This window comes from Accipiter gentilis, chromosome 8 (genome assembly GCF_929443795.1).
Source record: "Accipiter gentilis chromosome 8, bAccGen1.1, whole genome shotgun sequence".
Classification (NCBI taxonomy): domain Eukaryota; kingdom Metazoa; phylum Chordata; class Aves; order Accipitriformes; family Accipitridae; genus Astur; species Astur gentilis.
In genome coordinates this window covers 10277716-10401495 of record NC_064887.1, presented here as the reverse complement: position 1 = coordinate 10401495, position 123780 = coordinate 10277716, and the positions used below count along the sequence as shown (strand labels likewise).

General features: G+C 49.0%; 5 protein-coding genes across 10 annotated transcripts; 2 read left to right on the top strand and 3 right to left on the bottom strand.

The window, feature by feature from the left end:
* Positions 1–5789: 5789 nt before the first annotated feature.
* On the bottom strand, positions 5790–12711 carry PDZK1IP1 (PDZK1 interacting protein 1). Of its 2 annotated transcripts, XM_049808913.1 has the most exons (4): positions 12504–12711; positions 8542–8650; positions 6465–6563; positions 5790–5893 (listed from the first exon to the last, which is right to left on the bottom strand). In XM_049808913.1, exons 1-4 carry the CDS (start codon positions 12574–12576, stop codon positions 5821–5823), a joined length of 354 nt encoding a protein of 117 aa, XP_049664870.1. In that variant the 5' UTR covers positions 12577–12711; the 3' UTR covers positions 5790–5820. The 2 variants fall into 2 exon arrangements, with proteins under 2 accessions (XP_049664870.1, XP_049664869.1); XM_049808912.1 differs by lacking the exon at positions 12504–12711 and having other exon boundaries at positions 8542–9001.
* Positions 12712–30452: 17741 nt separating this feature from the next.
* TAL1 (TAL bHLH transcription factor 1, erythroid differentiation factor) lies at positions 30453–41362 on the bottom strand. 2 transcript variants are annotated; one of them, XM_049807408.1, is made up of 5 exons: positions 41054–41362; positions 39409–39558; positions 37564–37992; positions 36601–36692; positions 30453–31602 (listed from the first exon to the last, which is right to left on the bottom strand). In XM_049807408.1, coding segments are annotated over exons 2-5 (942 nt in total). In that variant the 5' UTR covers positions 39411–39558; positions 41054–41362; the 3' UTR covers positions 30453–31183. The 2 variants fall into 2 exon arrangements, with proteins under 2 accessions (XP_049663365.1, XP_049663367.1); XM_049807410.1 differs by lacking the exon at positions 41054–41362 and having other exon boundaries at positions 39409–40732.
* A 3895-nt stretch (positions 41363–45257) lies between these two features.
* STIL (STIL centriolar assembly protein) lies at positions 45258–66196 on the bottom strand. 4 transcript variants are annotated; one of them, XM_049807402.1, is made up of 16 exons: positions 66089–66196; positions 64432–64539; positions 62683–62798; positions 62381–62568; positions 61147–61394; positions 60256–60339; positions 60045–60131; positions 58254–58401; positions 56958–57067; positions 56037–56151; positions 54157–55212; positions 52636–52801; positions 51621–51846; positions 49481–49673; positions 48607–48860; positions 45258–46704 (listed from the first exon to the last, which is right to left on the bottom strand). In XM_049807402.1, exons 2-16 carry the CDS (start codon positions 64521–64523, stop codon positions 45882–45884), a joined length of 3906 nt encoding a protein of 1301 aa, XP_049663359.1. In that variant the 5' UTR covers positions 64524–64539; positions 66089–66196; the 3' UTR covers positions 45258–45881. The 4 variants fall into 4 exon arrangements, with proteins under 4 accessions (XP_049663359.1, XP_049663360.1, XP_049663362.1 ...); XM_049807403.1 differs by having other exon boundaries at positions 66149–66191; XM_049807405.1 differs by lacking the exon at positions 66089–66196 and adding an exon at positions 65658–65840.
* Positions 66197–66794: 598 nt separating this feature from the next.
* On the top strand, positions 66795–81418 carry CMPK1 (cytidine/uridine monophosphate kinase 1). The gene is made up of 6 exons (XM_049807411.1): positions 66795–67047; positions 75691–75837; positions 76723–76875; positions 78392–78468; positions 78550–78646; positions 79128–81418. The coding sequence occupies exons 1-6, from the start codon at positions 66973–66975 to the stop codon at positions 79167–79169; spliced, it is 591 nt and encodes a 196-aa protein (XP_049663368.1). The 5' UTR covers positions 66795–66972; the 3' UTR covers positions 79170–81418.
* A 34591-nt stretch (positions 81419–116009) lies between these two features.
* FOXE3 (forkhead box E3) lies at positions 116010–117206 on the top strand. Its single transcript, XM_049807407.1, has one exon. It carries the CDS (start codon positions 116010–116012, stop codon positions 117204–117206), a length of 1197 nt encoding a protein of 398 aa, XP_049663364.1.
* The last annotated feature ends 6574 nt before the right edge of the window (positions 117207–123780 follow it).

The window sequence follows — 123780 nt, the reverse complement described above, 5'->3', positions numbered from 1 at the left end:
TCTCCGGCTTGCGGTCCAAGCAGTGAGCTTGGGGAGCGCTTAGCCACAAAGACCCAGCCCAGTCTCCTTAGTGGTGGGTTGCAAAGGAAACTAGGTGGCACTTGCAGATGTCCCTACGACATCTTCCAGTTTGGGCATGGGAGGATAAGGGCAGAGCAGGAAAAGTTAGATCTGATGAGGACCCACAGCTGCTGCCCATCCCTGTCTCTGTACAATGCCCTGCTTGGCCTTCCAGCCCTGTGTTTTAAGGCCATCACCCTACTCACTGCCATGACCGAGGCTGCTTATTTGGTTTCCAAGAGTCCTTCTGACTCTTACGAATGGCCAAACCCAACCACTTCCAGTGGAGACCTTGCCTGGGGAAACCACTCTGGGAAATCCTCTCGGGAAAGAGAGGAGAAGCTACTGTCATTTTTTAATGCAAAAAAAAAAAAGGATCATTTTTCCAGGCAGTTCTGATAATAATTGAGGTAACCTGAGCCAAACAGTTTAAAGTCTCCTCCTCATTAAGAATCACGCTTAACCCAGGTTTGCAGTTTGAAGAATCAAAGCTTTTGGGGGAAGATCTCGCCGCACCAATGCATTGCAGAGCTGTAATGCAGTGGCAACCAGGAGAAAATTCTTCCATTTTCAGCTTATCCAGGTCAAACCAGGCAACCCAAACATCCCCCCTGCCTTCAAATGCTGGCAGTTTCTGGACAGCAACGTGTTCGAGATAACCTCCTCTGCCAAGCCACCACTAAACGGCTTCAAGAGCAGCAAAAAGCAGCACAAGGAGCCGGGCAGCACCCAGTGACACAGATCTAATCGCCCAAGCATTTGCCCCAAATGTTTCCCTGCCAGTCAGTGACATTTCTGCACCGTCTCGACTCTCCCTCCATCACCATGGCTACAACAGCCACCAATCCACTGGCGAGTCCTTGCAGGGTACCACCAAACCCTCTGGGAGATGCTACGAGAGCCAGCCCCTTTGGCAAGGAGACGCTTTGGGGACCCCGGGACAGCCCATAGCACCAAAAATTCCCCTTTTTCTTCCTTCCCTCCTCCTTTTTATTTTCTCTTTTTCTTTTTCTTTTTCTTTTTTTCTTCTTTTTTTGAAGCACAAACAATGGAGCTAAAAGGTTGGGTATCAGGCCGATAATCATGAATGACGTGTCGTTATTACACACCACACATTCATTATCTCCCACTCCAGCCATGTCACAGGCGGCTGGAGGAGGGCAGATAACGGGGTGCCTTCATGCAGATGGCTTATTATCAGGATGTTCCAGGAGGGGCTTTAAGACAGTTAGTGATGCTGTTTGCCAGTTAAAGATTAGAGACCCCAGAGAATAATTAACAATCCCAAAACCCAGTTTTTCTGCTGGATTCTTCTGCTTTCTCCCCCCTCCCCCATCCTCTTTAATCTATTCACTCTAGCAGGTGTAATAAAGCGATAAGGACAGGCTCTGGGGATGTTTGTTTGGCTACTACGGGTGTATAAACCAACAATGGATGGTATTTTACTTCTGGCTTTCAGTGGCTTGAATCGAGACCAAAAACTTTGCAGCCCCCTCGCCCACACACAGCCACCCCTACGTGCCGCACTCCCGGCTCCCACCTGGGTGGCTCGGCTCCTTCCCTGGCTCAAAGGACCGCAACGGTGGGACAGGCTCCCCTTTTGCTTCTGGAGATCCAAATCACATCACTTGGGTGTCAAGGTGCCCAATGCCAGGACATTAACCCCAGGCTACATTGCTCGGGCCCAGGGCTGGAGCTGGTGGTCCTTCCAGCAGCAGTTTACCTTCATACAGCAAGTCTTTAATTAAACTACCTTGGAAAAATTTATACGGAAGGTGTCTACCTGCCCAAGCTGCTCCAGGTTTGTGGTCACAGCTGGAACAGAAACATCTTAAACCTCCATGGCTAAAGAGCCTCGGGAGACATCAGGGAAGCATCAGAGCAAAGGCACCCTGTTACCTGGGGGTCCAAGAGACGAGCTGCACCCTCCTAGGCCATAAGGGAAAGCTGTGATACATCTTGTAACGAGGTGGTAATGCAAAAAGTCCACCCTGAATATCTTCTGCCCAAAAGGAGACTATCCTGTCCGCAGCAGGTCCCAACCCTGAACGTCTTCCTGAGGCCCAAGCTTCAGAGATACTGGCATTACAGAGTGAGGGGTAGGACGGGGTACCCACGGGTGTCCTTCCCCTTCACTGGTGGGCATGGGGTGACTGTGGAGGACACGGTCACCCCCTGTGCTGCATGGAGAGAGGTGCTGGGAGGATTTGGGCCCCAGGCAAGTTGGCTCAGGGCCCTTCAGAGGGGTCACCGAGGCTGTCGGAGGTGCCCATCACCTGGGGACTATCAGGTACAGCCCCGGCTCTGGAGGGCATCCCCCAGCTCACAGGGTCAACGCAGCGGGTGCAAGCATCGGGATGCCAGAAGTTGCCTTCCCGATCACGCTCATCCTGCCGGGGAGGGATGAGACAGCATTGTGCTTTAAAAAGCATCCCCGACCCTATCAGCGAGAGATGAGATATCCTAATTATGGCAGTACAGGCGAGGATCCGGGCCGTATCAGCCAGAACAGAAAGGTAAACAAGAAATATAACAATGGACCCTTAACACTCATTAGCTGTGTCAGATAATACCTCACTTTTCTCCCTTTGGGGCTTAAAATCTAATTAAGATTTTCCAACAATAAATTTCATTTATGCTCGCTTCCTTTTGTTCTTTTTAGGATCACACCGAGAAGCAGCCATGAGCCAGCTGCACGGCTCGCGGGAAGGCAGCCCGCTTCACACAGCCAGCCTTGGGTCGTGCTTGACGGACAAGGGAAACCGAGGCAGGGCGGCATCACAGACTGTGCGGAGGCGAGGTCCCACTGGCGAGGTAACAGGGTGGCTCTTGCAAAAGATGTTTGCCCCAGGAAAGTGAACTCCGAAGGGGCACTAGCTGGGATAAGGCCAAGCATCAAGGTTCCTGGGCTAGCCCAAAATGTGCAGCGGTAAAGCCCCATCCCTCTGCTTGCTTGGACCTACGACTGCAGGAGGGATCCATGGGGAAAGGGACCCACTGATCCCCCAGCACACCTCCACTCCAAACCCGCATCCAGGCACTGCCAGGGGAATGACTCGGGCATTCGTCACATATTCAGGGTGTGCACAGGGCAGGGAATAAACTCCCGCTGTTACTCATTATAAGGATGCCGTTTCTAACTCCTTTTGCAATCAAGAGGTAAAAATTAATGGGTTCCCCTCCTCTCGCCACACCCCCAGCCCAAGTGCTGATGCAGCGGGAACGTGCAATGACTAATCCTCCTTAAACCCTGCTGAGCAAAGCATTACCACTGAACTCCGGGGAGCTTGTTTTTTCCAAACCGGCGTGACGTTTGGCACCTGCCAGAGAAAAGTCAGGGGAGCAGCATCCATCAGAGGCACGAGTGGGGAGGTCCAGGTCCCAGCGTGGGGCTGGCTCAGCCTCCAGCTGCCCAAGGGAAGGTGGTAGAAGGGAACAGCTCTGACGTGATGCTGGGTACGGCAGCCGTCGTGCCTCTGAACCCGAGGGCTTGACCCCTCCAACCCTTCTGCCTGTTTTCTTCTACCCCATGGAATTTCCTCAACTGGAGCCGTGATTTCTCAATGCCGAGTCCTGAGGGAATTTTCGAAATACTTGCCTACATGAGGCTTTTCTGAGAGTTGCCTTTCAGGGTGGGTCTGTTACTGGAAGGCTCCTGTTTTACTCCCATGCCCAGATTTTTGTGTCACCACCCACTACAGACATCAACAGCTTCACCTGTGGGAACTGAGAGGGTGGCTCATGGCAAATGGTGGTACCAGGGTCCGGCTCCAGCTCCCTACTCTATCCCAGAGAGTTCCCAGCGGTGGGAAGCTGCCCGTTTTGGGCTGAGCTCCCCACCAGGACTGTCATATCTTCACTTTGGGGAATACCATCAGGTTTTGGTGCTGTAGGAAAACAGGGTGTTTTGCAAGCCCCTGCCTTGGGATTAGAAGCCTGCTGCCTGCACCGTGCTGGGCAGCACCTCCTCCAGGACAGGCTTGGGGCTTTTAAGGTCACTGGCAAGCGCAGAGGAGCAGAGAACAGCCCTTGCAGCAGGAAAGCCCGTTCAGGGTTGAAACACACAGAGCAGGAGCTCTGCTGGTGAGAGGCAAAGAGGTACCTCCAGCCCCCACGCCCCTCTGCCCGGTTCTGGCACCGCTGCCTGCAAATGAGCCTCCAAAGCACCTCCTGAGCAGAGGCCAGGGCACCTCCCAGATCCAAACCCTCCACAGCTGCTGTTTCACAGCAAGTCTAACATTTCCCCTTGCCTCGATGCTCAGCAGAAAGTGAGAGCAAGAGGTGGCTCAGGCACCTGATCTCCTCCTGCCACCTCCTCCGCCTTGCATTTGCACCACCCCAAGCACAGCAGAGACCCCAAACCACCCTGCTCGCCCCAAACCCAGGGGATGCTAAAAATGCCCCTCTTATAAATCCCCCATCCCATCCCTTCCAGTCCTGCTCCACTTGCAGCCCCTGGGCTGCCTTTGATTGCAGAGCCCCTTAACCCTTTCCTCGCTGGTCAAGGGGACAACCCTGCACACCGCTCGGGCAACTGATGTCCCAGGGAATGCCACGGCGTTACAGGTCTCTCATTTCAATCTCTAAACGCCATGGCTTGGGAGCGCTCCTTGCTCCCGTGGTGGCCCCAGCGCTGTCCTTGCCACAGCAAAAAATGGACCCTGGTTAATGAACACCATGGCCAGCTGCCCCAAGGAGAGCCAGCACTGCCCCGGAGCAGCACCCAGCCACATGCTGGCAACACCAGTAGGTGATTGCCATTTGCAGCCTCCAGCCCTGGGAATGGTCCGCAGTTGGCTGTGGGTCTGCGCCCTGTGGCCAGTGGGATTCAGGGAGCGCTGCCTTTTACCTGTTAACCAGCGCTGGGAAGTGCTGGGTTGGTGCCGTGCCTCAGTTTCCCCATCTGGTAAACGATGCTCACCTCCCCGTAAGGTCCTTTGTGGCTCTTGGGCTGCCCAAATGCTGAGCAAAAGAAATGCTCCACCTTTTTCTCTCCCCCCTCGGCACTCAGACACACACAAAAGCACTCTTGGCTTCATCCAAGTGAGGAAATAAGAGATGGAACCTACCCAGGAGGGATCACGGGGGAGATGGGGGTGCTGATCTCTGTCTAAGCACCCTTCCCACCCCCACAGTCACCTTCCCCCCCTGTCCTTCCCTTCCCAAACTGCCCGAAGGCTGGGAGTGCTGCAAGATGCCAGAAAGTCCTTTGGGTGATTAGCAAAACGACCCTCTTTGCTGTCATAGGGGCAACAATTCTCTTTACTGCTCACAGGGAAGTTATATACAGGGGAGGAGGTTTGTTCTAACATTAAAATGCATGGTGTAGGTCGTAAAAAGGAGGGTGAAACGGGGAGAAGAGAGCGGGTTTTTCAGCAGCAGCTCCCCTGAGAGTGGCTGGCGGTGGGGGGAGGTCCTGGGCACCCAGAGGGGACCCCTCCACGTCTGGAGCAGGTCAGCACCCCCCTGGCACTGGGGACGTCAGCCTTGCCAACCAGGTGGGGTGACCGCCAGGCAGGAGAGGTGGCACCTCCAGACCTCTCCTGGGGACCGATGCCGGCGCGGACACCAGCCCCCGAGGCAGAAGAGCACGTCCCGCAGGTGGGAAGGGAAAAGATCAGGAGGTGGTGGTGCCGTGGAGAGGTCGGGGAGCCGCTGCACACCAGGGATGCCGGTGCAGAGGGTCCCTGCAAAAATGCCCATCGCAACAGCGGGAAGCAAAGTGAGAAGAAGAAGGAGGTCGGCCGGCCGGAGCGCCTGCTACATGGCGGTGGTGATCACCCTCTCCTCGGGCTCCAGGGTGTTCTCGTAGGCGTGCTGGCTCTCTTTGGACCTGCGTCGGGAGGGAGAAGCACAGCGGTGAGCTCACCTCCAGCAAGAACCAGCCACCCCAAAGCCACCACTAGGGCCCTGACCCCAAAGCCACCACTAGGGCCCTGACCTTTGCTGGTGCTGGCTGTGGGTTGAGTGAGGGGTGAGGTGGGGAGGGCAGGAGGGGTCCCTCTGCCAGGGGGAGAGCCAAGCGCGGGGTGGGAATTGCTCGGATTTCTAGCGAGGGCTGTTTTGACAGTCAACATCTGCGTGGTGACCTGTGGCCACTTCGGGTGGTTTCCTCTGTTTGGAAGGTGTGATGTAGGGTAAGAAAAATGTGGTGTAGCAGGTTGCAAGGTGGTGGATGGACCATGGGGCTCAACTGCAGGGATGGGGAGAGACTGGGGAGGAGGGGATACTCCCTCATTGCCTTCTCCTTAGCCCTGTCGAGAATAAAAGCCCCCACACCAGACGCATGGGACATGTGAGACCCTGAGTAGGAGAGACCATGGCTCTGCATGTCTTGAGCTGTCCCCAGGGGAATGGAACAGAGCCTGGGAGCCATGGGAAGGTGGTCTGAGCAAGTCCTTCACCTGAAGTCAGCTGCAGCAGTTAGGTATCTCCCTTCATGGCCGTTGGACATGACAGCCTCCTGCTTGTCCTCGACGCTCACCGCTGTCTCGACATTTTCCCTGGAAGGAGGAGAAGAGAGGAGCTGAGACAGAGCAATGGAGGGGTCATGCCGGGGAGTAGCTCGCAATGGTGATGGCAGAGAGGAAGGGAATGCTCCGACACTACAGAGGCAATAAGGTACCTGGCTGTGTGATCCTGGCCTCGGACAGCCAGCTCAGCCTCCTTCCCAGCAGGACATGAGCAAGGGAAGACACCCTTGTGGCAGGTTTGCAGGGACCGTGCCTGGACACCCAGTGCCAGCCCTTGTCTCTGGAGCTGGTACTCCCAGTGACCGGGTGGCAGTCAGCAAGCCTCATTTGTCAATACATGGGATTGTTTTCTCCTGTTAACTGGTTTTTCCAGTCTCCTTCTAGGTAATCTGTTGCAAAATAGTCCCCTATGGGTCCCAACTGACACCAAGAGAAATGTCGTGGAGGCTCTGCCAGTGCCGCAGCACTGGGGCAGGAGGGGAGCTCGTGTGCACGTCTGCGGGTGCGAAGTTGAGCTGCTTTCTCTCAGATGAGAGTCTGGATCACTCGCAGAAGGAACTACAGGGCAGGGACCATGTGTTTGACCTAGCTGGAGCCTAAAAGCACGGCTCTGGAGCAAGCCCATGACCCAAATGGCGCTGGGGGGGGGGGGGGTGGTGTTTAGCTGCGGAGGGTGGGTGCAGGTCCACCCTTCATGAACATCCCCGCCTCTTCCAGCGCTCACCCAAGGGCAATTTCAGAGGTTTTTTCCGAGGAACAGACTGGCATAAACAGGCAACGGTTTGAGCTGATAGCTGCTGTCACAGTGACAGCGCAGAGCTGGCAGCTCGCCAGGCTGCCGAGCCTCGCTGCCCGCTCTTCTGAAGAGAGGCCAGATTAATTAAAACAAGCCGCCATCCTCTGCCTCAAGCCCTTCTCAACATCTTCTGCTTCTGGGCTGGGAAGAGGCAGCTGGGCATGGGCAGAGACGGAAAACACCATCCCTGCCTCCCACTCCATGGGCTGGGGGCTCCTCCAGCTTGAGGACAAAGGTTCCTCTTTGGGAAACAAAGACTACAGTTGCAAATCAGGCCGTATAAATACATACATATATACACATTGCATTATGCATTGGCCCTGAATGCATCCCACAGGGCCCCCTTTAAATGCGTCTGGGGTAGAAGCCGACCTGTCGAACTTTGGGGTACACCCCAAATCGCCACCTCCTCAGCCTGAAGAGGCTGCAGGGATGTGCGGCTACAAAAAGACTCCAGCAACTTTGGGTGCAAAGCACCAGTGCAGAGGAACTGGGAACTGGGCTATAGAGCGCTTTTGCTCTTCATCCCCTCTTAACTTTGAGCTCAGGTTAAAGATCATACTGCTGCAGCTTTGCCAGTTAGCCTGAGCAGGAGCAACAGCCTGTGGCTTTGCTCTGCCAGCAGCGGGCAAGAGGTAACTGGTCCCACAGAGCTTTTTTCTGATGGTTAAGGCCACCTTGGTCGCCTGTGCCATGGGCTCCGGGAAGAGAGTGCGGCCACAGCTCAGCTACCTCCTCTTCTCCCAGCTCTTCCCGGTGCCTTCTGCTGACTTGGCTCGGTCTACTTTGCAAATTAAGCTGTTTGGGGCTTGTTCTCCCATAGATATAATAATGTACCCAGGGACTGCACCCCCAAATCTGTAGGAAACTAGGCTGAAGTCAGCCCCCTGAGACAAGTGCCCACATAAACGAGCCATGATGCTGCAGCTCTCCCATCCCCAGCACAGCTCTTCCTCACGGCAGCATCTGAGTGCTCTGCTTGGGGGTGTCCCTGTGCTGGGAGCAGCAGGGATGGACGGTGCACGCTCGCATCTGGCAATAAGTAACAGGGAGCGGAGACCAGGACAGGGAGTCTTTGCTCTCCCCGCCTGGCTCCTGGAGTAGTGATCACGGTGTTCCCAGCCCTGGCACGGGGACGGAGGCGGCTGGAAGTGACCCATGCAGAGGCAGCTAAGCCCAACCCAAAGCACCTCCCAGGGCTCCCACACTTACACTTTCTCCTTACACCAGAACCTATTGACCACGAAAGCGATGGCCACCAGGACTAGAAACACAACCACTGCGATGACACCCTGCGACCATGGCTGGAGACTGCCCCGGGCTGCAGAAAAAAAGAGGACGCATGTTAGAAATACATCCTCAGGCTTTATCTGCTTCGTCAAGCTTCTCCCATCCAGCTTCAGCAATGTCCAGCCAAAAGCTCCATCCTGCAAAGCCGAGCAAAGCATGTTGCTGTTAATCCAGGCTGGCTTACCTGGGCAATAGCAATGAAATAAAGTGCAAAGAACAGCAGTTTTGCTGGCATTTGCATGTGGAGCATGGTGCCTTGCAGCTTTGGGATCCCATATATACATACATACATACATATATATATATATATATATATGTACGCAGTGGGGCACAGATGACTCAGGGGGGGGGGGGGGGACAAAGGGCCGGGGGACATGGAGGGAGGATGTTTTCCCAAAGTGGCAGGGGAAAGAAGGTGGAGGGGCTTCAGCAAACTGTTTATTCTCCATCCCCAGATGCCACAGACATTGTTCCCACATTATATTCCAAATACTGCTCAGTAAAATAAGGATCCCACAACAGGGACAGTGTCATTCTCACAGCAAATGGTTGCTGGCATGGATTTCAGTAAAATCTACTGTTCAACAATTTTCCAGAGCAGCAAGCTGATTTATGATGGGAAATTGAAGGCTGAAGTGTTCAGAAGAACGGCCTCCAGTGAAAGGCCAGGCAGGGCTGGCGGGAGGTGGTGGTGGGTGACTGGGAGCTCACCACGGCATCCCTGGCTCCCCCAGGGTGGGATGGCTGGCTTCATACATTCATTTTTCTCTAGCTGGGCTCAAGTGGTGATGCAGCCACGGGCGGGGAGGCTGTGAGACATATTCCTGGATGCGGGAGGATCTCAAGGGCACGGTGATGAGAAGAGGAAACCTTGTCCCAGTCCTTGCTGGGGTGGCTGTTCCTCGCCTCCCAACGGCTTTTGGGCAACAGAGCACTCAGATGTATTCAACCCCATCCTTAAGTGTTGTCCTGAATATCAGCATTCACATCAGCACCGAAAGGAGACCTTGTCCATGTGGACATATCCCTTCAGGATTTAATTACTACTTTATTCAGGCACGGCTTTTCCTCTTTCTGCTCATCGAAACACCAACCCCTGCACATAGGCGAGGTCCCTCTGCGTGGGCAGATGGGGCGGGTGGAGGATGATCCCCACCAGCCCCAGCATCAACCTCGGACCCGGTCCCTGCCACTGGCACCCACAAAGCGGAGCTGCCCCAGGATGAGTGCATTGGTACTTCAGTCTGGATGGGGAGCTTTATGCTAGCTGAATACTTCATCTGTCTCATGGGAGACAAACCTCTGCTATAAACAGCAAATAATCTTTACTAGCGGCAATAAAGGTGGGCCGTACGTTCCACGTGTGCGAACTCCTCATCCACAGCCAGCTCCGTGCTGGCTCCGCTGGTGCTGACAGTCCTCATCTCCTTCCTCTGGTTTTGGGGAGGGGGACTGTGCTTTGTTAAGGCTTCCAGCTCCTTGAATCCTTACTGCAAGAGGCTTTTTTTTTTTTAAAAAAAAAAAAAACAAACCACCACCAAACCAAACCAAAGCTCTTTTTTCCTCTTGGAAGTGAAATCAGCCTGGCTGATTCGATGTCTGTGCCAGTCCGGAAAGCGGTGGCACCCCTGGGCGAGCGGCCGGGAGAGCAGCCCTTGAACAACGGCCTTCAGCCCCCCCCCACCTCTCCGCAGAGACACTTGCCATGTTTATTGCAAGGTCCCAGGGCCAATACTCAAGCGGGAGGAATTCAGGCAGAAATCCCCTCTTGTATCAGCAAGTTTTGGCTGAAATCCCATCATATCAGCAGACTGCTGGTGGGGGTACCAGCGGGGCAGTGGCAGTGAGGAAGAGCAGAGCTTGGTCCCCTCCTGCCCCACCTGATGGGCAGGAGATGCTCCTGCCCCTGCTGCCCACCACCCCCGTGGGTGCAGCCCCAAACACACCGATTGCCTCCAGGCTGAGCTTTGGCCCGTTTTGCTTCCTCCCTCCCTCTGCCCTTGGCTGTTATCTCAGCCACAATTATTTATTAGTTGTGGTTTATTTTTCCTGCCAGGGCCAGGGGTTCCAGCCTAAGCCTAGGAGGGGATGGTCGGGTCCAACCCTCGGTGAGGTTTCTGCTGGGGTTAAAGGAGTTCAAGGTCAACCGGGGAATGAAGTCAGCGATGACTGAAATCGCCGAATTTGCATCTCGTGATCTTCAAGCAAAGGAGGTGAGAAGATAAGTGGTAGGAAACATCTTCCGAGCAGCCTTGCTCAGGAGGTACTGTCTGGTTTTGCAAACCAAACCTTACTCAGACAGCTGTTTCCACCCAATTTCGGAGCATCCAAAGCCAAAAGGAAAACTACCAAACCAAAACCAAGCAGTTCTGGCTTTGAGAGACCACGTAGAGCCTGGCTGCAAGGGGAGACGAAGATGGCAGGGGGATCGGCTAATGCCTCCGCATCCGGCTGAAATACCCCCGTGGGCATGGGGAACTTGCGTGGGCATAAGAAAGGAGGCATGGGAAGCAGGCTGAAGCAAGAGCTTGATAGCATCTTCTCCGGGAGTGAGTATGCGGATGGCAGCCCTGGGGGGCACCGCCTGGCTGGAGCCCCACCGGAGCACACCCTGCTGCCCTGCCAGGAGGGATGGCCAAAAGGATGAGTCTCGCTTGTGGAAATGGGACTGTGGTCCTGGAAAAATTCTTTACCAGGGATGTGCCTCCCAGGACAGTCTGTTCCTTGGGCTCTGCCACCTCTTCTCTGTTTCGCCCCACGGCAATGATGGGTTTTTCCCTCCCAAGCAAGGTCTTCTAAGCCAGAGTAAGCAATGTGGGGTCTGCACGTCGACAGACGTGTGCAGCTACAAATGAGACCGAGGGATGTGCCGAGGCCAATATAAGCCCTTGCACGTGCTGTAACTCCGTTTCCGTGCTCAACGGCTGGTTTGAAGACACAGATCTGCTTTTTGATACATTTTCCCTGAGTGCTTGGAAAGCATCGGCTGGCCCCTGTGTTTTCCACTCTCTGAGGAAGCTCTGCCAGGCTCTGAACTGTCATTAAAGGCGCTTTTTTTTTCCTCTTTCCAGGCAACAGCAAAACTTTCAATCCTGCTGACAGTGGAGACCCCAGACTGTTAAATCCTCAGCAAGTTGGTAAACAAATACAGGAAGAGCGGTCAGGGCTGGGGCATCAGAAGGAGAAGGGGGAGGGAATTTTCCAGGACTTTGGCAGCATCAGATGAGTTTTAATTACTCCTCATTATTTCTAGCGTTAGACAAGTCCTTCCACAAATTTCCTAAAAATAATGCCCTGGCCATAGGAAGTTTCTCTATTCAGTCTTCGGGAAGGGAACGGGAGGGCAATTCGCAGAGGAAAATATTTGCTCCCTCACCTCGGCAATGATCAAAATTACAGATTAACAGGAAAACCTGTGAGCTTGGGGAGTGACGCTTACCCAGGGACGAGAGCGAGAAGGAAGAAAGACAGAAAAAAAAAAAAAAAAAAGCCTTAAGAAAACAGATTACTCATCTGGGTGCACAGTCCTACCAGAGGTAAATCAGAGCTGCTTTATCTCTGTCTAAGCAGGAGAAATAAACCTCGGACGGCAGTATTAGCCTTCGGCAAAACAGGTAGAAAGTCTCCGTGCCCCGGCTCCCGCAAGACCTCCCAACCCACCGGACGCCCACCCGTCCCCATCGCCCGCTGATGTGAAGCCGGAGCTAAAGCTCAGGCAGGAGCTGGGATGTTTTTTCTCTTCCCAAGAGGCTCTTTCACAGTTGTCCCTTGTCCCCAGAGCCACCCCACGGAGCAGCTCCCGCCTGCCCGCGTCTCGGCGCACCTTCCTGCCTTTCCCCCCTGCCTCAGTTTCCCCGGGAGGTCAGGCAGCTGCCTGCACTTACCTTCCTGGCAGCAGGCAGGCTCCAAGGCCAGGAGCAGCCCCAGGAGGAGGAGGAGGAGGCAGCGGGCAGGCATGGCGGCAGGCAGAGCCGTGGGCTTTCGGGGAGCGGAGGAGCAGCCGAGCGCGGCCCCTCCTCGCAGGGCGCTGCGCTTTGGGCACGCCGCCCTCCCACAGGAATGAGCGGCTTGGTCAATTATCAAACGTATTAACGAGGGAGGCTGATGCTCACACCTGGTTATTCAAATCCTGCTGCGGGCAGGGGTGGAAGGAGGTGCCTCTTTCTTTCTCCCGCGGAGGCTGGTGGGGAATTTGGGGCAAGGTGACTTGAACCTGACAGTCCCTTTAGGGCGTGGAAGGGGACTCAGCCACAAAACATTCGCATCGGTCCAGGAGGAAGAAACGACGACCAGATGGGTCAACCTCTTCCCCAGCATGGCTGCGGTGCTTGGGGAATGTGGTTGCACAGGACCGGGGTGTCCCCCAAGTCCCCCTCCCCGCAGCGGCAGAGCCAGGGGCTCCAGCGATGCCCCAGCTCTGACATCCATTGCCACCCTGCGGGACCCCAGGTCCTGGGGATGTGGGGAGCTGCCCGGCACGGCCCCCCTCGACTCCTTGCTCTTTTCTTTTCAGCGAGCGTCATTAACAACCCAGCAAAACACATTTGTGGCTTAAAAACATCCATTTAATAAACCAGACTCGATGCCATCCACCTCCAATGCCTTGTTTAATGGAGAGACTGTTAAACAAAGCAAACACAGCATTCATTTTATTGAGCCTTCAGGGCCGTTTCCAAAATTTCTTTGACACCAGATAGAGGTGGAAACACCCAAAGACCCGCAGCAGATGCTGCAGGATGGGGAAGGCTGCAGGTCCCGAGTTAAGTAGCTTCCCAGCCCATGCCGGGTTTGGATGGCTGACAAACCCACCCCGCAGGAAGAATAAAAGCTATTTGGCTTCACAGCTGCACAACTCCAGCTACTCCTGAAGGAAATTTTAAAACTGTGAGCCAGTGGTGTGTTGTAGCATCTCTGCAAGCCCAGCCCCACAGGGGTCTGGTGGTGTGTCCCCCCCCCAGGACCCCGTCTGGGTGCTGGGTCCCAAGCAGGCACCCACAAGGGACCCACGCTCAGGAATGTGCAGCACCCTCAGGAATACATACCCACCGGTGCAGGAATGCCCTCCTCTTTGCCCTGGATGTAGAATAATGTCATTTATCCTGAAAACAAGCCAGAGCTGGCTTGAGATCTACCAGCCTGAAGGCCAGTTCCCGGCTGTCTCCCAGATTCCTTTCCATGGCCAAATGCCCACCTGCAACGTGGGATAATCGCATTCCCAACCCTGCTAGTTTCTGCTTACGAACTCCGTGGGGCAGGGACTCTCCCACTGCACCCAGCGAGGAAGTGGCACGACAGGGACCTGCCCATAAGAAGTCCCTATAAAAGCAATCTAATCCTGTTACGGCAAAAAAGGAATAGCTTGTGAAGAAATAAAAATGAGAGTGAACTTCGGGTTTCCCATGACTTGATTCCATGTTATCTACCCAGGAAAGCAGGCAAATCTTGCGATCTTTGCTGCCTGCTTGTTGCCCAGCAAAACACCTAGCTGTTTAGAGCAGGAGGCTTTATCAGCAGATCAGAAGTCCTAGAGAAGCCAGTCCTGCTGCTGCCCTTGGAAAATTCAAGGGCTGAGACATTTCTCTGCTATTGCTATGCACCTCCCAGTCACGCCTGGGGCTGCGGCAGGTTGCTCACAGGGTTCCTTCTGGTTCTCCTCCACACGTACTCCGGGTTGTCTTCTCACCCCAGGGCTCTGCCCAGCCCAGCTCCAGGGACCCTGGGCTGATTTTCCAAAGATAGGGATGTCTCAAGGATCCACCCGTATCCTACAGTGTGTTGAGGGGACAGGACATGCCAAACCAGACCCCGAGATGAAAGCAGGGCTGCTGTGCCTTGCTGACAGGGGTCTTGCTGTTGGCTCCCTCCTGAGGAGCAAATAACACTTTACCATTGCTCATTCCCACATTTATCAGAAATTTAAGGAAATTGAATTGTTTGGGGCTTGCTGATGAGGCCAGGGAATCGCTCGTTTGCTTATCTCAAAGCTCCCCTGTGCTCCAATGCATCTTCTTTAGCCCCAGGCAGCTATTAGGAAGGTATGCGCTCTTGTGGCCGCAAGCTCCCTGCTTGGTTGCATATCCCTGGGATCGGCCTGGGGGAATGAAACATAGCAAGTCACTGTAATGGCAGCAGCCTTTTGGCAGGGGCGAAGTCCAGAATTTCAGCAAATAATTTGCTATACGGTTTCTCCTTTTGTCATTCTGGCCATGGCTTGGGACCTGCAGAGATGACAAGCTACGTGTTTCTGCTGCAGCACACTGGAAATGTTGCTGTCTCTCTCATTTAAGCCTTCAGCATCACCCCGCTGTGGTGAGTCAAAGCCCTACAGGTCCGTTTTATGAGTGAGGGAAACTGAGGCACAGAAAGGGAAATCACCTTGGCAGCATTTAGTCAAACCCAAGTGGAGCCAGAGCCAGCTCAGTTCTCTCTGTCGTGGTTTAACCCCAGCCAGCAACTAAGCACCACGCAGCCTCTCGCTCGCTCCTCCCACCTCCCAGTGGGACGGGGAGGAGAATCGGGAAAAAAAGTAAAACTCGTGGGTTGAGATAAGGACGGCTTAATAGGGAAAGCAAAAGCCACGTGCACAAGCAAAGCAAACCAAGGAATTCATTCACCACCTCCCATGGGCAGGCAGGTGTTCAGCCGTCCCCAGGAGAGCAGGGCTCCATCACACCTAACCGTTACTTGGGAAGACAAACACCATCACTCTGAACATCCCTCCTTTCCTTCTTCTTCCCCTACCTTTAAATGCTGAGCATGACATCATATGGTCTGGAATATCCCTTTGTCCCAGCTGTGTCCCCTCCCAAATTCTTGTGCACCCCCAGCCTACTCGCTGGTGGGGTCTTGTGAGAGGCAGAGAAGGCCTTGGCCCCGTGTAAGCGCTGCTCAGCAATAGCTAAAACATCCCTGCGTTATCAGTTCCAGCACAAATCCAAAACATAGCCCCATACTACCTACTATGAAGAAAATTAACTCTATCCCAGCCAAAACCAGCACACTCTCCCAGGGACCCACGTAAGCATTTGCCAATACAACTGGTCTTGCACAAAGCAAGTCTTGGAATTTCAGGATTTACACTGGTATCCTCCAAAAACTGGCGGGTTTTTTCCCCTAAGAAATATGTCACTTTTAGCCAAAATTAACATTTGCTCAAAGCAACATTCCTTAGCCTAAAATGTGTTCCTGGGTGATATGGCTCAGAGCACAGATGCCAGTTCCTCTTTGAAAAACGTTGTGGGGCTCTGTGTTTTAATGGAGGTTATTTTTCTTTCTCTTTCAGTTCCTTCCTTCCTCCATCCCTCCTTCCTTCCCTCCTTCATCCTCTCCATCTCCTCCTCCTTCCCCCCCCACTCTCAGAGAGAGCCATAAAAATAAATATATGAGAGCAAGCCTAAACATCCCCTAAAGAAGAGATTATATTTTTCCTAGAAAAAAAAGTAATGATGAATTTGTTACATTTCAATAACCGCTCCAAAAAGAAAAAAAAAGAAAACAAAAAAAAACCAAAAAACAACCACAAATCCAATTTTTAATTGCTTGTTTCTTTTGACATTTGCCATCAAACCTAGATATTCCTTGCTTGCCCCAGGATTCTCTCCTTTCCCACTGACACTGGCTTTCAAATCCTGCCTGGGATGGATGCTGCCGGGGGAGAGCCAGGAGCTACAACTGCTATGAAAAGGGCATTTTCTTGGCCCGGTGTGCCAGTGTGGATAAACGGCAGCTGAAAAAGGCAGCCCCTTCTCAGGCTTTTTGTCCATCACAGCTCTGTACCCCACTTCCCCTCTTTAAAAATGCCTTTAAGCAGCAATATATTTTCTTGTTTATGTCCTGATGAAAACCCTGGTGTCAATGGTGTGGCAATGGGGCATCGCCCCACACCGGCTCCGTCCTCCCCCACCAGCCAGGGCTTCAGCTGGGCCGTTTGCTCCCCTCCTGTACAGACACACAGGGCCAAGAAAAAAAACACCTCTCAGCATTCTATTAGACATTTTATTAGACCATTCGTGAATCTCCCAGGGCTGATGCTAATTGCAAGCCTTGAGTAAGCAGAAGGGAGAGCGGGGTGCCATGGTGGTGGCTGTGATCCTTCTGGACCCTCGTTTGGGGAGGATGTGGATTTTCCCCTTCTCCTCCCAGGCAGCCTGGATGCTCCGTCGGTGTCAGTCGGGACCGTTCCTGACAGGACACACGCTGGGAGCTGGTACCCAGCAGCCGTCTGAGATGGGTCCCAGACATGGCACCAGCATCGGGCACCAGGTATGCCCTTCATTTTCCCTCGAGATCTGCTCAGTAACATCACCACGGCCCATGCATATTTCCCGGGATCCTCTGGATGGTGTTTTTTACACCAGTTGATTTTTGGCTCGGATCTCTGGGCCGCATTCACATCGGCCACCGTCTGCGCTGGGGCCTGATGCTGCTGCTCCGTACATCTAAGGGCAGCAATGGGCTCTCTCCTCTCTCCAGCTGCCTGTTTGCACACAGCTGCCAGAATTTGTCCTCTCTGAGCTCCCTGCTCTTCTGTCCCTGGGGTCCATAGCGGCCAGGGGTCTGACAGCACATTCACTCAGCCTCAGGCCCTACAACCTTGGAAAATTAGGCTGAGAAAACACCTACCTGATCTGCCCCCACCTTGCCCTGGGCTGGGAGGAATCAAACTAAAAAGCCCTGAAATAAGAAGAAATTCCACCTGCCTTATTGCTGGGGGATAAGCCTGCATCCGTGCTTCTCCCTCTGCTTTCCCATCTGTTCAGAGGGCATACTGCACCCCTAATCACCTCTGAGCACAGGGGAAAGTGCCGCTGCATTGCTGGAGTGGCAGATAGCCGGGATCCCAATACGTGATGCTCAGAAAGGGAGAAGGGAGCTGACTTCGCTCTGGATATTCCCTCCTGCCCAGCGATATCGAATGGAATGAATAATTTACTATCCGATCATCTCTAATCTTCGTCCCATAAAATCAGCAGCAAGCTGGGAGGGTTTTTGAAGCCTCCAGCTGCATTTGCTGATAAGACATGAGGCAGGAAAGATTGGAAGCCCATAAAAATGATAATCTCAAGCTTCAGTGTAACTTGGTGGAAGGGTTTTCTCCTGTCCTTTCATTAAGGATGGATTTCACGATCTTCCTTAAATAACAACAAGCCTTCTCATGAGGAATCTCCCACCCGAAAACTGATTGCATCATCATTAGGAAATAGGAGGCCAAGAAGCCAGATAAAAATAGCTGGAGCACAGGTTAGCGCAAGGGCCACGGCCTTGTAGAGCAAATGGTACCTGCCTTTATGGGGTGGGAGGAAAGGGGGGGATTGGAAGTAATTTCTGAACACAGAGAGAAGCTTTAGGCATTGGGGCTCTGCCTGGGAGCGTTGGGCACCAACACTGTGCCAAACTGCCGGCCACAAGCCTGGCTGTGGAGCAAAGCGCCATCCTCCTCATCCTGCACCTCCTCGGTGTGAAAAGAAACATCAAGCCTCATTTCAGTCTGGCTTGGTACAGCATCCTCCTCTCTGGCCCCAGATTTGGTGAGTCTGGCTATTGCCTGGGAGAAGAAGGGAAAGGAAAAACCCAACTCATCAACAAATTCCACGTGTATCTCAACAAAGATGACCAAGAGGAGGAGAAGGGAAGAGTTGGCTGGCTTGGTGAGGGTGGATAGTTTCAGGAAATAATTATCCCTGATGCCAGAATAGGAGAAAATTAAAAGTGTAAACTATAATCAGATGTTAAGTTGCTTTTCTTCTGCTAATTGAAATAATGTTTTCTCTGCTACCCACCACTCTACCCCTTTCAGATGCTAATCCCTATCAAACACGGACTTACAATTACAAATTCATAGGCATCTTTCCCAGGAGCAGAAATTGCTTTGCCCTGTAACCTCTAAGATGAGGTCTTAATAGGAATTCACGAGCAGTCGCTGGTAAAGCTTCATTAGCTGGAGAGAATAGACAAGGGCAAGTTGCAGTGCTCCCTAACCACTCTAGGGAAAAATTAATTTAAATTACTCTGTAAAGTAACAAGGCCAGATAATGTGTTTCCTTCTCGGATTATTGTTTTCCGACACCCTAATGCGCTCGTAGATTAGGTTGCTTTGCCTGTCTTGATGGTGGTCCATGCTAAGTTGTGGTTTATGGAGATCAGCAGCCTTTGGAAGGAGAAACACCAACCCCTTGGGCCAGAGCTGGATGGAGGTGAGGTGAAGATCTGGCCGTTTCTCATCAGGTTGGGTTGCTTGGAGGCTGTTGGGGAGGCAGGGAGCAACCACCTCCGCTATCACTTCAACACAGCCGAGAAGAGAAACCTGGCTATTGAAGGTGACGTTTCAGCTTTTCCCTGATTGAAAGCTGGTCCAAGCCAGTGGAAGGAGTCCTGCTGATTTGGACAGCTCTGGATTTGCTACCTGGAGGCTGGAGCCTGAGCAATGCTGAGCCCCCTGCTGCCAAGGGCTAGACCAGCATGGGAAACCTCTCCCAGAAGCCACCACCCGTCAGCAAAGGTAGCATCGTGAGGCCGATTCCCAATCAGCTAAACCCTAAAATGCCCTGAAATATGCTAAAACCCAAGCCTGCACCCCCAGGATGGGGGGGACTGTGATTTCACACCCGCTCCTCCAGCCCTTGCTGAGCCTCCCCAAAAGGAGCTATAATTCTCTTCGCCTGGCACCAGGCTGGATGTTCTCCATGCTGGGCTCGCAATTTGGTGTGGTTTTATGGAGCTTTGCAGCGAGCCAAGCGAGGGGCCGTGAGAAGATGCAGCGATAAGGGCTTGGCAGAGGGGCTGCGACTCTTCCCAGCACCCTGGGCTTGCAGCCGGACTTTGGCGGGCGCTGCCAGCGCCTGGCGTTATTAACCTGCGAGCTGTCACGCAGAATGGGCCTGTCTGGCTAAATCCTCGGGGGACGCGAACATCATTCAACGAAGAGACAAAGAGTTCAAAGGGCCTTTGGGCAACAAACAGCGCTGATCATCTCAGCTGATTAAATAGGTTCCCAACAGATCCGGGAGTCCTAGGAGACCAAACTGAAGCTGGGAAGATTTATGGGGAGCTACCTGAATTGGGGAGGGAATATATTGAATTTCTTCCTGGCTTCCAAAGGGGATTGGTGGTTTTTTTCAGAGCAAAGGTGGGACTGGAGAGAAATGCATTGAAACATAGGGGTAGATAGGTAGGTAGAGAGACAGATGGACAGACTCCGACCCTACCTAATCATTTTCTTGTGCCCATTTATGTGGGGGAAGGTAAAAACCTCATGGTACCCAGACGTACCTTCTGCCACCATCCCATCCAAAACTGTAACACTTTGAAATGGGCACAAGTCACTTGAATTTCTTTCATCCCCATCAGCAACCCATTGCCCTCCAAGCCCTGACAAATTCTGGGTCTCCTTTCTGGTAACGAGCGCTGTGTTTTGACAGCTCCGAGCACGATTAAGTGCGCCCTTGAATCCTGCTCGGCTTTGCTCTGGCAACAGGCAGGACCCAACCTCCCGGAAAGCAGAGGAGCATCAGGAAAGGCCATGTCCCATGAAGAGGACACCCCTGCATGACCCTCTGGGTCCCCAATGGGTAGAGAAGAGCCTGATTTCAGTAGGACCCCCCCTGCTCAGCACCACCTGAGGAAGGTGCTTTCCCTCCTCCAGCCCCTGTAGCCTTACTGGGGCAAAGGATGGACCCCAGGCAGAGTGAGGAGCACCCCCAATACAGGAGATCAGCCTGAACATCCATGAACTGTGGGGTTCAACCTGCGAGAGCCCTGCCAGCGGGCACCAGCCCTATTTATTTCCAGGCTCATTAGCAAAATCAGCACGTTTTCAGGTGGCATCTCTCTCCTCTTCCTTCTCAGCACCAGAGCTTTTGCCTGGCATCCGAAGGGAAAAAAATAATGGGGCCATCGGCAGCGAGCAAAACATCTAATAACCTTTGCTTCTTTTCAATGAGCTCCAGTTGTTGCTTTACAAGTGTACTCCAACCCGGGCAAGTGCCAAACAAAAGCTCCCCTCTCCTCCTCTGTGCCTGTTAAACAGCCTTATTATTTCAGCGAGCTGCATCTGCTGGGTGGCAGCCGCGATTACCATAACACAGGGGCAGGATTTGGCCTGGGTGTTTCACCCTCAATTCTGCAACAGGCGAAAGCATTGGGCTTGTTGAAAAATAAAATGAAAAATAAAGGGGAGAAAAAAAAATCAAATGTATGAAGTCACTTTTCTGGCTGCCACCCAACCAAACAGATGCAGGTAGCAGAGGAGATGGGAAAAATCACGTCATCTTCTGCTCTGAGCAGTGGCTTCTGTTGCTGGGGAAGGGGGTGGGAAGGACATGGAAAGGCCGGAGGGATTTCATGTGAGTCCAAGGGGTGAAAGAGGCATTTTTCAGGGTACATTGAAGCTGGGGGAGCTTTTCAGGAACCTTAACCCATTCCTGAAGCCTTGGAGACTGCTGGCTCCGGTGGGATGCTGCTGCAGCCAAGCTGAGTACCGTGAGATGGGGACAGGGAGCCAGGGCTCCCGTGGGACGGACGGGATGGGTTGGAAAGGGCTAAACAATGCGGAGCCTTGCCGTTGTGCCGCGGCAGCTGAGAACAGGCTGCCCTCAAATCCAGCCCTGAATAGGTTTTGAGGACAAAAGGTGAAGACCCCTGAGAGATGCCTTTGCCTGGGATTGAAGAGGAGAGGCTCTTTCCAGGACTGGGCGGGCTATTAATTAAAGCTCAATAAATAGCAGGTCATTGGCACAGCCACCAGTGCTCCCACTAGGAAGAGCGAGCCTTCACAGGGTCGCCTCGCCTCTGCCGAAATCCCGGGGGACTTGGCAGCCTGTGCTCCCCCGGCAGACCCAGCGGGGAGCCGGTGACCACAGGCACAGAGCCCATCGCCTTCACGTCCCAGGGAGTGGGGACTTGTGGGGCAGCACTGAGACCTCCAGGGCCTGGCTGAGCTGGGGGAAACACTACCTATCCCAAATTTTCAAAATACCAAACTCTGCAGGAAAGTAGCTGCAGTGTTCAAATATAGTGGTTTTAACATAACAGTTGTCAGTCTGTGGTAACCCCATGAAGATCTAGAGAGCTGATGAGTGTGGGTGGAAGAGGGGCAAAAAGAGAGAGGGAAGGGAAGGGAAGGGAAGGGAAGGGAAGGGAAGGGAAGGGAAGGGAAGGGAAGGGAAGGGAAGGGAAGGGAAGGGAAGGGAAGGGAAGGGAAGGGAAGGGAAGGGAAGGGAAGGGAAGGGAAGGGAAGGGAAGGGAAGGGAAGGGAAGGGAAGGGAAGGGAAGGGAAGGGAAGGGAAGGGAAGGGAAGGGAAGGGAAGGGAAGGGAAGGGAAGGGAAGGGAAGGGAAGGGAAGGGAAGGGAAGGGAAGGGAAGGGAAGGGAAGGGAAGGGAAGGGAAGGGAAGGGAAGGGAAGGGAAGGGAAGGGAAGGGAAGGGAAGGGAAGGGAAGGGAAGGGAAGGGAAGGGAAGGGAAGGGAAGGGAAGGGAAGGGAAGGGAAGGGAAGGGAAGGGAAGGGAAGGGAAGGGAAGGGAAGGGAAGGGAAGGGAAGGGAAGGGAAGGGAAGGGAAGGGAAGGGAAGGGAAGGGAAGGGAAGGGAAGGGAAGGGAAGGGAAGGGAAGGGAAGGGAAGGGAAGGGAAGGGAAGGGAAGGGAAGGGAAGGGAAGGGAAGGGAAGGGAAGGGAAGGGAAGGGAAGGGAAGGGAAGGGAAGGGAAGGGAAGGGAAGGGAAGGGAAGGGAAGGGAAGGGAAGGGAAGGGAAGGGAAGGGAAGGGAAGGGAAGGGAAGGGAAGGGAAGGGAAGGGAAGGGAAGGGAAGGGAAGGGAAGGGAAGGGAGCAAAACCGGGAAAATGGGAAAAAGGAAAGGGAAAGGGAGAGGGGAAAGGACAGCCTTTAACATACTTTATTTGGAAAACACCAAGAAAACATCAAGTCCCCCTAACAAACCCAGTTTCCTTACCCCCCCCAAGCCGGGCGCTCTCCCCCCGCCCGCCGCTGCGCTCCAGCCGGGCCGCGCGGGGCGGGGCGGGGCGGGGCCGAGGGGCGGGGCCGCGGGGAGGGGCCTCGGGGCGGGGCGGGGCCTCGGGGCGGGGTCGCGGAGCGGCGCCCTCTGGCGGCCGTGAGCGGCGCGGCGGGCTGCGGGCGGGCGGGCCCGCGGTGGCGGCGGTGAGTGGGCGGGCGGCGGCGGCCCCGCTGGCTCCGGCTCCGGCTCCGGCTCCGGCTTCGGCTTCGGCTTCGGCTCCGGCTTCGGCTCCGGCTTCGGCTCCGCTGCGCTGCGCTGACAGGAAGCGCTCGTGCTGCGGTCGGCTTTGATCTGCCCTTTATCTGCGACAAGGGGTTCCCCGAAACCTGTTCAAAGGAGGCCCTGGCCCGAAGGCGGCCGCGTGGGCTCGGTGACGGGGCGAGGATGGGACCCCCGTGTCAGGGACTCCCCCCGTCAGGCCACGGCACTGCGCGGACATCGACCGCGAGCTCCTGCTGGAGAGCAGAGCCAAGCACGCAGGGTGGTGGTGATGGGTGTCACCATCCTTGGGGCAACGCCACCACCCTTGGGACCATATCACCGTTGGAGGGGACAAAACGTGCTCCTGCTCGCACGCCCTTCGTGCTGTCTGTCCGGGCAACCGGGGGGTGTGCGCGGCTGCGGGACTTTATCCCCAGCCGCCACCGTGCCTGCGCGCAGCAAGATAGAGAGTGGGAGCTGGGAGCGGGGATGGAGCCAGCTGGAGGGTGGCCCCTGGGGACAGGGCAGACAGCCCTCCCGCCCAGCGCCTGCCGAGATACGAGCAACGGCTGTCGCCTCTGGCACGCTGGGCCAGCTCAAGCCGTTCCTGCCACCCTAAAAAACACCCTGGGAAAAGCATCCGGTACCTCCTTGGGACGGTTTGGTGATGCTTGACCTAGAAGAAGGGAAAAAGCAGCTCAGAGTTTGCTAGGAGGAGGCAGGGAGCGGCTTGGGAGTGATTTCTGCCGATGCAACCAAAAGCAAAACCATCCTGGTGTTTTATATGGGGGGGGACAAGCAGCGGGGCAGCACGCAGGGGGCAGGGGACACACATGTGTGAGCGTGTCATGGGCTTGGGTGGCTTGAAGACACACGCAGGACTGCACGTTCACATCCATCCAAATATGTGTATTTAGGACGATGGCCTCAGAGGTGCACCCACGGACGTGCCCACAGGTGTGGGACATGCGAAAATGAGCCCGTGCGTTTGTGAATGTGTTCGCACCATCGCACACGGGCTGCGCATTTGTGAGCAAGTCGGTGCGCGCGCTTACCCGTCGTGTGCATGAGCTCGTGCGTGGACAGGTATTTGTGGGGCGTGAGTACGTTTGTGACCCCTTTTGCGCACAAGTATCTATGCCGACGCGTGACTGCTAACACGCCTCCCGTCATGCCCCATACTGGAGCCGGGTTTGTTCCTCGCCTGCTCCCTGGCCCAGCAGCCGCAGGGCACCGGTTCACCAGGCGCACACCCGCCGAGCACGAACAGAGCCCTCCCGACCCCGAGTGGCAGCTTCCCACCCACAGCACCCACAGTGGCACGCTGCGAACCGGCTCCGGCCACCCCCCAGGCCACCGCAGCCGGCCTCCGGCTCCCATTTCAACACCATTCCCAGAGATGGGGCAGACCAGATGCTCGGAGGAGCGATGCTGTGTTGCGGGATGGTTTCAAGACACGCGACTGGGAGGGTGTTGATGTGTTTGGTTTCAGCTCCAGCAGCGCGCGAAGGGATGTATCGCTGGTGGGGTGCAAGCGAAGTGCTCTGGAGATGGCACAGCTGCTGCAAAGCGTCCCCTTGCTCACGTGCCCTCCCAGGCAGCCTTGGATGGGCAGTGGGTGAGACTGTGGCTGGACCCTTCAGGCACGCGGGAGGACCTTGACGCTGGTTTTGGTGGGCTCTGGGCAAGCCCTGAGGCAGCAGGGTGCGATTCCTGCCCCGGGGGCTGTGCTGCGAGTGCTGGTGGTGGTGGAGGCAAGACAGCGGCGGGACAGGGCTGGCCCCGCTCCCTTTCCTGGGGCTTGGTCCTCTCCCCAGCTAAACCTCCGGGGTCGGACGGTCTGGTGTTCCCTGCCATACACACGGGGTGAACAGGGCACGCAGGCAGCCACGCTCCCCTAGCCACTCTAGGCTGTGATGCTTGGCGTTTTTGGAGCCACTCATTCCCCCCAAGCCTGGCTCAGGGTCCCACATCAGGGAGGACCACGGCTCGACAGCACCTCATGCGAAGACCTGCTGCCTCAGCCTGCTGTCAACCGGCTCATTTTGGTGATGCAACCCAGGATGCTCTGCCATGGCTTTCCCGGACACTGTTGGGCAAGTCCCCAAACCTCTCCTGGCCCAGTCGGCAAGTCACCTCCCTCCCCTTGTTTCCAGTACCCCTTAAGCAACACAATGCCAGCAGAAAGCTGCCTTTGGTTTTGCACCGTGCACGCACCAAGGAGCACGGTACCACCGGGGGTTTGCTGGCCTCTTTGCCAAAAGCTCTTTGCTGCAGAACCCATTCCCACCTTGGCACGGCTGGGTTAAGCTGGTGCCGTGCGGGATTTACCGGAGGGATGGGCAGGGAGCGAAACCCCTGGCCCCACCACGTGCTGCCAGCTGGGCTTTGCCGGGCACATCAAAGTGCTGGGGCAGTTTTAACTATGCTCCAGACGCTCCCTCCCATTTCCTGCTGGATTCCCGTCTCGCTCCCTGCACCCACATCAGCAAAACAGAGTGTAAAAATAGAGGCCGGGCTTCACCAAAACACAATAGTAAATTGTTCCCTGGAAAGGTCACCAGGGCGGCGGAGAATAGCTCTGAGAGCAGGGGAAAAGGAATGTCTACCAGGGGGACAAGTTTGAAAGTGCCTGCCGGACCCTCCACGGGAGGTTTCCTGCATCCCCATCAGTAATGAGGGTCCCCCCTCCTGAGCCCCTGGGGTCTCAGAGCACCATCATCTTCGCCCATCCACCCCCAGCCCTGCTGAGCCATGGAGCTCTCCCAGCTCCCCCAGCGCCAATTTTCAGATGGAAACTGAAAAAAAAACGGGGAGCAAGAAAAAAGGCGAAAGGAGAGGCAGGAGGACCAGAAAGGAAGAAAAGGGCTGGGAGGAGAAAGGGAATCCTGCTCGCTGCTCATCTCCGCGCCGCATGTGACAGCGCGGTGTCCCCTGGGCACCGCTGGCCGGCTGCAGCCTTTGTGCGGCAGTGGGAACGTCGGGGACGAGCCCCGGGACGAGGAGCGTATCGAGCAGTCCCAGAGAGCCATAAATTACTCCCTCCTGTTGTTGCTGGCCTGTAACAGCGAAGAGGCGAAGCTTTCTCATCGTCTGCCAGGGTGGGAATGTTTGGGTCCTGTCGTTTCTGTGAGCATATTTAATTCAATAATGTGGGAATGCCCTTAATGAAGCAGGTCCTTGCTCTTGGCTTCGGGGGTGTTCCCAGGCTGGGGTGCCAGTGCAGGCTGCCCTCAACATGGCTTTGCCAGAAAGGCTGTAATTAAAACCAGATAATGAGGCTTGAAAATAAAAGCTGCCCAAACTTGGGGTGATTTGGGTTTTTTGTGTTTCTTCTTTCATTGTGTCGGACATATGCATCCCTCCCACCTCCTCTTTTTTTTAAATTCAGTTTTATCTCAATGTCAGTTCCCCTCTGTTCTCAATCCCCAGTGTCATCCATGCAATGGTAAGGGGAATTTTCTGCCACCAGGAGCCTGAATGTCACCAGGTTCCTGGAACACATTAGAAACGTGGGTGAACAAAACACTTTTAAATGCACCTGCTTCAAGTTTGTGAAGAAACCGCTATCTGCCAGAAAATTTCCGGCAGTAAGAGACAGACCAGAAGCCCCATCACCTTGTGATGCCACCAGTGAGAGACGAACCCCAGCCCTGTCCGAGCCAAGGGCAATGTCACCCACCACACCCAGGCTATCGCCCTCCCGCTGCGCCGATCACTTCTGTGCAGTGGACACCAGGACCCTAAGGTGCTTTTCCCAACTTTCTTCTCTGTTTTGCATAAACGGGGAAGAAAAACAGGTTGGGTTGGAGTTTTTTCCCCATGTATTTGAATCCACAGAGCAGTGCTCATCACCACTGGCAATGCAACATGATCGTAAAAAAAAAGTTACCGTTTGATGGGAAATGAATGAAAGTTTCTGTCGGAAGACAAGAGTGAGAAGGGCTTTCAAAAATTACTTTTAAAAAGAAAAAAAAAAAAAGGCAGATGATGTCTGCTACCTTCTGTGACATTTGCATCTTGGTGGCCGAGCAGCAACGAGGTCCAGATGCTCCAGAGAAGAAGTTGCTGGAAGGACGATGCTCCTTCCAGCACGGCCAACATGGAACCACCAGCCACCCAGCTGGGGACACGTCCCTGGAGCCTGTGCCAGCACAGCAGCTCCCAGGGTCTCCCCACCACCAGGAATCATCAGGAGTGATGCACGTTGGCCGTGCCGCCATGGAGCGGGTGGCATTGGCACCCTCCCAACCCTTTCTATAGACTATAGAGCTATATGTTAGACATGTATGTGCAGGGAGTGGTTTGAAACCGTTACCTCGAGGATGGTCCTCCCTTTGCTGGTGGGTGGCAAAGGCCACGTGGCCATGAAGGGTGCTTTAAGTGAAGAAATTAAAAAAGCAAGAGGGGGAGGTGGAAGGACAATTGTCCTGGCAATGGAAGGAGGGAGGGAGAGGGCCGGGAGGTGGGAGGGAGAGATAAACGGTGGGTGAACTATCAGCTCTCACCGGGCTGGCGGCAGGACAGGGGACAGGGCTTAAACCAGCTGCGCAGCCGTGATCGCCCAACCCCAGATAAACATCCAGCAGCCACACACACTGCCCCGCGCCTTGTCCCAGCACCCACGATGGAAACCCGTCCTGCCGCGGCTGCGGGGGCTTTGCTCAGCGTGGTTGGGGGTGGCCCCCCCACGTCCTTATCATGGGGCTGTGCCTGGACAGGGGTCCCCGCACCCTCTGGGTTGGAGCCTGAGGAGGGTTCCCCTTTTTCACCCACGGGGAAATGTCACCCCGAAACTTTAAAAGCAAGCATTGGCTGCCAGGCTGCTGGGTGTATTGGGGGGTTAGCAGCTAGGCTTTTGGGGGGGATGCTTTAAAAAAGCAAGGGATGCTCTAAAAGACCCTGTTCAAGCAGGTAATGACTCTGAAAATCATAGAAATGAAAGACAAGAAAATACCCACGGTGCCACCCTGTTCACCTGCTCCATGCTATGGGTATGGTGTTGGCCACCAGCAGCAGGGTGGTGCTGTAGTTATATGTATAAAATATATAAAAACACACATGTTCAATGGACCACTTAGCCTGTAAACAGGCCCTAACTAATGTTACCAGCTCAATCGCTTTTTCAAGTATTTGTGCACATGGCTGTGATAACAACTTCTTTTTTTTTTAAAAAAAAAAAAAGAGGAATTACTCTCATTGCCTATTAAATCGTGACTGAACACTGCTGGCGTGTGAAGGGGAAGCAGCATTGCCCCCAGCAGCCCCCTTCCTGCACCGTCCCCCTTCCCGACAGAGGGGAAGAGACCATCGGAGCCTTTGGGGGACCTGTAAATAATGGGCTGGGGATAACGTGGCAGCAGCTGGTAACGCTTGCCTGTGGCGGGGGGATTGCTTCACTGCCCGTCTTCCTTCCTGCCAGCCCCACACGCTCTTCCTCCTGCTTGCTCTCTCTGCAAAAGCCCAGCCCAGGCTGGACAGCGTGAGCCAAGCAAGAAAAAAATGTGCAGATCTTTTTGCAAGGTTTTTGCTGTCCGTTTACGACTTTTGATGGCTGGGGATGGGCTATCCTGGCATCCTTGCCCCGCAATGCCCAGGAATGAAATAGCGATGGATCCGAGCGACAAGGTGGGAGAGAGGCAGACAGCAAGTGGAGGCTGCTTTGTAAAACTTTATTTAGAAATATTCTTGATATATTCATTATATATATATATTTATATATACACACACATTACAACAAATGTGTTTTCTAAATAGCACATCCACAGTGGGTTGAGACTCAGGGTACCACGTCTGGTTACTTCGTTTCTGCAGAAAAAATGCAGAAATCCAAGGGGAGGGTGGCAGAGAAAGGGATGGGGCTGAAAAAAACAAAATCGTAAGGTGGGAATTCACTCACACAGTACAACATTGCTCCAAAGTGCTGTTTCAAACAGAAACAGGGGGCGATGGTCCACACAGCGAGAGATGAAGCAGGCAGGAGGAGAGGTGGGCAGAGGAAATGTACCATTCAAATCACAATTAAAGTACAACTGTACATACCCCAGGAGACATACAGCACGCTCTGCTAAGGGCTACGAGCAGGCACGCGTGTGCGGGGGGTGTTGGGGGGGTGCTGCCAAGGTTGTACCATTTTCTCAACTGTTCAGCTACTGAAAAGATTAAAAAAAAAAAAAACAAAAAACCAAAAACACCAACTTATAGGGAATGAGGAATTTCTGAGTGTCAGTGATTTTTTTTCTTGCAATAGTTTAATCAAAAGAATAAACCCCTCCCCGCGCCCTACCCTGGGGTTATTTTGCATGCTGAAAACCAAGAATGGCTTTGCCTGTGTGACAGCATCCCACTCCCTTCCCAGAAGGCCCCCGCTTGCCAGCCCCTGCCGCCCCCCTCTCCTACCTCTGGTGCCAGGAGCAGCCCAAACCTCTTCCTCAGCATCGCTCCATCGCCCACCGGCACCTCTCCCCTGGCCCAGCCCTGCGGGCAACCCCCTTTAATAAAAACCCCCATGCACGGGCGATCCGGATCCGGGAAGGTGTTTTCCTCCTTTTTAAGATGGGGGAGGTTGGTGGTTTCGGAGGATTTGGGGTCTATGCTGGAAACCCTTGCTTGGGCCAGGACCCCTTCCCAGGCAACTAATTCCACCTAACGTGCCAACCCACGTGCCAGCCTCCCACCTATTATTTACAAAGAGACGTTAAAACCTAATGGGGATGGAAATGACGGGGCTCTGAATTAAGCCTGGGTGGGCTTGCAGACCACCCGCCCAAATCCTCTGTGTTCCCTTGTACCTCAGCTCCCTTGAAAAGGAACGAGTGCGGTGGAAGATGTCCCCGCTCAGAGGACTTTTTCCCTTCCAAAGGATGTTTGTGGGTTGGGGTTTTTTTGCTGTAGCATGGGAGAGATTTCTGTGCCTTGACATCTCTGCAGAGGGAGAGGATGGGATTGGGGCAATTGCTGCACCAGGCATCAGGCGGTGGGTGAGACGTGGGCCTGATGCAGCGGTGATGGCACGGCGTGGTCCTCGGCTCCCAGCTGCCCCAGCAGCAGCCTCCTGCTCCCCAGTCCTGTTTCCCAAATGCCCTCCTGGGGGGGCAGCAGGGATCGGAGGATCAGCTCGGTCGCAGACATCAGTTTTGCAGCAATCCGAGCACTCGGGAATGGAGGCTAATCCCCCTGCTGCTTTTAGCGCTTCTCCCCAAGTTTCGGAGAGGCTGTGGGCTCCTACCAGCCTCGGGCAGGCAAGGACCCTCCTCACGCCGGAATAAATCCAGCGCTGTAGTCCAGCCCGTGGGCACTGGCACAGCTGAACCACCGCCATTTTCACACAATAAAACCAAAAAATTCAAAGCATACCATTAAACCCCTTTTATAACCCTATGTACACGTGCACTGTTGATACATCGTCGACTCCTTTTGCCTTTTTGTTGCTTGTTCAATTTAAAAATCCCCCAGTCCAAGGGGATGCCTCACTAGCAATTTTTTTTTTTCCTTTACCAATTCTGAAATTCATCTTCCTTGAGAGAAGCTCTGACCCTACAGACACTGCTGGGAAACTCTAGGAGGCCACAGCAGGCTTGGAGCTCACCCGCTGAGCGTTACCAGCGGAAAAACTGGGGACTGGGAGGGCAGCAGAAAACACCTATGTACCTTTTTGTTCAGTGGATACTGCATGACAGCGTTAAACAGAAGTAATCCCACGTCATAAATACAACAACCCCAAACAATCCAAAGTTAGGTAGAAGGAAAAGGAAGAAAGGAAAAAAAAAAAAAAAGGAGAGAAAAAGAAAATGTCTTAATCCTTTTAATAGTTCTTTTGCTGAGGGTGTTTTTTCACCTCTTTAAAAAGATACAGTCAAAAGCTCTCGGACAACAGGAACACGTGGCCCCAGCTCCTGCTCAGAGCAGTTGTATATGCCACAGCAGTCTCCAGCACCACGTGGAGCTGGAAAGTGTCGGTGGCCTCCGCCGGCAGTGACGGAGGAGTTTCACCTCTCAACCAGGCGACTGTTTAAAAAGCGACGGTCGTCAAACGGTCTGAAAACCCTCTGAATGCCGGAGAGGTGCTGGCCGCGTCTCCTTCCCCTCCGCAGAGTCACATCATGAGCAGTATGTACAATGAAGATGACTTCAATGCTTTTCTTCTTTGTACGATCACGTACCTAAATACCGAACGTCCATCTGGGTTGGTCTTGTCCTCGGCCAACGCGCCGGCCGCTCCGTCCCGGGCTGGGGAGGACGGGGAGCCCGAGCCCCTGAGGAAAGGCAGAGTCACAAATCCCACGGGCACAAGTTCCAGCATCCGCACGCTCGGGTCTCGCCTCCCCCCTTGGTGCTTCGGGAGCCACGCGGAAGGTCATCACCGCTGCGCGTTGCCTTCTACAGGGAGAATGGCGTGGTGCAGGCTCCGCGTGTGCTTCGAATCTAGTGTTTCGTGCTCTTCCGTGAAGCTGTCCGGGCTTGCCGCTCCGTCTAAAGAACTTCCACAGCTAGAGTTAGGAGACAACATGTCCTGCAGGAGGTCTTCCTGGACTATCCCAGAGTCTTTGTTCACTTTGCCCCTTTGGTTTCCTTCTTCCTCCTGGTCGTTGAGCAGCTTGGCCAGGAAGTTGATGTATTTCATAGCCAGGCGCAAAATCTCGTTCTTGCTCAGTTTTTTGTCGGGCGGGTGGGTGGGGATGAGTTTGCGAAGCTCTGCAAAGGCTCCGTTGACGTTCTGCTGTCTCCACCTCTCCCGGCTATTGGTAAAAATGCGACGAACCACTTTCGTATGAGGACCTGCAATCGCAACCATGCAGAATTAGGAGCGGGGCGTAACAGGTCATTTATTACTTTGCTGCATAGGTCACCGTTTCCCAAATGAACCAATTTATTTTAGTCACATCAGCAAGGCAGCGAAACAGCAGTTTCCAGCTAACTGGAAGCTAACCTGAGGAGCCGAGGTAGCCATAACTTCTGTTCAAGCCAGTGTGCCCTGGTTTCAGCTGGGATAGAGTTAATTTTCTTCCTAGTGGCTGGTCCAAGGTGTTTTGGATTTAGTGTGACAATAATGTTGATAACACACTGATGATTTAGCCGTTGCTAAGTAGCACTTATCCTAAGTTAAGGATTTTTCAGTTTCCCGTGCTCTGCCAGCAAGCAGGTGTACAAGAAGCTGGGAGGGAGCACGGCCAGGGCAGCTGACCCGAACTAGCCAAGGGGATATTCCATACCATAGAACGTCATGCTCAGGATATAAACTGGGGGGAGGTGGCCGGGAGGGGCAGATAGCCGCTCGGGCATTGGTCAGCAGGTGGTGAGCAATTGCCTTGTGCATCACTTCTCTTTTCTTGGGTTATATTTCACTGCCTTTTTTTAATCTTCCTGTTCATTACAATTATTATTAGAATTGTTGTTATATTTGTATTATTCTTATTATTATATTTTGGTTTAGTTATTAAACTGTTCTTATCTCAACCCACGAGTTTTACTTTTTTTCCCAATTCTCCTCCCTATCCCACTGGGAGGGGGGAGGAGTGAGCGAGCGGCTGCGTGGTGCTTAGCTGCTGGCTGGGGTTAAACCGTGGCACAGTGGAAGGGAAAAACGGAGCTGCGTCTTTTCAGATGTCTCCTGAGACACCTAAATTTACCTCTCCAAGGAGGAAGGCTGAGGCCATGACACATGTGCAGAATGCTGCTATATTTTTAGGGTAACTCAGCAACAAAGGCCCTATTAAAAGTTTATCTCATTAGATGGCTTTATTTTCTGTCCCAAAAAACGTTTTACGGACGTATCATTGGGACAGGAGGAAATTTAGCTTGACCAGAGGCTTTGACAGCTCTAAGATCCAGACATCTTCCCTGATGTAGGCAGGATCCAGAGCTGATAAAGACTGTAGGACTGCCACCAGCCCTCTGGGTGGTTTATGTGAAATGGGGTGGCAGGATTCACCCCGTAGCAATGAGGACAGGTAGCAACGTGACACACGGAGTGAAAGCAGCGTCCTTGCTGGAAGGGTGATCACGGGTGGAGGATGAAGCACTTTCACAGCTGACCTGAGGACCGTCTGCTCTCTCTGCACATCGTGGCAAAGGCTCCCTTTCTGACAGTAATCGGAGACGGGACTCTAAATTGCTAGAGGTGTCCATTTGGCTCAGTTACATGTGAACTCCAGTTAAATCCCTGTAATTTTACAGCCGTATTCCTGACGGGGCATGTTACACAGGATGGATGCACAAAACGGCTCAATTCTCCTTCCGGATCATCAGGGTAACTCCTGTTGGCACAAGCAAGACGTTGTCTCTGTGCTAGGAGAGACCCAAAAGCATGTCTACCCAAAAGGATTGTGCTGCAGGAGTAGCAATGCTCTAAGTCAGGACTGCAGGTCCTTGGGTCCATGGAAACCAGTTCATGTAAGGAGACACTACCATTAAGACGCTTTTATTATTACACCCTTTCCATCCTCACCTCCAGGAGACACCAACAGTGAAAGAACACGGCGACCTCATGAAACTGTGGGAGAACGACCACGGCTGAAAGCCCCGTAGGATGGGAAGCATCACATACAACGAGAATCCTCGCAAAATATGAAGCAAATACTTGCGGGTAACACACCAGTGAGTCGTACCCACCCCAAAAGACTGGCTGTGGATATTCCCACCATCTCTTCCCTGTAGTTCCCCCTCCTGCCTGAGACACTTGCCTAACTACTCCCTTCTGGTGGGAGCAAGTCCCTGGCCATGGTGAGCAGTTTAAGGCATAGCTCTGCCAGCACCCAGTGAAACCAGTATCCCGGGAGGCATTTAAACATCATTATTCTTATACAGCAGAACTCTTGGCTGCTTTCTCTGTGGCAGAGCAGCCAAACAATGTGATTTTGGAGGCATCTTAGTCAGGCTGCACCTTGACAGATCCCACCCGACACGACGCAAGAAGAGGAATCCCACGTTCCAGCTGCTTAAACACCATCACACTTTCCTCCCATCGGGGGAAACTAGAGCCCCTTCGGTCCAGCACATCACACGAAATACCCACCGCGGCAGGGTTTGCATGGGGACACGCTCCCAAGCAGCCAGATTAAAGCTACCGGCTTCGCCAGCGTGCGAGCAGCCATCCAACTCACTTCTCGCAGCGTGCTCAGGAGCAGGGGGTCCCCCAAAATCGCAAAGAGCCCCTGGGAGAAGCTGGGGGGGGGTCGGAATGAGAAACTCATCTCCGACCTCTAGGATCCCGGTCTGATGCTTCAATAAAGGCAATTTTCCACTCCCAAACAGCACGTAAATGCCCTTTGTATGAATTAATGTGCAAGAGCTTATGGAAAGGGAAGGTTTCTCGTCCCTGATGCGCACAGCCCACTGTGCCGTGGGGTCGTGGGGAAGGTGGGGGGGACCTCAGCAACACCAGGCTGCCCAGCACTGCTAATAAGGCAGTGGAGAATGTGCTACAACCGACTACAATAATACAACGGTTTCAACACTTAACTGCTCTTCCCAGACAAGACAAAGCAACCAGCCTTGAATCCAGAAGGAGATGCAGCTTAAAACCTTTTTACTCCCATAAGGGCATGAAAAAAAGAAGTCTTGGATACTGTTTATTTTCAAAAAAAAAAAAAAATCTCAAGAGACTTCCAGTCTTCACAGGCTTCAAACATGCATCTCTATTCACTGAAAGTTGCCAACTGAAAGGCATCTATTCATAAATAGGTCAGAGATCAGAAAAAAGACCTGTTCATTTTCATCCAGAGGCACCCAAACCAAGCTCCAGTATATAACACAAATTCTGACACCACTCAGATTTTTGATTCCTTCATCAACCAAATTAAATGTACCTTTCAGAAAGAGATCAGGCTTTGGCCAAAACATGTCAAGCAAAGGAGAAATTTAAAATGCCCCATAGCTGTGTTATAATAGAAGAGATTTATTTCTCATAAAGAAACTTGCCTCGTAATTAATTCAAGCAGTCGGCTGAGAAATTTTGCCTGGATTTTGTTCCAATTCATTGACTGCTGCTTTTTTAATTGTAATTAGAGATCTGAGGAAAACGAATAAAAAGATGAGCTTCCAAAGTTCCAGAATATCCTTGCAGGTACTTTTTTACATTTTTATCTCCATTTATATCTATTTTTTAAGAAGATATTCAGTGCACCAAACTTTCCCCCAAATGGATAAAAAAAATAGTTGCAGAAACCCCACCACTCGTTTCCTTACAGAGGGAACCAAACACCAAGCGCCCGGCAAGACTCTCCTGCCCTTGTGCACCTCCCAAGGACTGAGGACCCGCAGGAGTGATGCTCCGGCATCCCACGGACGTCACCTGGCAGGTGACCATCAGAGCGATGAGCAAAGCCCGGCAGACCACACAGATGCCTCAGCGTGGGATGCACACCCCTACAAATTGCTCCTGTTCAGACAGCATCATCTGGTACCTATTTTTTTCCCCAAAAATTCTGAGCCCAGTCTTGGAAATTGGGCAGGATTGGGCCCAACCTATACACCCGCATTAAAGCGCACATCCAAAAGCTTGGTTACGACCCAATAGCTCTGTAATCCTTCATATCTAATTGAATAGCACGTCAAAAGCTTTAGTCAGACACCGTGGTTTGATGGACTTTGCACCGTAGCCGCTAAGCCTCCGAATCGAAACCCAGCCAGAAAGACCTTCTTGTGCCGGGGGCTGAGCCAACCCCTGCCCCACGGGGCTGCCGCCTGAAAGGACCAGGCCGACGGAGGAGGGCAGAGCGTGGGGAGAGGGGGACTGATGCAGGCAGATAACGCCCGGAGCCCATCATCTCACACCCTATTATTTCGGAGTGATGTGGATTACGATTTGATCTGATTTTAGATTAGCCGGCTAGAAGGAAAGGGACAGCTAGCTAGAAAGAAGGAAAATTAATTGTCTGGCGATTGAAATACACCGTTCGCAGCTGCTAAAGAGGAAACACATTTCAGTGGAGCTCGTTCGTACGGGCTGTTAACTCTGCAGAGAACCGTGTCAGCCTTCCACGTGCAAATTGTTCTCGCAAACATCCCTTTGCGTGGGCAGCCCTGCCGCCTGCCCGCAGCCTCCCGCAACCCACCGGCTGCCTGGGAGCAGGCAGCGGGATCCTGCCCTGCCTTCTCCCTGCCTTCCTTCCTTTGAAATTATCCCGCCGGTCCCACGGGGATCCCCACACCTGGGATCGGGGTATTTCTCCACGGCAGGCTGCAGAACGCTGTGGATATATACTGAAGCAAGGTGCAGCCAGGCTGGCGAAGGGACCAGCCGCAATCCCGCTCTGACCCTGCAGACCTTAGCACGGGTTTAGCCCTTTGCAGACCTTAGCACGGGTTTAGCCCTTTGCTTTTAGGCAGTTTAAAGGCGAGCGGGATCTTTCTGCCCGAGGCCGTGGTCCACGTTCGGAATGCCTCCTGGCTGAAAAGGTTTGCAAACACAGCGTGTCACTGCAATGGCCCTGATCCAGCCTCTGCACTTCAACAAAGACTTAAATTTAGTGGCTTCCTTCGGATTTAATCTCTAAGCAATTTGCAGAACAGGGATGTAATTAACCATACGCTGAACCGCTTTGCTGCGTGAAAGCAAATCCACCGAGCACGCTGCCGGTCATTAGCCGGGACAGATTTGGGCTCTGCTGTACAAGACCCTTACCGGGGGGAGCTACCCTGCCACCACAGGCATTTTATTCGCCTTTTACCATTTGGGGTTTCAATCCCAGCGTGTGCCACCGTGCGGCGACTCGCCCCCTTCAGCGGATGGGGAACCCCCCCCCAAAAGCCAGCGCAGGGGCCAAACGCTCTCACCGTCGGTGATCTCCATCTCGTAGGGAGAGGGTCTCCTCTTCACCCGGTTGCTGCCGTACATAGAGAAGGAGTCCGGTTCGCCGAAAAACCCGCTGCGAACGAAAGGCAGAGAGAGACCGTCAGGACGCACCGGCATCCTCCCGCCGTGGCCCCCGGTCCGTCCCCCCCCCCGGCGTGGGAGGGCTGGGAAAGCGCCCGGGCCCGGTGGGAAGTCGAGCTGCTCCGTGACCTCGGAGGGAGCTCACGGCTCACGAAACCGAACCCGGGGTCGTGCGGCCACACGACACGCGGCCGCCCGGGGGACACGCACCGAGGGACGCCAGCCCCGCGTGGGCAGGGGGATGCGGGCGGCGTGGGGCACCCAGGCTAGCGGCTCCCGGGCAAAACTCACCCCCCTCCCCGCGGCTTTTTGTCCCTCAGCCGGTGGGCACGGACGCCCACCCGGGCCGGGTCCGCAGCGCAGCCTCCCCCCGGGCGAGGAGATGGCTGCGGGGAGCGGGGTGGGGGGGGGCTCCGGCCCGGCCCGTGGGGGCTGCGCTCTGCCCCTGCGAGAGCGTTGTCTGGCCCTAGAGCTTATTTGCGGCACTCGTCGGAGGAGACAGCGAGCTCCGAGGCTCTACATCAGCTCTCGACAAGCACCGCGTTTACTGACGGCCCCCTTGCTCTGCCCGGGGCATTTCTACCGCGATTTTTTTTTTTTTTTTTTTTTTTTTTTCCCTGGGAACGACAGGTTTTCGTTTCGGGTTTTTTGGTGTTGTTTCCCCCCCCACCCCCCCTTTCTTCTTTTGCGAAGTTGCATGCAAACCCGCGATGACTAAGCGCCGAGCCCCGCGCGGTGGAAGGGATTCTGCTGCCGTCCCCGTCCCCGTCCCCCCCCCGCGACCTTCTCCTTCCCACCCCGGCACCCCTCGGGGAGCCCCTCCGAGGGCCCCCCGCCGGGCTTGGGGTGGGAAAAACACGGACCTGTTGATGGTGGCCAGCGGCTGGCCCAGGTTGTAGAGCATGGCCCTGCCGGGGGGCTGCAGCGGGAGGGCGGGGGGGCTCAGCTGCACCATGCGGGCCTCGCAGGCGGCCTCGGCGGCGCGGCACGGCTCGGCTCCCGGCGCTCTCTGCATCGCCTCCCCCGCCGCCTCCCGGCTTTTTATGTCCAGGGAGCCCCCCCGGCGCACCAGCTCGATGACGGGCACGGGGGCGGCGGGGGGCCCGGGGGAGGGCCGGCCCGCCTCCTTGGACGCCCCGTTGAGCAGCAGCTGGGGGTCCGCCGGCGCCTCCATGCCCCCGCGGCTGCTCTCCGGCTCGTTCGTGCTCTCCGCTTCCGAGTCGTGCCGCCGGGGGGGGCGGGCATCGCGGGGGTCACTGGGGGGCGGCGGGGCGGGCGGCCTGTCCATCGTCCTGCGGAGAGAGGCAGCGGTGAGGGGCGGCCCCGGCTGGGCTGGAAGGGGGGGGGGGTACCCCCCTTCCCCGGGCACCGCCCCGACGGGGGGGGGGGGACGGACACGACACGCTTCGGGACCGGGGCTTCGCCGGCGAGAAGTGGGGGGAGCCGGGGGGTGAGGAGGGCAGGGGAGGCACGAATCGCCCCAACCCGACTGGAGTTTGCCGGCGGGACGGGCCCCCGTCGCCTCTCCGAGAGGGGCCGGGGGTCCGCGGGGCCAGGCCGCCGAACCGCGCGGTGACGTCACGAGGCGCCCCGGCCCCCCGCCGTGACGTCACGGAGCCCCCGCGGAACGGTGCGGCGCTGTGGCGGCGGCGGCGTGCGGCGGCCCGGCCCCGCACGACGCACCGCGCAGGGAGCGGCCCGGCCGGACACCCCCTCTCCCTCCCCCCCAAAAAAACCCACACACACACACCCCCCAGCCCCCCACTCCGCAGCCCGGCGTCCCGCGGGGATTTTGACGCCGCTCCACGCGGAGGCCTGACAGCGGCATCGGAGGGGCTCGGCCAGCGCCCGGCGCGCCCCGCTTGGCCTAAATTCTGCAGCCAAAATTTCGTGGGCGGCAGGAGGTTCAGCCCCTCTTCCCCCCCCCCCCCCCCCGGCGTTTGGGGGAATTTCTCCCCATTTTGGGGTCCCCGGTGGTGTTTGCGGCCCGGCTTGCCGGCAGCCGCCCGGGCGACCGCCTCCCCTCCCATTGTAATTTCGATTATTATTATTTTTTTAAAACACACGTCAAGCCACATTTTGGGGGAGAGGGGGTTAAACCAGCCCGTAACGGACTGAATCCCCCCCCCCCGCAGTCGCTCCCGCAGGAAGGAGGAAGGGGCCCGGCGCGGAGCAGCCCTCCCTCCGCGGCCGCGCACCGGCATTGTCCCCCTTCTCCCATAGAACGACTCCTGTCGCGACAGGGCACCTCGCGCCGAGGGCAGGCAGCGATATCGCCATTATCGCCATGCTGTTTCTCAACCCGCCGCCCTCGTTCGGGTTTCTTTTTTGGGTTTTTTTTTGTTTGTTTGGGTTTTTTTGGTTTGGTTTGGGTTTTTTTCCCCTATAAATAAGAGGCTTCGCGGAGCAGAGAGCTGCCACACGCTGGGTGTCCTCCCCATCCTTCTCGTTCCTTTGCCTTGGGTAATTTTTTTTTTTTCCCGTTCTGCTGGGTTGAATTGCGAGAGACACCCCCCCCCCCCCCTTTTTTTTTTTTTTTTGGCCATATCTCACCATCTTTCTTGAAAAAAACCCAAACAACAAAAACAAAAGCAACCACCCAACCTAAAGCACAAGCTCTCTCTTCCCTCCAGCCCCTTCCCCGCCAGCCCTCTAGAAAGAAAAATCTAATTGCCTGTTCCGATATTGTATAGGAAGAGATTACTCACATGTGTCATATTTAAGTAGGGACACCGCAAGTCTCTCCTGTTTCAACAAAAGCGCTCTCAGTGTCAGGCTGAATTTACTCCTCCCACCTCAAGGTACTTACGACTTTACAGAGAGGAAGGACACCCGCATCGGGATAAAACTGCTAAATCCTGGGAGGAAGAGAAGGGGGGGGGGGGGGGGGGGAGAAAAAGAGGAGAGGGTGGATCTAGTGGGCCCGGATTGCCAGAGAGCAGCGGAGAGAGGGGTGCAGGGGAGAGGCAAGGAGGGGACGGCACCCTGGGGCGGCCCCTGTTAGAGGGGACAGCCGGCCACCCACGGGTGTCCTCGTCCGTCCCCCGTGTCGTTCCCCCCCCCCGGCTCGTCCCCGACGCGCAGCCGGGAGCCACCGCCTCGCACACGGGGCCACGGCCCGGCGTGGAAAAAATAAACAGATAAAAAAACGAGGAGGGAGGAAAAAAAAAAAAAAAAAAAAAAAACAACCACGCAAAAAAATAAGCCCTATATTTGGGGCGAATTGGGCGGGTTTTTGGACACATTGCAAGCCCGGTGTCCCCGGGAGGAAATCCCAGACGGGGCCGCAGACGGAGTTGTTTTTCTCCCGCTGGGCTCGCAAAGAGCGGCGGCCGCCTTTCTCCCTCGCCCGGCTGGAAAAATTTAATTTCTAAAGGGGTAAATTGAATCCCTAAAGGGGCCGGTTACCGGCAGCGCTCCCGCCCGAGGTGCCGCGACGACCGGGGCCGGGCCGCCGGCGGGGTGAGCCCGCTCCGCTCCCCGCCGCGGATCAACAGGAAGGCGAGGACGGCTGCCCCCCCCCCCCCCCCCCCCCCCGCAACGAAATCAGGAAAAATAAGGTTTTCCCCTTCGTAAAAAAAGAAATTATCCCGATGGCGTCCTCTCCCGCTTTCGTTAAAAACGAAATACACAAACCCGCAAAAATACCCGCAGTGTTTTGCCTTCATTTGGGGGTGATTTCGCTTTGAAAAATGGGGGGGGGGGGGAAGCATTAATTCCTCGCCCGCTGGTTTCTGGTCCGCAAAAAATCCTTTTGTTTTCCAGCAGCGGATCGGCAGGAAATTTCCAGCCCAGAAACGCACCTCTCCCGCGGGCTTTTTTTGTAGGGAAATTGCCCCAAAGCGGAGGGGCGGGAGGGAGCGGTATATGGGGGGAGACACCCCCCCCCCTCCCGCCCCCCCCCATATCCCAGGAACAAGCGAACAGGCCCTGGCCGTCGGCTGGGTCGGGTCCTGGTGTCCCCCCCCCCCTCTCCGGGAGGGGCTGGGGGAAGCCGGGCCCGGTGGGCGCTTCGCCCCCGCGGCCGGTCCCAGCCGCCTCTTGGCTGCCGCGGCCCGGGGGTCCCGACGGCGGAGGGGGGGGGGGGGGGGGCAAGAAGCGCACCCCACAGTTTCAAAGGAGAAAGCGTCTTCTCCTCCTCACCCACCCCGCATCAAAGAAGGGAAAAAGATTAAAACCCAACCGCGGAAGAGACTTGGGGTTTTTTCTCCCCCCCCCCCCTTGCCTGTCTCTTACATGGGGCCGAAGCCCCCCAAGCCCCCCTGGCTGCTCCTTGACGCCCCCCCCCAAAACCCCCAGCCCACCAGAGCCACCGCCCCGGCCTGCTGCAGGGCCGGATCCCTCTCTACTCACCATTTGCTTTTCATTGGGAAAAGTGAGTGGAGCCATTTTGTGGCCTACGCATCGCGGCTATATTTGTAGTAAGTGTTGGGTGGCTTCAGCTGGGGAGGCTCTAATTCCACATCACGTCCAGTTTCCTATTTAGTATGGAGAGCGGAACACTACTGCAATGTGGCCGAGAGAGATAAAACCCCAGCAGTGGCCCGCCTGCCCTGATAAGCTTCTAAACCCATTATTTATGAAATGATTCATTATTATTTGGCAATTTTATCGAAGGAAAGCGGAAAATTATTGCAGGGATATGCATAGGAATAACTCCGGAATGCATGCCTTCTAGCTTTTTATGTGTGTGTGCTTAGATGCTCTTAAAAAGACACTGCAAAAAAAAAAAAAAAAAAAAAAAAAAAGAGTAATAAAAAATTGCACTGTGCCTGCCCGCATCTGAATAGCAATTCTTTATTTTAGTCCTCTTGGAGGTTATTATGCCCCTGATTTCCCCCCCCCCCCCTCCTTTTTTTTTTTTTTTATTAAATATGGAACACCTACTCCGTTCTTAATTAAATTTAATGAGCCAAAATAAATTGTTGGAGATGCTGAGAGAGAGGGAAGGGGTGTGGGCTGCTTTGGGACAAGAGGAGGTAAATAAAGCACATCGACAGGAGACGTTTTGGAGAGAAGTGGCCCCATCCCCAACCTTCCTCGCCCCACAATGTGTGTTTTCGCTGAAGGGCTAAATTGGGGCGAGCTCCCTCTCTCATCTCCCGTACTGGGGCGGGGGGGAGGCCGAGCATCCCTGCCGGGCTGGGGGACGCCGGGGAACGGGCAGCGGAGCGGGTACCGAGCTGGGAACATTTGGGATGTGAGCGGAGGCGAGGGCTCGGCGCCGGGGTCAGGGCCGACCCTGGAGGGAGAGCGGCCTGGGGAAGGGGAGAAAGGGCCCTTGGTCGCCCCGGAGAGGTGCGGGGCAGCCAGCGGGGCTCGGGGACCGCGACCGGCTGCGCGCCCCGTCGGGGCTGGGGCTCAGCCCGGCCGCGGAGGGTTCCGGCCCCGGGGGGACGGGACGGGACGGGACGGGACGGGGAGACCCCCCGGCCCTCGCCAAAGCCGCCGTGCGAAACCGAAGCGGCTGCTGGGGGACGGGGAGCCGGGCGGGTGCGGGGGTGGGCTGCCCAAAGGGGCTCCTGCCGAGGCACGGGAGGCGTCCGAAACCCTCCCCAAATTGCCAGAAGGCTCCCGGCAGAGGAAGGGGAGGGCGGCGGGGATGGCTGGAGGGTCCCGGGTCCGGGTAAAGCCGTCCCGAAGACGGCGGCGGGGAGCGGTTTTCGATATAGCTCGGGAGATCGGCCTTGCCCCGGGCAGCCGAAAATCAACGAAATCTCCAGCGGAGCGGGGCGGGGAGGAGGGAGCCGGGGCCGAGCACCTTCCGGGCCGCCCCCCGGGCCCCACTGCGGGGCTGGGGCGAGGTTGCGGCCCCCGGCCGTGCTGCGGGGAGCCCGGGCCGAGCGGGGAGAAGCTCACCGGGGAGGACGGGCCGCACCTGCCGGGCGGAGGGGGGACACACACACCCACCCGGGACACCGGCGGGGCTGGGGGTGCGGGGGTGTCTATTGTGTCCCCGCCACCTGCACGGCCTCCCGCAGGGGGAAATGCCGGAGCTGTTATTCTTCCTTTCACTCCTTCCCTTCAACCTCCCGCTTTTGGACGCGGCCGTGGGAGAGGTTTCCACAAACCCTCCCCGGCTCCCTCCCAGCCCCCGGGGTCGGGTCCCGGCAGGCAGGAGCCCCGCACGATGCCGGCAGCGTGCGTGGGGCGGCGGGGCAGGGGTGGTCACGACGCGGTGGAGAGCCCGTCGTGCCTCCCGCCAGGAAACACGACCATGTTCAAGCCGGCTCCTCTAACCAACAGGAAGCGTTAAAGATAGAACAGCCGGGGCTGGGCGGGGGAGATTAGGAAGCCGAGCATCTTCTGTGCACCGAGAGCCGCTGCGGGGGCCGTTCCCACCCGTGCCTGCCCCCGGTGGGGTGGGAGCCCTGGCCGCGGCTCACCCATCTCGGCCGTGCACGGCTGCCCCTCGCTGGGCAACCCAACCCCGAGCCTAAGAGGGACCCTGGGGTGGCAGGTAACGGGCACCTTCCCTCGCCGCTGCCCTGCCACGGGTGGGCTTCTCGGGCACGCCGAGCAACCCGGGGCTCGCCCCCTCTCCAGGCTTTCACGAGGCGGAGAGGGAGCAAGCTCTGCGGTGGGGAGCACCAAAATTCTAGGGAATAACGAGGTCAGCGATGCCCCGAGCAGGCCCAAGACCTTTTGAGCAAGCACTATAAACCTCTTCCTTTAACTATAATAAAAGATAGCTAGAAACAACAGAAGCAAAAAAAAAAAAAAAAAAAAAAAAAAAAAGAAAAAAAAAGAACAACGAAGCCTTAAACCGTGCTGCCCCTCCACACGTGTCATCGCCCGAGCAGGCGATCGAGCCAGCGCTTGAGTTTGGTCCCCATTGCTCAGAGTTAACAAAGCCAGACCTGGCTCTCTGGGTATTTTTTTTTGACTCCAAGCTGCAGTAGATGCTTCAGGAAAAAAATCCGGGCATCTTGAAATTACTCAGCACTACACCATGAAAGGAAAAATGCCGCTTGAGGGAAGGGTGTTTTTTTGTTGTTTTGGTCAAGTGAATTAGTATTTCACTTGCTCAGAGGTTGCTGTCCAGGACTGTATGATTTGTGTAACTTGATAAAACACCACACCCTTGTCCTGAGCCGTGTGCAAGTTAGTTTGGCTTTTGTTTTCAAATTGTTTCTAGCCCTTCAGCATTTGAAGAAAGTCTTCAAAATATTAACCAATACAACTGTCATCTTCCTGTGTTTCCAGACATTTTACAATAGGAAACAAAGAACAAAACCCTACAACAATAGCTCAGAGGTATGAATTGCCTCATTCATCTCACTGGAATGTTCAAAAACATTAACTATTTTTTGACTGATTCAGCAGAAAATGTGCTGCCAGATAATAAGCCTGATCCAAAGGAGATTCGGAGACCGAGAAAGGTTTTATTTTTCAGCACAGCAAAGTAGCACCTTTCCTGAAAGGAAGCAAATATTCTTGTTGATGGAAGAGGCTGCGTGAGAGGAGAAATTCTGACATGGCTTGAAGGGAGCTGCTGCCTTCCTCTCTCCGTACCGGCTCTGGAATAGCAAATGGCTTATCTCACTCCCATTCTTAATCCACAAAGGCCCACGAGGGTGGTAGATGCTGGAAAAGACTCCCCTGTCCTTGTAATAAGTTAATTAGCAGTAAGTTTGTGGTATGTTTGAGTGGGCACTAACAGTGCAGTCCTTTAGATTTGAATGAGAAGGGCCTGGGACTTCAGTGTGGGGTGTTTTAATCTCTAGTTTAACACTCTTAGAGCAGGAAAGAAAAGGTCAGCACCATAGGCTGAACTTCTGTTGGGACAATGCCATCATTAAAACAAAGTTTGCTCAAACTGCCATTAAAGCACATTGATGCACTCCGGCCAGTGAGAAAACAGATGGCTCGACCGTCATTCAGCACTGTTCTCCCGTCAGAAACGGTGGGAATGGGAATGAATTGCTGCGTCCAGTGCCGGTATCTCATTTCCAAGACCAAGAGGTCAGGACAGAGGTGCGCTACACCACAGCCATGCTCGCCGAGCCGTATCCTCAGACTACTGTCAAACGCAGGCAGAGCTGCCCCAGCCAGCACCCGGCACCTGGAGTTAACCAGCACCAGCGGGTTACTATGTAGCTGACACCACATAGTAACCAGAAAAACACTTACTACACCCGAAAAATCCAACAAAAGTCAAAAGTCTTAATAGAAATGGAATTGTTAAACAATAAATAACAGAGTTCTTCAACTTGTGGAATATTATCATTACAGGGTTACAGAAAAGGGCTGTTTCACTAATAGACTGTAGCACTTGGTGACGGAATATTTGTATGTTAATACAGAACAAAGGAAATAATTTAGTTTTGCTAACCCCACCACCTACTATCGGAATTCTTGAAGAGTTCAGTAGCAAGTGACACCCTTACCCTTCCAGTTAGACATTCTAAACGAGGGCTGGGAGGTAGCATATGTCTTAAATAAAGGCTACATCAGACAACTGAAGATTTTTTTTTTTTAGTGGAACCTTTGACCTTTATGAGCAATATGTACTTCTTAAATAAATAGAAAACATTCATTCAGAAAAAAAAAAAAAAAAAAAATCACAAAAGTTTTAAAAGTGCTAGTTTTTCCAATTTCCTTCCACGGTTTCATGATACAGAGAGTTACATATGTGCCATTTTGGCTGAATTCAAAATAATTTGACGCAAAGTAAAGCCAGGATTACACTTCCCTTCCCCCCAGACACAACCCCTCCCCAGTAATCCAACCATTTCAGCAACTTTCTAGAAATTAGTGCTTTAGCTCTGTTACCCCTGCTCTGCCACACACAGTATTGATGGCTCACAGTTGGCACAAACATGTAAGAGTCAGTGTTTTAAAAAAAGTCAAGAGAAGAACATTTAAATAAGCATCCTTGTCAAAAGTGTATTTAGAGTACATCTCAGGCTCAAGTTGATTCGCCTTTTAGATACTTTAAAATCACACCTAACTGTAAACAAAGTGCACACATACTTCAATGCCGATCAGCACCGACTCAAACCAGGCGTTTAGAGGTGGCTGACCCCGACCTGGGCCAAAAACTCAGTTCTGCAAGTTTTACGTTGTTACAACAGAGTGACCTCTTCAAAGACAATTTAATCCTTAGTTTCCTATAGTCTTTTACTGAGGTGTCCCTCTCAGATTTGTAACAGTGGTTGCCAGCCATCTCGGGGGATGTTCAGAACAACTTTGGCAACTGCCTGAGTTGTTTCACATCAAGAATGGTGCCAATAGAATTGATGCTGTTTGACTGGTTTAATGTTTCAAGGGCTGGAGTATGCAGATTTCCAGGGAAGACCTGAATGTCTCCTTCGTCTTTCCTACCAGGTTGTTCAGTGAATTCAACCCTCCCAGGTAACAATTTGGGTTTTGATTTTAAATCCTTTAAAATCTGAACGGAGTTTTTATCTGCTTGATCTGCTCTGGGAGGAAAAATTTCATTTGTAATATTTCTTAATACAGGGCTGTTTAGTTCTGGTGGAGAGGCATTAGTAGTCAACTCTCTGCTGTGACTCTTTAGATGAATTGGAAGTCTTCCATCAGTTCTTTTGGATAATTCAGTCTGGTGGTTGAAGCCATCCAACACAGGGGTACAGTTTTTGTCCAGCATGCTTTTGACAGTGCCAGAATTGCCATCTTGAACCTGCAGTTCCTCTTCATCTTCACTACTGTCATTGCCCTGTATCAGCCCGTATCGCTTCATGTACTTCTTGGTTGCAAAAGACATATTGTTTGGTGAAATTAAGCTAAAACCCACCATGCTCTTGTCCATATTTGTATGCAAGATGTCTTGGAAAGAGAAATCTACAGGAGGATTTTGGCCTGAGCGACTGAAAGAAAGTCGAGATAACTGATTTTCATTGAGATACTTGAGTGCTATAGCGTTCGCTTCCATGCTCAGATCAACAACGTTAGGAGTCAAGCCACACATGCTGACATTGGCAAATGACATATAATTTAGTCCAGGAACAACTGCTTCAGGATTTATGCACGCTAAGATGCTGAAATAAAGCATCAAAAAGTTAGTTTAGCATTACAGGAAAAGTATGCATTTTACAATATAATCTCATAACTTCATCTTGCTTGCTGTACTAAATTCTCCTTCCTTCTGAACACCACAGCTCAATCAGGTTGTTCAGTGCCGAAATCATACGTTCTGCACGTGCTAAAAAGTAGCTCTCCAGCTACTCACACTGACAGTATTCAAACATCGTGTTAGAGAATTGATGATACTCCCTTCTGATTTGATCAGAACCCTCGTATCAAGACCCCCCACAACCCTCGTATCAAGAAGAACCCGCCTCTAGCAGGTTTCAGAGCTGGTTTTATTTTTAAAGCAGGTTTGAGCTCTTGGTCTATTCTCACCAGTGAAATGTGACATTTTATGTCCCTGATGCTAAGACTCTAGATATTGCCATCTAACCCAAAATTTGTATCTAGACAGAAGATACAAGCCCAATGACAGAGACCAAGAACATCTTTTCTCTCCCAGTGCATGCCAATTCCAGGATTTTTACAGAATCTGTTTCCAGAAGCCTGCAAATTTCTAGTTTTTGAAGGCATCCTTCAGTAAGGGAAACATTCATTTGTTCTGTTGTTTGGTGCACCAATTTCTTGTACACATTAGGTGTTTAAAGACTGAAAGGACAAGCTCCGGTACACTGGTAGTGGTTATAAACCAGTGCATTCAATACATGCATCATATACTAGTTCATAAACCCAAACTCTCTGTGTTGAGAGTTAAGAATCTTCCTATTCCACTGAGCACACATCCTGAAGTTTGCTTAAGGAGAGCAAACTCCTGGCTCAGACGAACAACCACAAATTAGGCTGTGGAGTTGCATTGTTGTTTCCTTCTCTACTGATTGGTAGACCTTTTGTCAGAATTGTTTATATCAGTCATGAAAGTGGCAGAAGGAAAAACGCCACCCTGCTCCCCAGGTTTGAAGAAAAAACACTAAGAATTCCAGTTTTGTCTTATGGGTTCAATTATTAGTATATTATTGACATTAAAAGAGCACTAACAGACTCTCCAGCCAGGAAGGCAGCCCAAAAATTCCAGAAAAATGCCTGAGGAAATTTAAGTGAAAAGGAGAGAAAAAGAGTTTAGAAACTGTATGACTGGAAACAGCTTTTGATACATAGCTGAAGAGAGGATTAAGTAGGAGATGGTTAGATTTTTTTGTTTACTAACAGTTATACACTAGTATCAAGAAGACAATAAGGATGAAAGCAAAGCTGTGCCAGGCAGTCAGCCTATGCCTAAGCAGCTACATAAGTAAATTCCCGTGCCTCAAACACTTTTTCTTCAGAAATTACTGCTGCTCCTTCTCCTGTTTCATCAAGGCTGTTTCCCTGCCCAGCCACCGCACCCTCCCTGTTTCAAGTCAAAGCACTCACAATAACAAGTGATTAGGACAGAATCAGTTTTGATTATATAACAAAGCCTTGATAACGATGTCACTTATACTGGTGAAGTGCAAGGCAAGGGTTAAGAAACAGTGATGAAAATATATAGCTGCTTAACATTCAGCCTCCCAAGTCCAGCGTTTCTCTGGAATACCTTGACATAGCCCAAAGGACTGAAATTACTCAAGCAGCTTTGTTATTATTCTAGGGAATTGTGTGCTACTGCATGCACAATACTTTAAGAATCACCAGATGCTCTAACAGCTAGAGCTACTTGTGTTATATTTAAATAATCTGAGTTTTGCTAGCAGAGCTCTTAAACCTATCTGAAATACCCATAGCATGAGCCAGTGTTTCATCTTTGCAGGAAATGTGGATCAAGTTGCCAAACAAATCCCCAGTGACAATGAACACAGTCCCTTCTCTGCTCATTGATCCAATCTTCATTTTTGGTTGGATCTACAAATTACTACTCAAAACAACTAGTATTTTACCTGGCATTCTCCACTTTGTGTGTATTTGTCTTCATTTTGCCAGGCGAGTCAATTGTCACTCCAAGACTCTTCAGCTGTTTGAGCGTAGCACTAATCACACTCTCTTTATCCACCACTCCCGTGTCAGTCTCTGAAGCCATTTCTGTTTTATTGTCAATATCCTGATACTTAGGACCATCATCATTAACAAATCCTGATTTTACAGACAAGTGATCTTGCTCTTCTGAGGACCTTAAGAGGTGGTTTACTTGGCCCTATAGGAAAGGGGAGCAGGGGACAGACCACATGGACAAAAACATCATGACATGCAGCAGTTGTCAAAAACCAAAATCCGAGTTTATTCTTATGCAACTTAAAATACAACTAGATGGGTTAACAGCTTATTCTGACAAAGGAGCCAAATTCAGATTCGGTTCAGGTGCAATCACGTAAACTCCCAGCAGTGTAGTCAAACACTGGAATATCTTACATTTCAAACTTTCTGCAAGAGTTTGCTCTGAATTTAAACACATCGCATACTGATATTCTTCAAGATTTAATGTACCTACCCTTTAAGGGACTTGAAGGTAAAATGCTGTGCTATTATAAAGGGCACTAATTTGGGAAGTTATCAACTGACATTATCTTTGAACTAAAAAATTCTTATTACTAGACAGTAGACACTACTCCATGTGTGCATGGAAGGGTGAAGTACAGAATAACCACTTAAACCTTAAAAAATGAAGAACCACAAACTTGGAACTTTACTGTAGAGCATAACATGTGAATTTGAAAAATCACAGTTTTCATTCATGCCAATACCACATTGTAACTTCAGCAGTGTGCTGTTTTGACTGTTGCATTCAGGGCAGAATATCGAATTTACATGAATTACCAGTAAGTCCTGGTAAAGCTTCTGATCCTCTGACGGATGCCGAGGCAGCAATGAGGCAGGTGGTTCCGAGTTTGGCTCCCTTGTTACCACCAAGTGGTTGCTGGCTCCCTCTGTTGACTCTTTCTGTAAAGACACGCTAATACTTTCTTCCAAGGATGAACTGTGAACAAGTGCTTGGGAAACGTTTCCGCTTCTGAAAGAGAACAAAGAGATAGCTAGATATTTCCTTGAAACAGAAAAAACACAAGTATTTCTATGCGTACCTTATCTTTTCATGAACAGAAGAGGAGAAAAATCGAGTACTGGAAACAGATCCTAACCATTTCTTGGTTTGTCTACTGCTTGAGGCTTTGCTCCTTTCTGCAGTCATTTTCTTTCAAAAGTCATTTGAGGACTGAGGAAATACACCTCACGGTGTGAAACTACAACAGCCTGACTAGTTTTTCAAAAGATGATTTGAAAATGGCAATGGCTTCTCTGGACTAGTCAAAACTCAATGACTATGTCTTAACCTTAAAGCAGATGAAATTGAAGTTATTAACAATCTGGAGTTTGTCTTACGTTTTCAGCATTTTTATGGACACTTAAAAGCCTTTAGGAGCAAGTATCTTCCATACGTTCTGAAACACGACTTATTCAAAAAGCCATTTTTACCAAGGTAACTGATAACGAGATTCCTGTTGTATTTTAAAAACGCTTTAAAACCTTCAACAACACTGTTACAAGTACACACATACACAATGCACTCTGAGTATCATGAGTTGATAACAAACACCTAGTTGAAATACTTCTCGATAGCAGATGTGAAAGGGGAACCATGATCTATCCTGAAGTTTCCAGATAAAAAGGGTAAATGTTCTAGAATGAGTTACAATGCGATGCTCTGCATCCCCTTCAGCTAGCTGGTATGTGCATCGCATAAACCGTTTGAGACCAGACATATCAATAGTACTATCATCCTGAGGAGATCCCTAAGCAACCCTCTTCCCCCTTCCTGTCCCTCCTCAGAAGACAACTGTAAGATAAGGGAATTTCAGAACTCAACTGATCAATTGCCTGTGTTGAAAGCGATAAGAATTAAATCACGTGACATACTAGATAGTCAATGTAGGTTATCAGTTACTGTTACACTAGCAATTATTCATCATTCCCAAAAATGTTTCCCTCCTCCTCAAAGAAATCTGGGTGGTGCTTTACATTTTTATTATAAGATACTTATACAGCTATTTTACAGGTTTAAGGTTCTCTTCAACATAGATTCGTAAGATGGCATCTCTCTGAAATACAGCGTTCAAAAAACTGATTTGAATCAGTAACATTTATGGTAGCAGTATATGTTTGCAGATAATACTTTAATCAAGGACTATGAATATTTAAGTTATAGCTTAATTATTATCTCTTTCCCAATATGATTATTTTAAAAACCTAATTTAACTGGAAGGGTATTCCCCCTCCTTTGGCTTTTTATACTTAGAGAATATTAGATCGTTAGAAGTGCTAAATTGTTGAGCTATTCCCTGTGTAAAAATAACATCCATATAGATAATTAAAAATATTTTTAAAATCGCTTCCCAAATTAGTCTGAGATTAGTCACTGCACTATAAAGAATCTGAGCTTAAAAATAATTAAACAGCCGTGAAGTTGGTACCTGCATCACTACACACAAAGCAATTAGATGTAAAAGGTAGAGAAATTCAGGGAACAGTCATATAATCATAAACTCCTCATCCTAAGCCCCTCAGAACTGAAAGGGTTCTTAATGCTGCTGACAGGGGAAAGCCACTGTAGAAAAACAACTGACTACAGCAGTGTCCCTTTTCCCCCTCAGGATTCAAGTTAAGAAAGGGAATGCTGCCAGCACTGTACATGCTTTTACAAGTTAAAGGCTTTTGCCATCAGCTGCTGCTGATAGGTAGGCTAGCTAAACGTGCATGACCGATAAATGCAGACCGTAAAGGCAACTGTGTTTTGGTAAGCTGTACAATTTGAAGCATAATTAAAAAACAAAGAAGTGAAAGAACACAACAACAGAAGTCAGGTGACCATTTATAATTCCTGAAGAAAATAACTATGAAAGTAGTAACTTATGAAAGGCAGTTCAGCTTCTTATGTGAACAAAAGATATTTCTGGCTACTTACTGGAGAGTGTTCTGATTAGTTCCTTCTTCCACAAGATGAATACTGTCTACAAAGCTGGGCATGTCAACCACCTTTAAGGAAGAAGCAATACTTGTATTACTTGCATCTTGTTCAGCATTAATTGAAATGCTTATGTCTTCCTTAGAAATCTCTCCATCCTCTTTTTTTCCTTGTGGTATGGAGTCATCTTGTTTTTCTGAGGCTGTATTCCAAAATAAGCTAGCACCTAGAAGAGAACGAGATATTTACCTGTTTAAGGAAAGTTATTACTATCTTCTGATACTCTCTGGCTTCACAAAGCTAGAGGAATCATTTCATCACATTCAGGTTTTTTCCACCATTTTAGAAGTGATTTAGTGTTTAGAACAGCTAAGAGTTGCCAAAACATCATTCAAGTCCTAGTTTCTTCCAAAGTGTACTTGATGAAAATCAATAGTTGTATTAAAGCATTTTAATGCATTGACCTTGAGCCAGTTCAAAATTTTCTTCCAGACTAACCACAATATTTCCATGGATTTAATATTCCCACAGATTAACAGGAACCATTAATATGTAACTTTACAGACACAGCTGTCTAACTTGCTAAAATCAAAGCTAGTACAGTCTCCTCTCCATGCATGTAAAAGCATGCCTTCCAAAAACCATCAATAATATATTTAATAGAACACCAGATGGGATATAAGCTATTACTTTTCAAAACAGTGTATTAATTCAGAAAGAGATGTGGATTTTTTCTTACAGTAAGGCACAAATTAAAATAGAAGACCTTGCTAAAGCTATTGGAAAAAGAATTCTTCCAGTGATGGCAATCACTGCCATTGCAGCCCAAAGACAAAAGTAGCTCCAGCCTAAACTTGCAAAAACACCTACAGAACTTAGCTGTCTTTGTGTATCTAGGTGCATGTTTGTGTACATTCAGTGTTTCTGCAAAACATTATTCCCCCCATGCCCAAACAAATTACAGAAACATCCAGAAAAAGCAATGCCAGCCTATTTTTAAATAATAAAGCGTTACCTGTGCTCACAGCAATGCTCACACTTTTCCTCATGGGGGAACCTGGTGAGGACTGTGTTTCCATAGAAACAAGGTCCCCTTGCTTCTCAGGCTGTGGAGCATGGCCAGCTGCAGCTGGTTCAGAGGAACAAGCCTGATGAGCCTGTGCTTCCAATAAGCGTTGGATCTGCAACGATTATCAGACAGTTATAATTTGTACAATTAAAAAAAGTATAATAGGCAAAAGTGAATTACTAAATTAGGCCCCTCGAAGATCTGGATTCAGATCCAGGCTGCATTGCCACAGAAGTCTGATAACCTTCCAGTTCTCAGCAGTACATGCAGCATAAATCAAAACATCAATTCTGATATTGGCAGAGCTAGTGAAGAAAAGGTTTTAAGCATGCTGGCAGAACTACACCAAGACAACTTGAGTAAAGCCTATTTGCACTACACTTGTTGGAAGTATTCTCTGCCCCTTTCATTCACATACAAAGCCTATTACCGACTTAGCAGCCAAGCATTTATATGCCAACTGTCCCTACACCATGCTAAAGCAACTTTGTATTAATTACAAAACTAAGCACTTAAATGATAAAATTAAGGTTGCCCAGGCAATCTTCACTCTAGTATTTGCATCCACCCTGTGCATCGATTAGTTCACAGCTCCATGGAGAAATATTGTAACAGCAAAGGCTGCATTTATGCAATAAGGAAAGGTTTCCCTCTGTCATGCAGAGCCCATGCTTTAAAAGCTTGATTTTACATACAGGAACTCTATCTAAAGCATATTTCAGGTGTAATTTTCTAGTTCAAGTGGGAAAAATATGTATTGTGAGCAACTTTCCTACTCCTATCATTCATCACCAGCAGCAAAATTTAAACTCTTGCTCTTCGGCCCCTGCAAAATACAGGGCCTGCAAGCTAACTCAGGAGGCTGCCATTTTGAAGAAACTTAACCTGGTATCAAAACTGAATTTAGCAAGACCACCAAAGCCCAAATTTCCACTGCAGCAACAAACACCTGATGAATCCTGCCAGTTTGCTACAAACAGACAACTGAAATTTTCAAAGCAACAGCCTTAACAGCTCAGGAATCTGCAGGCTTGAAGGTGTATATGTCTGAGGGTGCAGGGAGAGAACATTCTGTGCTTCACCTGTATGCTTACAACAATTCCAAAGGCTCTAGCCTATGCAATAAGTTTTTTTACATAGACAAGCATACATATATGAAAGTATTTACACAGAAGGCATATTGGTTTGCATTATAAACAGCCTGCTAAAAGGGAAACCTTCATGTTATAGAAATACGATAAAAATAAACACAAAATTTAATCAGGCGAGAGTCAAATAGTTTTCATTTAAGGGACAGCAATTAGCAGAGGTAATCAGGACCCCACTCCATCCCCAAACTGCAGCTGGTATGACAAGCTCTCTTGTTCCAACAAGGATAGACAACAGTTAATTTAATTCATTTGGCAGGGGAACTATCAAAGCATAATCACTAAGAGGGCAGAGGAGAAAGCTGCCATTTCCACAAACCTGAGCTTGAAGTAATTTGAGTTGTCTATCTTGTTCTGTAAGAACCCGGTATGCATCTGGAGATAATCCCATCATTCCATTATCTGATCCTGCTTTAGAAGCAAGCATGTGCAGGCACGGTGAGTGGGCTGCACAAAACTGCGGAGTAGAGGGGCTTGCACTTGAAGTCAGTCTTATTCCAGGCGATAAGCTATTGTCGAGAGAACAGTTCCCCATTTTCCCATGATATCCCATGCTTATAGGGCTGCTTGTGGTATACCCTGGATTGCAGCAAATATTTGGGCAAATGATATTTTGATGGAGCATTGTACATGGATTCTGTTGAGCCATCTCTGATTGGATTTCTGCTCCATGTTTGGGGCTCATTCTACCGATTCCTTGCCATGAGTTTATTGGATTATATTGGACAGAAGCAGGAAACTGACAGTTGCATGCACTGGCTGGACAGCAAGGTGGCACTTGAACTGGCACCTGCAGTTCTGGTGGTCGTCTGCAGCTCTGAGGTGAAAAAGCAGAGTTGTAAAGGACTGGCTGCTTAACAGCAGGAAGCTGCTTGGCACAGGATATTGATGTTCTTCTATTTGGAGGCTCTCCCTGCTGTGCGACTCCATCGGGATTTAACACAAGTCTTTCTGACGGCTTTCTGGGGTGATGCACAGATGTATCCGGGGAAGGCCCACTACAAGGGGTTGAAGAAGAAGATCCAGAACTTTTTCTTGATTGAGGGCAAGCTTTCTTACAGTGCAACTGTTGCTGTAGTAGAGCTTGCTTTCCTCTGGAAGGCCTTGAAGTCAGAATTTTCTGGTTTAAATGGTTTGGTAGTTGCCTCAAAGAGGGATCTCCCATATTAGCAGAAAAGTTTTGCTTGTCTTCAGAGTGCTGTGTGGGGTAATATGTAGATCCCAAGCATGATTTCTTTTTAATAGGCTGATGTGGTGCTGAGGGTAGACTTTTAGCATTTGAAGTCCCCATAGGCTTAGATGATTGTCCTGATTCTATGAAACTCCCATCCAAAACAAGTGACAGTTCAGGAACTGAAGGAAAGATCCTGGTAACCTGAAGTGACAATTACACAAGCAAGTTTAAGATAATTTTAAAATACTGTCTTTCAGCTCTTCACATACAGAATTTCATCAAAGAAAATGTTTTCATTTAAAATCAATATATGACCACTATCAGCTCCAAACCAACTACACATTGAATCGTTTTCTAAAGATTGGAGAATCCAGATACAGAAAAAGCAGCAAGACCTCTAGGATCATTCTTAGAAGACAAAATTGCTTTCATGCAGCATAATAGTAATTTCTACCAAATGAATGCTCCGTGTCATCCTGGAACGCATTTCAGAGTATGGATCTTTCCCCTTCAAGAAGTGGACTACATGTTCCCTCTTACTATTCCTAGACCCCATAGATAGGTGCAACAGAACATATTTTATAATCCACAACTGTCACATCCTTCTAGACCTATGCTGTATGAGGGCTGCTATTTCATTATATTTGTATACATTTCAGTAAAAATGGACAGACCAGCAGATCTTAATTTCATTTACCCAGGAATACACAAGAGAGTTTGCTGCCTCTATTTTTGCCTCAGACACCACGGCTCTTCCATTTAATGGTAGCAAGATTCCCAAAGTAGCACCTACTATCTCTGTTCCCAAATCCTAGCATATACAGGAATTAAATTGTCTATAACAGTGGAAAGAAAGACAGGCTAACTACAGCAGGAGTTGGGACTCTTGGCCCAATTCTTCAGTCCTGTTTTCCCCTGCTAGCACTTTGAGACAGTAGCTTTATACTCTCCAGTCCCCTTACAAAGAGTTTTGCTGCTCTAAGTGTCACATCTGAGATGCCTAGAACAGTTATTTACTTAGTTACCTGTTGACTTGCTGGGTGAGGACTCGGAATTGGCCTGGGGGATAAATCCTCATCTTCTACACCAGAGTCATGATCGCTTGCTGACAACTTACTGGGTGAACAGCCCTGGGAAGGACTAAAACCAACATAAATCAAACTAAAAATGTTTGCTTATCAGATTTGGCAGCAATAACATGAATCTTCACGTTTTTCACTGTGCCATCTACAGTGCAATATCAGCATCATTTTTTCAAGAAGCAGTTGCTATGTATCTCCTCTGTGGTTAGCTAGGGAGTTCACACAGCAAACAGTGAAAATGCAAATGATGCTTTTGGGCAAAAAGATACTAACCCTCCCTCCCCGCACCCTCAGACATATACACCTTTTAAGTGACATTCTAACAGCAAAACACTGATTTATATTAGGAAGATAGGGAGTGCTACAGTAAAGATTGTAACATTGTTTAAAGGAAAATAAAGGCCATTTTATAGTCATAGATAAAAATTTGATGGACAAGTCAGGTTCTTAAAAATCCCTAAGTTTCAACCTATCCAGGTCTTGGAGCTCCAAGAAGTTGGAAGGAAAAAGGAATTTTTACCAACTTAAGTAAATTTCAGTTAAGATATTTGCTCAAAGGACAGATCTCACAGAAAGCTTAATACAATGAACTAAGCTCCATCAGCAAGTAAGCCTCTTTAGAAACATCCACTGTTTAAACAACAACCACGAGTATCAAGAGTAGAACCACGAGTAGTTTCTCTTGCTTGACCATCTTACTTGAAGAATATTAACTCTAGGAATAAACAAAAGCACATACACAGATTTTAATGCAAGAAGATCACTGAATACACAGCTAAACTGACAGCTGCCACAGCAGAGGTCAAAAAACCTCATCCAATAAACATTTAGTTTTTGTGTATAAATGACATATCAAAGATTTACCTTCTGATAGGAAGTTTCTTGCAAACTCTGCTGAAGAACTCAGTTTCTGCATTTTGGTTTTCTGCACTCAACTCAAACTGGATAGGGCTCTTGCCTGAAGGTTCAACATTCTGGAATGAAATTCATTGTGAATACTGTGAAGCATGAAACTTTCAACTTTTAATCACTGAGGTACTACCCCCAGAGAAACAGTTTTAGGGACATTTATATCTGATTATTTGCTGCTTGTCCTCTACTTTCAATTCTCAATTCTTTCACCACTACAAGGAGGCAGGCAACTTCCCTTCCTGTTTAACACTGTTCCCCCTGCTACTCTGTAAAGTAGCTGGCCTAATTATAGCCATGAGCAGATGCTTCCTTGCTCTAACTGCTTAGATACTCTTCCTTACTGAAGGATACCTTCACCACTATAGGAAACAGCAACTGTTCCTATACTGTTTCACACACCACAGCTGGGCAAGTCCTGGAGACAACAGAAGTGAGCCTCTGTTAAGAAGCTTGTCATCTTTGGAGAGCTAAGCCGTACCTAGGCTAAAGATGGAAGGCAGTCCTGAACAGGGAAATTTAATCGCACAGAGAACAGAGTAAACAGCCCAGGACACACATTACACTAGTTGCTTCTCTGCCAGAGCATAGGAGCATTTATCGAGCAGATTAACAATTCTACTTCAGGTTCTGTACAAGCCTAGGAAATCAAGTGAGAAACTGATATTTCCTAGAATTTCCTCAAACCTTATTAGTTATCTCCCAGACATTGTATCAAATTCTTTCAAAGAGTTACTTTGCACAAAGATAAAATTGTTCCTGCCTTGTTGCTGTAGCGCAGCAAGAGATCTGCAGATTAGTAGCTACTGAATTCCCATTTGCATTCAACTTCAAACAAAGCACAAATACCTAGCTTTGCTCTCCAGAAAGCACCAATGTGCATCACCCATAGCAGTTCTCAGATGCATCCAGCGTGCACATAGCATACCACATTAACAAATGCTATAGGAAATCAGAATCTCTGCTCCTAAAGCCAAAAGATCACTAGTGAGAAGGAGCACTAACCAAGTCCAGCACAGAAGAGTACATTTTAAAAGACAGATTCTAAATGCTGTTTGGAGGTCATCTCTCAATTTGAGAGACAAACTGAATTTACAGTAATCACTGTAAAAAGATAGCTTTATAGAGCTACATAATTTTCAAACACTGCAGTTCCATTTGGGTCACATTGTAGTGACCCCATCTTTAAGTACTTACACTAGAAGTCAAGTTTTAAAGTACCACGATGCAGCAGGAAACCAAGCCACTTACTTTGAAGAGGTGTACTGTTTCATTGCAAGTTAAGATCTGAAACCCTAGTTCAGTCTGTCCACTGCATGGAACGCACTCATAAAACTCTGGTTCCTTGTGTGTCAGTGAATAAAGCACAATAAGAAAACTCTGAGATTCCGAAAAAACCCTAAAATAGAAAAAAAACACATCTTAAAAAAAACCATAAGAAACAGGAAGAAGGCCCTTAGTTTCTCAATATACTGAGCAAACTATCACACAGTTTAGCGAACTGGTGAATCAGTGCATTTTGAGTGGTACTGAGCTATAGATGAAGCAGATGGACTTATGACTGATGCCACATGCAAGAATCTAAGCAAAGTAGAGAAATGGGAATAATTCATCTACTTTCTAGCTTAAATCTTTAAGATCACTTAGCACTTTAAATGAATTCCTGGAAGACTTCAATCATAGCATAGAAGAAAACATCTGTAAAAATTATATTATGATTTTTTTTTAATAATTCAGTTGAAGAAGCATTAAAGACACTTAGCGTCTCAGTTATCCCTAAACATTCCAAAAATGCTCATTGGCAAACAGATTTTTTTTTTTTATTGAAGAAAAATTGTACTGAAGTTTTTTCTACAGTAACAATAGTCAACATTTAACACAAAAGATCAAGGATAATGAAAATAATGTGTGCTTCCAGAAAAAGGTAGTACTACTTTCAGAACAATTTTTCTTTTTATAGCACTTGTAATGCACTTGTTTGGGGGGGTGGGGGTGTGTGTTTGTTTTTTCTTTAAATTATATATGTGATTGAGAAAACAGTAGGAACAAGGTGCTTGAAAAACTCATTCACACACAACTTTAAAATTATACTTACAACTTAAGAGTTAAAAATATACGATGCACAGATTAAGCGGTTGGTCAGCAGAGGTTAATTCTGTTTGCATGGTTCATCAAATCTGCCTAATCCACTTCCAAGATGGAATCAGTGAAAGTTAATGAGAGTCAAGCATCTCACTTGCTTATCTAATAATCTAATTGGGCTCTTATCTGTATTTGAGCATATTTAAATTGTTAAGGGAAAGAAGTCTATTCTGTAATTATAGACACATCTGTTTACCAAATGTGGTTTTATTTCATAATTTAAAAGCAAGTGTGGTTGAACAGAAGAAATTCTTATGCATACAGCATATTTTGAAGTTTGATTTACCTGAAGACCAATTTTAAACTATATACACCTGAACTCCCTCCCAGCTTTCGTATAATTAGAACTTGGCAAACATTACAAGTGAAAAGATGTAGAGAATGAGGAATGATTATCTACTACACCACAATGAAAAAAAAAGTCAGAATGCATAAACTATAAGAACAGAACATTTAGCAGGAAGTCATAAAAAGACAGTATTAGCTGCAAATCAATATGCTTCAGTATGTCGGTCAGATACAACTGGGGAGAAGGCTTATGTCAAAGAAAACACCCATGAGAAAAGTTCAAAACCAAAACCCCACCACTGTTTAAACTACTGTTTCCTGCTTACTGCTTCTTATTTAAACTAAAATGCAGTGATCTTAATGATATTAATGTTTACCCTCTTCTTGAGGTATCAGCCCAGCTTTCTAACACTTTGGTCATAGAAGATTTGTGAAGCCGAAGTCAAAACCAGAAAGACCAACTAAAAGACACAGCCTTACCTCCTGTAGAATATATAAATCACAGAATTCCCTCAAATATCTTTGAACAGAGCCCATGCTGCCATGCATTTCTGTGGAATATATTTTTAGGCAGCCAATAGCTTCTATGTTTTATCTATAAAAGTGACTTGCCTTTCTTGAATTGAAGAACTGAATAAATATCGCAAGCAACAGGCCCAGACTTGAGGACTACAGATATGAGTAACTCCACTCAGCCAACTACAAGTAAGAAGAAATATCCAATTAGAGACAGTTCCATTACCAAGTTTCCACTATGTAACCCCTCAAATACATCTCAAATCAATATGTGTATTAATCTGTACAAACAGAACCAAACACTTACACTCCAACTAACGGCAGAGCATAAGCCTTGGGATCAGACTCAAGCAGCAAAAGCAATTTTCGTGTCTGGTCCATAGTAAGGTAGCTGAAAGAAAGCAGAAGTTGGGGTTTTTTAGTATTTTTGGAAGGCAGTCTTTCAGAAAAAAATCCTGAAGAGATAAATACAAGTTTAGAAAATACTCTAAGAAAAAAGTTCAGGGGAAAAAAAACCAACACAAAACCACACATTCTTCCTCCACACTTACAGCAACTCCTCAGCTTTTCATCAATTCCCTTTATATAGAAGAATTATTAAGGACAAAATTTGCTTAGTATTATGGTATTCACAACAAATCCAGAAGGGCAAGTCATGTGAAATTTGAAGAGTAACTTTCAGAGAGGCATTCACAAAGTCTGTCCAAATAAAATGTCATTCAGTTGCTTCAAATTATTTCCTTGATCTATGCTTAGTTCACCCTACTAAATTAGTTATCAGTCAGAATGACGATTCCCCAATACCATCTTATAAGCATGATTAACAGAAAAAGCTTTGGCTCACATTCATCTGATTTTCATTCTAGGGCAAGCACTGATATTGTTTAAAAAGCTGAATGCTGTTTATATTTATTATGTTAACTAGAGGTGTCCCCCCCGCCCCAGTAGGAAGATCCTTCACCTGAAGTCAAAAGCAAGAACTCCTACTGAACTAGTTAAGATTTTTGCCCCACCCCATTTCCTGTTTCTTGTTTAAAACGTTTTAAATTTTTCCAAGTCCAAGAAGTTATGTTATTTTTATGCCAGTTATTTTACTAAAAAGTAAAGCACTGGTTGAGGTCTTGCATACCTACCTGCTTTAGCAAATGCAACAAACTGTCAGGCAACTTCGATAGCTTTAGCATCGCCCTTTACTCACCCACATTTATAAGTTCCTTGAACCTGTGCAATATTCATAGGACTGTTCAAATTTCTTGCTAGGGCTGTGGGAATAATTGGGACAGACTTCACAGGGGTGTATTCCAAAATATTTGCTGCCGTAATAGAAGCCCAGTGAAAATTAAAATGTAGATTATCCAGGTTTTCTGTGAAAATAATGTGAGCTCTAACACTGAGCAGTTTAGAAAGATCCAGTGATTCTTTACTGCACAGACTGTGCTGCAGACCCTGGAAGTAGAGAAAAGAGAAGAGAGTTAAATACACTAAATTGTCTTCATATGACTACCATGATTCAAGTTGTATTACACTAGGAACTCAAATCATTCATCGTAGCTATTGTTGTAGTAGGCACTGTATAAAAAGCCATTAAGCCAGGTCTCCAAAACTCATGGCTATAATGAATATAATGAATAACATAAAATACAGTTGAAATTAAGCTATGCATATCTTACCATTGTTTTATGATGTGGTAAAAAACCTGAGGTTACTTACATTGTATAAAAATTAATAAAATAACAGGCAACTGGAAGGCTCAAGGTGATCTGTCAAAGTTTTCTTACTTGCATTCAAGAAATTTGTATTTGATCATCTGGATGTATCATCATGAGGAAGTTTACATGTGAAGTAAGCACTATTTGTATTATGAAATACACACAACTACAGGCAAACATTTACAGGAATGGAAGGTGTATTTACTAGATTATAAGTCTACAGCAGACCACAGAAGCAACAGGCACACATTACAGCTCTAACTACTAACGTACATAGACTTTACATGCTTTCTTGCAAGTCATTTGCCTAGCAATGCTGTATCCACAATTGCACAAATACTGCAAGTCATTCACGACAGACTTGAAAGAAAAAGCTGTTTTTTCTTGTTTAAGTAAGTTTGCTGCAATCACTGTAGTCTTGCTGGTTTTGGTGGTCAGACCAGCTGAAAACCTTTGGTCAGACAGCAAGATTTTAGTCCAAGATTAAAGACTGTGTGATCCTTAAACACCTGTGAAGACTACCTGATTTTAATAGTTTCTGATACACTTTTCAGTGACACTCAAACAGCTCATTTCACATAACCAACTAAATAGTCTTGCCTCAGCCACAACTTTGCTGTGTTTGAAATGAATGGCAGCTGGAAATCAAGCTCTGTGCATAGTCCAGGCTCCAGCCTAAAAGACAGTTATTAAGAGACTCAAAAGTTGCCAAGAGCAGCCTACCTTGAAAGCCAAGCTGATATCTTCAGCACTGTGCACTATAATACTGTCTGAAGAAAGTCCCCAGGCATTAACTGTACATGGAATCAAAAAGTCTCCAGGAAGAGATGCAGTTGGAATTTTGCCCGATCCACCAGCAACTTCTCGACCAGGATCAAAGCGGTCTATTGTTAGCGTTATGCCTTCCCCATCTTTACAATAAATAAATAAATAAATAAAGTTAGAGTCCAAGAGCAACTCAGGCTCCTTGATAACAGCTTGCTCAACCAACCAACACTGTCTGTCTAACTGATGTTTAAAGTTACCTTCATCTACTGCAAGAGTCCCAAGCAAAAAACAGGAAAATAATTTCTTTTCACTCTGCTTAGCATGGCGATAGGCAAGTCGCAAGGTTTTCTCCACCATAGATAACTTTGGGTTTCTAAAAAAGAGACAATAAGCAAGTTTCAGACCCAAATTATTTTTAATGCTTTTTTAAAAAGTATTTATTGTATCACAATACCTTCCACTCTTTTTTTCTTTCCTTTAAAAAGAAAATACTCAGAAATAGCCCAAAGCCCTAAACAAGAAAAAGGTCAGAATTTTAGCTCCTGTTCTGTGCATCACCCCAAGTATTCATATTCAAGCAAGATGTATTTTAACTGGAGCAGCTTCACAGAATGCTCTCTATGATCATCTCAACAAGAGTATTTTGGCTTGACTAATCCAGCAAACCAGCATCAGAGGGGAAGCAGTTTTTCCTCTGGAGAATAAATGGGAAGGAGAGAGAAGAGCTTTTTTCTCTGGAGAATAAGCAACAAGGAGAGGGAAAAGCTTTTTCATCTGAAGGGCAACACTGTCACAAGAACTAGAGCTGAACACAATTGAATTATTTTAATAGAAGGTGGATAAAGTTAGAAACACTAAAACCAAAACACAGAACCTCTAAAAAGTCTCCCAAGTTTAAAGAGCAGAATAGGCCAAAAAGCTTAACTGATTCTGATGCAGTGTTCTCTCATTTTAGCACAATACTTAGTGAGCATGCTTAAAGCAGCAGCAGACTGGGCTCAATGACACAGGAATGCAAGTATGGACAAAGATTAGGTAATTATAAAAATCACTATTTAGTGACAAAAAAAGGTAGTAAGTTTGGAATCTAGGACAGTAAATATATCAATATTATTTTAGCTTGAGACAGCTTATCTGATTTTGACTTGGAAAGAGGTCAAAGTTGAAAGTGAAGCTACTGGTTTATGTGAATACTGTGGTGATGGCTCATATCCCACCTTCTCAAGATTAACTAAGTTTATTGCCTCCATAAAAATAAAAGCAATTTATTTTAAACTTTGTTAAAACTTTAAGGTTTTAACATTAACTCAAAGAAGATTATGTGGAAAGTACAAGTGAAGGCCCCTCTGACCTGTATGTAAGAGCTGTCCACCCTTATATGCACATATATGCATATACTTAGTCTAATAACTACAGTATGAGCTTTGTAACATATCAATTTAAGTAACAAGAATCAATTTTTACTCTCCATTTGTTTTACAAGTCAGGTTTGGAATACCCTGCCCTAGAAATTCGCAAGTGCTTCAGCTTTGCCTCTAGATGCATTCTAAACAAACAAACAAACAAAAATTCAAAACTTTTGACATTTTAATCCAGATTCCTGAAGCAAGTAAAATGCTTAGTTTTGAGGTTTACTTGAAGCTCCTATCTGCATCCAGTTTGTCAAAATTCTCTGTAAATATTTAGAGACAAGGAAAAATATGTTAAAGAAAACTACAAATATGCAGTTACTTCTACACCTTTCCATATGGGACGGAAACTGAAAGAAATGGTAAGTTCCTTTAGACTGAGGCACCTCCAACCCACTTGACTGCATTACACCACAGAAAGGAAAACTCTCAAGTCTTTGCAATGAAAATCCCTACTTACTTACAATGAACACACCGGTTGCTTCTTTTTCCTTTGTGCCTTGTCATACACTAGACTCAGAAGATAAAATGATGCTTTGAATCATATAATTCTTAATTTATTTTAACCTTTAGCCACTTAAAAAAGGTTATTCATACCTGTAATAGGTAATATGTGAGCCAATGACATCACCCATAGGGACTGGGTCCCAAAGCGCACACTTTGACAGAGGGAAACTGAAAGGGACCATCCTTTCGGGAACAAATCTAGGAAGATCACAGAGATAAGAAAGGAGAATGGATTAAGCTTAGTACTTTCAAACATCATTTATAAGAAGGAACAAAGGAGTAACACTGTAAGAAAAACAACAAATAGGATACATAAGCTGTCAGTACTTTTTTTGTTTCAAGTCTAGGCCAATGAAGCAGAAACTTTGTCCTGTGAAGTTGCCAAGAATATGAACTACAAAGTCAACACAAAACTCTCATTTTCCACCTGACGGTGCCTTCATGTAATCTTGGAAGATGTGTAGGCCAAAATATAAGTTTACAGATAAAGCTCAAGAAAAAGTTGCTCCGGATATATTGTAGGAAAGGAAAAGGATATCAGTCATTAGACACTCCCACGGCACAGAGAAAATCTTGATTTAGCAAACTTAACATTGGGTCAGCTTCCAAAAGCCCTGTTTTAGTCACTTTTTAAAGTCAGCATTCAATCCACTTAAGTTTTGAAGATTTCTGAAGTAAAGCCTTGGCTTAACTGAAATAATATAGTGCAAAATTTGCATTCAGCCTTCAAAGAGGCCTGAAGAAATTAGTATGCAATCACATAAACATATTTACACAAGCAGAATTACGTTTTTTAAGAGTTGCTTAAACCAAGTATACTAAGTGAAATACAAAACATTTGACAGTCCGCATCATTCGGCAAATATCTCAGCACTTTTTAACAAGAACTCCCTTTGTAGTTATTTGAAGTGTCAAACTTCGCCAAGGTGCTTTCTTTGCATTTCCTTAAGTTCCCAGGAAAGAACTTTCTCTGTTTTTAAGGCGGTCCCCTAAGCAACTTGCCTACCTCTCATGTTTTCAGCGACGGTTCACCGATTCCCATTCAAAGCCAAGCGCCCATCAAAATAAGTCCCACATTTAGGCTTGTCAAAGGGAAAACTTTTTTAAAGCCCTACTGTTTCACAAGTTTTTGGCAAGCACGGATCAGAAACACACCCCCACAGCTCTCTATAACCCGAGCCGCACTCGCAGAGCGGCGTCGGGCCCAGCGGGTGCCCCGACGGGCTGGGGAGGGGACGACGACACGGACACGCACCACCTCCCCCCCACTTCGCGAGGAAGAGTACGGCGGACCCTCCCAGGGCAGGAGCGTGTACCTCAGATCCGGGCCGGGCAGAACGGGGTCCACGCAGGGCGGTCGCAGCTCTGCCCCCTCCTCTTCACCCTGCCGCGGGGCGCCGGCGCTGGGCAGAGCCCAGGAGCGGGGCCCGCCCTCAGCAGCCGGGCACCGGAGGGGGCCTGCCAGCGTCCCCGGAGGGAGGAGGGGAGCGGCCAGTGACACCCCCTCCCCAAGGCCTAACTACCGCCGCACTCCCTGCGGGGAGGCACCAGGAACCGCCTCGGCCTCCCGCCGCGGCAGGACCAGGCCCAGGACCAGGACCAGGCCCAGGCCCGGGCCCGTCCCGTCCCCTCCCGCCCCACTTCGGCGCCTTCCTCAGCCCACCACCGACCCCTCGTTCCCCGCCGCCGCCAGCCGCCGGCCAATCAGAAAGCAAAACCGTCCGCGCTCCCGTCCCCCGCTACTTACTCCCACCCAATGGGAGCACAGGTGGGGGGGAAACGGCTCGCTCGACCAATCAAAGCGTACCCGGGGGAACCAACCGCCAGCGCGCGCGCAGGGGATTTAAAAACGCCAGCGGGCTAACAAACGGTCAGCGGGGAGGGACGCGCAGGCGCAGTGCGGCGTGGCGGGGTTGCCATGGCAGCGCGAAGGCGCCACCGCCGCCGCCATCGCTCGGACCGGGCCGTGAGGGAAAGGACCGGCTTATTTCAAAATAAACCCGACGCAACCGTTCCGCCCCGGTCCTGCTGGAGGGTCGTTCCGGCCTTGGCCTTTTCCCGCCGGGCGTCCCGGGGCGTAAGCCACCCACAGCGCCCGGGGCTCCGTTAGGGCCTGCTCCCCTCCCCCCCGCTCCGGTCACAGGCTTGTGACAACAGGCGGGGCTCGGTGGCTGGTTGGGGGTGCGCGGTAGGTCCCTCACGGGCCAGCCCCCCGCCCCCCCCCCGGCAGCAGCGGTACGGCCCGGTTGCTTCGCCCCGATCCCGGCGGTCACCGGAGGACGGTGCGTCGCCCGGTTGCGCACCGGAGCGGGTTGGGAGAAGAAGCGCACGGGGGGGGGGGGGGGGGGGTCTGGCGGGACGTCGGACCGGATGGTTGAGCGGCGGCTGCCGGCCCCCGCGCGCACGTGCCCGCCCCGCCCCGCCCCTCTCGGTCGGCGCGCGCCGCCGGGGACCCGGAAGCACTTTCCCTCGGCGGGGACAGCTCAGCAGCGGCGGCGGCTCTGCCTCAGCTTCATCCCCAGCTCTGGCCTCGGTGCCCGCCGCTCCCCGCCCGTTCCACGGCCGCCCGTTAGCCGCCGCCCCGCCGCCGCTGTCGTCCTGCTGCTTCTCCGCCGCCGCCTCCTTCTCCTCATGAAGCCCGTCGTCGTCTTTGTCCTCGGCGGGCCCGGGGCGGGCAAGGGGACGCAGTGCGCTCGCATCGTGGAGGTGAGGGCAGCGGACCCGCCGCCGGGGATGGGGGGAGTGAGTGTGTGGGGGGCGTGCGGGACTACGCGTCCCGGCGTGCCGCGGGGCTCCGGCTGCGGGGGGCTGTGCGGGCGGGGGCGCGGGGCACGCTGGGAGTTGTAGGCCCGCCCGGGGGTGGGGGGTGCCTGCCTCTCCTCGGGGTGGTCGCTTGCGGGGAGCGCGTCCCCCTTCGCCCGGCGGCGGGCCCCGCACCTCCTTTGCGGTCTGGGCTCTTGTCTATCCTCGGAGGCGATCAAATAAAAATAACTGACCCACATCTCCTCCTCAGGCGGTGAAGCGGCAGGGGCAGCCCACGGTGCAGCCCCCCTCCCCGTTCCCCTTCCAGCCCCTGTCGGGCGGCCTGGCCAAGGGCAGGCCTTTGTCCTCCTTCTGCCTTTTATTCCCTCAGCCCCCCGGGGATCCCACTGCACGGGTGGGTCTGCCTGCGCTGGCATCGTCCGCCCTGGGAGGTGGGACACCTGCTTGGGGTTTGGAGGCTGTGGCGTTTTCGGGCAGGAGCAGCGGTTGCCCGCTGGCGGAGGGGCAGGAGCGTGGCTCTCCAGAAGTTGCGGGCCGCCTGGGCGGTGGTGCGGTGTCAGGCCGGCCGTGCAGCCCAGCCCAAGTGGGTGGCTCTGTACACGTCTGCCTGGCCACGTAGGTGATTGCGGGGCTGCCACCCACACACGCCTCAGCCTGCCAGTTTTGTGGCCTGGGAATGGAGGCGGGGTGGTTTGTAGTGGTTGGGAATACATTGACTTCAAATGTGTGGGGTCAAGGTCTATGTCTTCGGAAGCCTGTCCCGTAAATGTAAGAGCTGGTACGGTAGACGTTGCAGGGTGTTGGCTTTCTGATCCGGTGCCATTTCTGTAAGATGTGAAAGTAAAATGTTTAAAATAGAACTAAAGTTTTGTTCTATCACAGAATATGGTAGAGGTCAAAGGATGTCCCGTCCTCATAGATGGTTAATCTTCTCCTCTCTTTTCAAAGAGCCTAAAACTGATGGTATAGGTTCAGAAGACTTTCTCCTATGTATTTCTTACTTTCAGTTTTCCAAATACATTTTTACAGCCCTTTGAGATAGGACAAGTATCTAAGAAAGAACAGTGAATGCTACATGGTGTAGTACCATCCTTTTAAAAACCAAAAAACAGAGGGATAAGTGCACTGTATTCAGGTGAATAATTACAGAAGTAGTTAAGGCTGAATGCTTCCAAGCATGTGTGTTGGATTTGAAACAGCTTCTTTTTTTTTTTCCCCCCAGAGCAGTTGTATATATTTTTCTTGTTAAAAGCCATATAGGATCAAAGTTTATCCATACCTGCATCAAAAGGAATGACTAAGAACTGTAGCAATGCCCATGTTTCTGAAACTATTGGTGGGAAAAAACCGTGCAACTCCTGGCACGGGCACATTTTGTGTGTTGTCTATTCTGGTGATGCCCTGGCAGTGCTGTTGCAGTTTATCCACGCTGCCATTATATCCTAGTCCTCAATGTTGTATAACTAAGTTATGCAAATTTGGTCCAGAAAAATGCCGTTATGACTTCGTTCTGAAGGATTTTAACCACAAATTGCAGACTCTCATTCAAACCAGCTTATTCATTAAATTAAATTGTGGAATGAAAGGTTCGTAGTGCTCATAAAGCCTTTTTGGTAAGGTCAAATTCTGCCCCTGGCACATAGCAAACAAATGAGCTTAAACTGCAGGGGAATCTTGTAGGCTGTCATTAATGGCTTTCACCAAACCATTAATGTAGCCTCAGGGCTGAAGTACCTTGTGTGGCCGCTGGCCTATGTTTAGAAGTATAAATGCCTTTGGCTTGATAGGTTAATGTAATTGGATAAAGACCACTTTATTAGGAGGAGTTCAAATGAGTCATTGCTACTCAAATTGTATTTGCAGCTCAAAATGAAAGAAGAAAGTTAACTTTGCTTTGTACTGTATTTGTTTTCTTTTCTAAGTCTGGAAAGGGAAGTCCAAATACTAATAAATGTAAATTTGCTTTAATTCTGCTAATCCTGTTCATTGCATGGAAAGAAGTTTATTGAAGTCAGTGGGCTGACAATAGAAAGCACTCGGACTCACCGTCTGCAATGGATGGCCTTCCTGCTCGCTCGGACACCTCTACAGGAGCTGCTGGCTAAACTTTGAGGGAGAGAGGGTCTGAGGTGGTTGAAGGGAGAGTTGGACTGATGCAAGCCTGCTAGAAAACTTTCGAAAAAGGGGACATGAACAGGGAAGTGTGGATGAAACACAGCAGACGTACTGGAGAGCAGCACCTCTTTTAAGCACACGTCCTTGGCCTGGCCCCTAGCAGTCCCCCAGAGAGTCCTGGTGCAGGCGGTTGAATAGCCTGTATGCAGTCAATGTTGCCTTTAGGTTGAAGGTGTATTTTTGTTCAGGTTTTAAACCCTGTTGGCAGCTTGCCACAGAGAAAAGGGGCTGTAGCTGAGTAATAATAAACCTCATTCATCCTTGTTGTAAACAGACTGAATAATATTAGCTTACATTTGGAATGAATCTGACCCAGTATCTTGCTGTAAATCTGAAGTGTGTGCTGAACAAAAAGTCAGTATGGGCTATAATTATTTCTCAGTTGCTATTCATACTGGAGATTTGGGACAGAGCACATCACACATGTGGAAGAAGTCTCACTTTGCTGAGGTGAGATCTTGTATGCTTTTAGCATTAAAAGATTCTATTAACAAACTAAGGATATCTGTGTTTTGTAGAGTAAAGCAGGTATTACGTACTACCTGGGAATGATTTCTCAAAGTAGTGTTGTAATTGTTTTGCTGACTATGCTCTACATTCTCAGAAAAAGGAGATGGCTATCACATGTTGTAGGCGAAATATGTATTTGTTAAGTAGTAGCCTAAATCATAATGGCTCAATATGTGTGTGCTGGAGTCCCTCATTCTGGAGAAGGCATGTATGCATACCAAATTTGGACCAAAATGGAGAAATTATTTGAGGGAAGAAGACGCAATAACAAGTGGAAATGGGTATTGACACGGTGTATGAAAGGGAGCAGCAGGTAAGCGATTAGGTTTCTTTATCTTCGCAGATAAGGTTGGAGACAGCTGAACCAGGCTGGTTTTCTCTGATATGGAAGAAAGACTCGTACATTCCACAAACTCACAGAATTGTCACTGAAATGCACATGCACCAAAACTGCTGCTCTGGACCATTTCCCCCTGTTTAGGAAGGGATGAAACAGAATTCCCCCTTAAGTTTGTATTCTCTCCCTTGCAGCTCTGCAGATTAACTCCTGAAACCTTCCACAGCTCTGTTAGGTGGAGCTTGCCATCATCTGGGACTGTTGCACAGCTGTCATGTGAGGCAGAATATTTGAGCAGGTAGTTGAATGATGTCACTTGAATGCAGGTTCTTGCAATAACCTTCATGCTTTCCACAGTGTTTGTATTTTCTGTGACTGTGAGATTATTATGTGTGTGTAGGACAAAATGAATGTGCTTTATTGCTGACTTCTGAACTTTGCTCATAAAATGGTTATGGTGAAGTCAAGGCAAAAAATGCATTCTTCAAATCTGTGCAAAATATGCTTTCATGTACTTAAATTTAAAAACCTTATAACCTTTGCCTGAAATGCAAAGCTCTTTGGTTGGTGGGAAGAATAATAACTAAACCATTTGTCTGTGTTCCAAGCAAGATTTGAGTTGTATTTTGTTTGTTTGTTTTGGCAAGGTGATTCTGTAGGGATTTGGAGTATGCAAGACATCCCTCTCTGTGTACCTAAAATGTAATTCACCTCCACCACAGCCTGATCCTGTATGTTTGTGGTTAAATCTAAAATTAATTCCACAAGGTGGGATGCTGAAGCCTTCTCCATTTATAAGAGCGTAAGTTAATATCCAAATGGAAAAAGCTGTTAAGTTGCTTTGGGATATATGATAAGGAGATTTCCTAGGGTGAAGAAAACAATGCAAAGAAGAACTCATTGTATCAGAAACACTCCTCTGAAAGTAGCAGTGGATTTAGGTTTTGCTGTTGTGTGTTAATTGTCTTCTGGAATTCGGCTGAGAGACAGTGTAAACTTCCTTGAAATAAAAACGTTTTTAAAATTGTTTACTTTAAACTCAACTTCTGAAATCTCTTTCAAGAGTGCCAAGTATTAGTATTCTACTTAGCCTTAAGTTCTCATAGTTGTTTTTTTGAAAATGTTTATATATCTGAACTTTGGAGCTTTTTTAAAACATGGTGAGAGATCGTTTAAACCTACCCCCTGAAGATTTATCCCTATATGCTTCCATTTTGCAGAACACTGGGCTTTGAATTTTGGACTTTCCCAAACTTACCGGGTGCCTTTTATTGAGCTCAGCATTCCTGAAGCACTGGGGTGCTCTGTTTGCCCCCCCTTCCCTGGGGGTGCTGTCAGTGGGATCTCCTTTGTGCGTTTTGTTTTGTTAATGTGGGGGTTTTTGTTTGTTTTTCCTCCCCCAGAGGCAAGAACATATTTCAAACTATGAAAATGTCTTCAGTTTTTTTTTTTATTGGAATAAGGAGACAGAAGGTCTATACTGTATTATAGTTTATACCCCAAAGTTTTAATTCCATGTGCTAATTGCTAATAGGACAAATAAAAGCTTTTTTAGGTTAAAAAACCAACCAAACAAAAAAACCCCCAAAACCCCCACAAAAACAAAATGAAGGCTGCAGGCTTTACTCAGTTTTATTTTTAACTAGTTCTTGATGGTGTATGGAGCAAATTTCGGCTGTTTATTAAGGTTGCCCAAGATATGACAGGTCAGAACTAGGGCAATAAAAGTTTGTGTTTTATTTGTTTAGATCTTAAGACCTGTGACTTTCGTTTTCAGAGTAACAATGATAAGCCAAGATAGGAGTCAAGGTCAAAGTAGTAATTTGTGTTTTTCTTGCTTTTTCTTGGCTTCTGCTCACTTAAGGAAGTCTCAAGCTGTGTGTTTAGTGGAGAGATGTGTTGCTGGACCACACAGGGCTGAATCAGAAATAAACTTTGTGCCTCTCGAAAGCTGGCTGTGTAAGGAGTCCCAGCAGCAGCTGCTGCACACTGCGGATCCTTTCTGACTGCCTCAAGAAGATTGCTAGGGCAGACTCCACCCTATTCAAGTGTGACACAGATATGACTCATGTATTTTCAGTTGTATTCATCTATATTTTTTTTTTTGTATTTACTGAAAACAAAGCATGTTCTGTCTGTGGAGTGGAAGTCGCAAATCCTGGTTGACAGAAGAAAGCTGGAAGTGGCTACAGGGCAGGGGAGAGAAGGGCATCCCAGGGAGGCTGCAGTCTCGGGTTGTAATTTGGAGACGTGGAGCCTATAGGTTGCATGTCCCCGTTTGTCCTGCTGAATGGGGACTGATTTACAAGGCCACTGTGAGACAAACGAGCGAGCAACGTTTTGCTCTGCTCTATACAGTACTCCTAAGTGCTGTTCTGAGTAACACCTCTATAGTGGGATTGATGGAAACTTGAGTTTGCCTTCCCACATCCCTGTTATTTTTTTTTTTTTTTTTTTTTTTTTTTTTTTAATGCAAAGGAGGAAGATGTCTACAGTGGTGCTGAAGACAGCTGATTTTCATCTTTTTCATTCACAGTTAATTTTCAGAAGAGATTTGGATTATGGTTCTCCAAATATAAAAATAGTTTTAAAAATAATGAGAACTTGTGTAGTAGCAACTTATTCATTTAATCTTTTTTTCTTCTTATAGAACAGCATTCCAGTCTGCTAGCATAGCAGAAAGCATTATCTCTGAAAGAAGTTTTAGAGTAGTTAACTCTGTATTTTCTTTTTTCTTCTCTGTAATCTGAAAATCTTTCCAATACTTGGCAACCAAATGTTTGGAAAAAATTTTTAACCCAGTTTCTATTTCAAGTCTCCTTTCAGTCTGACTTTATGAATCTGGCATATATGCATCCTTCAAGAACTGGAGAAACTGCTTTTTCATTGTTTGGCAGCCACAGTCCTGCTCCCTTTCCGATTTCGGAGGAGAAGAATTAGGCAGTAGTTGCAACAAGTCACGTTCTGGGGATTGCATCAAGATGTACTTGGCACCACTGGAAAGTCATGCTGCCACAGTGCAAACCCTGGCAAGACGCGAGAGTGTTTTGCCCTGGTTTTTGCGCAGTTACATCACAGTCTCTTTTGCGAGCTCTTGGGGATGTGACGATTTGCTCCAGTTCAGGACGCTTGCTGAGGGTTTATCTTGCCTAAGATGAAAGAAAACTTTGTGCCCTGTACGCATTGATTAAAACTGGCAAGAGTAGTGTGAGCACTGCATCTCTGAAGCCTTCTGTGTATGGAGCAGCAGCCAAGCCTTTCTCTGTGCTTGTTTGCATTGTTTAAACCGACATGTTTTCTTTGGCTCTTGGCTCGGTACAGTTAATAAATAGATGTTTTGGCCCTGAAGGAGAGGTTTGTTTTTCTTATTGCTTGATTAATCCATTCTGAAGGTTACTCTAGAATACAATTTACTATTATCTAAAACAAGTCTATTTGTACAACAGCACTTTAAAACACTTCTATCTTTTACTTTCCTGTTCAGCCATTAAAAACTATTTTAGTTTGCTGTTGCAAAAGTCAGAGAATTCCAAAAATTGTCTGACTCAATTTTGTTTTCATGCATGAAAAGGGAAATGCCAAGGAAAATTAAATGGCTTGGTAATCCTCTAAAACCGAAGGGATTATATTTTCCTCCTGTTTTCTCCTTTGTAGAAACTTGATGTTAAAAATATCATCATTCTTTAACGTTAGCAAGAAGTAGTACATGATAATTTAGGGTTCAGCAGAGTAAGGTTTCTTGCTTATAGGAAAGATTTATTCTGGTTTATGGCATCTGTAGTTCATAGTTAATATTTAGATTTGCAATTAAATACGCATATCCAAATGCAATGCACATTAAAGCAGGAATACAGTGAGCTTATAGAGGATGTCTGTGGAGCTTTTTCTTCACAGTTATTTAGAGCAAAATCTTGCTTCCTTTTTTTGCCAGCTGTGTAGAGTTTTGGAGATTTAGGTAATTATATCCCTTCTTAAATTATGACTATGGCAGAACTAACTTTCCACGCTTTTGTGGGTGAAATTGGAAAGCAACTGAAATGTTTTTAAAGTCACTTAGTGGGTTGTGTAATATTTCTGTTGTACTGAGTCCAGTAGCCAAGTTTTTAAATCCCAAGTTCACAGCCCTAAAAAGTGTGTCGTCATATTATTATGCTGCTTGGACACCTTTTTTGAAAATTGCTTTGGATGTTGCTGCAGCCAAGCTGATAACCCTGAAGTTTTTTGCTGCTGCTTTTGTTTTGTGTAAAAAGTTTAGGATGAGTCCGTATAGGTATACTGTTTTGGGTGTATAGCTAGCTTAGGTAATCACCAAGGAGATGTCTTTATTGCCTATTTGTATGGACTATATTTGGTGAAGGAGCATAGTACACGGTTAGTTGTCTTGTGGTGTTAAATGAGCTGAGAAAGTGATTGTTTTGTGCTCTGAAATTTCCTTTACAACAATGTATTTCTCTTTGGTAAACATGTATTTGTATGTTTGCACTAGGTGTCTGTTTATGATGGTAAATGCCTGAGAAATTCAAGTAATAAATACTTTTCATTGGTATTTTGCATTAGCAACTTCTTTTAGATGCAGTTTGAGGTGAAAGAAGAGAGTAATGGTGTTGGCTGTTTTCCTGCGTACTGATAACAAGTCGATAGATTTGGATCTGATCTCTCTGCTTTCTTTCTGTTTACTGTACATGGTGTGACATAGGGTGGCACCAGCGTAGCTGTTTACCTTCACCTGCCACATCATCGTTAGGAGAAGGCACTAGACTCCCCGGAGGGCCGCCCTCCAAGTTTGTCACGTTCATCCCGGGGAAAGAGGTAGCAGGGGCAGGCATGCAGGGCTGGGTTTAGAGGAGTGCATGTGTAGCACTGTTTCTGTAGCCGCGATGTTAGATGCAGAGTTATAAGTGATTTGACCAAGGCAGAGGAGGAAGTTGGTGCCAGAACCACAACGGGAATGTAAGGATTCCTGACTGATGCTGTGCTCGAAACATTCTTCCATCTCCAAAGGACCTGGAATCACCTCATGTGCTTTTCTTTAAGTAGGTAATGAGATAAAATTACAAACCTATTGTGTAAACGTAGCAAGGAAGGACAGTATCTCAACTTTTCACTTTCTAAGTCAAGACTTGACCCAGTAACTGATAACCACTTAAAATTTTTAAGTAGTTGAACCATTAGGATGGGGTATAGCTTGTATCTAATTTAGTGATTGTTAAATATCTGATTGCACGGTGTAACGTTTCAGGAAGCGCCTTGGGGACTTTGAGATAGTCTTGTTTCCAAGCATGACAAGATTACCTTTGAAAACGGTACACGAACGCCTGACCAAAGCCCTGTCGAGCGTTTTACCCGAGAATCTCTCTACTGCTGTGCTTTCTGCGCATGCAGAATATGCTGTATTGTCAGATTACACAGTGAAGATGGAATAGATCTGTCACTAGCAAGATGCTATTCCCTGTATTCTTCTGTTGCAATGCGAAGATAAATGTGGTTGACACTGCCGACTGATGTGAACTTTGCACATGTACTAATTGAAGGGAGTCTATGCCTGTTTGTTTTGCGTGTTTCAGAAATACGGCTACACGCACCTTTCTGCTGGTGACCTCCTTCGAGATGAACGAAAAAGGCCGGGCTCACAGTATGGAGAACTCATTGAGAGCTACATTAAGGAGGGAGAAATTGTACCGGTTGAAATAACAATCAGCTTGCTGAAGAGGGTAAGGAAAGGGCTATCTCCTTGCTGGTTCACTCTTGCAGACTAAGCAACAAAACAGTGGCTGTGTTCTGGAAGAATTGCCTTTCTTCTGGTGCGAGTAGTATGAAATGGCAGACACGCAGGTGCACATCACCTACTGGGCTTCTCTTGGCAATTACTCATGTTTCTTTCTGGCTGGTTGGAGGGAAGTAGGTGATAGCCTCTGATACCTGGGGATCTGTGAGAATGGATTTTATTTTTTTTTTCTTTTTTAGTAGCTCTAAGGAAATTGGTGAAACTCTGTATTTCTTATTTCCCTTAACTAGCTTTTGGACCTCTTGGTCAGCTCAGTCATATTTGACTGCAGGTTAGAGGCCTTAAAGGTACTAAGTTTCTGTAAGTTTTATCAAAATAGATAGCCAGGTGAGGAAAAGCACCTGCTAATGTTGCTGTGGAAGGAAAAGCTCCAGCCTTTATCCTTATTAGATGTTCAGGAAAACCAGAGTATCTCCTTTAAGACAGAGAAGGCTTCTGTTGCTCATGGCACTCTAAATTTATCTGGAGTTTTTCTGTTAGAATTAACTCTAGATCAGGGATGTTTTGGCATCTTACTGTGTAACAGCACTTTCCAGTATCTTGTAGAAAATCAACTTTAAAGCTGGGATTGTGTGTTATGAGATCTTGAGCTTTATGAAATAGTGAATTCAGTTTGAAAGAAGGCTATATTGGTGCATCAGTGAATTAATTAGCATGCATTGAAGGTGAAACAAAAATACATTTTGTAAATCTGAAATAATCCTAAAATAAATGCTTCTCAATTTACCATGTCAACATTTTGGGGGTAATTTAGTAAGTAGATAAATGATTGTATGTGCAGGATGTCATGAGCTGAATTCTCTTTTATCAGGCTATGGATCAAACAATGGCTGCCAATTCCCAGAAGAACAAGTTCTTGATTGATGGATTTCCCAGGAATGAAGATAATCTTCAAGGCTGGAATAAAACTATGGATGGAAAGGCGGATGTTTCTTTTGTTCTCTTTTTTGATTGTGACAATGAGGTAATGAAGTGTGTTATTCTGTCACTTCCTTTCTTGCTATATTGTGAGAATCATTCAAGAAGAACAATAAAACTCTGTCAGGTAGTGAATGAACTAGTGTAAGAGTAGAAGGAAAACTTCGTCTGTGACTTTCAAGGATTTTTTGGCAACTTGTTTTTGCAGATGAAAAACTGCATGTTTTTGAAATAGCAGGCAGCTAATTGCACTTGATATAACCATGCGAATAAATTATACTGAAGAAGTACTGCAGGCAATTGCATTCTTAAGGAAAATTTATAAAAACTTTAAATACATTATACAAAACTATTTGGTTAATTTCCAGAAAACACTACTCAGTTTACTCTTAGTAACTGTTTAGTCCAAAATGAACCTGATAGCAATGTCTGCTTTAATTCTGAAGTGCTGCAGCAGCAGTCTTTATTTCCATAGTTATGAGATGTGCTATAGGATAGCCAGTAATCAACATTTTATTCAGCAAGTCATTAGATTACAAGGGCATTTTGACAGTGATACATTATATTCATTGAACAAGTGCCATGATATGCTGTCTTTTTAATATGTCAGTGCCCTTGAGGCATAAAAACGGATATGAGAATCCCAGCACCTTAAGCTGACTTTCTTCATTTTACCCTTTTCCCCAATTCCCTGAGAAATTTTGTTACTTTTTTTATTAATTGCAATTATTTTTTAATCTCAAAGAACAAGTGAGGGGTTATTTTTTTCTATTTAAAAACTTCAATAAAATTAATTTTTTCACTTGGTGGGGTGTTAATTTTGGTTCTAATTTGTTTACTAGATCTAAAAATAGACAACAATGCCTCATGATCTTCTGGATTTTTTTTACTATGGGTGTACTTTGTAGGAAAAAATAACTTTTAACCATTGTCCTCTTGCAGGAGTAGGATAAATGTATTCATGAACTGTACATGTGTCAGCACTGCTTACTCAACTTCATGGTTCAAAACTTAGTTCATTGGGCAGCTTTTAACTATGGTTAGTTCTTCAGTTTTTACTTAGATTTTGATTTTTAAGTCTTTGTTATAACAATGTCAAGTAAGAACATTTTAACTTACAATAACTTAGTATGTAGCCTTAAAAAATTCTTGAGAGAACACGCAGCAACTTTCTTTCAGTGCAGGCATATATTAGTAGTCTAATTAGACATGCTTTTCAGAAAGTCTGAACACATCCTTGAAAATCAGGTAATTTTCTTCTTTAAATGTCTCAAGTCGGAGTCCCAGTTGAACCACAGAGCTTGATGTCGCTTTTACTTCCACTGACCGCTGTCCCATTTTAAGAGCCCCCATTTTAATAAACTGGTGAAGTGTAAAGCTATCATCCTTTTTCTCTGGAAGAATCTAACTTTCCATGTGAATTCTGGTTACGTCCACCAGATCTGGACAGTATTTTGTGTGTCTGGCCTATTTAGATTTTTTCAGGATTATTGTTTTGTTCCTGCTTTCAAGATAGCACCTTGTGTTCTTGGTTGTGATCATCCTTTTGATGTTTTTTGTAGATATGTATTGGCCGCTGTCTTGAAAGAGGCAAGAGCAGTGGTAGGAGCGATGATAATCGGGAGAGTCTGGAAAAGAGGTACCATCTTCAAAGCTTTTTAGTTCCCTTCTGTTTATATTTTGCTATGTAATGCTTTTTTCCCCCTGTGTTTTCTCCTAGAATTCATACGTATCTGCAGTCTACTAAGCCTATAATAGATTTGTATGAGAGAATGGGAAAAGTCAGAAAAGTGGATGCTTCTAAGTCTGTTGATGAAGTAAGTATATAAGCCAAAAAAACACGGGGATCACAGTGGCAGGGTACATAGTTTTGGCATTCTTCTGAGATGTGTGTGCGTGTCGTTAGTGTGCTAATCGAGCACTGATGTCTGTTACTGAAGGACGTTGTGGAACTCTCATTTTGACCCTTGAAGAACTGATTAAGATGTGAATAACTTTAAGAAATCAATTAGTTCTGCTTGAACATGAGCTGGACTAAAGAACTTTTCAGTGTTTCTGTGTTTAACAGTGTCTTGTCTTTTTCACTTTCATGAGCTTTTGCTTTTCTGAAGTTGTATTGCTCTTCTGTCTCAGTTTCCCAGAATTGATGCCAATTTCACTATTAAAGAATTAGTGAATGTTTTAAGAAAAACCTATATATTTTAAAAAATACTCTCAATTATTGTGTATGCTGGCTTAAGTTGAAGTAACTGTTTGACTAACACTTCATAAAATGAGTATTACTCTTTCTCTTTGTAGGTTTTTGAAAAAGTTGTACAAATTTTCGACAAAGAAGGCTAATTCCCAGCTTGAAAGTTCATTTAAACTTGTGCTTGAATCTTGCTTGAATAGCTGCTACTGCAGTCCACTCTTTGCAATTGTTTTAAAAGATTTTTTTATTGTTTTTCACATATCTAATGATGATTGGAAAAGCAGTTAATTACAAATGGATCTGTTTTTTAAATAAGAAATAATTTCTTGTGGCTACAGCATACAAATTTCAGGGTTCTGCATTAGTACAAGTTCAGTTACTCACATGGCGAAACCACAGTTGAAGTATCTCTCTGAAGAGACTATTTATTCTGTCACAGTTCTGTGCCTATCATGGGCAGCCCTTCTTACTCCTTATTGCCATATACTTTTTTTTTTTTTTAAGGATCAACTAAACAGCAGCATTAAGCAATGAGGGACCCATGTGCCCTTGTTTGTTTTTTGGATGCTTGGACCAAATTTAGCAGAGATTTTTTCAGATAATAATTTTGTCACAAAGTTCCCTGTTATTCCCAAAGCCAAATTCTTTAAGTCAAGCTACAGTTAGTATGAGAATCTGTTCTAGCAGGTCTCACAAAACTATATAATATGCTGTTCAGGAGTAGACATACAAAGTACTTTATGGAAAGTGGTGCTTTCTTATGACTCTGGATGTAAACTGTCTTGTAAGTTCTTGAGTACCTGGATGACATGGCCCTAGGCTTTACCTTGTCTTCATTTGCAAAAGGTTAAGAATATAATTTCAAAGTCAGGTCAGTATTTCCATACTCATTTATTTTAAACGATGTTTATATTCTTAATTACAGCATGGTCTTCACAAGATGGCAAAACTCTTAAATAGCGTACAATAAGCAAAATCTTCTAACAGTTCTGTCTTTTGTAACAAGTGGAAGGGAATTTCTGTATTATTATTATTGAAATACTGTATTACTGAATGCTTTAAGGTTTTGTACCTGGGGAAATACTTTTATGGTTAAACTAGTGAATTTGTTTCCCTAAAATTGTATAATTTTAGTAGCTGTTTGTTTGAAAATATTGTAAATTATTGCACTTTTGTTGTTACGTGGTCAGCTGAAGGGAAGATACCTGCAGAAAGAAGTACCATTCCCTTAAAGAAATTGGGTCTTGCTTCATCACGTTCTCTTGAATTAGCCAAGTACAGTCATCAGCAATAGTTGGGATAAGCAGATAACTGGTTGAAACAAACTGGTTTAAATGTTTGCACAGATGTGGTGTAATTCTGCCTTTTGTTTAAAGTAACCTTTTCTCTCTTCTATATAGTATGCATAGGTATGTGGGGCCCCAACCATGCATTCCTTGCATGCCCTGAGCTTTCACTGAAGAAGGCTCCAGAAGGCTTGAAGATGAGTGTTTTTAACTAATTTTAGTGGTAGAGTGTTCTTCCTACCTTAACTGACACTGTAATTGTTTTGTGATATGCTAATAGATGTTGCAAATTACAGGCAATTGCAATTTGGAAATCTTGGGGCTCAGCTTTTCTTTATTGATGACTTTCTCTATTTAAGGAAAAACTTTAAATTAAGCCTAGCTTCTAATTAGAATCAGACGTGTTGGTACTCATCCTGCAACGTGATCTGTGCGGCCAGATTTGTATTTGTATGAATTCTCTTCTTGGTGAGGTTCTTGAGGCTGCTGGACTGGGGAAGAGATGGGTACAGAAAGAAAGGGTAAACTACAGTATCTTTTCCGGTATGGTAGAAGTTCAAACAGTGGACTGAGCACAAATAGCTGTTTGCTACTGCAGAATATATGGACCATGACTACTTTTGTGAGTGTGGGAGGCTAATGCTTTTGCTTTAGGAATTTCCCCTTAAAAAAATAATCATGCAATTAAATTCTTATTGTATAAGTATGCTGACATAGGATAGGATCCAGCGAAACTGCATGTTTTGATATGAAGGTTAGAATCAGGGTTTTTCCAAAAAGACTTCAAACAGGATTCTTTTAATCTGAGAGATTTAATTATCTTTTGTTTCTACGTTACTGGTTTTTACAAGTTCTGTTCAGAATAGAGTATCTGTTTTCTCTCATCATATACTTTTCTGTGTATTTAAGTGCTGAAACAAAGAAAAAAAACCCTTTGGAGCAAGTTTTTAGAAAAAAAATGTTTTGGCAATATTGAATTTGGAGTGGATTGTAATGTGTCTGTGCAAAGACTAGATTTTTTTTGTCATTTTATTTATTGAAGATGCCATTAAATGTGTTACCAATTCTTTCAAGTTGGACTTATGATTGAAATGAAGATTAAAGGCAATATGCCAATGTGTTGTGTCTGTTTAGCAGCAAAACTGTATAAAGAATTTGAGGAGATCTAATAAACTTTGTTCTGTGGCTTAACACGAGTGCTTGGTTTACAGTAATCCGTCACAAGGGGTATTTTTCATATGTATCTATCTATAGAAAGTGTGTATTTGTTAGTGTTAGATACCTTGCATGGCTGCATACACAAAGGTATGTGTATAAAAGTTCAGTTTTCACCATCAAAACTGAGGTCCTGAAGACCCTGGTAGGCGCAGGATAAGATCAGGCAAATGCCTGTGGAATTGGCACCTTTTCTTGATTATGTAGGTTTATCAGATTATTTGTATAGTTGTGCAGTGATAATTCATTTGGCCCGTCAGTGAAAGAAAAGGGGACTTGAAGTAGACTAGAAAACACAAACCTATTGTGCAGCTGCTGTTGGAGACACTTTTTCTCTTGATTTCTCATGCTTCCTTGCTCAATCACCAGCTGATTTCCCGAATGCCATTCTGCTGCTTTGCAGCACACGCCTACGTGCTTTATTTGAGACTGTGTTCTTAAAGGAGATTGGCACAGCATAATATTCTTCATAAAAGAAACTGAGAGGTTGCCAGACTTATTTTAAAATAAGTCTTCACGTTTTGTGTAAAGGTTTGACACAAAATGGGTTATTTGTTCATGTGTAGGTTTCAGTAAACAACATCTTGAACTTGAAACCTTACTCTGCAAACATTTGCAGAGCAGCCTGAAAGAGGTGGGAAAAGCAGGGGATTTTTCCAGCAGCGGTAGGTATCTTACTGCTGGTAAAACTGTATAGACCGACCTGTTTTGCTGAAACCTCACCCGGAGGTTGTAGCCTCTCCTCGAGGACTGACTGGCAGGGGCAAGGCTCTGGTAGGTTGCCCCAAAGCAAGCTTCCCACTCCCAAACGTGGGAGACCTGAACAGAAAATTCCTGCCCAAAAGGTTCCAAGTTGATGGAGCGGGGGCAGGGGAAGAAGACCATAAGCATGCAGTTGAGGATTGCCTCAGTGGAAGATATTCCCCACTAGCAACATTTGTCCTTAATAAGAAGAGATGGTTCATGAGGGCGTTCCAAGGTCTTGTGCAAAATGCTGTGTCTTATAACAGTGGGTGCTGCCCACGCTGAACTGGGGAGAATGGGAGAGTTAAATGGAAAAAACAAAAACCTCAGTTCAGACCAGAGCTGCCAACTGTCGTTACCGGTTGGCAGTTTCTAGCTGCCAGCATTTAGGAAAGTCGCAGCTTAGGGGATTACTTTTCTGCTTAGTTTGAAGTTCAGAACCAGTTTGGTCCCTGTTGTGATACAGATGTCTCTGGAAGCTATGGTCTGTGACTACTCAGCTGGCCTTCTGCTCGGCGGGGCCAGTACTGGGCACGATCGGGTTATTTCTTCAAGGCACGGAACAGGAGGACTTGGAGACTGGGCACCTGGGGCTGCGCGCTCGCCACAGTCCAAAGATCCCAGGGTTAACAGCTGATAATGAAAACTGCAAGACGATGCAAAGAGGATTCAGCTAATCAGGTAACAAAGGAGACAGTAACAAAAATATTAAGACTTTTGGTTTCATATAGTAGCAGTTCTCACACTCTTTTGATCTGCAGACCTTTACAAGTCTTGCAGTGGAGATAGGGGGGCACAGATGAATTTAATCTTGCAGCTCTGCTATTTTTCATGGATTGCTTAGTTTAAGATGATGGTTTTCAGCCTGTGGTCTGTAGAGTATTTCTGTTGGTAACAATAGGCGCCCTTATTGAGTCTTCTAATCTGCTCAGCTGATGTGTTCTCTATCCTCTTTGCTTTCTGCCTTTTAACATCTTTTCCTTACCTTTCTGAATTGCAGATGCTCTTTGGGATGGGGAAGCGGGTGCTCTTACCAATCTCTATGTGCCTTGCAAAAGAAACAAAATCTTTAAATACCTTCAGCTGGAACAATCGGAACTCGTTTCTGCCAACAAACTTGGTACATAATCTGTTACAAAACTGATGTAAAGCACATTGTGCCTTTTTTTTTTTTTTTCAACTACAGCAAATCTCAATGTAGTACCTCTGTCTTTTCTCCAATATGGGTGAGATCGGATGTGTCTGTCTTGCTTCAGCACAGCGCTTAGCAGTAGTTGCATGAAAAAACTCCTCAATCACTAGATGTTAAACTAGCAATGACTTGTTATACTTCAATAGAAGCAAGCGAGATGATTGAGGAGGGGAGGAAAGACGCTTAAAAGAAGCTGTCAATTCTGCTTCACTAGTCAGACTTCAGCTTTAGATACATATCTCTTCTGCACAGCAGTGATGCTTCTATTTAGTCTAGCTATTTCATGATTATGCTGTATAGAAATTTAGGCAAAAGCTTAGAACTTGCCTGTCTCCCCTCATTGACTCTGCCACCTTGAATTCCAGAGGCTGTGGAGACAGGAATTTGTCTTTAGGGTAAAACTGTAGAAGCTAAACTGGGCAGGATGAAGACAAATGAAGCTGTGCTTGTAAAGAACAAGATGCACAGCTTATTTCACTGTGGGCAACAATGCCAGGCTGTTTTGTCATCCTGGTTTGTAACTGCATTCAGACAGCAAAGCAGAAATTTTCTCTTCCCCTCAAATGTTTGGCAGAAAGCTCGCTTTTGTCTAAAATGCTTCTTAAGCACTGTGCGAACCATTCAGTCCTAAACCAAATACCAGTTTGAGTTGTGCTTTTTCTTTCTAATTTACAAATAGGAGGGTTTGGTTAAGTTTCTTGTAATAGCTGCTGCAGCGAGACAACTCTTGGAAAATACAAGGCGTCATCCCAAAAGATATTATCTGCTTTATTCTGGAGGGCTTTTTAGCACAATGCAGTTTCTTCATGGTAAAAAATGGCAGATTGTTGTGCGACTACCAAAACGTAATGACATGTGGATGGTACATGGAAGTGGTATCTTGTACAACTTTTGTGCTCAGCACGCACTTTCATTTAGTGCCCTGAGATGTGAAAAGAGATTTTATGAAACATTCTTAATTGGATCATCCTAGGAGTGAAGCTTAACATATCGTGGAGGTCTTCAGGGACTATCAGGATCTATCAAGGTGGTTGGGGATGTAATATGTGGTGGTCCTCTTTCCTGACTGAGCATAGAGCTATCTCTTTAGGTTGCTGTTTGGGGCATTACTACTGTTGTCGTCTTAAACCAGAACGAGCTGAAGTCCCCAGCTGTGGTCACCAAGTATGCTGAGGTCCACGTTATGTTCGAAGCCAAATCCCTCTGCTCTTGTCTGAATACCTCCTCCGGTTTCATTTGGATATGATGGAAATCATCAGCGTCTTTATTTCGGGGGGAGGGCTGGCCCAGGCCAAAGTCAAGCTGCTGCCCCACCTCATACTTCTCCCACACAAACTTCTGAGAGAGGGAGATGCTCTCTGGGAGCTGTAGTGGCTTCCTTGCTTCCATTTTCCTTTCCAGGCCATGCATCCTGGATTTCCCAAGGTGTAGTAGTATCTCCCTACCCCAAGAGCAGAGATGGCAGCCGGACCACGGGAGAAGCCCTGGGGCATAGAAGACAACAGTGGAGTGAAACATCCTGGATGCATTTTTCAAATGAAAGTATAATCAGCAGCCATATTTTTGCTGGGTAATCAAAGTGTCTATGGAAAATAGAAACAGGGATAATTTTACCATGTTCTTTCTAATTTAAAATTTTCTGCAGAAAGAAAGTGCATTTGACCGCTTCCTTGCGACAGAGAGCTCAGGATTTTAAGTGCTGTTCCTGAAGCAAGCATTACATTTGGCTTACCATGTGTGACTTCTTGTGAAGCTTCCCTGGGCTCTTGGATGCTGTTCTTGCCAGCAAGAGCAGATTGCTTCCAGCAATAAACATCCCACAAAATTATGTATGTTCTTTAAGAAAAGTACCAAGATTTTCTGCTAATTGCAAAAATACATAATGGATGCCTTCAGCATCTGTTATTTATTCTCTAACCAGCTTTCATCCAAAAGTAACCTTTAAACAAACATTAAGATTGGGTAGCGTAACTGTTCCACTGTGTCACACGGATCTACACCCCCCACTTCAATTATGTTTGAAACACGTGCTTATCGTTGACTTCTAGTGCGAGGGAGAAGTTGTTTATATCTCTAACTCGGAGACGTTCACAACCTGGAGAGGACGATGCCCGGTGCCAGTGCTGAAAGCATGTCTCGGGTGTTTAGCTGTGCTCTTTTTGGAAGAAAAAAGCCCAGCAGAGAGAGGATTTTGCTCACACGACAATTGCTTCAATCTACCACAAGGAGGGGTGCCAGGCTCGCAGAGAGGAGGATGCAGCTTGGAAGTATCGTTCGTAGGCTGTACAGTATTTCCCGTATATTGAAAGACCTGATTTTTAATTTTAAAAAAAGCCTGCTTTTTTTAAAAATGGTGTAACTTTAAAAAAAAAATCCCCGTAAAGAAACAGATATTTTGGGGTGGATTTTTTGTTGCCCTGAGATCTACTATATTGGTTACTTGGCAACAGTGAACACCGTGGGGTTTTGTCAGTTTATTTAATTGCATCTAATGAGAACAACTAGATGGGGCCAACGTAGTTATTGCAGCTGTTTTGTGCCACTACATTCATGATAGGTTTGTCATTTCCATCCTGAACCAACTAGGCAACTTTCCGAGATTAGCTTGGGTGAAAGCCTTCCATCAGCGAAGGAGTCGCATACCTGGTACCGCGGCAGAGAAGCATTCCTGGTGTCTCTCCATCCCCAAGTGCTTCAGAAGCGAGATCTGTCCTGGGCTGGCAGAGGGAGCACTAAAAGTGAAGCTGCTGGGAAAAGCTGGGTGGTGGTAAGCACCCGATTCCCTTTCACAGGGAAATTTTAGAGGGAAATGACTGTAGCTACAGTTGTTTTGTCTGTTGATTGATGGTTTTTGGCAAAATCTCCTAGTTGCCCTTCCACCCTATTATTTCTTCCAAATGACTGTGATGGAAAAGCATGGACTTGTTTACGCCTTTAGCCACGGCTGTGAGGATACTACCTGGGCATCCTCCAGCAGTAACAGCCCCATGCTTCCCCAAAGGACCTCAGGGTAGGGCAATAGGAAGAGGGAGGATGGGATTGGCATCTTGGCTGGCGGAGAACAGAGAAGGGGAGATGCCAGCAGGGTTACATTGACAAAGCCTTGTGCTGGGGCATGGCCAGTAATTCTGAGCAGGTCCGGTACTGGCAGCAGTCCCCTACGTAGGCTCAGCATCTCCTGCTATTCCAGCGACATCTGGGTCTTGTGTCACTTCACTGGCAGGCAGCAGAGCAGCACTGTTGGGGACCAAGCACTAATGACTTTGCAGCTCCTTTGCAGTAGATCTCCTATTCCTCTATGCTTAGATGCATTCCCATTTTCTAAGCAACCTGTATTACAGATGGGGAGATTAATTCCCAAAGGGACTCTGAAACTCAGCAAAAGCACAGCCCAAATGAGTGGCAAAAGGAGAAATAGCTTTTGCTTGCAAAGAGCAGCTGCTCAGTTTTGACCAAAGAAGCTCCTAACTCAGTGCAGTTAACAGGACATGGTCCCTTAGGAAGAACAGGCTTACTGCGGTTTAGGAGAATTCACTGCACCAGTTCAATGAGTCAAGAGTCATTTACCCACAAAGTTATTCCGGGTGCTTAGATCAGGATGTTAAACAAGTTCTGCTGTTTGTCCAAAGTATTGAGAGGAGATATTTTTCTTCAGGGAAGTTCATCGGTGCCATTTTTTAGGGCACCTGCTCATGCTGGTGGAGAAGTTCCTGGAGAACAAGTTAACATAGTTACAAGCAGAGTCTGAGAACCACAACCAGTTTGGAAGTCCAGCCCTCCTTGACAGATGTGACATCTCTCAGCAGTTGCATCCAACCTGCTAATGTCCATCTCCACCACACAATAAAAGACTAGATAATTATGCTTCAGATGACACATGTTTTTAAAAGTTAAGACCATCAGTTAATTAAAAAGATAAGGCACAAGTGACCTTAATAGTAATAATAATTAAAAAGGTGATAACCTTAATTTTGAAAACAGTGAAAAAAATGACTCACCCATTAACTGACACTGTGATAGGGATTACTCTGGAGAAGAGAGATGTTGAGTGCCTTGGGGAGAGCAGGTAGGTTTCTGCTGTCTGAGTAGGCACAGAGTCACCACAGCAGCTAAAGACAAGAGGCATATGCAGAGCCTTAATTAGCTTGGTTGTTATTCTGTCTTATCTGCCCTCTCTCTAAACTGCACGATCCCATAAAAATATGAGCTCTGGGGGAAAAGGATAAAAGCAGGGAGACAAGCTCCCCCAAACAGCCAAGGAGATGCTGAAGGGGACAGAAATATGTAAGGTCTTTGGCAAATACCCACATGTGGCAGTCCTTGGTACAAATGCAGAGTAACCCTCATGTGCTACTAATTGGTCTAATTAGCTCCAGCAGGGAATCTAGCCTAGATGGGTGAGGACAGGCACTTGCTAACTGGGCTACTGCTGGTTTCCAGAAGTTAGTGCAGAATTGCTGACCGGAGCCCAGGACTTCATGCCCAGGAAGGGAATTGCTGGTCCTGCAGCCCCTGTTTTGGGATCCAGGGAAGGAGCAGAGGTGAGAGCTCTGGGTTTAGTTATTACTGCATCAGTTTGCTCAGGGGCAAAGCTGTTGGCTCCTTTGGACTGTCTGAGAGGGGCTGAAAGTGTTTTAGAGCAGAGCCAAGGACATATAGCTGAATAGCTTCCTTGTATTTCATCAGGTGTTGCTGGAGGCAGAGCAGGGACCTGAGCACAAAACCGTGGGATCCCTTGGGCAGAGGTCTCCATCGGGCACAGGTCTTTCCTGTGCCGCTGGTCCCTTTTCCCAACAGTAAATGCCCCAAAGCTTCCAAGTTGCTGAGGAGTTTGATGTTACTCAAGAGGACTTTTGTGCCCTAAAGCCTGTGTGACTGGAAAGCCTGCCAGGCACTTAGAGAGCATGAAATTTGGTTAGAAACTATCTGAAGCTTGTATTTTTTTTTTAATTTGCTTTCTGATTTCCCTTTTTTTGGTTGGTTTGTTTTTGTCCAATAACCACAAGGCGTAGGAAAGCTGTTTTTTTTCTTTTTAAAGCAGACTCAGATTTCTGTATCATCTCTCAGAGCTTTATTTAAAGGAAGAAAAAAAAATCTTACCCAACTCCCTCTAATTCTGGTATTGCAAGGCTTAAGAAAGCACTGCTAGCTCCGCTCGCTGTAGTACCTGCGAAAACTTCCCATGCTGTCTCTGTACTGCAGAGTTTAAACTTAAACTGAGAAAATGAGCAAAGGACCAGAGGTGAAAGAGAAACACTGAAGGTTAAATGAGCTGCCAGACACGCCAGCAAGTCAGCGAACTGGAGGAGCTCCCCTGGTTTCTCAGACTGATGGCAAGCTCTGCCTGCCAGGGCTCAGCCCTGCCTGCAGATCAGCATGTGTGATGCTGAGAAGTTGGGATACTTGGTCTTTTTTTGGCTCAGTTTTAAGTCAGAGCAAGCTCTAAGTAATGGGCAAGTGAGCTGTACGAGTAAACCCTGACCTCTCCTCTGCAGGCGATGGAGGTGAGATGGAAAGACCGTGACCCTGTATTGTCCCCTGCCCACAGCAGCAGTAGCCTTGCTCTCTGTCTCGTGGGCAGGTGATGCCGTTATGGCTTTTCTGCCTCAAAAAGATGTTTTTAACACCTGAGAGGCGTGACAGAAATAAGAACTGTTTGCCATGGTGCTGAGCTGCTGCTGTGCCTGGCTGTGGGGACAGACCCCCCGTTCCCCAGCAAACTCGCCATCCCAGGCTTGATCCTTCGTACTTTTAAGCCTGTAACGGTGTGAGCAGAGGAAATGGGCTGTTTGTGTGTTTAAAATTAAGTGTCCACCAAAAAATGCCTGTGACTGGTGGGTATGTGGAAAGGAGACGTTGTGCTGCTGCTGGCAGCCACGGGCAGAGAAGCTGCATCAGTCTGACCCCCCTGTACGACATGTACGAGGTGGGGGGGACAGGACACCGGTGGGGTGGCAGTACTGGGCTGTGTCTTGTAGGTGTGAGAGCCTGTCGGGGGGGGTGGGTTCATCAGGTGGGCATCTGTGGGGACATGGGACCCCTGTCTGGGCTCTGCACACCCCATCCCTGCACGTACAGACACTGGTGGTCCCCAAAACCCACTTCTTTAGGGGTGACGTTACCAGCTTCCCATGAGGTCCCTAGGGGTGAAGCCACCACCAGCAGAGTGAAAAGGCCTTTCTGAAGGTAAATAAAGCCCCAAGCTGTCCTATTATTTTAAAGAAGCTGCCTCCCATGTGTGACCTTGGGGTGCGTGTTGATGGGTACCTGCCGCAAGGCTTTAGTCTGAATCCAAATCCCCTCTCCCTCTGCCTTTCTCCACTGAAATGGGAGCTGTCATCATGCCGCTCAATCTTTTAAGTCGGCCTGAAAGCTGGTTGTCTCTCTTCTTTAATAAAAAGTCTCTGGGATGCTGCACGAGGCCATTGCTCTGTTTCAAGGTGTGACCTCGCTCGGTCTTTAGTATTTGCCTGGTCTGCTCTGCCTTGTGACTGGAGCGAAGGCGCATTCCTGATGAAAGGTTTGTTTTGGTGAAAGTGGGGGAGATGGCAGGGCCTGCAGGTCTGCGAATAGACTGTTGTTGAGGCCACTGTGGTCTCTTAAATTGAGCGCCCGTTAGTAGGGAGGGGAGGAATGATAGGCATCCAGGACGGCTGCAGGTGCCCTTTGCTCTGCGGGTGAGAGGAGCCCCTGAGGTCACCCCTACCTCCTGGGTGAGAGCACGGCTGTGGGCTGGATGAAGGTGAGGCAGGCAGAAATGAGGCTCTTGCTGACCTCTGATAGAAAACACAACCGTGAAACTGCTTGAAATGCCCATCATAAGTAACACAAACCCATCAGCAGCTGCCGGGAAGCGGTTGGCGATGGACAAGCGGTGGGATGTTTGCTGCTGAGTCCTGGCTGGAGAGCATCGATCCGATCTGATGGGGAGACGTATATCTCAGGTGAGACGTAATCCCTCTGTCAGGGATGAAATAAGCTCTCACAGCAGGTACCTTTCCCTGCTGAGCTGTGGTCTTTTCCCTTTTTTGGCCCCAGACCGCAGCCTACTTGACGGGGACGTCTTTAAGCAAGTCAATCAAAGGGCAGTGGAGAAGAGAAGGCAAACACGAAGGGCACGGTGGAAGGGCAAGTTTCAGAGTGACCTGATGCCGGGGTGGGGACACGAATCGCTGGAGCGTGCGTGAAATGAATGGCTCCAGCAATGACGTGGTCAGTCTTTCAATGAACACGAGGAGTGGGAAACCGTCTGGCTCCAGGACAATATCTGGCGACTTGTGTAGAGGAAGAGCCCTGGCACCAACCGATGCGTGAGGTTGATGAGAGGTGATCTGGGCAGGTCATTCAGAAAATCTGGGTTGCTGGCCCAGGGAGGACATAATCGCCTTGGCCTGATGTTATCTGGGAGGCTGCGTGGTGAGGAGGAGGCAGCGAAACAGGCAGGCAAGCAGGAACATCTGGCTCAGAGTCAAGCCCTGGGGTCCCAAGGGAGGCTGGTGCCCGGTGGGAAAGGGGATGAGCTTTGCTGGTACTGGAGCGGGATGCGAGGGGTCGGAGGAGAGCTGGCGTGAGGCTGAGCGCTGGCTCGCCCGAGTCTGGTTTAAGCTGACTCAACTTTATCTATGTCCTCCCTGACGCTGGGTGCGACAGTTTCCAGACCTGTTTCTAAGCATGTTGTTTTAATGTGGTTGGTACTTGAGTCTCCCTTCCCAAGAATGAAACTTCAGCAAAATCCGTAATTATTAAGAAAAGTTTCAGGTTTTATCCATATGCACACCTTAGAAACCAGAGATTAACATGACACAGATCCTGGCTGGGTGAGGGAGAGGGCTCCGGACATCACTGCACAGTGAGGTGGTCCCAGATCCCACAAGATCCCCAAATATGCATCTCTTTAGGAGTTGGGCATCCAGCTCCTGATGTGTTGAGCTGAAGTGACTTTCCCAAGGATTCTGGGGCATAAAAGACAGAGGACCCCAAATCTCCCTGCCAACGTTAAAGTACCAAAGCATCTTGCCTCCCTCTTTAGTCTACCTTAACAGGCAACAAACTCATGGTAGCTATTAGTGTAAAACTTTGTTCGTATTGGTTGGTTTAACGCTGAAATTGGTGTATTTCTATGGTAATCACAAAAATGCGTTGTTTTATTATTTTCAATGGCATTCTTCTGTTCATGACGTTGCCATCTGAAAATAAGGGACCTGCTGAATAAACAGCCATTGCCTTTCTTTGTGAAGAGATTATGTTTTGTTGTGCTTGCAGAAATGACTTCTGCTGCCATGCGTTGCCCTTTAAAAGCAAAAGAATAATAGATAAGCAACAAAAAGCATCTCACTTAGATACGGTGCCTGTTTGGAAGGAAAAATCAGGTTTGGTATCGTGCGCGTCGTTCAATTTCTTTTATATTAATTTGATTTATTTTTCTTTTTTTTGTTTTTAGTGCAGCCTGATTAATTCCACATGTTTTCCCCCAAGGTTTGGACAGTAAAACTGCTTGTCTGAGTCATCAGCTAGATAAATAATTGGCAACTTCAAGGGCCCATCTCCTAAATCATTCCACAGTTGCTTGTGGCCCTAGCAGAGCTTGGTTGCTTGTGCGTTCGAGTCAGCTGTAAAGTCTAATCTGGGCTTTCAATGGCCCCGGGAGACCAACAAACTGCCGATTACGGAGCCTCACGTCGGCTTCTCTTGGCACATCTGCTGGAAGAACGCAGCGAGCCGCTGGGGAACGTGCGGTCGGGGCTGATATTTATAGCCAGGGCGGAGGAGCCTTCCCGAAACGGGCACCCTGGGGTGCACACCTGGCAGCTGTGCCACCCCTCCTGCAAGGAGCTGGCGCGATCCCCTGCGTGGAGGTGGTGGGGCTTGTCCTTCCCGCTGGGTTTTCGGAGCCCGCGGCTCAGGAGGTGCTGACCTGCCACGCAGGGATGCCCGGGGCTGCCACACCGGCCTCTGCGATATAACAGGCTGATCCTGAAACTGGTCCACCAGAACTTCTTCTCCAAATGCAGGTATCGGTCCCAGGTCCAGTTGGCCTAAATATAACCCCCGCTCGTGGGTCCTGCGGAGTAGCCCACGTGGTGGAAAACGGGAAGCATGGCCACACGGGCTGCGCAAATACGGCTCTGTACAGCCCCCTCCTTGCCAGGCTCCGGCCACGTGTGAACATTGGGAGATTTAAGATGGACGTGTACCTGCCGCTTCATACATGGTGGCTGTCTGGTTTCTGAGAGAGACCTGAGTCCCTCTGCTTTTACAAGAGAGATGTCAGACTTCGCTTCTTCTGTCCCAGTGGGTTATTTCTAGCTTGGCTTATATTTTAGGGGTGCCACTGGGGTCCTGTGGAAATCAGATCCAAAGTGTAACCCCACTGCGGTTGGAGAAGTTGTGCTGCTGTCCTGGGAATGCAAGAGGCGCTGAACTGGATGCTGGATATGGATGTGATTTTGGGGGGGAGGGGGGGCAGCCAACTGCAGTTTAAAATGCAAGAAGGTGCCAAAAGCAAGATGAGAGACAGCTCAGCGATGATCTCTGAGCTTAAGGAAAAATAGTGTAAATCTGGAACAGACCCATCGTCTTCAGAGCTGGCTCCAGGCTTCTCAGCAGGAGAGGCACAGCTTCTGCTGGATTGGAAAAATAAAGCAGCCCAAATGCCTCTCGTGAGAGGTCCTGGCCCCTTGGCTTGTAACAGGCGTGTTTGGAGCAAGCCTGGTGCCTTGGGAGGGATGCCACTGAGCCCCAAGGTGGTCACTGGGGGTGGTGGGCATGGGGGGAGCAGAGGCCTCCCCTCCTTCAGATGGTGTCAAGGCATTAAAGGTAAGTGAGGTTGAAGGAGAATGAATGGATTATGCTTTGCTGGGAAAAAAGGGTCACATTAACACGCTGCAAGGTGTGGGAGTGACACCAGTGAAGGTTAAATCAACTCATTGAGTTAAAGCTGAGCAAATCAGCGTGCTTTTGTGTGTGTCCCCATCGTGATTAGAGCTACCTTGGCTTTTATGGTGGCAATTTTGGATGTGGCCATCCGAAGCCCACTCAAGTCCTCATTTGACGGGTACCTGGGTTGGATGCTGGGTGCAAACAACGGCCGACAGCGTGGACACCAGCTCAGCCAGGGAGCTGACTGAGATCTTGTGGTGGTGCTAAGCAGGAACCATAGCGTAATCCTCCTGTTTAATGCCTACCTTATCCCAATTAATACAATGATGAGAAAGCCGATGGGCAACTTCTTGCGGGGACTAACCCCTGGTCTGCGATGGTCTGCCTTTGGTCCTCTTCATGCTTCCTCTTTTTTCTCAGGGAAAGAATTGTTTGTGCAGCCGAGTGCTTTATTTTGGTAGGCCTTGCTCTCGTTTTTCTTAACAAGATTTTTCCGCTTGAGGAATAGTTTCGAAAGAGAACACACTATGTCCGTGTACAGCGTGTATCGTGGGGTGTCAGCATGGAGCTGGGGGGTGAGCTTCACCCCAATCCTGGGGGTGTCTGGGGGCTCCCAAGAGCTCATCAGCCATTCTGTGCAAGGGGAAAGGAGCTTACCCAGCCCCTTTGCTGATGGATATTTCCCATGCAAACAGTTAACAGCCCTGTCCAGCCAATTCGGAGGCAGCCACCAGGTCTCATTCTCTTCCCTAACCATCCTCTTGTACTTAATAGAGGCTTTCTTCCCTCTGCCCACCTTCTTAATATTTGGATTTGGGCCTAGGACTAGCTTTTGCAGAGAACAGCTCTGCTCCATGGCTGCTCAGCCCCTTCTCCTCCTCCTCCTCTTTCAGCCCAGGAAGGACTGGGCTTGTACCTGATCTCCTTGTGGAGCTAGAGGGTCCCTCTGTGTACAGTGAATATTCGGTGGCGGAGAAGGGTAAAAAGCAGCAGAGGACCGGAAGAAGCATTTTGGCAGTCAATGCAACTGGCCGAGTTGAATTACATGTTCAAGTTTGCCAGTTGTCGGTGTGTTGAGTATTTTGTAGCATTATAAGATTTTAGGAGTCCCAATGCAGATTTTCTATATTTCGTTTGCTGAAGTTTGTGTGTGTTTTCTTGTAGAAAGAAAAGTTGCCTGGCAATTTGCTGCATGCATTTATGCCCTTTTTTAATGTGAAGTGGAAGCAAGCATCTGAAATCATTCTTCTCCTTCTGACAGCAACATCTGTAAAACCTTAACGCTGGAAGGAGGCAGGAACCAAGAGATTTATAACCCCCTGCTGAAATATTGGAACGACCTTATTTCCCGGCAATTAGCTTTGCTCAAAACATTTTTGTTTCCTATTAGAAGCAATCTACTAACATTTACATTGATGTGTTTAATAGTTGTTGGCCATCTATGAATTCAAGCAGGCAAGGCAGGAGGAGGGGAGGAACATGCTTTGTAAACTGTGAAAGAATTTGTGTTGCATCGTGTGTTGTGTTTGTTGATAGTGGTGAAAACATCCATCATGCTATGCTCCAGAACGGGGAATGACATCTTTTGGGAAAGGGAAGAGAACTGGTGTTTGGCCAAAGCTTCTCTACCGCTGCAGCGTATCAGGACTAGCTCCAGTGCCTTTGCTGGAGAGTGGATCTTGATTCAGCTGAAACTCATGAAGAGTGGAGATGTGAGGAGAGAAGATGATGGAGCGGGACCTCTACATAAGCTGCTGTGGGAATGAGTAAGGGCTCTGAAGGTCAAGTAGGCTAAGGAGTGGGTGGCTGGGTGGATCGTTCCCCTTCTTTGGTGGACGCAGCGATCTCCAGCAGAGCAATGAGCTGGTGACTGAGACCTCTCTGGGGCAGTCTGGGAGAGAAAGTTTCTCACAGCCCTCAACAAGAAGAGGATTTTTGGTTAGGTGGCCGGGTTTGATTTTTATTTTTATTTTTTTTATACGTTGAGAGTGTGATGTAATGGGATGAAACTGACAACCAGGTATTTTAGGCTGAGTTGCAATGTGAGGAAAGCCTGATGTCTGAACGTAGTGATAGCCAGGGTTGGAAGCAGCAGCGGACGTTGCGACAGTGTTGTCTCGTAGGAGCAGAAGAAATGCCTGTTTTCTTCTTGGCTTTGTGATCAGGAAGATAAATATTCTATCTAGATAAGGTCCTGAGTGGATCTGAAAAAGATTAATTGTTGAAAAAACACAGTTCTAGGGATGTTGAAACAAAGTTGAACTTGAAATATTGGGGATGTTTAAGGACAGTGTCTTGTTTCTTTGTTTTGAAATTATTAACGTGCCTTGAAAATTGAAAGAACAAAAAAATGATGATTTTTGGATATTGTTAACCGGCTGTGGGCTGTCCCTGTGATGGACAGTGTGGAGGAGAAGTTTTCTGGGGAAATGCTGTAGCCCTGCAGGTGATGGGTGGTCACTCTTGCCATTCTACAGGATTTTGCTGTCTGTTTTCTGGAGGTTTCTTTCACCATGAGATAGCATTTTGGAAGTTTGCTCCAGGATGGGCAGCAGATGGTGTCAACTCAATTTCATTTAAGACATAGATGATTCACTTACTTTGGCTGAAAATGGGCTTTTCCTGACCCACCTGCTCTTCCAGCTGTGCCATAGTTCCCCATCCCCTGTGCTATGCTGCAGTTGTAACTGTTTTCTAAGGCTGAGCAGTTAGCTGGATGACCAAATGGTCCGGGTTAAAAACTGATCCCTTTTGGAGGGGCAGCAGTGAACCCTGGCATGGAGCTGCAGGCATCAAGGATGGCAACTTTGTAACCTGGTCTTGCCTTGGGAGCCAAGGCTTTATGTAGTTAGACAAGAATATTCAGCCATTCAGATCATGTCTCCCCGTAAGTCATCCCGGTAGCTAAGATGCTTTCCTCAGTCATGTACGTGCTGAAACAGTCGCTCACTAGCAAAACCTAGAGGTGCGCTGCAGGTGAAGAGGGTCTTTTGACAGCCTTGGAGAGCAAAGGTGTGCGCCCCAAACAGGCAATGGTTACCTGCCCTCCCTGCTGCCCTGGGGCCACTGGCTGGGTTCTCTCTCGGTGGGGTTGTGGACCTCTGCTGAATCTGCTTGGCGGGGTTGGAGGTTGATAGACCTCTTGGAGGTATCACAGCAAAGTCCACCTGGTCTATGAGTCTCCATGGATGGCTGGAGCATGACAACACAGGCTGAGGACCGGGACACCGAGCCTCCACTGCTGTGTGGAGACACCAGGGGCCCAGATGAACACGCTTCTCCTGCTCTTTGACGCAAGCTCGCCGCAACGCCTGCCCTGCTAAAGGGAGGGTGCTGCTGTCAGTCATCAGCCCGTCCCGCTGCAGGCATTCCTGGCACAAGTCTCTTCAGGTCCGCCTCTTTGTGCACAGTCTAATTCCTCCTCCGAGGAGCTTATTTGTCTTTTCTTTTTCTTTCTGAGGGGCCAGGGCAGCTCCCTGCTCCTCATCCTTCCCTTCTGAGACACAGGCTGAAAAATTCCCCTCCTCTTCAGCTGCAGGCAGGGTCCCTGGCACGTGCCTTGGGCTGCCCTGGATGGCCCCTGCCCAGCCAGCCCCCTGCACCCGCAGAAACACCACATCCAACATCCAAGCACCAGCAGGAGCAACGCTGCGGCTGAACGCCAAGGGAGAGGAGGAGGAGGACTGTTTAGGAATGATGTTGGTTCCCCCCAAAAGAGTTAAACTGGCCATGGATTGACTTTTAGCAGCAGGAGCAGGTGAAGGGCTGAAGCCAGTTAACGTAGAAACTGGTGGGAGGCAAAAGCTCAAGTGAGTTTTATGGTGAAGGTTGGTACGTTTCTGAAAGGGGTGAGTTGCCCTAAGAGGCCCTTTAATATATCTCTCCCCGTGGACTTATTTCCACAGTATCCACCCTGGACAGACTACCTCCCCCCTTAAACAGTGTTGTGGTTAGAGGAGCACCACGGAGACCTTTTTCCTGAGGACCACGACTGTACGTTCCCTTTCATCACCCAGACTGTGAATGTTATCCCTGTGATGTGCTGCTGGTATTGCGAGGGCGGTGGGAGGACCAAGGCGAGGTTGGACTGGACTCTGGTGGGTTGTTTGGTTTGGTCCTTGTTCCCAGAGCATCATCTGGGAGAAATGATGCAGAGAGGCAAACTAGTCCCCGCACTTGGTCCCACTTCCCCAATAGCTGGTGGGATTTGAGGAAGCCGATGCCTTCACTTCACATGTGGCACCAAGGATTCATCCCATGCAAAGCTGTTTTGCTCACAGCTGGTCTGGGACAGCTTCCACATGTCCCCCTTGAGATGGAGCGTGCCCTGCCTCACTCCCCATCCACTGGACAGAGAGGCTTTGGGGGTTCTTTTGTGCCAGAAACTGTCACATGATGTGAGGGGAACATCTCTTTTCTCAAAGGGCAGGTTTCTTTTTTACCTCCCAGCTGCAGGCAGGCTCAGCACACAGATTTATTCAGGGCCAGGGATGTATGTGTGCACGTTTGGGGAGGTTTGGGGGTTTTGTGTTGGTTTTGGGTTGTTTTTTTGGTGGGGTTTTGTCTTTTTTTTTTTTTTTTTGAAAGAACAATGTTGCAGCAGCCAACAGCTAATCCTAAATTTGGGATACCTGACATCGTAATGAGAAAACAAACCTACCTGCACTTAAAATGAGTGACAGGCCAGGTTTGGCCCCAGCAACCTTCAGAACTGATTTGACCTTGCAACCAGACCTCCTGGGCTGACTGACAGATTTTTACAGCCGCATTAGAGCTGAGCTGACCTTGTTTATCTGGGGATTCACCTGGGAGACAGCAGACATGTCCAGGGATATTAAGTCTCAAGCTGAAAATGTTTGCTCAGGTATTAGGGGGAGAGTTAATTTAGACTGAATACCTTCTATGTGGCACCAGCTACTGCTCCGAGGGACAATGTGCCCCTTGGCCGATGACAGTTGGTTTAGACTTTCTTTAGAAATTGGAGCCTCCTTCGAGTGGAGCCATGCAGAGTGCTTCAACTCGCTCTGAACTTCCCTTCACGCTTAATATTTTGGGGGGTTTGGTAAAAAAGAGCCCAGGTGAAGGTACAGGTTAGTGTCCCTGCAGAGGGGTCCTGCTGCTGGCACCAGGAGAAGTGTGTTGGACTGGGTCGATTCACTTTTATTTTATAAGATGTGACACACATGAGCTGACATCTGTCCCAAGCAGTGCTGGGCTGGTGTCCCCTTTCCCCGATACCCACCGAGCCCTTCCTTCCCGCGTGGGGGGACGTGCTTTCCCTGCCACAGCAACTAAGGAGAGGGCTGGGGACCAGCAGTTCTTCCCCTTCCCTTGAGTGGACCCAGAACGAGAGGACCAAGCCCTGGAGCTGCCCTCCTCCCGCACTCCGAGGATGGGCAAAAAGGGGCACCCAGCAGCGGGTGCTCACCCTGTCTACCCAGATGGGAACATCCAAGGGACGCTGCCTGAAGCCTGACCCCCCTCAATGTCATCCAGGGAACTAAGTAATTTCAGCAAAATCATTTCATCTGCTGTGCGGGTGGTTGAACCTCTGATTTACACTGGCATGCGTGTGCCCTGGGCAGGTGGTACAGCCCTCCTGCAGCATCTCTGGGCTTGGGGGGAGATGATTTAGGATTCAGGGAGAGAGACGGTTCAGAATTCAGGGAGACCTTGGGATTTTATTTTTTCAATTCTTTCTCTGGGCTTGCAGATAACTAACAGCCCTCAATATGTGTATGACCACTTGGGTGGTCCTGGCCGCATCCCGTCCCTGGGGAGGACCAAGCATTGCTGTTCCGCGGGGTCAGGCAGGCACCTTTGCTGCTGGTCTTCCCCAGGTTTTCCTCAGCTGCTTTTTGTGTTGAATCACTACCAGTCCCTCCCTTTTGAGAGTCCTCCGAAAAGCTTCTTTTCCTCCACTGGGACCACAATCACTTTTCAGGAGTGAAGGTTTCACGTGCTGGGATCCCACGTGTGGGTGTCTGGTCTCTGCTGGATGGGGCTGGGCTCATGGGAGAGAGGCAGAGGGTGGCTTGGGGGAAATCTGGAGCTGATTTCTGGGGACAACGCAGATGTCCATGGTGTGACACCCCTCACAGATGGAAGCCCTTCCCTGGTGTTGAAGGAAAGATTTTATTTAGTTAATTCTTTCCCATTTTCCCTGCTGGTATTCCCTGGTATCGCCTCCTTCATCTCCTTTTCTACTCAGGTTTCGCTGCTGCACTCCCTCTCCCCTCACACATGCCTGTTTGGAAATGTGGGGGTAATTGTTCATTCTCTGTATTGCTCGCTTTCACCTTGGCACTGGATTTTTGGGCCCCAGCCAAGGTAAGAAGTTAAAATGCCTGACTGGTGCGGGAGAGACAACCTTGTTAGGATCCTCACAGAAGCAGGAGAAACTGAAATCTCCTGAAAGCAGCTTTCTCTGCAGTTTGTGGAGGCATGGCAGGGGATGCTTTTCTTTGACTCTCTCGTACTTTCACAGAAACTTTGAGACCAGATGGGACAATTTGAAATCCTTCATTATAGGCTTGACTTCATTCAAATATCACACATTGTGCTTAAGGATAAAGTTAGCTGCTGCTCTGCAGAGGGACAACCAGCAGCCAGCCGCTGAGTGTCCTGCCTGGGGCGCAGCATGAGAGCTGTGTCCCTTTCCCCTGCATCGCTTCTGTCTAGCTCAGGGTCTTGGGTCCCTGAGGAGCCTCCTCTGAGATACCTGAAGACCCTCTCCTGAGGTCCCCAATGCCCCCACAGTCACGGATGCTGCCTGGCTGAGGGAGGGAGGGAGGAAGGCGCGGATGAAGAGCTCCCAGGGAGGAGGAAGAGGTAGTGGTGCATCCCACAACTGGAGAAAGAACAAGAGGCCCACTGGGTTATGCAAGTGCCCCAAATCCTGAATATTTGTTTCTCTTCCTGACCCACCCTGCTTTGCCTTCCCCTATGTTGAGGTCTGGCAGGTCTCTAAAGGCAGTAAATTGCCAAGGGCAGGAAAAGCCCTTCGGATGCCCGTGCTAACTGATGTTCCTACACCTCCCTCCTGGGACCTGGTGGGAAACATGAGCTGAAAGAGCCCTCTGGATGTGTGGATCCTCAGCACAGTGTGGGCACTGCTGTCGGTCCCCCCTGAGCTGGTCCACCTTTGGTAATGAGCCCAGCAAAGAGGGGAAGCGTTGAAGCGGTTTGGCCTGGAGGGCTGGAAATGCGGCTGCTGCAGTGTGAACCCTCCCTGTGCCGGGGGAGGCTGGGATCCTGCTGCTGAGCTATTTATTTAAGAAAAAAAATATTATCATTTCAGGCGTTGGCAGTGTGGGGTGTATCGGCCATTGTATCAAAGATGTGGTTTTAATGCACTTTCCTCCGCTTAAATGCTATTTGCCTTCTCCTTCAGGCAATTGAATTTAAGAAAACTCTGGTTGCCCAGGTTTTGTTGAACAAATTGGCCCCTCTGCGCACAATTCCCAGGAGGAGCCAGCTCTGCAGAAACTCTGGGAGCTGTCACTTCAGTGCATGGCTGGGATGGGCTGAACGGATTACCCAGCTCTGCATCGTCTGCTCTTTTATCTGTCTCAAAGCAATGGGAAGCCAGGAATAACCCCCCAGGGTTCCTCTGAGCCTGGCGGTTTCTGGAGCCCGGGGTCAGATGACTGTTATTGTAGCTAAAGGTGTTTAACCCCAATTGATTTTGACAAGCCCTATTAGCAGATCCCCCAATTACTTATCGGGTTTTGAGAGGAACCTTGTCGATTTAAGGCTGGATGCTCTAACCTGAGTGGTGCTGACAGGATGCAACAGGTACCAAAGCTGCTTCTGCAGGAGTCGATGGAAAAACTCCCCATCAATCTTCAGGGCCAAATTCTGACCCTTCCACAGGGCCTGGCAGCTCTCAAGGGTCTCGGAGTCAGCCCTGGAAAGCAGCGGGCTGGAACAAGGCGTACGAAACCTCCCACCCTGCAAAGCACCGAGCATCCTCGGAGCAGCCCTGGGTTGGGCTTAAAGCCCAGGTGACTTGTTTGCAGGGCAGCTGCCTGCATCCTGACACTGGGGAATGGTGCAGGAGCCGTGGGACCTGGTGCAAAGCATAGGACAGTACCTAAAGAACGGCCCAAAACAGCTGGAGAGGTGTTTCTGCTCCCCTTCAAAACTGATCTGTCCCCCAGCTGGGTCCTGGCTGCTGGGGAAGGGAGCTGAGGGTGCCTGGTACCAGTGGCTGCCGGTGGTGGCTGCAGGAGAGAAAGGAGATTGCTCTGCATTTTTGCGTGCTCAGAACCAATGTTTATCCCATGGGGTTGAATTCGGAGCCCCAAAGCCCCGCAGGCTGGAACCGCTGCTGGGCAGGCAGAGAAACTGCAGGGAGACTTGTGTCCGCAAGAAGTATCAAGCAACGAGCTCTCTGAGGCTCGTATCCCAAAGACGGTTGAGATCATTTGGACCATTGAATGGGAGTTGTGTGCCTAAGTAATCTCAGAGGGTCTGGGCTTAACAGCGTTGCTGATTTTTAAATTATTTTTTTAATAATACAGCAACTGGGAAACAAAAGCATCATCTCGGGAAGGAAATCACTGCATTAGCCTAATATTTTAATGAATGTGCTGTATTGCTGTGCAGGTCAGATGTAGGCGTTTGTAGGTGACAGGCAGCTGCCTGCTTGTCACCCGTCCTGGGCAGGGAATTGTGGCCGTTCCATGTGCAAATACAGTTTAGTCCAAAAGTTGCTTTTGGGCAGCAAAACAAACAGCCTTTTGGAAGCCCTGCAAGTTTCACACTTGCTTTTGCATCTTGGTTGCTTAGGGAGAGGACTCGCCCTGCTCGGGGAAAACAAACAGCCGGCATCGCCTGCTTGGCTGGGGGCTTGCGTGGGTTTTACTTGAGCCTAGTGAGCGACCGGAGCTGCTGTGAGACTGTGCTGAGTCCTCTGGGAGGTTTTGTAACAAACACCTTGTAAAATGCAAATATTTGAATAGCGACGTTCACAAGTGATGTGCCAGGCTGAGGAACAACTGCTCATGGTTTTTTGCCGGTTGTGTGAAACTTAAGGATGAACTTAAGGATTTTGCAGAGACAAAGGTGTTGAATACACTGTTTACAACCAATACGCTCATACTCAGTGGACAGGTTTATGAGCCATTTATTTAAAAGATAAGAGTCCCTAGTTAATCAGCAGTCTATTTATTGTTTCTTAATGATTTGACAGCAATTCATAACTGTGCCTTGTTTTCTATTACGGGCCCAATTGCATTAAGTGTGCTCATTCCCCATGTACTATCTCTGAAATTAATTTTCACTTTGAAAACTGCTCATATTCTTCCAAATAAAGAATCATATTTAAATGGAAATATTTCTTTCAGATGATTGTTTTCAAAAGAACCGGTTCCTTGCCCTGTTTTGGGTTATTAAGGGTTTTTGTTTTGTTTTATTGCAGGCGTTTTTAGCTCAGCCTCCAGAAAATTGGGCAACGTAGGAGGCTGCTGTAGGCATTGGAAAGCAGTTGGGGGTGACTTTGGCGGTCAACGTCCTGTGTAACCTTGGTCCAGTCACTGGACGCCTAACGGTAAGGAGGCCCTTTATGTTGATTTTTTGGGGGTTATTAGCTATCTGACAGTGTGTCTCTGGTCTTTCTGTCTGTCTGGGGGGGCTGACTAAAGGCTGAAGGAGCTGTGTTGCTCCCAGCCCCAGCAGCCTGCTCTGTGGTCTGGTGGGCTCCAAGCCTGACTGAAGGCGCTGGACGGTTCCATCTCCATACTGGAGCTCATTGACTTCCAGCAGAGATCTCATGCCCCAACCTGCTCAGCTAACATCCTGCTTTTCACCCAGAGATCCCAAACCGTGGAGCGGCTTACATCCCTCCATGGGCACAGAAGTCACTCCTCCTTCTCCAGGCACTCAGCTGACCTCGGGGCTCTTGATTTACGGCCACGCAAGTGCGAGGAGAATGGGGCTTTGCCGCTGCCAAGCAGGCAACAGAATGTCGAGGCACCGGCGCAGCCAGGGAGCCGTTTATGGGGTGGTCGGTAACATCCCACTGACTTCTCAGGGGCTCAGCACCAGCTTGAATCAGGCCATTAAAGTGACCTGCAAAGCTTTTATCTTAAGTGTTATCTCTTCTCCCACCAACTGCAATATTCAGGGGAATGCTGATATCGATGAGAAAACTCCTGGTGATGGCTGGGGCAGAAACAAATTACTTTCCCACTAGGGAAAGGTCATCTGTGAAATTTCACGGACAGTCCCCCATTCGCTGAACACCCCCTTCCCCTGGCTTTTTTTTTTTTTTTTTTTTTTTAATTTTATTATTATTATTTTTTTGTGTGTGTAATTGCGTGTCAGACCAAGTGCACTCAGAATGTGAGCAGGGTCTGATACAAGGAGGGTGAAATGAGATAATCCATGTTTTCATCATCCATAGGCCTCTCTTTTCACGGGCCGTGGGCCGTACTTTATTAGGCTGAGCAGCTCTGGGCCTGCAAGAAAGAGGAGCCCTTTCTCATCCCGATGAGAATAGTGCAGTGAATGGATTCCAAGTGTTTACTCAGCATTTGTCTCGTGGTTTATCAAAGGAATGAGGAGGAGGTGCCGACAGACCTTTTGTCCCACTGATGTGTTATGACAATGTTCCATGAATATGCAGAATGGCAGAAGGGATTAGAGCCAGTACAATTCCCCTCCGGCGCTTTTTTTCTTTTTTTTTTTTCTTTTTTTTTTTTTTTTTTTTTTTTGCCTGGGATGTTCAGGGGTTTAAGAGTGACCTGCTCACAGTCAGGGCACTAAACATCAGATTTTCCTGTAGATAGGGGTGTAAAAATCCCACACTTGTCCAAAGCTGTTAGCATCTGACTTGAAGGTTGGGCTATCTTAGTCACTAGCTGCTCTTTATGAAATTTCGGCTGGCAGGAACTGCCTGGCTGAAAGCTTTGTGTTTTGGGAGACGTGGAGATACTGGGGCATAATTAAAATTTGAGTTAATCAGTGACACATGAAGCCCAGGCCAGTGGTGATGTGACCGCTGCTCTCTGGTCTGTCGCTGTTGGTGTAGGCTGGCAGTGGTACCTTGCTGTGTTTTTTCTGCTGCTTCCCAGAGTCCCGGTCCAGGAGTTTGAGTGTGATTCGGTAAACGGTGCTGACATCGGGCACGGATGCTCTTTGTGCTCTGTGTGCCATTTTGGATGGACAGGTTAATGAGTTAACCCTTGCGGCACACTTCTGAGGCAGGTGATGAACATTATCTCTGTTTTTAATATGGGGAGACTGCAGTAGGATGGTGAGGACAGGCACATCGCTCCACACCACCAGAGTATTGGTGTTACTGACCTTCCATCTCCAAGTAACTCTGCTGAGCAATGGTCGGCAGCTATCAACCCATTATCAAGGCTGGTAATGCGTTTCTCCTATGTCGTTGAGCAAAGATATCCCACCTGAGAAATTATCCTCCATTGGTTTCCTAGATCCCAAGAATCTTTTCTGTCTGGCTCCCCATGGGGTCTGTGGGGGAGCTCTCCAGACACATAAGGGGAATGATGGCTTTGTGTCCAGCTTGGGTCTTACCCTGGGAAGAAGGGTGTTGGGCATGCTCAGCACTGGTCTAATTCTGCTCCCGTCCAAGTCAACAGATCAAAATGCTGCTAAGAGCTTTTAAATCCACCTGAAATCTCCCCTGCCCCAACCAGAAAGATGAAACTAGCCTGTTTGACCCTTGCCGCATACGGGTAAACTGTTTGTCTAGAGCCTTTCCAGCGTGTCCTGCCTTTCTGTTCAGGATTTTGGTTGCTCTGTGGAGGATCTGGAGGACATTTGTTCTGGGTCAGATGAGAGGTGGGACATAGTCTGCTCTCATCAAGCTTATGGGGATCTCCCTGGCTGTGATGACCACGGCATCTGCTGTGAGGACATCCAGCAAAGGCAGCCACAAGAGGGGAGAAATTGCCATCAGCTCCTCCTTTGCAGGGACATTTGTGCAGCAACGCTCTGAAGATGGCCAAGGACACCAGGTTGCACGGGGCTTCTTTGCTTCTGCTGCATGGCATACATGGTGTGCAGGGCTCTGGTCTGGATCCTGCATAGAGCATCCCATGGCAGGCTTAGCCTGGGGCCACCGTCGCCGCTGGTTTTCCCTGGAATGGGTAGGAATGGGGGGGTGGGTCCACAAGCATAAGCCTGAACAAGGCCTGTGAGCCCCTCTGGGACATCGAGTCTCTGTTTGCAGAATGAGGCGCTTGCTGAGCATGGAGTTGTCAAGTTTGTGTATGTAGGGAAAAATAGTGAATTAAAAAGCAGAGGTTCCTTGCAAGTCCTAGCACTGGCCGTGTGGAGGTACTGCCTGCTATTGTGGCACGCTTATTCTGCTTGCTGAAGTCCCTCTCCACCCACCCGGGAACACTAGCAATAATTAGGTTAATGAATTTGGATACAGTTATCCCAAGCCCAGCTCTTGGCTGGTGGCCCCATGAGAGCAGTTGGCAATGGCTCTTGCTGACGGAGGGCACGTGCTGCGATTTGCTCCCCAGGGAGGTTCTCGGCTGGTCTTGGCTTTGGTGGAGAAGTGACTTCCTATCTCCAGAGGCCAAGGACCATTGCCCAGCCGGTGCTGACATTCCCTCCATGGGGTCTGCTCAGCCCTGGGATGTGTTCCTGGCAGCTGATGATGGGGGACCCGAAGCACCTCGGGCTTGGTGCTTAGGCCAGCCAAATTCTTGAGACTGGATTAAAGAGAAAAGAGTGTATTTTTCCCCGTCTGCCTGCTTTCACCACCATCAGCAATGCTGGATCTTCCTTTGCCCTCTGGGGGTGTGCATGAAGGGTCACTGTTTTCATGTTGTCCTTTGCAATTGGGACTCCTCAGCTGTGGTGTAACGATAAAAGAGGAATTAAATGGGAATAAATCCTTCCCGCTCTGAGAAACCTGTGATGAAAACACAAGAGTTGGCAGCTCTGGGAAGGAGGCCAACCTTGGACCCACAGGACACTTAGAGCACAGACACCTGACTATTGAAAATCCTTCCATGCTTCTTTGCTCATCTTTTATCCTCTGGGGTTTTGTTGACTGCCGGAGGCTGCGTCTGGCCCTCTTTTCCTTAGGGGGAGACTAAGCAGTGGAAGAACAAATCCACGGCAGCTGCCAGCCTCTGGATTTTGTGGCAATACAAGGCAAAGCCTTTAGGACCTATTTGCAACCAGCTCATTCTGGGGTGGAAGCTGCTGAGATCTCCGGTGGGTGCTGGCATGCTGCTGGCTACTCGCTGGGGCTCCTCTTAACCCCTTCAGACCTGCGGTTAAGTACATATCTCAAATATCTCAGTGTCGATGTGCTGTTCATCTGGGACTTGAGACAGTTGTTTTGGCTTCCACTCTGCCTGAACATGTTTGTGCCTCTTAAGACTGCTTTTCGTTGCTGTTGATTTTTTTTTTTTTTCTTTAAAAAAATTTATGGCAGGACGCAAGTGCCCAGTTCTCATTGGTTTGGATGGGAGCTGGGTTCCTAAATTGTTCTTACAAACCTCTCTCAGACTCTTTATGGTGGAAAAATGATGACCAGATCCCGACATTTTTCTTTTTTGACCCACTCCCAGGCTTGCTCCAGGTTTCCTGTGCACCTCCCTCTGCCTCAGTTTCCCCCCCTGTGTGGTGGGAGACAAGCTGCCCATTTTTGATCTTGTAGATCTTTGAAGATATGCCATGCCCACTGAGAGAGACGCAAGGCAGGAATATTTGTGTAAAATGTGTGCACTACAAGTTTGGTGGAAAGAAAATAGATAATATTCAATCATCTGAGCATCTTCCAAAGAAGTGTATGTAGTACAGCAAACTAACTGAGAAAAGAGAAGGGAGCAGTTGATGCTCAGTTTTGTCTCCTGACTTTCCCTGGGCTTGCAAAACTCTGTATCAGGCCTGCCTGCCCCTGTTACCTCCTGGAGATCTTCAACTGTTGTTTTCTAGCTGATGATTTCATGCCATTTTGAAGAGAATTTCTTCCCACAGCACTGAGGGACACCACCTCCCTTCCAGTCTGGCTCCCGTCACGAAGCTCTGCTGAAGTATTTCATTGAACGTTTCTTCTGCAAGAACAAAGCATCCTCTCGGTCATCCCTGGGAAAGAAATCCCTCCCTTCCCCTGGCATCTCAGCATCTTGGGTCTCAGCAGGCCTGCCGTGCTTCACAGATGGCCTCCTCGCCCCTGACCCCTCTCCTCTCAAAGCCCATCAGATGCAGCAGGTGGAGAAAAAGGCGAGACAAATCCTGAAGTTCTGACTGCAGTGGAAAAAGAAGGATCCTGTGCTCTTTTACCACAGGTTTTTCATTCAGGAAACTCCACCACAGAGTCTGTTATTCACCCATTCCTATTCAAAAGCTAAATTGTGAAGGTTCAGAGGAAACTTAGCCTCTACGGTTAAGCCATCATCTCCACCCTAGAGAGTCATGGTAAAAATGTATTTCATGCAAACAAAACCTAAATGCATGCAATATATGCAGTGTAAATCAAACAACATGATGTATGTGGGAAAAGCTTCCAGAGATGCTAATTAGATGCATGAGTAAGATTCTTGGTTCCATCAGAGAGCATTTGGACTGTGGTCCTGATTATGCCTCTGGCTTGCTGCTTTACTCCGGATGAGTCAGTCCTTTATGGTCTACTTACTGTCTTCATTTAGAAACGGGCAAAATAATTTCTGACCTTTCCCCAAGGACATATTGTATTGGATGTTTTAACGAAGGGTGTTTGAGGTTGACATCATGTGGTCTCTGATCCACGCTCATGGGCCCTCCTTGAGGCTGAGATGTATTGCAGGCTGAGCTCTCTTCCATGCTCAGCTGGTAAGGGAGGTCAATGTCCTGTCTTGCACCTATCCTGCTGGGTAACCAGGATCCAAGCCAGGTTTCAAGTCCAAATCCATCTCCCTCATTGTTTATACTCAAGGTGGCACTGCCAGATGGAGTTGGCCTTATCGCCAACCTTCTAGATGAACCCTGAGACCTCTTCAGCCTGCTATGGTATCAAAAGCTGCAGTTCCTCTCAGGCATCATATTGACCCTTCAGGTCCAGGCTACAATGTGGCTTTGAGCTGGCAACATGAACAGAGAAGAGGCAGGACCAGGAGTGGGGGTGTTTTGGACCTCTCTCAAGTCCACCGCTGTGTGGACCAGCGGGGTTTCCTGACACAAGATGGGCAAATCGGTGAGCTGTGTCACAGTGCCTGGGGTGAGGACTGTGAGTAGGGTACGAAGACAAAAAGCCAAGAGAAAGAGGTGTGAGAGGGGCTTGGGGCCCCAGCAGAGAGGCCGGGGTTGCCACAGCTCACACTGCTTGGAGGGGCTAGGGAGATACAAGTGCTGCTTTTGGGGGAACCAACCTCCCTAGGTCATAGAGCTGGCCCAAATATGCTGCTGACTGGCATCAACTGTTTCTCATCCAAACAGAAGCAATTTGCCAAAGCCCACGTCTTGACTAGCCAGGATGCAGCTGGGATGCCACTGCAGAAACAGAAGTGATGTGACGTGGTCTTCCAGAACGGCTGCTCCAGAGCAAGCGGTGATGGATGAACCACAAACGCTCTCCCCAGGCACTCGGCTCTGACAGAAACTGCCCAGGACCTGGATGCTGGTGCCAGCTGCCTACCTGCATCAAACACTGCTGTGATATGGAGATTCCTGTCTCAGCTGGAGGACCCTGGTGTCCACAGCGCTTCAGAAGTGGCAGATGGAAATGAATTAACTGGATTTCTGTGGACCCCCAAAATAAAGAAATGTCTGGGTTGATTCTCCCGGCCCCAGCAGCACCAGGCAGGGATGGTTTTGGCTCAGAGGAATGTGAGACAAACACTGTGATTCATACTTGTCCAGTCTGATTTGAGTCTGAATCATCTCTCTCGCCTTCTCACGAGGAAATGATGTGATGAACACCGGTCTGTCATGGCTGGAGACCCTTTTCCTGCACCACATGCACTTTGAAGTCATTGCAAGAAATTTTACTTATTGGTCATTTGTGGAGCGATCTCAAAGGCACATGAGGTCTTCCCAACCTTAACCAAGTTGTCTCCCCTCCAGACAGCCAACTTCTCCACCAACACGGACACGTGGCGAGATGTCCCCATTTGGGGCAAAAGGGTTGGGCAGTGGCCAGGCCACCCCCTCTATGCCTGGGAAACATGAAGTTGGGTGTCTTGCTCCTAGACTTGCCTCTTCTTTTGCCAGGCTTTAGGATGCCCAGCAGAGGTCTTGTTGGCTGCCAGCCCCTGGATCCCCATCGGTGCTGTGGGCCTTGGAGACCCCTCTCCAGGCTAGGAAGTGAGCGTGTGGGCTGGGTGGGAAGATCTCTGCTCTTCATCCCCCCACATCACCATCTCGTGGCTTCATCTCTGCTCCCTGCCTGGGATGCTCTCCCTGCTCCCAGCCCTGCTCCATCCCCACCGTTTCAGGAGACCCGATGTCCTACCCTGCCTCCATCCACCTGGTCCCTCCGGTTTCTGGGGTGCCCCGTACCTCCTGCTGAGGTTTGTGCTCTCCCTGCACTACCAGGAGGGGATTGCCAGAGGTGCCTGGCTAGGCTAGGGGATTAAAGAGCCTTTGTTTCAAAAGCATTTTAAGCGGTGAGAAAAAAACAACCTGCCAGCCCGGGCTGCAGGCAGATCGGGCTGAAGGTACAAGACGGAGGGAAATTTTCCATGACAGAGGTGTGCTCCTGGCCTAAGGGGAGGGAAGAGGCTATTATGGTTGGAGTGGATGAAATCACTGCTGGCAGGAGCATTAAATGGAGGAAAAAGCTGGTAGTGAGCTAGCAAGGTGGGATTATAACAGTCTGCTTGGGCTTGCGGTTAATTGGTCTGGTAGTTGTAAGAGAGTAGCAAATGCACAAGGAAAAGGGAAAATTTTGCAGTGAAGTCCTTGCCTGGGAGCCCTGGTGTGCAGCATCTGGGCCGCTTGGGCATCAATTCCTTGATTTCATTGAAAAACGCAAGCCTCGGCAGGTTTGGGGAGCTAGCTGGAGCTGTGGTGGAGGCAGGTGCTGTGCAGCAGAAGTGCTTCTCGCGTGGCAGCTAGCAAGGACTGGGGCAGAGGCAGGGCTTCCCCGCGTGGGGAGGGCTTGGGCTAACCTGTGGGGTCACGGAGCGGGAAAGAGTGTGGGAGTGCACGAAACGCTCCCGCTGCTGCGTCTTCCTGCCTGTTCCTATCCCGTTCTTGTGATGCTCAGGTGGATTTGCAGAGGCTTTTGGCAGGCCCTGTGGGCCAGGTTCTCCTATGGACCTGGCTGCCTATTTATATGGTGAAAGCATCAAAATTTCTGGGGCAGGACCATGAGCAAACCTTGTAGAGCGACGCTGCAGGATGCTGAGCTTTAACCACCTGGGAAAAAAACCTGGGAAACCTGGTCAGTGTGCATCAGCATCTTGTTGGGAAGGGAACGTTTTTTAAGAAGAACTGGAGGTAGCTGGAAAGCAGGAGACCAAAGTTTCTTGTGAAGATCTGCTCCTGTAGGGGTTGTCCTCATTAATGTTGTGTGATGGTTTCTTCCACTGCCTCTGGGTGCTGCGTAGCCTGAATCCTTCCAGGATAGAAGGATGATCAAAGGCCAGTCAAGGCTGTGCCCTGCTCAGAGCAGATTGTTGGTAGGGCAGGTTCACCAAGAGGGGTTTTTTGGACCAGTGCTGTGGTTGTATTGCAATGATCATAACAGCTTCTTTGGGTTTCTAGAGTTTTTAATATTGCTTTATAAAACCAAATATTTTAAAGTTCCTCACTAACCCCATGCATGACCCACCCTTTGCTGCTCTTGGCGTGTTGAAGCCACCAGGCAGGACAGCTGAGCCACCAGGGAGAGGGACCAGCTCAGCCTGGCCCTTGTGCTTGGCCTTTTTTTAGGCTTGGGTTTTGGCCATGAGGTATGGACACAGGGCAGGAATTTTGGGGGTTTTCATTCCAGGAAAAGGGAAAATTAAATATTTACTCATCCCAAATACTGAGGTTTATCCTGAACAAAAAAAGCACTAAAGTTTATAGAAGCCAAGTCTCTGAAACGCCAAACCAAATTTTGCCCCCAAATCATGGTTTTCGATAGCTCAAGTTCCTTAGAATCTCTTTTGTTTTCTTTCAAGTTTAAACAAATAGATACTTCTGCTAAGAATATTATTTTTGGTAAACAGACAACAGAGAAGAAAGGGTTTTTTTCCTCCTGCTCCCTTTATTTTCATAGGAATAAAAGAAAACTTCACAATTTTCATATCAAAATGAATTTGGGGGAGAAAAATCTTGACTGGTTGTAGTAGGACAAAATCCCAAACTTCCCTACAGAGATGAAAAATAGTTTGCAAGTTTCTTTCTTTCCCTGATGTTCCTCAGTTTGGTAAATGCTTTACCTATACTTTGTGAAGAAATTATTTTGCCTGGATCTTGCTGCGCGATTACCTAGAAATACATTAGTGACATGAAGAATTAGTTCTCGGGAAGAATGTATTTGCTTTGGTTATATGTTTTCTGCATCTTGAAGAAATGGAATAGCTCAGGAAGTGTGTTAAATTGTGGCTCCTTTGACCGCAGGCTGTAACTGTCTGGTGTCCTGGGCTGGTTTTCACGTGGCTGCTGATCCTGTAGCCGAGCAGCGTGGTGCCCCGACTCCTGCATGTGTGCTAGTTGTGGTTACAAGCCACGGGGTTGACCCTCCAGGTTTCCTGTTTTGCTCTCATTGCTGTTCTCCATCACGCATTCCTCCTTTGAGAGGTGGCATCCCATGAGGGAAATGTCCCAGGAGGAAAGGATTTCCCCCCACCCTCCCTAGCTGTAGTCACCTCATCCTAGTGCACCAAACTCTTATGTGAGCGACGTGATTCACCTTCTGGTGGTGAAGCCTTCCCATCCTACAGAACAGAACAGCTGTGGTGGGAGGGTATCTCAAGCTTCTTCTGAGGGTCTCCAGCTGGGAGTTTGGAGAATGGATGGATTCAGACAGGGACATGCTGAGGGTGGGAATGGGCCCGACTGCTGTTATTTCAAGGCAGCAGTACTCATGCAGCTTTCAGCCAAGGAAGTCCCTGAGTGTGTGGTTAGTAAGTGATGGGATATTTCAGGGCCATGTTAAGAGCACCATCAGCAGGTCGGGTATCATTGAAGCATCCCCCAGAGGCCACCGCTGGCTCTGAGGCTGGAGGATGCTTTGGACTGTTCACTGCGGCGTTCCATGGGAGAGGAACCAGAGAGGTCCTCGCTCCCAGGGCTCCCACCCCCCTCTTCTTCCTTGCACATCCCAGGGGTGGCTGAGATACAGATGTCTGCTTCGTGACTAAGGGGAGGGCTCTGCAAACAGGGATGCTCCAAATGCAACTCTGCCCAGTGCAGATACCTAACCCACTGTTTCACTCAAGATAGGGCAAAACCACTGGTCTCTCAGCATGGCCACATTAAGGAATGTGAACATCTTGCCCACTTACTCCCATACTGCATGCCGTTTAGCAGAAGATTGTGTTGTTTTGGGGCAAGTAAATGCATGTTTTTCTAACCCACTGGCTGCAAAGAGCAGCTTGGAGATGTGCCTGGGTACCACTGATGCAGTACCTGCCTGGGCACATGGGGTGCTTGAAATAGCAGCTCTCTGAGGGTACGTAGCCCTGTTCCTCTGCAGTGAAGCAAGTTCACCCATGCTGTAAAGCGATTTGCGTGTGCAACATTTCTAAAGGAGGCTGCAGCTCTAGTGCAGAATGGTTTGAGGCTGGAGGTGAAAGAGCAGTTGAAATTGCTCTGCATACTCAGTGAGGATGAACTGATGCAGAAGGCAGCAGATGCTGGCAAAACTTAGACATACTTAGTAAATGTGATTTATTCCCTCCTCGTCACCTCATTTTAAAGAGAGATCCAGATCACATTTGTTTGGTAGCCATCTCTATTATTGTCTTTCACCTTTTTTATAAAAGATCTGGGCCAGGAAGAGCACCCTGAGTGATAAAGCATATGTGGGAATTGGAGTCTGTCTGTTTTGGCTTTCCTTATTCGATGGTAAAACACGGTTTGTTTCCTGCCTGTGTGCTCCTGCCTGTCTCTGTCCTGCTGTTTTATCTGTCTGTCAAAACTAGTTTGACATCTGGGTCCTAACCCGGTGAAGTTGAGAGCAATTTGAATGGTCCCATCAGCTTTAAAGTAACTACTCACCATCTGGAGTCTCAGCCAGCCCACAGCCTGAGATGGGGCCAAGGCTTCTCCCACCGCGTGTAAAATGACACGAGATCAGGGCCTTGGACTATAAATGTTTCACGCAGTTGGGTCTTCATACCCCGTTGTCCAGATGAGATGTCTCTTCCTTTGCTAGATGTGATCTCAGGTGCAGGCAGCTCCAGACCCAGCCATGCCATTGCATTTTCATTTCCAACTCCTTTTCTGATGTTTAGACCAATAAAAAAAAGGAGAGAGTGATAAGCAAGGGCTGTTTGATATGATTGAATGAGAAAAGCTCTTCCTCCTTTGCACCCCGTAACCCTTTTCCCTCCCAAACCCATTCTTGCTAGATCTGAAGACATTCAAGTCCTTGCATTGATATGAAAATCTCACCAGCTAACATCTGCAGAGTTGAAGGTTTCCATCTCCCCCAGGAAGGTAATTTTCTTTGTGCATCCTGGAGTGATCTTTAGTGACTCCCTTCTTGGGAATCTGTCCTGCTGCCTCTCCAGTGACCAGAAAAGTCAGATCCTCTGACTGAAATTAACTGGCCGCATTCAGATACTCGCTCGATTTAAATGCACGCTCTGGGAGAAATATGAATCTTCCAACCTTTTTCCCTCGGCTCTCCCAAGGTGAATGAATGGTCCCTGCCGTGCTCTTGATTTGCATTCCTCCCTGAAGATCTGTGTCTTCTGCGGAGAAGGGCACCTTTCTCTAAAGCTACGTTTCACCCTTTCTCACCTGCTCTCTGTCTTCCAGCCAGCACCTACGCTCCTGTTGTTATCCTCCTTTGGCAGAAAGGAAACTGAGGCAGTTTACTCCAACAGCAGCTGGTCTGTGGCAGACCAGGACTGGACCCGACATGGCTCTGTTAGACCCACGATTCCTTGCCTGAGCCCTGGAGAGTGGAAGAAGAGCCACAACTATCTGCAGGAAAAATAAAGCAAGAACAAAACCACATGCAGACACAAGCAGGGGGAATGACCGATGGTGGGAAATAACTGGTCAGTGAATTTAAAACCACTAGGAATTGCTCAAAGGAAAGGGCTGAAGAATCTTTTCTGAAAGGCTGCATGGCTTTTTACTTTAAAAAGGAAGGGAGGAGGATGATACAACCTGGTCGAGATCACCTACTTGCCTCTGTGGAAAGAGGCTTTTGTCCTGCCTGCTATTGGAAATACTTTCAACCAAGTTAGAAAGCTGAAGGCTGTGATTTTTACTCCACGTGGGATATATGGAGGGATCTGCCACTGAGTTAATGGTGTAGACGTTTCTACCTGTATTCTTAGGACACAGACCTGTAGCTACATGTAAAGCTGTTATCTGGCTCTGAAAGTCCCTCAGCTTGTCCACCCCACCCCTATGCAGTGGTTCCTTACCTGCTCTGGGCCACGGTCTCCATGGGCGGGCATCTGGCTTAGAGGTGATGGATGCTCAGCAGCGTTGGGGGAGGATGGTGTGAAAGCCCACAGCTTTTTTGGTGCCGATAAAGCAGCCGGCAGCCCCCCAGCTCTGGTATCGGCATATGCCATGGATGAGGGGCTGTGGTTCTGTCCAGCTCTGGAGTGCAGGATGAGATTTGAAGATTTTTTTTTTCCCTGAAACGCAGCAGGGCTTTCTGAGTTCCGTGCCTTCCTTCAGCTTCATCCCTGGGCTCAGCCCCTCGGCAGTGCTCGAGAGACCCCCGTTTCCCCCAGCGGCCCCAAAATGCCATCCCTGTCCCGCATCCCTCGCCCACCCCGCGGCAGGTACCCGTGGGCAGCCCCGAGCCCCGCGGATCATTTTCCGTTCTCCCGGGGGAAAAGAAAAAAAACTTTTCCCGGGGTTTCCTTACGCGGGAGGTCCCGCCAGGCTGCAAAGTAACTAAACCGAGGGGCCGGCTCTGAGCGCTTTTCCCAGGGAAAAAAGACAACGAAATCCAAGCGGTGGGGGGGGCCCGGCGGGAGGTTACCTGCTCTGCTGCTGGGGGCTGGCTGCGGCACCAAACTCGCCCTGCTCTGGCCTCCGGGACTCTTTGGGTTCAGGTTTTTTTCCTGGGGGAAAAAAAAACACCCCATCAGTTAAAAAGAAAGCAAAGCGCCCCGGAGAACGGCCGGGGAGCCGGGCCGGCCGCCGCGCTGGTACCCGGGACCCCCGGGGGAGGGCCGGCTCGGGGGCACGGCTGCGAAATCAAGCCCCGGGCAGAGGCTGAGGGCTTTAGCCGTGGGACTCGGGACCCCTCCCCAGGGTCCCTCCCTCCTGCTCCTGTTCCTGCTCCTCCTCCTCCTCCCGCCGGGGCAGAGGGGCCGGGGCGGGCCGGGCACCGCACGCCCCTCCGGGGGGAGATTCGGGGGGGGGGGGGGGGGCGGCCGCCCTATATATTGCAAAGCTGCTCGGGACCGACCTCCCCAGCGCCGGGAGCTGCCTCGGCGCCTGCCCCCCCTCCCCTTCCCCTCCCTCTCCCCTCCCCTGGGGGGGGGCTCTTTCTCCCAGCGCTGCCCCCCCCACCCCCACCCCGACCCCCCCAATCCTCCGAGGAGGAGGAAGGCGAAGGGCCGTATATGAACGCGGCCGGCTTCCCCTGCCTGCGAGGCATGTGTACGCTGCCGGCGCCCAGCCCCGCCGCCGCGGCCAGTCCCGGTTCCCCCGGGCCGGCCCGGGGGTCTCCGCCCGCCGGGCAGGCGCCGCCGGTGAAGCCGGAGCCGCGGGGCGGTGGGGGCAGCCCTCCCCCTCCTCCTCCTCCTCCTCCGCCGCCGCCGCTGCCGCCCCCCACCGAGGAACAGCCGCCCCCCGCCGGGGGTCGCCGGAGGAAGCGGCCGGTGCAGCGGGGCAAACCCCCCTACTCTTACATCGCCCTCATCGCCATGGCCATCGCCAACGCCGCCGAGAGGAAGCTCACCTTGGGGGGCATCTACAAGTTCATCACCGAGCGCTTCCCTTTCTACCGGGAGAACCCCAAGAAGTGGCAGAACAGCATCCGCCACAACCTCACCCTCAACGACTGCTTCGTCAAGATCCCCCGGGAACCCGGCCATCCCGGCAAGGGCAACTACTGGACGCTGGACCCGGCCGCCGAGGACATGTTCGACAACGGGAGCTTCCTGCGCCGGAGGAAGCGCTTCAAGCGCACCGACATCACCACCTACCCCGGCTACATGCAGAACTCCAGCGCCTTCACGCCCCCGCCCGCCGGCCGCCCCGCTGCACCGACAGCCCCCTACCCCAACGCCCTCTGCTCGCCCGGCTACGGCCCCCAGCTCTCCGGCGCCGTCTTCCACCCCTACGCGGCCGGGGCAGCACCGCCGGCGCAGCATCCCAGGATGTTCAGCATCGACAGCCTCATCAGCGGGCAGCAGGCCCTGCAGCCCTCGCCGCCCGCCGAGCTGGGCCATCCGTCGCTGGGCTTGCCCGGAGCTGAGCTGGCTCCCGCCTGCTCCGCCGGCACCTCCGAGCCTCCCTGCTTCCAGGCTCAGCCCGTCAGCCCCGGCTTGTTGGGCCGGGCAGGCCCCAACACCCTGGCTTACCCCTACGCCGCTTCGCCGCCCCACCTGCCCGTGGCACAGGGCAGCTACTCTCCCGGCAGCCCGCAGCTCTACGGGGCTCCCAACAGACTGGCTCTGCCGGCCATGCGGCCCCCCGCCTGCGCCGAGCACGGCGAGCAGCTCCTGGGGCTCTCAGCGTCGCCGCTCGGCCAGTTCGGCTCCGGCAACACCTACATGAGGCAGCCCAATTTCCCCGGCCTGGAGCGGTACATGTGATGGGGTTCGGGAGGGCTCGGCTGGACGTCCCCAAGCTCCCACGAGCATCTCTGGACACGCGGACTTCTCCCCGCTGTGGGGATCGGCTGGGCTGGGGTCGGGGGTCCCCGGCCTCCGGCCGCGTGCAGACACACAGCTGCGGGGGGACCTAGCTCTTCTCTTTCTCGGCTTATTTTTAACTGGAGGCAAGGCGATGTAATTTTCTGCCCCATTCCCTCCTGGAAAAAGCGCTTTTTGGCTGCATCCGCCAGGCAGGGCTCCCCATGCCCAGGGGGTGTCCCCTCCGCACAGCCCGACCCCGACCCCGGGGATGCTGTCTGCGGCCGGGCACGCTGGGGCACCCCAGGGCACCCTCGGGGCACCCTCGGGGCGAGGAGGAGCACACCCAGGAGGTGGGTGTGTGGTGTAACGTGCAGGAACTGTCTCACAAATGGGCTTTCTCCTCTCTTCCCTGGGTGCCTCCTGTGTAACTGGAATGAAAGTTATCAACAAAACACCACTAAACCAATTCACTGGATTTTAAATGAATATTTAAGATGTTTATCATTTCCTTCCCCTGTAGGAAAAAAAACCCCGACACCCTGACTACTTCTTTTTACTATTTTTAAAAATAACTTTTATTGTTAGAAAGGACTTTTTTAAAATAAAGCTTTTCCTTCCAACATGTCCAGTGCTGCTGTTCCTCTGGCTCTGGCCGGACCTTGGCGAGAGGAAATTACCAGTCTTGTAACCGGTGGGAGACAGACTCATGCTGCTGTTGTGACACTGCCATGTCTAACGTTTTTAGTGACACTTTCTAAAGCTGTCTATTTTATTACAATTTTTTAAAAAGCGAATGGTAACTAACCACTGCCAAGCCATGCAAAGACTGCAATAATCTCTCTGTCGCCTGCAAGGTTTGTCCATGCAGGTCTTACTGGACTTGATGGGTTTTATTTGCATAGCAGGGAACGTGTCTTCCCTCCGAGGAATCCCTTGCAGGTGAAACTCTGATTTAACACATCAAATTAGGAGGTCGGGGCTTTCCTTCCTAGCAACAAAATCAATTCAAATTCCAACCTGTTCACTAGCCAGGCTGCTGCTCTTAATTTACAGGACTGCCAGCCAGACCGTCTCGCCAGCTTTGAAGGCAGAATTCCCCATCCCTGCATTTAGCTTTTTTTAACTTAAACATCCTCTGGGTAAAAGTGAAAAGCTAGGATCTCTCTCCTGTTTTTCAAGGGTGTCTTCTGAAGCAGAGCAGTTTCTTGTAGTCCCTATTGCACCTTCCTCCTGCTTAAGGAGGAGTTGGATGTCAGTTGAGCATCTCATTCCCCGGCTGCTGGTCACGACCAAAAACGGGGTGTACGGGCGGGTACCCAAGGAATCAGCTTTTGCCCACAGCTTAGGAGCTCATGGCTTTTCATTCTTTTACGGCACGTGCTCTGTAGAAACTGAGAGTGGAGTTAGTATGAGGGGAGGGAAAAAAATGCTTTTTTCCTCTTGGCTTCCTTAAAATTGGGGCTTCATCTGTCTCTAAAAACTGGCCAAGCTCTGGCCTGCTGCCTTCGGCTGAGCCGCTGGGCTCTGGGTCTCGTCTCTGATCCCTCCAGCCTCACCTTTCCAGCTGTCACACTGGTCCCAGCAGCAGCTTCTGCGCTTTTCACTTAGTGATAGTCCTGCTCAGAAAGGCATTGTAAAAAAACTTATCCCTTAAAATACTTTGGCTCTCTACAGACCTATAGGCAGAGATCTTCTAATGAAAGTTTGCAAAGCGCCATTCCTGTCCGTAACATACTGTCTGTATAGATGGACTGGAGGGATGCTGAAATAATTGCTTGCAAGGACAGTCAGTAGAAACGACACTTGTCGTAGCTCACGTTCATTCTCAGGGCCTGACCCTGCAATGTTTTGCAAACAAAAGCACTTTTGAAGTCCTGCCTAAGTATCCAGGGAGTCAGAGCCAGATACGTGCCCGAAGCACCGGGCCTGCCGGTTTCCCTCCAGTGCTGCTGGGTGCCGGGCTGGGACTCTGCTGGGTTGGCACGGTGAGCAGGAGGGTTGCTGAAGTAGGGGAGAACCAAGTAACGGCATGAAAGGAAACCAATGTTGCGGGGGGGGGCAGCGATGCTGTGGTTCTGCCTGGGTGGGATGCACTGGGAAGAGGTGGCTGAGCCAAGATATCTCAGACCAGGCTGAGCCTGCTCCTCCCCAGTCACCCTGGAGCCCTGCAGGAGTGGGGAGCCAGTGTCAGAAAGGGCTTTCCAAGTTCCTGGCATCTCTGGGTGTTACATTCTGGTGGAGCCAGGGGGGCTCAGGGTGTCTGAAGGGCTGGGCTGTGGCTTGCTTCTGTCCCCCAGCCACCTGTACCCTCCTGCCACAGAGCTCTCTGGAGAGCAGCACCCAGCTCCAGATCTCGGGGGGGTGGGGTGGGGTGTATGCAGGAGACCCATCCTACCCCTGTGCCTGTGCAAGAGGGGTGTCTTCAGCCAAGGGAGCTCTGGCATGAAGCAAGAGTCACCGCAGTGGGCTGGATTCCCAAAAACTTCGCTCGAGGAGAGTGGACGACCCTATCCCGGTGTGTCGGGACAAAGCCTGGTGTGCAACGTTGGGTTGCACATCTTCCCAGGGCACCGTATCTCCCCGTCTGCCAGACAGCCCTAGCCCAGAGCCCCTGCAAGTGGCAATAAACCACCCTCACCGCAGGTCTTATGCTGCCAAACAAGCTGGAAAGCGTGGGGAACAGACCCCTTTTCTTCTTTTTCCTGTAGATATTAATCCTCACACGCACAAACCTCTGGCAACTTGTATTGTGATTGTCATTAAACTAATGCCTTAAGAGTGTCTTCTTGGTTAACTTAATGTATCCCAACCAGGTTTTTAAGCTTTCATTTCAAAGCTTTGTTTACAGTTAGGGTGAATCTAGCAAATGAGTAGGATTAAAGTGTCATGTAAAGCATGAGCCTTGCTGGGACAGAGTAGTTTTAAGCTTTGTAAAGTTTATATCCGAGCCCTTCATCTGTTTTAGTGTCTGTTCGATGTCCCTGTTTAGTGAATAAGAGGGATTTGAATGAAACAGGAGTGATTATCACCCAGATTTCAGTTGTGAAACCAAATCTCCTTTGAAATCCTCCCCTCTTTATTTAGGGAGTTTAGGGAATATTAAGCAATGACAGTCATAACTATCTCGATCTTGCTCACACAGAAGCCAGAGGCAAAATTTTCTTTGCTCGCCGATATTGTGGAATGAACGTCATCCTTCAGGGTGATGGCAGGAGGTCCTCTGGACATCCCGCAGTGGGGAGAGCCCTGTCTCGAGCCCGCTAGACACAGCGGGGCGTCGGAGTTGATCCTGAGCACCAAAGAGATTTGGCTGGCGATCTGGGCTATTGCCAAGACAGTCTGACTTCTTAGGGAATGGCTCTTTGCAAATCAGGCTGAATTCAGATCTCTCAGGCTGCACATTCAGAAACAAATTACCAAAATGACCTGCCACTTGGAAAAGATGCTTGTTTTCCTCTGGGAAATACTGGCTGTCCAGGGAGGACCAACCGAGCCACCATGTCTGTCTGCGTACAACAGCGTTCTGTGTGATTCATGCTTGTACCACCTTCCCACAGCTTCCCCACAGGTTTAAACAAGCAATAAGAAATGCTCTTTCCAGCTGATATTCCCAAGTTATAAATAGTGTTTTCCATCTGGTTGCAAACAAACACGGCATTAGATGATTTTAGTCAAAGCACATTTCCTGAAAACTTGTTGGTCCCTCTGGTAGTGTTAAATTTTGTCTGGACGCTGCCAGCTGCCCACTGGCAGTCCCAGTGTTGGAAATTTTATACCATAACTAGCTTTTATTCTAGGCAATGCTTTGCCCTTTGCAAATACTGAGCTTGAAGGCAAGTCAGCGATGTCTCTTTGAGGTCAAGATTGAGTTGATAAAGTCAGCTGGTGGTGGGGAGATGGGCAGTGGGTACAGTGGGACCAGCTGAGATTGGCTTTGCCAGGTCATAATGAGTTTTTAACAAATTAGTGCCTGGGAGTCGGCGCTGCCCAAGCTCTGAGGTACATCTTGGGGCATCGGGGGTTTGTCACCGCCTCTGCTACGTTATATTTGGGTCCTTAACGTTTGGGTCCTTCTTATTCTTGCACGAGTGGGTGTGTCCTGCTTTAATCCCAGCCAGCAACTAAGCACCGCATAGCAGCTTGCTCACTCCCCCCACCCAGTGGGATGGGGGAGAAAATTGAAAAAAAGAAAAAAAAAAGTAAAACTCATGGGTTGGGATAAAGACAGTTTAATAGGACAGAAAGGAAGAAAATAATGATGATGATGATGATGATGATGATATGATAATAATAATAAAAGGATTGGAATATACAAAACAAATTATGCAGAGTGCAATTGCTCACCATTCGCTGACCGATGCCCAGTTAGTCCCTGAGCAGCGATCCGCCCCCACCCCGGCCAACTCCCCCCAGTTTATATACTGGCCATGACGTCACATGGTATGGAATACCCCTTTGGCCAGTTCGGGTCAGCTGCCCTGGCCGTGTCCCCTCCTGCCTTCTTGTGTCCCTCCAGCCTTCTCGCTGGCTGGGCATCAGGAGCTGAAAAATCCTTCACGTAGTCTAAACACGACTTAGCAACAACTGAAAACATCAGTGTGTTATCGACATTATTCTCATACCAAACCCAAACCGCAGCACTGTACCAGCTACTAGGAAGACAATTAACCCTATCCCAGCCGAAACCAGGACAGGGTGATGCAGCGGCTGATTTTGAACAGGACCAGAGCAACGCTACCCTCCGCCGCTTTACCCCACGCGTGTAACTCCCCGGCGGGGGGGGGGGGCGAGGGGGTGACAGGGGGGAGGTGGCCCGGGGTGACAGCCGCCGTGCTCAGGCCAACACTGACCTCCAGTGGAAAGCCCTGGGAAGCCGTTCCCGGCCCCCTCCACGGGCCCGGGGAGCTGGGGGGTGTGTGGGGGATCAGCATGTACCGGCAGCATCCCGGCCTTTGGGGTCTGTCCCGTTCACGGCTGCGTGGGGAAGGGCAGGACATCGTGGAGGTTTGGGGTACGGTCAGGATGAGGACGGGGCCGGGCTGGTCCAGGGAGGGTCGTTATTAAACACAGTGGGGTGGGTGCAACCTCCAGGCTGGGAGATCCCTAAAACACCAATTACTGACTCTGGGAAGATTTCAGATTTCCCTGGCTGTACCCTCTTTTACCCTTTTCCGAGGCATCCGCTCCAGGCCGTTGCTGGGGACAGGATGCAGGCCTGGGTGACGCTGGCTGTCCCCCTGCAGCTCCTCTCCCTAGAGTGAAAAATAGGGAAACAAGTGGAAGTGCAGCGAGAATCTGGGCTCTTGATGGAAGGTGAGGCGGCAGCGATGAAGGAGCACTTGTCTGCAGCAGCCAGCCTCCTTGGCAGCCTGACTTTCTGTTTGGAATGTGCGACGCCGTGTGTGTGAACGGCAGAGCTGGTGCTGCCCTGGCTCTTACAGCACCCGAAAAGCAAGGCTGCGGTTAGGCAGCAAAGTGGCAGAGCCCGACCGTTGGCAGCCTAATACCTACAAGCACTTGGGAGAGCATCCAAGGTCCATTCACTTCACGGTTTTTCTACTGGGACTGCTGAAGCGGTTACACGGCAACAGTTGGGTTTAGGCATGTATTGAAACAACTGTGCCATCCCGACGCCAACAAGCAGCCCTGGCTTGTGGCACCTCGGGCTGCCGCATGGAGGAAGGACGCACCTGAGCCAGTTACATACGTGCCTGGGACAAGTTAATTTTCCGTTTGCGTCGGCTCTGCTGAGTCAAAGGAAGGAGTGTACAACGTCTGCAGAGAATGGGCCCAACTGTCTCAGACATTTTGCCTGCTTTCCATCTGCACCACAGACATCTCCACTCGGTTTTAAAACTCCTTCTGCTAACCAGGCGTTGGAAACCAAACCCGGCCCGTAGATCCATTTTCAGGAGGCTTCAAGCGGCCTCAGATGGCTGGAGAAAATGGATCTCAAAAAGCACGAAATTGTCCAAGCGCACTGTCACTGGCCGTCCTGGCTCTTTGCGCAGAGCAGCAGAGGAATTAATTCACCGGTGCAGGTCAGGCTAAACTAGGTCTTGGTTATATCCTCTTCAGATGTTCCCTGCTTGAAAGACAAGAGACTGAGCAATGCCAAGGGGGCTCTGCTGCGCCACATTATTTTCAGTTTCAAGAAGATGCTTCACATGGAGCTGTAACTCCTCTGAGCATCCCATCCAGCACTCGTCCACAGCACAGCTGTGTTTGTCAGTGGGAAAACAGGAGGCTGCTGAACCGATCTCACCGTTTGGAGTCTTTACCCTCAAGAAATGATAAGTTTTGCCCTCCCAAAGACACGGTTAGGGAACATTTTCCTGCCAGACCCCAAACGTATCCCAACTCAGCTACGCATTCCCTATATTGTATGGCGGTGGCAAAACTGGCCGCTTGGCCAAGGCGCTCCCTTCAAGTCACCGTGGAAGTGTTGGAAGTGGAGTATGGTTTTGCCTTCTGCACCGTAGCCAGCACCCACGAGGTGGCAGCCAGGTGACACCCTGGCCAAGACCCTGCA

Coding starts and splice junctions, on each gene's coding strand:
- FOXE3 (XM_049807407.1), top strand. CDS start 116,010: ATGAACGCGGCCGGCTTCCCCTGCCTGCGAGGCATGTGTACGCTGCCG.
- TAL1 (XM_049807408.1), bottom strand. Junction 36,693..37,563: donor CCGCTGGCCACCATCAACAG/GTCCGTGTTTTT, acceptor TTTCGTTCGCAG/CGGGTTTTTCGGCGAACCGG. Junction 31,603..36,600: donor CGAGATGGAGATCACCGACG/GTGAGAGCGTTT, acceptor TTGCGATTGCAG/GTCCTCATACGAAAGTGGTT.
- STIL (XM_049807402.1), bottom strand. CDS start 64,523: ATGGTCCCTTTCAGTTTCCCTCTGTCAAAGTGTGCGCTTTGGGACCCA. Junction 62,799..64,431: donor TCACATATTACCTATTACAG/GTATGAATAACC, acceptor TCTCTTTTTTAG/AAACCCAAAGTTATCTATGG. Junction 58,402..60,044: donor AGTTCTTCAATTCAAGAAAG/GCAAGTCACTTT, acceptor TTTCTATTTTAG/GGTTTTTTCGGAATCTCAGA.
- CMPK1 (XM_049807411.1), top strand. CDS start 66,973: ATGAAGCCCGTCGTCGTCTTTGTCCTCGGCGGGCCCGGGGCGGGCAAG. Junction 76,876..78,391: donor TTTTTGATTGTGACAATGAG/GTAATGAAGTGT, acceptor TGTTTTTTGTAG/ATATGTATTGGCCGCTGTCT. Junction 78,647..79,127: donor CTTCTAAGTCTGTTGATGAA/GTAAGTATATAA, acceptor TTCTCTTTGTAG/GTTTTTGAAAAAGTTGTACA.
- PDZK1IP1 (XM_049808912.1), bottom strand. CDS start 8,915: ATGTATGTATGTATGTATATATGGGATCCCAAAGCTGCAAGGCACCAT. Junction 6,564..8,541: donor TTCTGGTGTAAGGAGAAAGT/GTAAGTGTGGGA, acceptor TCCTCCTTCCAG/GGAAAATGTCGAGACAGCGG. Junction 5,894..6,464: donor ACTGCTGCAGCTGACTTCAG/GTGAAGGACTTG, acceptor CTCCCGACGCAG/GTCCAAAGAGAGCCAGCACG.